The sequence below is a fragment of the Leptodactylus fuscus genome, chromosome 11, assembly GCF_031893055.1.
Source record: "Leptodactylus fuscus isolate aLepFus1 chromosome 11, aLepFus1.hap2, whole genome shotgun sequence".
Lineage (NCBI taxonomy): Eukaryota > Metazoa > Chordata > Amphibia > Anura > Leptodactylidae > Leptodactylus > Leptodactylus fuscus.
Window position 1 is genome coordinate 7,012,264 of NC_134275.1, and position 144,179 is coordinate 7,156,442.

Consider the following 144,179-nt stretch of genomic DNA (forward strand, 5'->3'; position numbering starts at 1 on the left):
GGTCATCCATATCTGTAACCTGGAAAAATTCCTTGAATTGAATTTTTTTTTAGCCATACATTGTATTTGTAGTTCTTGAAGTCTTCTGCCATTGACCATTTAGAGTGCAATGGATAGATCCTTATTGAAGATTTCTGGTAGTGTCCTAGTCCCCTCTTAGCTAAACCAACCATACATGTGTATGGGGAGGTCATATGGAAGAGCTGTCGTCTATATGGGCATATGGCTGACAGCTATTGCCAGTCCTTTACATAGTTACATAGTAGATGGATAAGACATCAGTCCATCAAGTCCAACCTATAGCCCTACAATCCCTACAGTGTTGATCCAGTGGAAGGCAAATAAAATACCCCATGAGGCTCCTGCCAATTGCCCCATTTCAGGGAAAAAAATTCCTTCCCGACTTTAGGATTTATTGCATCTACAAGTTTGGAGCTCGTCTCCATTACAATATTATTCAAAAGACATTTTACAAATGGAACCTATGACTCACATCTCTATGAGATGCCAGCCCTGAAATCTTCTAGTACAGGTTGGTAATTCTGCAAGTCACTTCTCAAAGAGCTGTCAGAGAAGGAAATTACAAGCTTGGAAAGTGTCTGATGACGGCGCGCTCATCCTCAACGGAACTTCCATCTGTAACAATTCTGCTCTTTTCATTTTAACATTTTCCACATAAAAATATTAACTACAAATTAATTAAAATCGATAATTCCACCGAACAATTCATGGTGAGAAAGATTTTCCATTCTTATTCAATAACTTGTAGTGTATGAACAGTTTCCAATATCACTCGGTAAGATTACAGCCAAGACGAGAAGAAATGTAAACGTCCAATATGAAGACATCTCAAGTGGGAAAATAGTAACGATTGAGTGAATAGATTGGAAGGGGGTCAACATGGGGGATAAGGATGGGCTATAATTGGGAGACTTGGGAATTGAGAAAGTGTAGGTCGGTGACGGATGGATCTTGTGATGATGTTTGTATCATAAGGAATCAATAAATGTTTATAGTGCCGACACTTTTCTTACACTTGCTACAAATAGTCAAGGAAGCACAAATGGCCGCTGGTGTCTAACATAAGGCTCGAAGGGTTAATCCTGTTCGAAATACAGTTTGTTTTTTGTCACGTTTCAATAGAACGACTAAGATGTCATCTGCTTTCTTTTTGTAGATTTCTCAGACAAAACCTTCCGGAGAAGAACCTGAAAAGTTAACAGGTAAATTACAAGTTCCGCTAAAATCATGGCGTATTAACTCCACACTCCCTGTTTCTATATGGGTCACATCACACCAAACAGGCGCCATGTTTACATACCTCCCAACTTTTGAAGAACTGAAAGAGGGACAAAATGTCCGGCGCGCTAAGCGCACCGTGGCAAATTTAGCTCCACCCACTTTTATGTTGACTCCTCCCATTCTCGTTCATTTTTCATGTGCCCCCACACAGTATAATCCTCCTACAGTCACCAGTAAATTATATGTCCCCCCTCTATCTCTCCCCCAGTTTCATATACACCCTTCATCTGCCCCCAGTTTCTTGTCCCCCCTTTCATCTGCCCCCAGATTCATGTCCCCTCATCTCTGCCCCCAGATTCATGTCCCCCATCTTTGCCCCCAGATTCATGTCCCCCCTCCATCTCTGCCCCCAGATTCATGTCCCCTCCATCTCTGCCCCCAGATTCATGTCCCCCTCTATCTCTGCCCCCAGATTCATGTCCCCTCCATCTCTGCCCCCAGATTCATGTCCCCTCCATCTCTGCCCCCAGATTCATGTCCCCTCCATCTCTGCCCCCAGATTCATGTCCCCTCCATCTCTGCCCCCAGATTCATGTCCCCCTCTATCTCTGCCCCCAGATTCATGTTCCCTCCATCTCTGCCCCCAGATTCATGTCCCCCCATCTCTGCCCCCAGATTCATGTCCCTCCATCTCTGCCCCCAGATTCATGTCCTCTCCATCTCTGCCCCCAGATTCATGTCCCCCATCTCTGCCCCCAGTTTCATGTCCCCCATCTCTGCCACCAGTTTCATGTCCCCCCATCTCTGTCCCCAGAATCATGTCCCCACATCTCTGCCCCCAGAATCATGTCCCCACATCTCTGCCCCCAGAATCATGTCTGCTCCATCTCTGCCCCAGATTTATTTCCCCACATCTCTGCCCCCAGTGTCATGCCGTCCTCTCCTTCATCTGCCCCCAGTTTCATGTTCCACCTCATGTCTACACACAAAAACCACTTAAACTCACCTTTTCCTCGCTCCCCCGCTGCTCTCCGCAGTCTCGCTAACACAGTTGTAGGTGCGATGTGACATCATCACATCGCGCCTACACAGCCACTAGCCAGAGTGCAGCGACAAAGCAAGGAGCTGAGCTGTGACAGCTCCTTGCTTTAGTCGCGTATGTATTCAACTCTGGAAGACGCAGATCTGAATTGAAATCGGGACATACCTCCCTCCAACCGGGACCGCGGGACACGTCACCAAAATCGTGAATGTCCCGCGGAAATCGGGACGGTTGGGAAGTATGTGTTTATGCCAGTTTCCATTCGTAACCACAATAGTAAATCTGGGCTCGGTTTCCTGTAGGATCAGGGGGTCAAACTATTAATGCAAGCCTATAGGAGACTGGTCAAGGCAAAGCAAAAAGCAAGGTTAAACACAAATAATTTGTAGCTTTTGCTTTCTTTTTCTCTATCTAATTAGCATAAAGTGTTAATTGCCTTGGAGATTAATGAACTAAAAGAACCCTATAAATCTCAGCCTTCTGTTCTGCTGAGCCTTTCATTTAATGTCAGAACCACTGACTTATTAATATCAATAAATAATTGCAATTTCATGTCCAAAAGATTGAAAGCAATAAGATCCGATATTCTGTATTTCTTTATGCCTTGTTACTAATCTATGAGCTGGGTGATCTGTAACGAATCTAGATTTCTATTAGTTCTAATTGGTTTCTATTATTAGGGGTGAGCAATAGATCACATCCAAAACAAAGAATCAATGGTCACATTATAAAGAGAACACAAAGTGGAACATTAGGACTTACTATAAGATACAATTCAGACTTGTGTGTTTTTCATTTAAGGTGTAAAAGAAGTAGCAAGTCCTCTGCCTTATGTAGGAGGAAACGATGTCACATCAAAAAAAGGTAATGGGAATTTCACATTTCATTTAATTTTTGATTTTGTTATAGGGGGCATTCACACAATGTTTCCGTGCACGGGATCTGATGTGGGATTGGTATCAGAATCCACGCGGGGAAAAAAATCTCCCATTGTATCCACCGAGCATCAACAGAGGAAAGAATCTGACATGGAGGACTTTTCCTCCAACACTTTGTTTTAAAGCCAACACCCGCCAGACTCCATTATAGTCAATGGGGTTCACCGGGCTCCATTATTTTAGTGGTTCACCTCTTCCTGGTCATCTGAATAAGGTCTTAGGGCTCGTTCACATGGGGTCGTGGGTTGGATTTTGGCGGAAAAAGAACGCTCGTGGTCTCCATAGACCGCCATTATATGGAGGCGAAATCCGCTGTCAAAATCCGCCTCCTTGCCCCCGTGTGAACTAGCCCTTAGTGTCTTACCAACACTTTGTTTCTACTGGTGCAGCCCTAAATCCCCTTTGCTCTCCTTCCTGTTACAAATAGTAACACAATTAGCGTCGTCTTGCAACACCTCGATATATTATAGCACAAGAAGATTGTTATCCGGAAGTCTAGTTCTAAGTCAATATGCAAATGAGCAACAACATACAACTATATCTTATGCAAAATGGATACTGCGTCATCATAACCAAACATCCTGCTTGCAAACAGATTTGACCGTGATACCGGGTGGAAAGTCTGAACATGTTCTATTAATAAATTCACAACTAGTTTTGTTCTAACACCATTATTATATGATATTTTATAGACATATGGTCAAATCCATTTTCCAGAACTTTTAGCTATGTATTAATCTGGTTTAACATACAGGTAGTCCTCGACTTACGACGTTGATCCGTTACTACATGGCGTCGTAAACCGAATTTTGACGTAAGTCGGAAACATGTACCGTACGACGCGGCGTAGGAACGGATCAATGTGATTTAGTGTGCAGCGGGGAAGACTGTACCATATACAGTACAGTACAGTCACTAAATCACATACTGTACAGGGAGAGCTGGCAGCTTGCTGTTACAAGGGAGCTTACTTTTTCTCATAGGAATGCATTAGCCAGCATTGATTGGCCAGTGTACAGCATTCGGCCAATCAACGCTGATTCTGTCGGAGGCTCGTCTGTGAGGAGGCAGGGTCTAAAATCGGACCACAATGGAGACTGCTGTGGTCCGATCTTAGACTCCGCCTCCTCACAGACGAGCCTCCAGCAGAACCAGCGTTGATTGGCCGAATGCTGTACACTGGCCAATCAACGCTGGCTAATGCATTCCTATGAGAAAAAGTAAGGTCCCTCGTAACAGCAAGCTGCCAGCTCTCCCGACTAGCAAGGACCTACTCACTCATCTCTTGTCGTAACCACAAAACGTTGTAACCCGAGGACTACCTATACTTAGAATCATCTCTCTGTGGTCACTTGTTTATCATATGTAAGATGTAATCCGGTGTCCATGAGACATCATTACATTGTGACAGTCAATAACAGATAATTTCATGTTGTCAGTGGATGGAGTGTTATATGAGTGCACCTTAAGGGTCAGTTGCCGCTGATTTGGGGGTGGATTTCACCCCTGATTCCTCCCGAATCCACCTCCCATTGTTTTCAATGGGAGGCAGAGATCGCAGCAGGACACGGAAAAATGAAGCGTCCTGCTTGATCTTGCCACAGATTCCGCCCACAGCTCGAGACTCCTTCCTAATTAGGCCCATTTGTCCGGGCCTAATTAGGAGCGGGATGCTGCAATGGAATGATGATGCGCTACATGGTCACCACGTTGAGACCAGCCCGCGCAACAATGCCAGCAGCGGAAAATTAAGAGGAATTTCCTAGTTGTATTCCTTTCTTCTGATCACTAGGACATGCGAGTTCTTGGTTTATTGAACTAGTATTGGTTGGTTTATGATCAGTTTATACCCAATAGAAATCTTCCAATCTTACCATGTTGAATATTAACATTACTAATATTTCATCTTTTGCAGAAGTTATAAGAGCCATACATCTGGTAGGGGACAGTTCAGACAGCACCAAAGATGGTGAGTGATTATATGGAAAAGCAATATGGTTCATTTTAAGAATTTCATTATATTGCCCACCAGACAGCATGATGGTGTCTCGTACTTGGGCATGGGCTTGGGGAATGGAATAGGTGACTTAGAAATACACTGAATATTGTCTATTCATCTGTTCATCATGTGTATCTTATGTGTTCACCAACTCCAGCTCTTTGCATCCTGTATTTTTATTTAATTGCATGCATTCCAGACTAAGAGCCATTTTTGCAATAGATTTTTGTTAAAATTTTTGGAGGGTTTAGCTTCTGTGACGGTTATGTCTGTACACTACATAGCAAGCTGCAGAATGCCATTCTCTAGCAAATCTATCAGCAGCTCAGTTTCCAATCCCTTTTTCTCCACTCTTGATCTTCTAAGCTATGCTTGACAAAACCAAAGTTTAAAAACAAACCACGTGGCCAAAAACCTCATCACAAATGTGTTTTTCCTGTGCTTGCACATAGACGACAATCAAATCAAGATACAACGCAGAATGGCCGGCCAGTCTTTGCATTGCACACATAGGGCATTGTATTGTTCCCTTCCAGCGATGTGTGAGTCAACCCTATAAAGTAGAGGGATTTATACGACACGTTGCTCGGCCCACGTGATGAGAGGTGAACACTTTCAGTCCATGACCACATGAGTGGGTAATCAGATATGTTCCAAAATCTCCACAATGCAGTTGGTTACTGCGGAAGATAACAGTAGGAGGACAAGCCCACGTCCCACACGACCCATGCCCATAGCACTGAAGGCCAGCACAGTAATACTGAGAAGATGATGACACTGCCAATGGGGTTTATCAACTAGTCATAGACTTTATGTTTAGGAGCAATGCATTGTGTAGGTCTAGGTACTTTTTTAAATGCGTTCTGCAAAACAATGTGCCAAACAGGAAGCCGATTTGTTGTGCGGTGCATCACGTTGGAGATGTTCCTGTTAGATAAGTGTGACATGTAAACCATGATCTTAGATATATTGACTATCACAGAGACAATTGAAGGTGCTATTTAGTCCTTTTATGATGGTTGACTCAATGGCAGTCTTCTTAAAGGTGATGAAAGGAGGCTATAGCCTTATTAATAGGGGCGGCAGTAATAACTAGGCTTTCCTACGCCCAGGCAAGGATTCTCTCCACTAGCCTGTATCTGAATTAGTTGACCAAGGCGGAGGGGGTTTAGTGCCTACAGGATAAGCCATAAAAGATTATAGACAATGTAATGTCTATCTCAAGAATGGGAGTCTTAGACCTCCTATCATAGGTTATATAATTGGAGAGGTGGCCCCAAGTTTACTCCAAAAACGACTCCCCATGGAAAACAATGCAGAGAGCCATACATGAAGAGTCACAGCGGGAGCGCCCAAACCCCTTGTTCTATAGAAGTGCAGGCTCATCGATACATTGTATCTAAAGAAGATGTCCTAAATATCTGAGAGATGGAAGAAACCTTTAAGAACCCCTTTTATAGCATTTCTTTAGGGCAGAAGATGAACATTCATGAGGGTGAATTGGATCTCCTACGCTGACCAGATATTGGTTCTTTTGGCCAAAGTATCTGCTGAGTAGTTTCTAATGTCTGCCCAGCAGATGGAAGCTGATCTTACACATCAGGTCGCTGTCCATTGAGCACATCAGAAGCTATTGCAACTCCACCAAAAACACACTCGGCCAACTTTATCTAACATGCTTGGTTTGCTTTAGGACACATTTGGAGAAACCATTGGTGATCATGACAGAGAATAAAGATGGTCCCTAGAATAGAAGAATTCATATTGACCATAATGACTTATGCTGAAATCACCAGCTTCGGTGTACACTTAGTGTCTGAGTCATGGATGAGTACACAGAAAAGAAAAACAGTGGGAAAGATTGAAAACTAGGTCATAGCTGAGAGATATAACCAAAATGACTCACCTATAGGTGATATGCAAATGAATGTGTATAAGACAAGTCACCAATCACCAGGCTTATGGTGGTCACTTTCAGCAGTATGCAAAAAAAAAAAAAGTCCCCGAAAATGTCAACTCCTTCACCGGTCTTGGGATATGCACTACATGCTTAGAGGGAATGTGTCAGGGCTCCAAGATCTTACAGATACCTTCTGTTTTCCAATGTTGTAAGCTGCGTCTGCAAAAGCAAAACCACTGCACTGCATTTTCGGTGAGGGCAGGTCTAAGTTTTCTGAATATCGGATATGTTGTTGCAGCATTGTGTTTCTTATGGGTAGATTAGGGATGAGGTTCATAGAATTGTGCAATAGGTTTCTCCTAACTAACGTAATTCTTGGAGTTCTGGAACGAAATAATAATATAGGATAATAAGACCTGTTAATTGAATATCTGTATTCTTCTCTTCGCAGCTCTTCGTTGGAAAGAAATGGGCTATTTGACAACAAAATCGGAAATCTCCTATACAAACGGAAAATTCCGGGTGGAGACGCCTGGAGTATATTATGTCTACTCCCAAGTCAGTTTCACTGCAGACTCTACGCAGTTTCCAAAGGCTCCATTTGTGCAGTACATCTACATGAAGAGACTGCACGAAACAGAAAGACTTTTATTGAAAGGAGCAAATTCAATTTCATCACAACCTGCCAGTTCTAACCTGCACTCCTCTCAGGTTGGAGCAGCGTTCACATTGAAGAAGAATGACATTCTATTTCTCAACGTAACGGATCCATCGTGCATCGATTACAGTCCTGAATTTACGTTCTTTGGCATGTTCAAGCTTGGAGAATCTTCATGATCTTCTAATATAGAAGATCAATGTACCAGTCCATTGGTGTATGTAGGTTTTAGTTAAAAACAGATCTTTTCTTTCTAGATACAGAATTTCACAAGGCAACTACATTGATTATAGCATCTTTTTTTTTCAGTGCAGATTTATGGGGCATAAGATCCTTTACTCTATAAGTATTAGGCCTCTATGAGGCACTATATTCTCCCAAGACGTATACCTCATGAATATGGCCTGTGATGGTGAATTCCTGTGTGATCAGGAGGTTCAACTGACTATACAAGTCTATTAGAGCCTTGATCTGACTCCCATAGGCTTCAGTTTGATCTCCAGTTCATACAGGAAATATTGTATACATCAGAGGAGGTCAGCGCTCCAGAGGGAAGCACATAACCTCACAACTGAATATGGCCTGTGATGGTGTATTTCTATGTGATCAGGAGGTTCAACTGACTATACAAGTCTACAGTATTAAAGCCTTGATCAGACTCCTATAGGCTTCAGTTTGATCTCCAGTTCATACAGGAGATATTGTATACATCAGAGGAGGTCAGCGCTCCAGAGGGAAGCACAGAACCTCACAACTGAATATGGCCTGTGATGGTGAATTCCTGTGTGATCAGGAGGTTCAACTGACTATACAAGTCTATTAGAGCCTTGATCTGACTCCCATAGGCTTCAGTTTGATCTCCAGTTCATACAGGAGATAGTGTATACATCAGAGGAGGTCAGCGCTCCAGAGAGAAGCACAGAACCTCACAACTGAATATGGCCTGTGATGGTGAATTCCTGTGTGATCAGGAGGTTCAACTGACTATACAAGTCTATTAGAGCCTTGATCTGACTCCCATAGGCTTCAGTTTGATCTCCAGTTCATACAGGAGATAGTGTATACATCAGAGGAGGTCAGCGCTCCAGAGAGAAGCACAGAACCTCACAACTGAATATGGCCTGTGATGGTGAATTCCTGTGTGATCAGGAGGTTCAACTGACTATACAAGTCTATTAGAGCCTTGATCTGACTCCCATAGGCTTCAGTTTGATCTCCAGTTCATACAGGAGATAGTGTATACATCAGAGGAGGTCAGCGCTCCAGAGAGAAGCACAGAACCTCACAACTGAAGTGATTCTTTAACAAAGGAAAAGGAAATCAGGAGAGTCTCTTGTGACCTGTTCCTTGCCTATTGTAGTGCAGTTCTTGCTGTTAACAATCAATGTGAAGAGTAAGAGTAAAGGACATGAAGATCAGTAAATATACAAAAAAATTTGAAATTATTTGTTTGCCTTTTCAATGGTGTAAGTGCAAATGCCATCACAAATAGGACTGATGTTTTTGTTATAAAACTTTGATAAAGACAGAAAGCCAAGCCATAACACACTGTAAAGAAATTCTTTGACAGTTTGTATACATCAAAAGCATCTCTCTAATGGCGCCTGCCCGCCTAAGGCATTCCGGCATTTTCTAAATTCTCTAGACTTTATAGTAAGTCTATGATCCTGGTTACCCTTAAAAGTTATGTCGGCCTTTGAAAACCTATCATTCCTTCAATGAAACTAAAACAAGCCACATTGTAATTCGTCTTGAGTAAAACGATAGTGTCGATTTGTGTATACCGTTTCTTGGCACAAGTATGTGTTACTCCTTCCACCTACTAAACAAAAGTGAGATGTAAGGGAGTGACACATGAATACAACAGTGGATTTGGCCCATGAGTTTACATTCAGACCCAAGTAGGATATTTTTTTATCAAGACTATTTGAAGATATACTTCTTTTCTTAACAGTTATGTGTTATCTTTCTTCCCATTCCCCAACCAACATAGTCAACAATCTTGACTAGGGTTGAGCGATCGTGTTCGGAAAAGATCGGATTCCGATCGGCGATTGAGAAAATTTCACGATCGTGATCGGAATTCAGAACACGATCTTTTTAGGTGGGATCGAGATCGGTGATTATTTACCAAAATGCTTTGCTGCCGGCCAAGCATTGTGGGAAAAGCTAACAATGTTAACCTTCAAATTGAGTGTATGCTCTGCTCATTCTGAGCGGAGTATATACTCAGTGTGAAGGCTCCGCTGCGGTTCCATAGGAATGAATGGAAGCAGCCGGCACACAGCCTTAACCCCCTGCGCGCCGGCTGCATCCATTCATTCTAATGGGAGACTAGCCAACATCTCTAGTAGCTACTTACCTGCAGAGATGGCTGGTCCGGTGCCTGGTGTTCTCGTTCTTCCTCACCTTGCTGCCCCCGCCTCCCAGGTTAGTGTTAAAGAGCTAGGAAGAAGGCGGGCTTCTGACTTAGGAGACTGTGGGCAGGTAGACGTGACATCTCCCCTCCCAGTACCCGCCCACACTCTCCTAACCTGGGAGGCGGGGACAGCGAGACGTAGAAGAACGAGAACACCGGGCACCGGACCAGCCATCTCTGCAGGTAAGTGGACACCAGGGGGGACTAAGTAGCCAGAGGATTAAAAAAATCCTCTGGCTACTTAGTGATTCATTACACAGCGTGGATTCTAACAACTAAAGCGTTCAATTGTTAGATTCCATGCTGTATAGTGAATAGGATTGTTTTTAAAATCCGATCTCTGATTAGTAAAAAAATCCCATTGACTTGCATTGGGATCAAGATTGGGATCGAGATCGGGTTCGAATGAAAAATGATCGGAAATCAGATTTCAAAATCGATCCTGAAAAGTCAAGATCGGCTCAACCCCAATCTTGACACATTAGACACCATTGCTTGCCCCTTTAGTCTTCATGCTCTTGAATACAGCACTACATTACAATGTTGTCCCAGAGCAGAATGAGTTTGTCTTCACACCAAGTCTTCACCATTGCACCATTTGCAGTATAACTCAAGCTAAAGGTCACCTAGATCTGTTACGGAAACCTAAACTAAGCTTCAATTCATTATATGCGATCTCTGTGAGATACATTTGCAATGCGGACTGGTTATTTTTGATGAGATTCTTACATCTCAGCAAGGAATAAAATCCTTCAAGTGTGGATAGAAGGTATGGGTAGTGATGGAATAAAGAAGGATCGGACATGTTGAATTTCAACACCCTATCTATGGTTCTCTAGGGAGACGCATCTGGCACCGAGCTACTCCCCTTTGGCCGACAGCTATGGAAGGTGTATGGGCACCTTAAGAATTTCTGTGCTTATATGTACATTGTAACTATTTATAACTTCCTTTAATTGTTCTTATATATGCAAAAGAAATAAAATTGTACAGTTTTAAGTTATTACTGCTGATGTACATACAAATAAATAAGTCGTTTTATCAAATCCGCCGTCTCATGTTGTTATTTGTATTCGTTTGCCTTCGCCTGCTGCCACTTTTGTTGCAGAAATTCCGGTGACTGATCGTCATCTGTTATTGGGCTTGGAATATTCTAGGTGATACGGTTATTAAAAAAACAAAACCCCAAAACACTCAGATGAATGGAGCGGATTTTCAGTTATAGAAATATCCACCACAAAATCTGTTGTGTCCTTAATGGGGTGAAAGATAAACTGAACCCGAACTTTTTAATGGATTTTCCAAGAGTTTAAAATCATTCTAACAGCAGGAAAGTGATAAAAATGAACAATAGGACCAAAGGTAATCTGTAGAATCACCGCAGCTCCAGCAACAATAGACGGCTTTACCTTAAGGGGCTTTGTTCACTTAGCTACAGCAATGACATGGCGTACATCAATGGTACAACTGCAGACGGAAAAATATATATCATAGAGCTCTGAGCAATATCAAGGTATATTCAGGCCTGGTTCACATCTGTGTTCGGGTTTACGTTTGGGACCCCCCCCAAACAGAAACCTATATGAATAAAAAGCAGTTACCCAAGGAAACCCGTGGACCCCATAGAGTATAATCAGTGGTGTAACTAGGAATGACGGGGCCGCGTGGCGAACTTTTGACATGGCCCCCCCACCCACCACCAACCGACGCCTATGACCTACCCCCTCCTCTGCATTCCTGCGCACTCTATTATGTCCCTTAGTGGCCCCTGCACACAGTATTATGCCCCATAGTGGCCCCTGCACACAGTATTATGTCCCATAGTGGCCCCTGCACACAGTATTATGTCCCATAGTGGCCCCTGCACACAGTATTATGTCCCATAGTGGCCCCTGCACACAGTATTATGTCCCTTAGTGGCTCCTGCACACAGTATTATGTCCCATAGTAGCCCCTGCACACAGTATTATGCCCCATAGTGGCCCCTGCACACAGTATTATGCCCCATAGTGGCCCCTGCACACAGTATTATCCCCCATAGTGGCCCCTGCACACAGTATTATACCCCATAGTGGCCCCTGCACACAGTATTACGCCCCATAGTGGCCCCTGCACACAGTATTATCCCCCATAGTGACCCCTGCACACAGTATTATCCCCCATAGTGGCCCCTGCACACAGTATTATGCCCCTTAGTGGCCCCTGCACACAGTATTATGCCCCTTAGTGGCCCCTGCACACAATATTATGTCCCATAGTTGCCCCGTTTTCTTTCTGCATGTTTCGTGCGGAAACCACACGGACCCCATTATAGTCTATGGAGCCCACAGGTTTCCCAGGTAACCAGGTTTTTTTTTATGCGTATAGGTTTCCATTCATGGGGGGTCCTCATTCGGACTCCCTGAACGGAAACCCAAACACAGATGTGAACCAGACCTAAGAAACTATTCAGCTCAGAATCCATGATCCAAAAATGATATAGTGTTAGGTCTAATGCATACAACCGATACTCTCCCAAGGGGGCGTCTTATGGGCTGTTCCATTCCAATGAACACAGAGCAGATCCTATTTGGTCAACGGAACACGATGGATCGGAAGCCCATAGGGCCGAGTACATCACTGAATCCTCTGAGTGCATTCAGCTGTAAATCCACTCTTCCCCCTCGGAGGGCGCACTCTGTTGTGCGCATGGAGCCTTAAAAGATAGAAAATCCCTTTACAATAGAGCGCTGTGGATAGAGAAGTGCGGTGTATATGTACAAAACAGAAAGGAATACAATTAATTAAAAAAAGATATTTATTGAAAATGTCAAATAGCAATAAAAAAAGTAATAGAAAACGAAACAAGCAACAAAACACATCACAATGGGTAAAACGGCCGTTTACGAGGTCATAGCACGACAGAAACGCGTAGTATTTACATATTGTGTAAACAGCACTAAAGCAATACATAGACGACTTCTATTATTAAACCCATGGCTTACCTTCCATCTTCAGTATCTTTGGATTCTAGTGCTTGCATAAATGTTTCTGTGGGAAAATCACCATAAGTGACGTCCCACCTCTGCACTGGAGATGACCACAGACCTACTGCAGTCTTAGTAAGGGTTAAAAGAGGTCCCTGGGCTGGGTTGATAAGAAATAATGAACCAATATTTGGTTATATGAACCCTACAGGATCATCACATGTGAGTAAATACTGAGGTTGCAACAATGTTTCCTTTAGATGGGTAAAGTCCTCAAAAGATTTCAGAAAATGTTTTTGTAGAAGAGAGCAGATCATCGTACAACAGATCACACAAAGGTGATCCAAAACTTATCGGTCACCTAAAAAGTGGTACAAGCCAAATCCTAAAGTGGAATCCTAGAGTAGAACAAAGGAGGAACATGTCTTTAAATGGATGGGTGATCCCTAGTGATCACTACAGATCCAAAACAAGTGGTTATTACTAGAGCCAGCCATACAAATCTCCGACCCAATGAATGGCCATTTGGTTATACACAAACGAGTCAATGCTCTGAATCTGCCAGAGCAAGAGGCACTCTATTAAGTGGTTCTCCACCGAGCTCCTCAAGGTCATCTCAAGCAAGGCTTACCCCCTGTTGTGGTGGCATCAATATATTCTAATAGGGATTTCCCCAACAAGACTGCCCGATATGTTTCTTTTTACATTACTTTTGCGCCTTGTAAATCTTACAATTCTATTTTCAAATACTATCTAGGCCACTGATCCCAATGGGAATCACTGCGTTTGTTTTCCCATTGGGATCAGGATGAATTATTGAAAGGTAATTGGACACAAGGACAAACCCCTTTAAATAAATTAACACAGCTTGGGGGCAACTTCTGATTAGTCTCGATGTCCTACATGTAAAGGCGGTGTTCTGACTCGCAGAGTCCCGTTAGCTAGAAAAGTGACCATAAGGCTTCACGTTAGTATCTCTTTGCTCCTTAGGCTGGCCATACACATTAAGTTTTGGACGGGCATTGGATCAATGATGGGATTGATCTGACCATCAACATTACCAACCATTTGCCAGATCAGGAGGGCCATTTAATTAGAAAAAAGGAAGCCTGCAGAAGTTTGCTGAGGATCAGCCAAAAGTGGATGATCAAGCCAAACATTGGTATTTTTGGCCGAAAATATCCAAAATGAACCATCTGTATTTGATAGGCTAAAGCAGGGGTAGGGAACGTACGTCTCTCCAGCTGTTGCAAAACTACAACTCCCAGCATGCATACTTGCTCTGCTGTTCTTGGAACTCCCATGGAAGTGAATGGAGCATGCTGGGAGTTGTAGTTTCACAGCAGCTGAAGAGCCGAGGGTTCCCTACCATGGAATTAGAGGACCTTTGCAGCTTCCGTCTGACCATGGCGGTCAGCCATTTATGAAGTAGTCAGGAGTTGGAGCCAAGCGGTGAACAAATAGTGGAGTCTGAGTCAGTGGTTTGGCCTACCGACTCCATACACGACTCTATACACGACTTCCATATACCTGTCCATGTTAATTCTTTTTGCGGGTCCTCATTGTGGATTTCACCCTTTACCATACAAAAATCATAGTGTAAGCCGCAGCTTTGCCACGGATTTCACGCTACGCGTTGCATAGATTTTTCCGTTCTGCATTTGCAGCTGAAAATCTACAACATATCAGTATAGGTGGACGTACTGAAGGGAAAGACTCCAATTTAAAAGGGTCTTATCATTTAGAATATACTATTGTACACCTTCTATTTACACTTTCCAAAAAATTGTTATTGCTTCCTTAATAAAAAATAAATCTGATAATCCCAAAAATTACCCCCTGGGAAAATCATAATATATAAAATGAGAAGGACCACCGCAAACACGGACCGGCTCAACGTAATAAACCAGGAAAATGGAAAATCCGCCTTTCACTGTAACGGATTGAGAGATTTGAGGACGTCGACTCCACGTAAAGAAAACATATTTCATTCAGTATGTTTAGCTGGTGCCCGACGCCCATTAACCATATCAGGACGGAGCTGATCAATATTCCCATAATATAATACATATAAAATACGGTGTTAGGTGGTTACATAGAATAGGATTACATAGAGGCTCCATAACTAAAATGTATCACAGTCTGTCATTGCACATTAATGAGACTTATTGCATATATTAATGTGCACTAGACAGTGCGAGGCCTTCACAGCAAAGAGAATGGAGAAGTGACACAGTGCCAAACCCGGTTTATGTAAAATTATTACTGTCACATGGGCGCTAGGGCAGGATGAACGTGGATAAATAGGGGCCACAATGTCTAGGACGACGCACCGAGCACGTATACTGACATAACAGGCCTTAGAGAACAAACAGGCCTCGTTGCCCATTGCAACCAATCAGCTCGCAGCTTTGATTTGCTCACAGTGGTTTAAGAAATGAAAGCTGCGTTCTGATTGGTTTCTATGGGCAACAGGATCAGCCATGGTCGTGTTATTTGAGACAAAGGGAAAAAACATGGCTGCTTTCTTACAGTCCTATAGTCCACCATTTTGAGGATGTAAATATACAATAGATAAACTTCTCTCCGTTCCCTTTAGGACTCATGTTCAATTTAATATAGGTCTAAAATAAATCAAGGCCCGGACCAAACATTCAGAAGCCACCTGTACTTCTCTTAGGTCTAGTTCACATGGGGTACGGGACCGCGTATTTTGGTCCTGATTCTGATACGGGAAGTCGCGGCTTCCTCGTCTGGAGTCGGCCCAAACGAATGGGCCTAGTCCGGGGGGTGCTGTCGCGAGGCGGACGCCGGGGCTGACTCCGCCTCGCGGAATCCGCCTCAAGAAAGGGCAGCTCATTTCTTTTTTTCCGTGAGCCGGAACATACCGCTCACAAAAAAAAGGAAGTTAGCGGTCTACATAGACCTCTATTGGGAGGGGGGCGGATTCAGAGGTGCATTCAGCGTCAGAATCCGCCCCGTGTGAACGAGCCCTTATAGGCCCACTGTGATTCCCCCACCTCCCAAAAATCAACTTTTACTAAGCACAAAATCTTTGTATTTAAAAGGTCATTTTAATAGGGAGCCTGTCACCAGAACAGTCCGTAACTATAAGCACAGCCAGGAGTCACATGAAAAACAACGCCATTGTCCGCTTCCCAACTGGTTCTTCCATTGCTGAGATATTACGATAGTTCTTTTTTTAAGGAGTTGTTTGGTGCAACGAGGGCGTCAACACTGCTCCTATCCAACCAAGGAGCTATGGTTTCCAAGGCGCAGTCCCTGCTATAACTGGCACACACATAGTCTGGCCTAGTCACTCACTGCTAGGGGGCCATTTGGTGAGATGAGAACAATGGTGACGCCTTTGTTGCACCAAACAGCTCAGGAAAATACTAATATCTTACAACACCGCTACTGACGAGTGTTTTATTCACATGATCCAAGCCGACTGTTCTGCTGACAGACTCCCCTTAAGGGCTCAGTAAAGCTGGAGGAGACCTTGACCTTCAAGGATCCAAAACTCAGACCCCTAACACAATATGGAGATGGAGACACTTCCACTACAATCCAGAGAGAATCTTGGATGGTGAAATATTCCCAGCAGCGCCTCTTCTATTGGTCTACACTGGCTTGTTACGGGACAGGCGCATTGGGTTATTATAAAGTCACAGACGTTTTTTTTATCTTTGTACAGAATCGTTCACAGGTCACTTTTGGAAAAAACTGTATGCAAAATTGTGGACTAAAATAGAAATAACCAAACGTTTCATCAAGTGCTATCAATATAGGGAGGGGGTCAATAAAAACAAAGTTTCCCGAAGTGAAGTTTATCGCGGTTCCTTCACTTGCCCTGAGTACCCTGTAGCATGCGCCCTGTGCACTGGGTCATGGATCACATTATATGTGACCACACTAGATAATTGGTCTCCAGTCAGTTGGATATACCCGTGTGCTTGGAAATAGTCTGACATACCGCCACCGGGTCGTATTGTGGCTCCTTATGGCTTTTTAACCGTTTCAGCCAATGATAAGATTATCCTTAGCTTAAAGAAGGTAGATTCTCCTAATGCTGATGAAACAAATCCTGTTGTCTATTATTTTTTACTTTGATGCTGAATATCACTTCTATAGTATGGTGGTTATTACTCAGTGAAGCCATCGTCATTGCGCGGCCATTAGAATAGTCCAGCTATCTATCATTGATGTCTCTAGTAAAAGGTTGTCCAGTTTACGGTACATAAAGTGTAATGAAACAAGCACTCCCCGAGCTTCTGCTTTGCAATACAACCCCTAAGGGGTCTTCTAGAGTGTGCACTTGCTCACATACAATATAATCTATGGGTGCGATATGAATATATGGGTCAAAGTAGCCGTGCAAGGAACTTCTTACAAAGTAGGAACACACAGAGTACCAGTCTCCAAAACCAGACAACTCATTAAAAGGCCACATAAAAAATAAAAATCACCCTATAAAACGAGTGCCTATTGTGTGCTGATGGTAGACAGAACCTACAGGGCAAATACAAATGGATCCTGGCCATGTATGTACAGTAACCGTTCCCACTAACACACGGCTCAGTACAACCCTGACATGCGGAGAACGTTATGTATGGCTGCACCTATTCATTATTCTGTGTCCTCCAGTCTTCCTCATAGGAAGTCTTTACAGTAAGTGTCACCGATGTCTCTGCTGATATAACAGGGATAACTGGGATCTAATGTGAGGGGTCGTCGCGTGCCGACTCGCTGGCTTGTTTCAACATCTTGCGGACCAACTTTTCCAATTCCTTTCTTGACTTTTGTTCTTCGTCCAAACTTTGCTTCATCCTTTTGTTCTCCTGTGAAGATGAACAGTCAGTAAATATGCCTAGTCGGCAATATCAGGTATCTATCAGGGGCCATAAGAATTTACGGATTTCAGCATCGTTTTTTTAAAGGGGTTGTCCAACTCGAAAGAAAAAGAGAAAAAAAAAAAAAGTTGCCTGCAGCGCTTTCCTATCCACATTTTGCATGTGGAGAGGAGAACAGAATCCCCGCACGGAGTACAAGCGCAAATGGGAACCGAACCTAAAACATTTGCAAAGTACTGCACTTCTGTGTAATGTACTTGATTTAACAAAGTACCCCAATTTTCTTCTCTCACCCCCAGGTTTGGGTCGTGGTATCTTCTGCTGGTTTTCGAGAGAATTTTTGTGTTGGAAATATTCATTTCAAGAACTAAGCTAGTCCCAAACACAAGCTGGACGTGGGACCTGGCACTGGGTCTAATAGCAGGATATTGGGGCACCAATATATTTCAAGAAAATCTATCACCTACCTATTTTTTCATCAGTTAAACCCAATTTTTTCCTATTCTGTTCTTATTGTGGATTTTTTTTGCTCTATGTTCAGATCAGGTTTATGGCAAAACATGAAGAACTGTACTCAGCTAAAGGAGGCGCTATATGAGAATCAGGTGAAGAGGATCGGCCTCAAATTAGTAAAATACTGATAAGAAGTGAAAAACTGCTAAAACCAGAAATCTCATTCTGACCTAGTGAGAAATGTATTCACTGCTCCTAAGGCCACGGTAGATGCGCTAGTGCACGGGTGAGACAAGGAAACAAGAACGTCTTACTACAACCACTTACCAGAAACTCTTCCCCCAGTGCAAAATATCTTCTTAATTAGTTCTGACTTAAGGACTGGACTCCGGGTCCTTCCGGAACTGAAATATTTAATCTCCCAGTTTCTGCCTATCCCTAAGTCATAATGCACCTCTAGGCCACGTACAACGAATGAAAATTACATTTGTACACTAGCTTATGCCCAGATGTTTTTTGTCTCTTGGATTGGTCTTATTTCGTTCTCAACGTTTACCAAACCCCCCCCCCCCCCCCCAGGAACTCTTCTGTAATTTGAGATAGTGGTTTAGAAAATTCATCGCAACCTTTTCCCAGAATGACGTAACACCTTTTCTTACTAGTTCCTCATGGAGTCAACGGCACCTGGGATTCCCAGCCAGTCTCCTACACTGGTACTTGCCAGGCCTGAAGCCACTTGGCTGCTGCTGTCTGACGGTCAGTGGTCAATCAATCTAAGCCAAATATGCCTGCCCTCGTCAGATTGTAGCCGCCAAGTGGCTTCAGGCCTGGCAAGTAACAGCGTTGGAGACTGGCTGGGAATCCCAGGTGCCGTTGACTAATTCCTCATGTATCCTTGTGATCACTATATCACTCTTACGGTAGGGTTCAATATAAAATGCGGTTTGCTGGAAAACTAGGTCAAGAATTTGCTCTCCCCTTTGTCCAATATTACATTTTGTCAGACTCACCAAAAGATCATGTCTTTGAAAAAGCCCAGGTGACCAAAGGCCATCTTCTATGAGCAGACTATTGGACCTTGAAGACCTCTTTAAGGTACCCATCTCAAGGAGGTCTCATGGTGTATTCTATTCCTTCAGACATTAATGAGTCAGCTATACAGGTCGGATCCTCACGATCGATCTTACCTGTTTTAATTCCTTGACTTCATCTCGTAACGCATAGACTGTGTCTACAAGACTCCTGCAAAGCAAAAAACTGCAACTTAGAAGATATTTTCTTTTTCCTTCTGTCAAACACTTTGAGCGTAGCAATACAATTGGTAAATTGAAAAGCCTGGCTGCAAAAAAACAAGGCAAACTGAAGAACAAAGCTGTAATGTAAAAACAATCAATACCAAATCAGAAAAGCCAATACGCTTGCATGTACTACTTCAATAGGCCCCTTGTGCTTGATACATAACAAAGCCTTTAATGGCCTTTTTCACAATGTCAATTGCTCAGCCAAATAAAACAACAAAAAACAGGAACCAAAATGAAGAAACTGCGCAGTGTCAATGAGGCAGAGCAGAATAGAAAGGCACCCCGTAGTATGAAAGGGGCAGAAACCCCAAGACCAATTCCGTTCTAACTTCAGAATATATAAGGAAGGTGTAAATATTGGGGTTGAGCTGATCTTGAGATTTCAGATTGATTTTAAAATGCGATTTCTGATCATTTTCCAGTCGATCCCGATCGTGAAATTTGCTCGATCGCCGATCGGGATCCGATCTCTCCCGATCACTCAACCCTAGTAAATAGTATCCCGTATGCTTTACATAATGGTTACACAGTCTCCATCAATGACTCCTAAGCAATGTTCTCTCCCACACACAAGTTCTCCTAATCCACCCGCAGAGGTTGTCCACAACGTCCCCCATGTTACCACTATAGCAAAGCCACTTCATTGCTTCTACAGGTCAAGAATAACTTACTTTTCTTCCGGAGCAGTTTGTCCATTGCTCATGTCATCAATGATCCGACCTTCATCCTCAAGTAGCATGACCTGTGGAACCGAATCTTTGCGGGTACCTGTAACAGAAGACGTATTGGTCACATACACTGTTACAAACCTCTCCAAGGCTCAGTCTCTGCAAACCTTTCACCCAGGGGCGTTCCGACTGGATACAATTATATCAATGTCCAATGTAATTTCTAAACAGGTCACGTGTGTAACTTCTACAGTCTGCTGCAGACACCATTGTGGAATTACTATTTCAAAGAAGACTTCTCACCAGGTCTGAGAAGCCCAATGGTCTGCATCGATTGAAAGGCGCCATTACCCTGAGCATTTCAGTGCTTTGTTTCTACAGATCTGTTCAGCCATTCCAAAGATATAAGCCCTTTCAGAGTTGAAGAAGATTAGTGTATATTAGCCAAGTGGTGGAAACATTGTGACTCGGACTCTCTGAGTTGTAGGTCACGCAGTGTTACCCCCCTCTTGGCTAGTGGACCCCAATTTGTATCAACTCTAGAGCTTATATCTTTGGAAAGGCTGAACGGATTTGGATAAAGCTATATGCTCAGATAATGTATTTATTGGGCTTTTAAGAACTAGTGACGGGTCCTCTAGACGCAACTGAAATTTTCTTCTTTTTTCTAGTCCAAACATACAGCAAATACTGTGCATGAGGAGGAAATCTCCGCACCCGCACAATTCTGCATTTCTGTGTTGGAAAGACTTCAAGAAGCCACTGCTGTGAAGTAAGTAGTATGACGCTGTGATAGAATATAATCCTGCACTTACAGGAGCAGTCACTTATGTACAGCCCTTGCACGCACCGCACATTGTGCAAGTAACATTGTTGTGGCAGGAGACCATTGATTTGGAGATATTCTTGTTTTGTAGCACACACAGGAAGCCAGATTAACATCTAAAATACAGATTTAGAAAAACTCTCTCTGCCTCAAGCCGAAATGTCTCATCTGAAAAACTCTTTTCACACAAATGATCATTTAACATGACAAAAGCTGAATTTTTTGTAGAAATATCAAGAGAGAGTCATTCCCTGTTTCTGAATGTAAAGATACTATTTTTCAGCTCGGGTTCTATTGGCATTCCCCATGTGGTATAAATAGTACGTCAATGTTTTCCTGCGGGTTGTTACTATTATGGCAACGTTAACTATAGATATTTATCATCATCAGTATATTAAAGTATATTAGCACGTGCCCGCGACTTCGTCTGCGGGTTGGTTGCGGCGCTGAGCCACGTTTATGTAGTGAACCCATGGTGGCTATGATCCGCCACACTCCTTACACCATTGGGTCCCCTCCCTATTTACTACTTTCCCCCGCCCCCCTACCTGGGCTCTACCTCCCCCTACGCATCATGCCCCTTTCCCCTGGCACGCACTCCCGTGCCCCTTTTTCTCCTGCACGCCTGCCCACGCCCACGCCCCTCCTTCCCTTGTGGTGCAACTGCAGCCACCCCACCCGTTTGCGGGCTCCCCCACCTCCCCGTGGCACTGGCCCCCACCGGTTACCCCTCCTTTGGAGGCCCCCCAAAACAACCAACCCCCCCAAACTCCCCCCAACCCCCTCCAAACAACCCCCCCCAAACCCCCCTCAACAAACCTACCCCTACATCGCGTGTCGGCACTGCTACATCACAGCCTATGCCGCGCAGCACAACCAGACACGGCCCAGGCTGAGCAGCACCCAGTCCCGGTGAACTCACCAAAGAAGTATAGGCAATCCAGTTCTGTTGCAGCCGCTACGTATGCCAGCATGTGCAGTCCTTGGCCAAGCCTGTGCTTGCGCGGCCGCAAGCTAAGCCAGCATATGTGATCCAGTCCTGCACGTGTGTCGGCTGGCTATCAGCGAAGCCGCCCTGTGCGCTGCACAGCCAAACGTGTGAAGAGACTCCATCGTGATTGGCTTGCAGTCTGGCTGATAGCTCCGCCCACACAGTCAGCCCAGCCAATCGGGGAACGGCTCAAAGATCTGGGATGACGTCATCTCAGGTCCTTGAGTGTAGCCCGACCGGCAAATTTTCGTTAGCCGTGGCAAAGTGCGGGCGTGCAGGGGGCTACTATGTAGTCTATGTTTCAAACTAGGACCCAATGTATGTGTGTGTAAAATTCCAGCCAAATCCATGCGGCCGTTTTGCCGTGATTGAGGAACAAACATCCAAACACACAAACTTTCACATTTCTAATATTAGTAGGATAGGATAGGATAGGATAGGAAGGATAGGATTACTGATCATGAAGTGATGACATATCTTAGTGTTTCATCATCACTTTATAAGACAGTAATCCTCCTTTATAGATACATAACACACACAGTGATAATAAAACAGAAGACAAGAGTGAACATTTACCAGAATTATGGCTTTGCTGGAAGCCGGCTCCTGTACAATAGGCTTCAATCACTTTAAGAATCTGTGCATCTTCTTCTAATGCTACAGTACCTGCAAGGAAGGTAGATCATTACATCTGCTGCCACGTTCTCATAACTTATTAGCAGAATTTTGCCTCAAATACTGTAAAAGCAATGTTGGATTGAGTGTTTATATAGGGTGCAGCAGCTAGGGGGGGCCATAACAGGTGATCACTCAATTTCCCAAAGATATTCGGACCCAGCAGTCCTTGGCAGGGTTGGTGGTGCAGGTTCATTTGCACCAGTATTAGACATTTCGTTAATTGACTGGCTAGATTCACACGGCAGAGTTTAGGGCTTTGGAAATGGCCCATGCATTTGGGTAGAACAGTAGTATACGCTTTGGATAAAGACAGTCCAAATCTGTGTTTTAGGGGCCCCTTGTTGGCCTGGGTTGACTACGGACCGGTGATATGTACTGACTTTAGTGGGGTAACAGTGGGCAAAATCATTCCCATACAGCCGTACAATAAAACTTTTTTGGTTTACACTGCTAAAAATGTTCTGTTTCCGTAAAATGCGACTGAAAACCTCTCGCACTAGAAAACCGTAAACCTAAGAGAAGCGCGGCGTACTTTTCCTAAAGGCAGAATCATCGTCAGACGCTTTCCTTTCAGGTTTTCTCTTGGGAAGGAATTTTTTGACATTTTTGGGGCTTTTGCTGGATTCCTGTAGGAACAAAAACAAAGAAAAGAATTTGTAAAGAGACACTTAGCCTCGTGACACCGAATGAATGAAAGCGGAGACCGCGCGCTAACGAAAAGTGGAAAATCGGAGAAGCGTAACAAAGCTTTAAAAGACATGGCGAGAAGCTTCGGTGTGTCTGCAAACTACGGCAGCTTCTAACGGTGCGGAGGGTTTATTAGCGCTTATAGAATCCAAAAACCTCTGTATAAGGTGAAGCGATGCAACTTTCTGATAAACTTTGTATCAGTTTCTCACCATTAGCAGATCCTCACTTGCTGTCAGTGAATGGCGACGTTTTAGTATACATCGAAAAATGCAAACCCTGTAGAGACCTGGGACTCCTAGCTAGGCATCCGCATTTAACAGCAGGTAGTTTGCTACATTGTGTCCTGTCTGATCAATCAATCTAAACTCCAAGCTCATCCATTTGACCAACATCGATACATTATTGCACGCTATTAGGACAGGATAGAGACTTGTGCTACAGACACTGGATACAACTGTAGTAAACTTCTATCTTCGAGAAGTTATAGGTCTGCAGTCTGTATAGACAGATACAGTAATGTGCAAAAGTTTTAGGCATATGTGGGGAAAAAATGCTGCAAACTGTTAATAGTTTTTTTTTTTTTCAATTAACAAAATGAAGTGAAAGAGAAATGCAAATCCATCAATATTTGGAGTGAGCGCCTTTTAAACAGTTTTATTTCAGTCTATAAATTCTGCACAGTACTGTATATGTATATACTGTATATATAGGTGTATGTATATATTTATGTAGGTTTACAGTATGTATACATAAAAAGACAGCTTTCACATGCAGCAAACTGAGATCTGGAAACTGATGTAACACTGAAACACTAAGTATGTAAAAAAGCAACATACATTACATTGCAGAACAGTTAAGGGAACATTAAACACAAAAATGCACATAAAAGAAAACCTAGCCAAGCTCTTCCTCCGGATCCTTGGTCTTTAGTCTCATCTTACAGTAATAAGTGAGAAATCTATACAGAAATCTTCACCCATGTCCCACTCCCCTTCATCCTCGATCATGTCGACAAATGTTGCTGCAGACAGTGAGGACAACTAGATTTATTCTTTTACCACTCATTTCTAGGTTTAGTGTTCCTTTAAGTTTTAATAACATAATACTGGAAATAAAAACCTCTTTATCTCCCCACAATCATATATATATATGCACAACATACAGTATATTATAGTCTGACACATAAAAGCTCTGCGCAGCATTAAATCTAAAGAGCAGAATTGACAACTGGGAAACCATCGACCAAAAGGACTGACTATAGAAGCAAAGAAATAAATGCAGAGGAATCTAAACGTACCGTACTTATAAGCAGCAATGTCCTATTATTGTAGAATTAACAAGAACTCCTACTTCTAGTTATGGAAGCCATCCTATAACATGACACAGGGAAGGAGATAACGGAGACCAGGCAGCTGTTTATGGTTTAGCTTGACACTGCAGATTCCATCGAATGGACAAGGTCGCCAAACTTCTACAGAATCTGCCAGGAACCAAAAGGAATCTGACAATCCCTATGGCCCTACCCCAATCTGCTACAACCAATGGGTAAGGGTAATTCGGATACTATATCATGGTTATAGAGACTTCAGACTCTATGATCAGTAGATCATAAGCAGAGAATGGAGCAGGTAGCAGGGAGTGCTGTTCTCTAGCTAGGATGAATGAACTGAGTCACTGTTACCCAGAGTTGATCTTCCATACTCTCTTCTGGCCACTACACAGAGAACGGCGCTGTCTGCTTCCTGCTCCATTCTCTGTGTATTAGCTAATGGAAGCCGATGTCAGGTGTCATCCTAAACTTAGGACAGGTCATCTATATTCTTAGCCCGGAAAACCCCTTTAAGTGTCAGTCTTTTTTAGTTATTTAATGATAAGGGCTATGAAATGAGCAATTGTTCACACCTCAAGGCAGCCCTATGTGAAGACAGCACAACGCTTACTTGTGTTCTCTAGATTGCAAGGAGTTGTGTGGGCAGTAAGGATTAATATAGAATTGTAAATGTCTTCCTCTGCCACCAGGACATTTTTACTTGTACTCTCTTGGACTTTAGTATTAAGGGCGCTGCTTTGAAGATGAGTTTTACTTTGCTGCAATAAAGAAGGACTTCTTGCAATGACTAGGAAATTCCAAGACCAGCTCCAGGTGGCCAAAAAAGTACTATGTGCATGGTCCATGGACTATGGGCATCCGTGGTCTTGAATTAAGGCTATCCTCACAAGGCTGGTAACTCTGGTATAAATGCAGTACAAGCACTTTGTTACAGATTGGACTCTCGGGTCTGTTTTTCATAGAAGATACTGGGTCTATGAACAAAACAGAACCCACAGAGGATTCAAGCTGGCCATGCTTTTCCAGGCCCTGGTCATGTGAACATAGCCGTAGGCACCGATAAACCTGATGTTCCCTCAACTCATAAGACCTAGGAATACATTTGGTTTTACAAGTCATTCAAAATTTTTGCACCACCTTTCTGTCAACCATTTCCTTTTTATCATGAAGAAGTCCGCCATCTAAAGCAGAGGAAGGTTTCATTGACTGGGCACAATGGGGAAGAATAATGAAACCTGGCAGTATTAACAGCAGTCTTCTTAACCCCTGGAGGGGGCGCCTCGTGTAAATGGAGGTGCCCTCCCTTCATAAAAGAGGCGCATCCCTTCCAGCCATGTACCTGGCAGGGCCGGGATCGGTAAGTGACATCGCGGGCCCCACTAACACTATCATTATACTCGGAGGTCTTTTCAGACCTCAGAGTATAATGATCGGAGGCCCGGGAGAGGTAAGAAACATAAAAAACATAAACACTTACTTACTTACCTCTCCACGATCCGGGCAGGCTTCAGGCCTAGTCGTCTGACGTCTCATGACCCCAGCCTGCGTCCTGGGTTATGTGACGTCTGACGTCATTGAAGATGGACTACAGCAGAGGCTGACAGCGTAGGAGATAGGTAACAGAGTTTTTTTAAATGTTTTTCTCCACCTGGATCTCTGATTATTATACTCTGGGGTTTGAAAAGACCCCAGAGTATAATAATTGTTTATGGGTGTCTACAGTGAGGCATAATACTGTGTGCAGGAGCTACTATGGGGTATAATACTGTGTGCAGGGGCCACTATGGGGTATAATACTGTGTGCAGGAGCTACTATGGGGGATAATACTGTGTGCAGGGGCCACTATGGGGGATAATACTGTGTGCAGGGGCCACTATGGGACATAATACTGTGTGCAGGGGCCACTATGGGGCATAATACTGTGTGCAGGGGCCACTATGGGGTATAATACTGTGTGCAGGGGCCACTATGGGACATAATACTGTGTGCAGGGGCCACTATGGGGGATAATACTGTGTGCAGGGGCCACTATGGGGGATAATACTGTGTGCAGGGGCCACTATGTGACATAATACTGTGTGCAGGGGCCACTATGGGACATAATACTGTGTGCAGGGGCCACTATGGGACATAATACTGTGTGCAGGGGCCACTATGGGGCATAATACTGTGTGCAGGGGCCACTATGGGGCATAATACTGTGTGCAGGGGCCACTATGGGGCATAATACTGTGTGCAGGGGCCACTATGGGGCATTATACTGTGTGCAGGGGCCACTATGGGGCATAATACTGTGTGCAGGAGTCACTATGGGGCATAATACTGTGTGCAGGGGCCACTATGGGGCATAACACTGTGTGCAGGGGCCACTATGGGGCATAACACTGTGTGCAGGAGCTACAATGGGGCATAATACTGTGTGTGCAGGGGCCACTATGGGGTATAATACTGTGTGCAGGAGCTACAATGGGGCATAATACTGTGTGTGCAGGGGCCACTATGGGGCATAATAGAGCACACAGGAATGCATAGGAGGGGGTCGGTCGAGGTCTTCGGCGTCAGGGGGGGGCTCCATGTCAAAAGTTCGCCACGGGGCCCCGCCATTCCTAGTTACGCCACTGCCTGGAGGCAAAGTGTATGCACCAGCTAATACTTGCCATACATTTCTCAGGATTTCTGGTGTAAATGGCAATAAATCTGCACGCCCTCACTTTTTCGGGAAGGTGTTAGCGCAGAAATAAAAAAGAAAGCCATTTTCACAATTGCACAAAAAATTTGGGATTTTTTTATGCCTTGTACATCAGAAAACTGTCATACATAATAAATCTGGGCCAATGAATACGTCACTGGGCTTCTTTCAGAGAAACATTTGGCCTTCCAAGGATACAAGTATTGCAAAGCATATTCTTACAGCTTATAAACAAGCAAACTATTTCTTATCCTGCCTTTGTTAAAGCGACATAATGCAGAGAAAAGCAGAAGCCCTGTCTGCAGACACAATAGGACACCATTGAAGCAGAGCCATATTTGTCGCTTTCCCATGGAGACCATTTCAGTATCACATGTTCAACAAAAACCACTTAAATAGCGCGCACATTCTTTTCACAATATCAAAATGACTGACATTTTAGCAAAGAGCAGATTACGTATAAAGACTGTCTTCATACCCATCCTTTTACCATCGCCCATTATAAACCCATAGCGTGCACCTTCTTTCCAGGGCATCTGTCCATAAAATCAAAGAAGAACCTACAATTATAAGGCCCTGAGTCATCCTCATGTACAGATTTTGTATTGCGAAGACCATGTGACCAAGAAGGGATTATATATTCACTGCATTGTTATACTCCTATAGATGAGGGGCCGCTGGGGTCCTTATTATTAGCAGGATTCTGGAAGCTTCTGTTCTGCCTCCCTTGCTGCTGATTTGGCTCTATGTGAAGTCACCGACTCCGCTCTACTCTATGTAAAGCCACTGGAGCAGAGCAGAGTTGATCATGTGACCAAGAGTCACCCTAATAGGCAGAAGAAAAGACTTCTGTAATAATCTGGACGATGGAGAACCCAAATCTATAGCAGTAACATTGTTTATTCAGTGCAGTGAATTCACGGTGAAAACTTCCATCTCCTGTATAAAACAGAACAGAGAACTGCTCCCCTCAATAAGGCAGGACCGCTCCCCTCTATAAGGCAGAACCGCTCCCTTCTATAAGATAGGACCGCTCCCCTCTATAAGGCAGGACCGCTCCCCTCTATAAGGCAGAACCGCTCCCTTCTATAAGATAGGACCGCTCCCCTCTATAAGGCAGGACCGCTCCCCTCTATAAGACAGGACCGCTCCCCTCTATAAGGCAGGACCGCTCCCCTCTATAAGACAGGACCGCTCCCCTCTATAAGGCAGGACCGCTCCCCTCTATAAGGCAGGACCGCTCCCCTCTATAAGGCAGAACTGCTCCCTTCTATAAGATAGGACAGCTCCCCTCTATAAGGCAGGAATGCTCCCCTCTATAAGGCAGGAGTGCTCCCCTCTATAAGGTAGGACCGCTCCCCTCTATAAGGTAGGACCGCTCCCCTCAATAAGGCAGGACCGCTCCCCTCTATAAGGCAGGACCGCTCCCCTCTATAAGGCAGGACCGCTCCCCTCTATAAGGCAGGACCGCTCCCCTCTATAAGGCAGGACCGCTCCCCTCTATAAGGCAGAACTGCTCCCTTCTATAAGATAGGACCGCTCCCCTCTATAAGGCAGGAATGCTCCCCTCTATAAGGCAGGAGTGCTCCCCTCTATAAGGTAGGACCGCTCCCCTCTATAAGGTAGGACCGCTCCCCTCAATAAGGCAGGACCGCTCCCCTCTATAAGGCAGGACCGCTCCCCTCTATAAGGCAGGACTGCTCCCATCTATATGACAGAACCACTCCCCTCTATAAGGCAGGACCGCTCCCCTCTATAAGGCAGGACTGCTCCCCTCTATAAGGCAGGACCGCTCCCCTCTATAAGGCAGGACCGCTCCCCTCTATAAGGCAGGACCGCTCCCCTCTATAAGGCAGGACCGCTCCCCTCTATAAGGCAGGACCGCTCCCCTCTATAAGGCAGGACCGCTCCCCTCTATAAGACAGAGCCGCTCCCCTCTATAAGGCAGATCAGAGCAGCTCCCATTCTGCAGCACTGGAGCCATCCCTGTTAGTGTTAGTCGGGAGCCCCATATACATTACACTGCAGATTCTACTGACATTAATCTTATGTACATGGCCATGAGCTTGGTTGACTACTTGAGTTATAAGAGGAGGCGAGATAACAGCTAACGGAAGGCAAGACCGCGCTCGAGGACAACTCAAGATCTTATATTTCTAGGCAACTTTTTGATTTTAAGGAAAATGTTTTCTCTGAAAATCTGAATTTACTTTTCATGTTGCCTCATTCTGCATGGACCTCACTAGGATTGGCGGAGATTAAGACAGACAGAAGCAGGAAAACTAAAAGGCGAGGGGGAAGAAGAAGCTTTTGGATTGCAGCGTAACAATTTGGTACTACCCTTACCTTTAAGATATAAGACATCCTCTAAAATAAATATGTAGAAAGAGAAAAGAATACGTGTAAGAACAGAACAGACGAAAATGACAGTAATTACTTAACCACCCATTCCAAGAAAAGTACGCAGTGCTACGGTACAAACAGCTTTCCTGTCTGCTCTGTGGTGTGAAACAAGAGGCGACTCAGCTTCGCAACGCTCAACGCTCCTTCCTGTTCTTCCAGGATGTGCAACATTGTCAAATATAACCACAGGTACTCCTTACTATTCATGTAACATTAGTGAGTAGAAGATGTAAGGAGAAATACTCAATATAGATACAACCATTGATGAATTAGATGTGTTATTTATTCTGCGCACAATTGTGGGGTCTCGTCCGCTGATATGTAATATGATGGTGCAAACCATTAATACGTAACTAAACTTTCAGACAACTTTTGGTTTTCTATAAGTATGTGTGTCATAAATAAATCTTGTAATATACTTTATTAAGACACTCCGGCTCCTTTATGTGAAATCCTGAATTTTCCACTCTTTCCCTTGTTTCCGTATTGAGAACTGTTCCTGCCTCTCACTGAATGTTACTGTGTATGGGGTACGGGGCCGTGTCATATGTAGGGGAGGGTCACTTCATACAGTTATAGCTAAATGATTTCCAGAGACATCACTGGTTATAAGATATCTCCTCTCTCATATGACACCTAAAGCAAATTTGTCCAATTTACAATGTACGAGAGTGACCCTCCCCTACATATTACACAGCCCCGTACCCTGTACACAGTAACATTCAGAGAGAGGCAGAAACAGCTCTCAATATAGAGACAAAGGGAAGGGTGAAACAAATGCAGGATTTCACAGAAAGGAGCCAACATTGGTGAATAAAGTATATTACAAAAGGTATTTACTGCCAGTAAATCAAATGTTGTCAAAAAGTTTAGTTGTGCTTTAAATGGTTAATCCCACCTTAAAGGGAGTCTGTCACGAGATACCAGTATATAAACCCAGTCCCATAGATAGATTGATCCAGGTAACCCTAACCTAACCGTGAATTCCACTTGTGAATCGGGGCCTCAATTGCTGAGATATTGAAGTTTTTGCCAGTAATAGGAGTAATGAGGCAATGGGACAATCCCGTCACAACCCCCTCCCCAATATGGGCAACCGTTCACATGCAGAAAACACTGTTTGATTCAGGTATTTGTATCTATTTGTAGGTCTGGTTTGGCGTCTGGAGTTCTATTGACAGACTCCCTTTAAAACCTTATAGAACTTTATAAGATGAGCCATCACTTTATGGTTCGGAGGGCACGTCCACAGGGACCCCGACTGATCTGGAGAGTGAAGAGGTCTAGAAGTTTAGTTTGCACAACGGGGCTCCCCAAGGTGTCAGGAGCTGCAGTTGGCCCTGTCTACTTAAAACGGGCAGCACTCCAGACCTCTATACAGCATTGAATGAAGGGGGAGCAATGCTACACCAATGCCGCAGCCTCTGCACCATTAGGATTAGTGGAAGACCAAGCCGTTGAAACCTCTGAGGAATATACAGTGATGAAATATCCTAAAGACAGGCTATTTTATATCATGGGGATATCCTTTCACTTGGAGGGTTTTACAGCTGATCAGTTACAAACAGGGATACCCATAAACAACAGACATAACCAACCAACAAAAACATGAAAAAAATTGCAGCGGGAACGCATCGCAGCTCTTCCTGCCGCGCTTTAGAAAACGTTTGCATAGGTTTCCCCTGTGAACTTTTTGTTACAATTCTATCTATGAGGAAACAGTCAGCGTTTCTGTAGGTATAGTTGACATGCTGCAATTTCCAAAACCGTGCTGTTTTTGGAAATCGTGGTGTGTCCGTACCGTAGTTTTTTACAGCAAAGTGAGCATGGGATTTGCTAAAATCCCATCCACTATGCCCTGACTGTAAAACACTGCGGGCACATTGTGGTGTTTGCGTCCCACGGGGCTCCAGATTTAAGAATGTTTTGGTTTCCTTAAAGAGGACCTTTCACCACTTCCACCAACTCAAGCTCTTGTCATCCTTTAATAGGCACCAATGTCATGGAGTCTAGTTAGTGGAGTCTTGTTAGTACATCAGGAACTAAAAACGAACAGTGATGATTGCTCAGGAATGGTGGGGGCTAGAGAGAAAATTCCATCAGTGCTAGAATCAGTGGAGCCTATGTAAAGAACTGGACAGGATGGGGGCGGTGAGAGCTACTCTTCAGATATGGAGGCTTCGTGGCAGCTATGGTGATGGAGGACTCGGGGCACTGACTCTTTTCTTGGGTTGCTATCTGACTTTGCCACACTTTCTATATGATCCCTGGATCAGCACTGTAGGGGATTGTAGGGTTATAGGTTGGACTTGATGGACTGATGTCTTCATCCAATCTCATCTACTATGTAACGATTTCTTAGAAGTATACAAGTATCGTCTGCCATAAGTGACTTTCCAGTCTCGGTCATAGTAAAAGCAACTCCTTTACCATTACTGCTGACTATGAATACGGTTTGTGTCATCGTACATCTTTTCCATTGGTAAGTAAGAGGGCAGAGGAGTGTTTGATGGCTTACCACATGTGAAGACAGACCCTCGAGAGGATCCAGAGCTCACACAGGCTTCACGGCTGCATGTCAGTAATAACACACAGGAAGTCTGACACTTTCCATAAACTCACATGTGCAAAGTTGTCAGCTTTCAGATTAGGAAAAAACGCTCTAAGCAAAATGAAGTATGTGCGCAACGCAGGCGACCTTCAAGAGCTTCCTGTTTTTTAGTTGCACATCGCCAGTAACAACAGGATTCTCTAATGACTATAAAAATCATAAATGAAACATAAGCACAAATGAAGTGCAATCATTTCCAGGAGAAAAAGATACAGAAAAGTTTCTATTGTGGTCTGTGAAAGTTTTATTGTCTAGCATGGATTTAAAGGGATCCTATCATTAAAACTCCATTTTTTTTGTCTCTAACACGTAGGAATAGCCTTAAGTAAGGCTATTCTTCTCCTACCTTTAGATGTCTTCTCCACGCCGCCGTTTGGTATAAATCCAGATTTACTTTGGTATGCAAATGAGTTCCCTCGCAGCACTGGGGGCGGTCCCAATGCTGCGAGAGAAATCTCCAGCGCCGCCTCCACCTTCTTCAGGAATGGGCTCTCTTCGCATCTTCTTCTGGCCTCAGGCAGCCGACTGCGCACTAGAAAATGGTCACTTGCAATACTGTGTAAGCGGCCATTTTCTTGTGGCCAGCAGGCATGCGCAGTCAACTTTGCCCTAGGCCTAGAAGTTTGAAGCCAGCACCAGAAGAAGAAGCGAAAAGAGCCCGATCCTGAAGAAGATGGAGAGTTCTCTCACAACATTGTGCCCGCCCCCAGTGCTGCGAGAGAACTCATTTGCATACCGAAGAAAACCCGGATTTATACCGAACGGTGGTGCGAAGAAGACATCTAAAGGTAGGAGAAGAATAGCCTTTCTTAAGGCTATTCCTACGTGTTAGGGACAAAAAAAAAATGGAGTTTTAATGATAGGATCCCTTTAAGGGCAGTCTATCAGATCCAAATGGTCAACCAAAGCAATAATAATGCAGCAAAGAGAGTAAAGCTCAGGACTGGTCCTATTCCTTGTCCGTTTTGTGGACTGTTCTCATTGGTCCCATTAGATGGGTCCATGGAAGCACAGGCGGCAGACTGATCGTTCGGCGATGTGCACTTAGTCGCGTGTATGCCGCCTTAAAGCCACACGTATACGGGCTAGGCCCAGGTTGCCTGCTAGATATCACTGGCCTAGTCCAATTTTCTCCAAGTTTTTTTTCTAACTGGTTATGAGAAACTTTGTTGGATTTCTATCTATCTCTGATCCGTAGGAAATGGGGATTGTATCCAAGCATATTCTAAACTATCCATACAGTTATGAGAAAGTCAAGGTATACAGTCTTCGAACTCAATAGTGTTTGTCAGCCGTTTCTGTGTTTTAGTACAGGTGCTTCAGAGCTGAAATCCCTTTACAGTTTCCCTCTAGTAAGTTGAATTTTGTGATGTGCAATATATAGCTAAAGAATTGTACAGTAATGTGATGTAGAAAAGCCAATTGTGTTGTATCATTATACAAGTTGGGGACCGGTCAGCACGTCTGCTGTTCCCTATAGAATCTATTAGAAAAGTGAATTACAGCTCAATATTAGTAGCAGGTAAGTCAATGGCTTCTCGCATGTATACAATGTTGCCAAAAAACTTCCACAAGCTCTAAACTGACTTTACAGCCCTGGAAGTAGATAAATAGCAATATGTTAGTATATTCAATTGCTGAAAATACATCTATAGCCGCTCCAAGGAGTGAGCGTGCTTCATAGTTCCAGCTCTTAAAGGGAGTGTCACCAGAACCCAGCCCTATAGATAGGATAGGTTTACCCAAATCAAATGGACTGAGAAATTGCGGTTTATGGCAATATTAAAGGTGAGATCTTTGGAGCACTTGCACCTTTGGAACAATGGCAATGCCCTATTGACTACTAACAAAATCTTTGCCAACAGAGGCACTGAAGGGGAACAAAGGGATCCAGGCGACCCTGACCCATCTATGTGCGGGGCTGGTCTCCACTGACAGACTCACTTCAAGGATCTCTATTTCCATAGCAGTTACCACTTCCGACACACAGATGTAATTCTTTGTATTAACCATTTCAGCGAGTCGTACGTTTAGTCTGCTTTGTATCTGGTGAGGTTGGTCGGGGTGTGATAACTACGGTAGTTTTGCAACTTATTAGAACTGTAACCACAATACTAATGAGCAAAACTGAAATCACAATCTGTATTGGACTAAATGTCACCCTGCTCGGATACAGAAGTGCGAGAAACTATTCCCGCAGATGTAACTTTCCATACCTCTTTATAGCCGAGCGCAGCGGAGGGTCTGAGTGGAGGAGCGGGCCGCAGACAGCTCAGAGTCCAGGTTTTATAGATTTTGGGAGGTTCCAGGGGACCACGAGAAAGTACCGAAATGGTGTGATGAGAAGGAGGAGGATTTTTTCTTTCTGGCAGCTGTTACATTAGAAACACAACAAACATAATATATTGGAGTCAATAAACGCATCAATAATTCATACAACAGCTGCAATGGTTTGGTCCATTTTTTGATCATTGAAGGGAGCAATGTAGGAGGGGGTCGGTCTTTTGTTTTGCTGGATGGGGTCCCCCAACAATAAGATGATCACAAAGTATGTGACCCTCTACTATAGTTCCCAGGACAGCCACAAAGCTAAACCACCAGCGTGGCCATTACAAAGTCAGGATCGGTGGGGTCCTGGAGGACGGACCACCCAACAAGAACTTACCACTATGAGAAATATCACTTACCGAGTGCCCCGGCCAAGATGGCGTCTTACACAAGGAGACATGTGAACCGGGAGACTTGGTAAGCCTGCAAAGATGTTCCAGCCACTCCTGGCAATCCTGACCATTATTGCAGAAGACTACAATGCGTTCTATCATATGACCTGAATGAAAGGTTAATACATCATATAAGAACAAGAACAAAGAGTTATAACATGTAACATGCTAAACCATTGTTATTAATTGAACATGCACATGAAAACCAATAGAACATGAATACATAGAGTAAGATTACAGTATAGGGATATTTGGTTCACAATCAGTTACCCCCCCATCCATAGGACAGGGCATAACTGGCTGATCAGTTGGGGTCCTCCAGTGATCCCGAGCGCAGGGGAGTTTGCACCCCAGATTGAATATAGCGAGTGCTTGTACATGCGCCCGTCCGACCACTGGAGACAACAATCCCACTGAAATGAATCTATCAGGGCAAGAACTTTTGACCACCGGTTGCATCCGAATTGGGGCTGGTGATCCTAGTGGTCTGACTAACACAAACTGGCATGTCACCCCCGATCCTATGACTATAATGTACATTATGCATTTGCTGTAAAATAGACGTATAGGAAGAGGAACGATTACCCACCTGATATCTCAAAAGCATGACTGATGGCGTCCGTGTCCTCCAGTCTGATCACCGACATCCCAGTAAGTGGTAACCTCCCCTTAAAACAGAAAAATGGATGTAAGAAGAGATCGACCCAGAACACTAAACTTTTAGGAAAGTTTCCTAAATGCAAATAATGGCAGACAAATTATTTGCAGAATATAAAATTTATACAAATATATACATGTTGTCCTGTTCTCTCTTGCCCGGTTATTCATCTCTTCTGCTTTACCCATTAGGTTGTACATTAGTTTTACAGTTTGGTTTCTCGAACTAAAGTCGGCTCCTTTTATGTGATAACACATTCTGGGACGCGACGTTGAGGCAATTTAGTTGTGCCGCCATTGTGGGAATTGTTCTATTGCTCTATGTATGTGGGTTTCTTACGATCGCCCTAGTTTAATGCCCCCCATGTGTACATGTGTGATACAAAGTATCAAAGAAAAGAATTCAATAGATTTTTTTGTTACACTACCTGATAAATGAAGCCGCTCATCCGAGGACTGGCAGACAACATGACCAGGGCATTAGGAAACAACATAAAATATCGCTCTTCTTTTTCCTTCGAGAAATAGATAACATACAGTATACGTCAACGAAATGGGCATGAGATCAGGAAGACGCTTCGTATCGCTATACAAATCATAACAGGGCTGGGGCACGGCGAGGGAGACTCAATCCGCTTTATGGGGTAACTGCACTGAATACCCCATTCATGGGCAATTTAAAAGCAAATCTGTCATTAGATGGAGTACCATAAAGTGTATATGGAGAAAACCGATTGACAGCCTTCTCGCTATGCAGAGTAATAGGGAAAAGGCCGTCAGTCAGCTGTTGCTCTAACATTGAAGAATCCACGTTGAGACCATGTTTGGTTTACTAGTGACCGCACAGAAGTCGCATCTTTATACAACAGCTATTGGCATTTCTATTCCATACCTCGCTTGCTCCATATTGTGCCAAGATCTGCGACATATACACAACACTTCCTAATGTCTTAATGTCTTCTCCTTCCCAACACTGGATGGGCTCAGAAAGGATTTGGAGCTCCAACTGCTTCCTCTTTCGCAGGTCCTGACATTGTGCCTAAAACATGGACAGATTTCATGGAGTTAAATACGCAGATCTGCAGAGCTGCATTCATAATTCTGCAGGCTTCAGAGCTGAAATCTCCAGTTTAGTTATTTCAGTTCTGAGAAGTGTGCCCAATAAACGTTGCATCACCATTGGAAGAACTATCGCTCATGTTGCTTCCGGGCCCCGGGGGCTTCAATTTAACCCTCTAGTGGCCGCTGTACTGGCACTAATATTGGTTGCTGACCAGTTCTTTCGCAGTACATGCTGACAGAAGAGATTTATTAGAACTCAAATTGCACCCAAAAGCAGCAGTTTGCAACAGGAAAACCCCATGAGGCCTCGATCCCTCCTAAACGGATGGATTATAGAGACGCAGAGACTTGTTCTTCTCTATCTGCATCATCACACTTTCCAGCACTCCTGTTTTCTCAGAAACACACTTGTCTTGTGAACAGAGATGCTGCGGTTTTTCTCACTAGAAAACCCAACCCCAAGGGGAAACATCAGCCCTTCATACACGGGGCAACCCCAATTGATGTTACCAAGCACAGAATGTGTCAATTCAAGAATTTCACATAATATGAAAGTAGATATTAACCTGAGACAATGAGATTATGGATAGATATCAGGGTCAGGCGCAGGGGTATATACATGCTGACGTAAAAATGCAAAGAGACATGCAACATACATGTAATACATAGATAATATGTGTAGTGTTGTAGTGAGGATGCAGGTCTTCTGGAATAAGTCCACTATGAGATGGTTACTCTTGTAGATCAGAACACTTTATTCCATGCTCCATCATGGCTCCCTGTCTAACAATTCCTCCCCCTAAGCTCAGCTCCTCCTCCATTACTACCTCACTGTTGCTAGGCAGACAAAGCAGAATAAGTAAGCAGAACAGAACATACAGAACATACTTATAACAACATCACATCTCTCCCCTTCTTATAAAAAAAATAAAATGCAAACATTATGAATGGACAATAAATAAAAGGTCCGAACTGAAAAGAAAATTTTACTGCAGAACATAGTCCCTGAGGTGCGTTGGTGGCCTTCGACTTATCCTTGTCGGGTAGCGTTGAGACATCTCGTTATTAGAAACAGTCTGTGAATTTTCGGTATCTCTTGTTGGTGTTGCTGAACCAGTTGTACCTGGTGAAACTTCCTCATCATCTGTCTCCTCTGCACTTGCTCCTGGATTGTAGACACGAAGCTTTTTAAAATGGGAGACATTTCGTGTCACTTGATGACCCTGGCGTTGAGCAGTAACCATGGTACCTTTGACGTGTGTGACTTGAAAGGGTTCTGGATGATAAGGGGATGAGAACTTGTCACTGGGTCTCAGCCTTTTAACAAGGACCCAGTCTCCCACGTCCAGCTGTTTGAAGTGACAACTTCTCTTATCTGCATATCTTTTCATCCTGCCTTTGGCAAGGGAATCATTGAGGACCAATGGAGTCTGGACGTGAACTACTGGGATGTTTGGAAGCTTAATGCGCAAAGGCCTGCCGAAAAGCGCAGTCGCTGGCGGAGTTCCTGTAGTAGAGTGTGGGGCGGCTCTGTACTGTCTAAGGAATCTGTACAATTCTTGCTGCAAATCCTTGTGTTCCATGGTAGCAATCCGAAGAGTTTTGTTGATTGATTGCATGAAGCGCTCCACTTCACCATTGGCTTGAGGCCAGTAAGGAGTTATTTTCCTGTGGTTAAAACCAAGATAAGTTGCAAAAGACTGAAAATCTGCACTATTGAAAGGTGGCCCATTGTCAGTCTTCACTGTTTCAGGTATGCCATATGCAGAAAAGATTTTGTCCAGTTTTGGTATGACAGCTCTTGCAGAGGTGGTGGAAACGGGTTCAATGACTGGAAACCTAGAAAAATCATCTATGACAACCAGTATATAGGAATGATCTGGCAAAGTGCAGAAATCAACACTCACAGCAGTCCATGGATTGTCTGGCAGAGGTGTCATTTGTACTGGTGCTCGGCGATGGTCCACCGTAGTTGCTTGGCAAGGTATACATGTGGCAATAAGTGCTTCCACTTGTTTATCTAGTCCAGGAAACCATACTTTCTCCCTAAGTAATTGCTTTGTTTTAACTATACCTTGATGGGCCTCATGGGCCAGATCGATCACTCTACTCTGAAGTCTCTGAGGAATGACCAGGCGGTTGTCACGTAGTAGTATGTTTGAGTCAGATACAGAAAGAGAGTGTCTTGCATTAAAGAAGGCCTGCAAATATGCTGTTTGGCCCTGCGGTTGAAGACGAGTCTCAGCTAGAAAAGAGTTCCAGTTCTTAGACCGAACAGTGTCAATTACCAACTGAAGTTGGGGATCAGAATCCACCGCATGTTTAATTTCTTCGAGGGTCATTGCTCTTGGCACAGAGTGAGTAACAATGAAATTTACATGCTCCTCAGCTAAGACAGTGGCAGGCAAGTCGTCTTTGGTAGACTGTGGTGAAGGGTGTCTTGAAAAATAGTCTGCAGGGTTCCCAGCTCCTGCCTCATATCTCAAGTGAAAGCGATAGTTCTGCAGGCGGAGTAGCCAGCGTTCAAGTCGTGGGGGTGGCTTTGATGAATGTTTATTGAAGATTGGAATGAGTGGTTTATGATCACTGACCACTGTGAATGGACGACCAAAGAGGTAAAGATGAAAATGAAGGCATCCCCATACAACTGCGAGAGCTTCCCTCTCAGTTTGAGAATAGCGCTGTTCCGTTTCTGTTAAAGCCTTGCTCGCATAGGAGACTGTGGAGATACTGCCAGTTTTGGACACCTGAGTTAAAATTGCACCAAGGCCTACAGGACTGGCATCCACAATGAGCTCAGTAGACTTTAGTGGGTCAAAATAGGCCATGACCGCGTCACTAGAAAGACTGGACTTAAGTGTATCAAAAGCTGATTGATGTTCAACTGTCCATGACCAAGGAGTATCCTTTTTAGTGAGTTGTCGTAGGGGTTCAGAAACAGTAGCCAGATCAGGTATGAATCGTCCACAGTATGTGACCAGACCAAGAAAATTTCGAACATCTGAGACATTTTGTGGCTGGCTAGCAGAGGTTATGGCTGCTACTTTCTCAGGGTCTGCAGAAACACCATTTTCAGAAAAAATGTAGCCAAAAAAATTCAATGACGTCTTGTTGAACTCGCATTTTGATGGATTAACAGTTAAATTGCAGGTTTGCAGTCTCTGAAAGACTTGTTCTAGGTGATTGTCATGTTCCTCTTGGGTTGTGCCAAAGATAAGGATGTCATCACTAACATTGAGGACTCCAGGTATTCCTGAAAGAACCTGCCTGATAACATTCTGAAAGATTTCTGCAGCCGATGAAATGCCAAAGTTCAGCCTCTTGAACCTTCTTAGACCGACATGAGTGCTAAAAGTTGTGATATATCTGGAGTCTGGATGCAATTCAAGCTGATGATAACCAGATTTTAGATCAATTTTTGAGAATACTTTTGCACCATTTAGATCTGTGAGAATATCATCAATGGTAGGCGTAATGTGCCTTTCTCTTTGAATGGCTCGATTGGCATGTCGCATATCCACACATAACCTGATTTTACCAGGCTGCTTAGGTTTAGGCGCAACAACAATTGGTGAGACCCAGGGAGTTGGGCCCTCGACACGTTCAATAACATCATCTGTCTCAAGGTCTTGTAGCTCTTTCTCCACTAGCTTGCGGACATGGAATGGGATGCGCCTGTGAGGTTGAACTGACGGCTGGACTGACTGGTCAATGTGTAATTTCACTTGAAAGTCTTTCAGCTTTCCTATGCCTTGAAAGAGTTGAGGATATTTCTGCATAATAGCTTGGACAGAAGAGTGTGTTACGCTGTTTGCCAGTTTCACTAGGCCCAGAGATACCGCACTATTGCAGCTGAGAAGAGTGTCTGCAGAACACTCCACTACATAGAAAGTGTCTGTGATGGATTTCCCTTCAGCCGTTAGTAATGCCTGAAATTTGCCACATAGGGGTAATGCAGTAGCTGAACCATAAGGATATATCTTCAGGTTAGTACATTGCAAAGCAGGTTTGTTCTTTAGCTGGCTATAAGTGGCATGACTAATAACATTGACAGATGCCCCTGTGTCTACCAGTGTCTCCACCGGATTGCCATGTATTAATATGACTTGTTTGGGATTAGACATTGTATGCACATTGCGAGACCCCTCAGTCACTGAGAATAAGTAGGTGCTGATGGGCCCATCCACAGGGGGCACTGACTGCACTGCCTGAACTTTCTGTGGCCAGGCTTGTTTAGCAGAGAGAGAAGATTGTGATTTTGATCTGCAGACTTTTGCAAAGTGATTTAGTTTCCCACAGTTATGACATGTTACTCCCTTTGCTGGGCATGGTTTCTGATGAGGATAAGGACCTCCACAGTTGTAGCAGGTTGCAGCCTGTGTGTGAGGCACATGTGGCTTCTGAGTGAGCTTTGCTACAGAAGATGGCTGCTCTGGTATACAGTCTGTGTTCTCTATAAGTTTAGCTTGATTCTCTGCTGCATCATAAATACGTGCAATGTCCAGTAGCTTAGCTAAAGTCATGGTGGGATCTCTGAGTGCTTGTCTCCTTAACTTAGAGGATACACAACCTTGTATGATTTGCATCAGAATTTCCTTGTCTATATCTGCAAATTCACAGTAAGCTGCAAGTTGTCTTAAGCGGACATGATATTCATCAATGGTTTCTGTTGCTGACTGTTTTGACTGTCTAAACTTGAAAATTTCAAAAGCTGCATTTATGTATGGAGAGAAATGCTTAGTTAGTGCTGCTTTGCTTAGCTCATAGTCACTGTCCTCCCCTGTATTGGGCAGAGTTGTGCAGATATCATAGACTTGCTCCCCTGCATAGTGGAATAACATGGCTTTCTTTCTTGTATTGTCAGTAATGTTCATTGCTTGCAGGAATATCTCAAAGCGTTTCAGCCATTTATTCCAGCATGCTGCTAAGTTTGCTTGGGGCTGGTGCACATCAAATACAGCAAAGGAGGGTAAGCAGGCCATGGCGGGTGCTAGGATTGCAGTCTTGTAAATAGTTTTCTGTAGCAGTGAAATACCTGTAGCTGATTATTTTTAATCCTCGTCGCCAATTGTAGTGTTGTAGTGAGGATGCAGGTCTTCTGGAATACGTCCACTATGAGATGGTTACTCTTGTAGATCAGAACACTTTATTCCATGCTCCATCATGGCTCCCTGTCTAACAACTCCTCCTCCTAAGCTCAGCTCCTCCTCCATTACTACCTCACTGTTGCTAGGCAGACAAAGCAGAATAAGTAATCAGAACAGAACACACAGAACATACTTATAACAACATCACAATATGGTTATTTGGGGGCATGTTATATGGCATGGTCGACTGAATATACTGGAGGTCTTAAGGTAAGGGATTGTCTGCAATGAGAAAATCCCTTTAGACTGAAGGCAAACATTAGAGAAAAGCTGGGTTTCTTTGTTGCAGATTTTTCTGTGGGTTTTTGAGGCAAAGACAGGAGTGGCTTTAGGAGGAATGGAAAAAATGGAGGAAGCTCTTTGGCTCAGAAAATCTGCAGCAAATTGTGCAAAAAAAAAAGCAGCTTTTCTGCACCGTGTGGCCTCAGCCTTGATCGTGCACATGACCATGCATGACCTTTACAATTTGTATAATACGGCTCTGTTTTCAGTTTTTGCATTCCATGTGTTATCAACATGTCTTCGGCGTCAGTATGTCATCCAAATTTGCGGATCTGCAAAAACCTGTGGCTAGCTAGATAACTGTTCTGCAAATACAGACGTTACACGGATCTGTTATGTGCGTTGTGCCATACATGGACCCGTGAAAACATAGTAGTGTGCATGGACCTTTCCTGGAAAAAGCAGGATAGCAGAATGCAATTGCACATGGTCGTGTGCACGAGGTTAAGGCCACATGTATGAAAAACTTTCTAAATGTCCACAGGGTAAAAAAAAAACAAACAAAAAACAGCTAAATTTGCAACAAAAAAGCAGCTTTTGCACAACATGGGACTTTAGCCTGATGGTTTAAAACCAAGCAGCCCCTGCTGCAAAGATTGACTTGCTGCAAATCCTTCACAGGTTCATATCCTGCAGTGAGACGCTTTGTGTTGTGGTTTTTTTTTTTTTAGCAGTGGACAATGGATGTATCAAAAAAGGGAATTAATATGTTGCAAAGAGGATATCCAAACGATCATCCTCCTGAAAGTCATGGCCGGCTGGAGAAGAGGGGAAACAACTGCGTTAAGAGAAGACAATAGACGTGGTTTTATAGTGTGATCTTCAGTAGATAGCAAGATTTCCGTAACTACAGAAGGCAGAGTATGAACCGTTCGCATTACATCTTTCCATCATAAACCGATTGTCAGCATGGGAGGGAATTTTTTATTTTTAGAATCGATAAGTATACAGAATAACCGCAGAGTATGACTGGAGAGGAGGGAAATTCCACCCACACGACTTACATGTATGGGAACTCTTAGTATGGCAGTGAGAGCGGCTCAATGTGCATCATCCAGGCTGGATCAGGTACTTTACAGGGCACATCACCGTGCCCATAGCAAACCCCATAAACCCCAGAGAACAGACTGACAAATATTACACAACAGCACCACAGCATTACTGCTATAGCTACTATATAGACAAATCCATGAACTGGAGGTTCTTAGCGCACATTTTGACCAAATAATAATGAAAATCTATTTGCTGTGAAAGGCAACGTCTTTCTATGGGACCCTATACTACAGAACTGCTGCAACTATATGGGAAGGATTGATCACGCCTTGTACGCCGATTATTTTGGAGTACAAGGTTAGAAAAACTTGCAATTTTTTGTAGCGTGATTTACGATCATTGTGATTTAAAGACTACTATAACAAAGGGATTTTTGGGGGGATTGTAATGATATACATGATGTTGCAGCTCAGCCCCATTCACTAGGAAGTGACAAGTTTCAGACTAAGGCTTGGGCAACTTTGACGCGACCAAAGATTACCAGGTCGCCCTACGATACATTCACTAATGTTAGTCAATGGAGCTGCAATGTTTAGGATGAAGATTGCTTTACATTTTTGCAAAGAGAATTTGCGGTTGTGGCAAACAAGAGGTCGGAATGAGACTTCATTCACTTTCTTTAGGAATTGCAGCACTAACTGGCAATCGTTGGTTGTGTGGTGGGGGTAGCGGCCAAATTCATCATGTAGCCCTAGCCTTAAGGATGCAGTAAATTTATCATTGGGTGATATTTGATAAATCTGGTGCAAATGACAACAATGTCCATTCAAGTTGAATTTTGGATTAGTAGACTATCAGCAAAAAAAAGTCACCTGTAACCAAACCTGAGATTGAGTCAAGTAATAGATTGCAATGCAATTCCAGAGTATTATCTTCATATATAAGCTTCCATTCCTGTAGATCTGTTTACTAGAGATGAGGAAACCAGATTATTCGTCACCTGCAAACTGGAGGTGGAATTATTTTAGTCTGGGGTCTCTTCAGACCCCAGCATATAATAGATGGAGGCCCATGGGAGGGGTAAAAAACAGTTATACCCCCCTTCCTTAACCTCTTCTGGGTCTCCTTGTCGAATCCAATGCTCTTCGTGGGTCCCGGGAGAGCAAGTGAACCGAGAGGTGCGGGATTACACCGGAGCAACAAGGACAAGTGACTAGGTTTTGTTTTTGCTTTTTTCACTGCCCCCTTTAGAAGTTTAGCCTGGATAACCCCTTTAACTTTTGATTCTATCCAGACAAGTTCCGACTGAAAGGAAGCAGAGGGTCAACTCGTTGAACCAGACACTAAATAAGTCTTCAGAGGTTCGACAATCTCTAGTTCGGACTCCCTTACTGAATACCATCGTCAAGGGCTTTGTTTCCTAGAGAATATCCCAGTTGCAGATGCTGACAAGCGCTAGTGGCTCAGGGGTGTATAACAGTGAGCCGGAACATATAGCATTAGTAGGGGCTTGGAACGTTTTGTCTTAGTCACACAGGCCCTGACAATGGGAGCCGGCATCAGTCTATGTAAGTGGAGAGATAGATGTCAGGCGTGATTCACTCTGCTCAGAACCCGACCACTATATATAAACCGCCGGCTTCTGACGACAAATTCATCTTACCACAAGAGCCTTGAATGAGGCAGTGACTCGCACAACGTCTTTATGATCTGGATGTGCTTCCTAGAACAAGAAAAAAAAAAAATCATTGTTAGGGTTTAGATTTTCCTATCGATGGGGACAAGATTAAAGCGCGATATACAAACCGCTCTCCTTATGGCGTCACATATGATTCGATAAAGAGAGGAAATTTCAGGGCGCTTTCATGCGTAACTGACTTTCTGCAGTTTGCCCAGATGTGTAAAAATCCCATTTATATGATGTAACAGAAAATTTACATTTTTCCAGGTATGCAGTTTTTTTTTTGTTAAGTCCCAATCTGCCCTATAGGATGATGACGTTCTGATGCTTTATTAACCCTTTCGCTGACCGGACAATCCTCATACTTTGGGTTACAGTGGGTCTTGCTACTTTGTTACATTGCCATGTATGTTCAAATTTGTTCAGCCATTCCAAAGTTATAGGCCCTGTTATTGGTGATGCAGATTAGGATATTCCAGTCAAGTGGGCAGTAACAATGTGGTTTCTCTGTGTTCTACAATGTTACTGCCCACTGGGATAGTATACACTAATCTGCATCACCAATAACAGAGCTTATAGCTTTGGAATAGCTGAACAGATTTGGATACACAGAACACCCCCATGCTCAGAGTGACAGCTCCGATCAGATCAGAATCAATGAAAAAAAATCATCGATATCCCTCCCTGAATAGCAAAGTCAATCTACTCATTTCGCAAAGCAAGCTCCATTACTCAAGTTTTTGGCAGCCTTGTTGCGGTTTCCCCCCATTGACTTCAATGGGGTATGCAGCGGCATACAAAACCACATGTAAAAATCAATGCAATAGAAGAATTTGTCGCTATGCTTTATAGGACTACTTCATTGAATTACAATGTGAAAAGATGTGGTTCCACTAAAGCTACCCATGAATGTAACCTCAACCATTCAGGGTTACAGCCTGGAAAACATCTGCAAACACAAAACACTATGTTGCAAAATGTAAATTTATTTCTGCAGATTAATCCTGGTTGCAAGGGGAGAAGATACTGATAGAACTATCTTACTGAATTGTGCAAGCAAAACTATAAGGGCTTAGACATAGTGGTAAAGGGAGTCTGTCAGCAGGATCCAGCCCATCAACCCAACCCTGCAGATAGGTTGGTTCATTGGAGTCAAACAGTGTTTTCCCCTAGTGAATCGGGGGCTTGGTTGCTGAGATGTTGCCGTTTTTGTCAACTAGCCTCTGCCCGCGACTTCGCCTGTGGGTTGTTGGCATTGATGATCCGCCTATATCCAGCAAATTTCTACTGTCCATGGTTTTTCGGCAGCTCTCAAGCTGTCCCGCTGCTGAACTTGTTCCTCACACCCTGCCTGTGATTATTCTGGCATCTCAGCAGCTTGTTGGGACGCCATATAATGCATGTGTTGTTGACGCCGATGACCCCCCTGAGCTCCGCTTGAGGAGAGCTCTGTGACTTCCGGCTTCCTTCATAGCTCTCGTTGTTTTCGAATTTTGCAACAAATTACATTTTCTTTTTCCCGGCATGTTTAAAAGTAACAAACTGCCAATTTGGATTAAAAGTGTTTTCCCATCCAGTGTGACAGCACTTCCTGGAGCAGATCAGATAATATGCAAATGCATGTACACAATGGATTGAGGGTTAGCTGAGTGTTTAGATAGAGAGATAACAGACCTGGTTTTATCAGAAGCTGAGAAAAGAGCAGTGTAATATAGTATGTGAACATAAATTCATAACAGTTGTGAAGCCATGTCATTTACCGGGATAAAATGTAGCCAATGTGTTACTCCAGGTTACAAACTATCTATGTGCCAAATTTCATCCAAATCCATTCAACCGATTTTGCATGATTGAGGAACAACAAACAATCAAACCTTCACATTTATATATTAGTAGGATAGGATTAGTAGGATATTCGTAGGATAGGATAGGATTAGTAGGATAGGATAGGATATGCAGAGTCCTTTGGAGCAATGAGGGCGTTGTCAATTACCTCTATGGAGCAACAGCACAAGAACGCCATTGCGCCATTATAAAAGCATGCAGGAAAAACTGTGGCGGCAACAAAACGTGTTTTTCCTTGCAGTGCTCACTGGAAAACGGCTGCCGGATACGCACAGTCGGTGCTTCTGGCTGAAGATGCGGCCGATGACCCAGCGAAGAGGCAGACTGGAGAAGATAACAGAGGTGTCGCTGTGGAGTTTTCGGACAACACAGGGAACGCCCTCTGTGCTGTTTTAGCAAAGGGAACGCCCCCTGTGCTATCTGAAAACTCATTTACATATGGAAGAAATGAGAAATTCCTCAGGGACAGCGGTGGCACGGATCAGAAAAAGAGAAGAATAGCCTTTAAGGTTATTCTGACGTGGGCTTAGTTCTAAAAGGGATTCTAATGATAGAATCCCTTTAACTCATCCTGACTAGAGATGAGCGAATAGTATTCGAAACTAGAGTTTGGACTACCTTGCTCCTATAGGAATGCATGGGAGCGGCCATACAGCAAGGGGTTAAGCGCCGGCCGCTAACATGCCTTCCTATGGATTAAGGTATTGGAATCAACTGTAATCCTGACTTTAAAATATAATATACTATTCCAATATAGGAGTTTTTCTAAATGTGTCCTATTACTTTTGCACCATAATCTGGGGATGATATCAGCACCTTCACAGGCGTATGGAGACTTACAGAGCCTTGTTCGCTCCACTGGGGGATTATGGGAAAAATATGCAAATCTGTTTTCCTAGCTGTAAATAGGAACACAGTGCCCTCTAGGCAGCAAGCAGGGGCACGGTTTTGCAAACTTGCAAAACAGAGTTGCATATTTTTCCCTTTTGCACTATGAAACCATAACACCGTGTTTCTTGGAGGGGTTCTGGTCCGTTTATAGACTCCACATTAGCGTATGCTTGTTCTGCTGGGTGCATATTATATACCCATAGCTTAAAGGTTATAAGGCTTTCATGTGCTGGGGCTGAGGTATCAGACTAGAACACATTGCTGCAAGTAGGAAAATCAGTGCATTGTCTTCCCAGGTTTCTTTCTACGGTGTCTGAATTTATACAGGGCGATTGCAGCGATGTAAAGCAATGTTTATACAATTCATATGTAAATAAGGTCATTTATGGAGAAATATTCTGGAGCTTTCAGCAGATTGGAGACTGAACCATTTCCATGCAAAGTGGCTTGCGGTCCTGAATTTGTATATGTAACAATTGCACCATTTATATTACAGTGTGGGCTCCATCACGTATACGGTGGACGGGGATGTCGTATAGATTTGACACCAGTCAAGCAAGCTAGCCCTTATCCATAGGATAATGGGATAACTTGTAGATCAGTGGGGGTCTGACCGCTCCGACCCCCCACCAATTAGAACAACTTCCATCCCCTCGGAGGCTGTGCGTCCGGCCTTAATCAGATTCCTAGCAAACGATGGCTTGTCGCAGTGCACACAGGCCTATAGGCCATCTGTAGCGTCCTGAATCATTTAATAAAGATTGAAATTTCCTATCCTATTCTGAAGAGAGCGGGAAATCGATTATCTAAATAATACAAGCCCAAGAGCAGCGCCCCACATGTATATTTTACAAGGATTTACTTTTAATAAAATCTGATTAATAATGCAGGGAGAGATGGGAAAGACTGAAACCAAGCGGATTTTCAGTATAAATACAGGTGAGAGTCGTACAAACCAGACTGGTTACTGGAGAAACCACTGAAACCTGCTACACTTACCCTTCGTTCACATCTACGTTGGTATACGGAATACCAAACGCATTTGCAAGCACTGTGCAATAAAAGCACACGGACCCCATAGACTATAATGGGGTCCATGTGCTTGCCATGCGCTGCCCGCACGAATCATGCGGACAGGAAAGTAGATTGTGAACTACTTTCCTGTCCGCATGTTCTGTGCAGAGATCTGGCCACAAGTACACAGACCCCATTATATCTATGAGGTCCGTGTGCTTTCACTGCACCGCACTTGCAAATGCATTCGGTATTCCGTTCTGGGGATCCTCATGCAGACTCCCCAAAAGGATTACCAAATGCAGATATGAACAAGGGGTTGGATGTCAGATGGTAAGTCTTGCTATTACCAAACTTGAAACAGCATTGACCTAAAAATATAAACGTTCAAAGGAACGCGGCATTGCACCTTTGTCTATCTCCTGCCACATAAAGCACATTTCAGCTGAAATCATGTAAAGTTACACTATGGGTAGAAGCTATACACCATGTACTATGTATTGCTCCCTGAGGGCCAACATTGAGCAGGGCTGCATCTGCCATGAGGCTAGACGAGTATCTTGCCTTAGGCGACAGCTTGTAGAGTCCCTGAAGGGGTGGAATTAAGTAAGAGTATTTGTTGGGTTGTGCAGGTTGTTGGCGTGGATGATCTGCATATATTTAGCAAATATATACCTACTCCGGCATTTTGGCAGCTCTCAAGCTGGCCTGCCACTGAACTTGTTTCTTGCACTGTGCCTGGGATTGTTTCCACATCTCAGCAGCTCGCTGGAACATCATATAATGAGCGTGTTGTTGGTGTTGATGATCTGCCTGCTCCAGCGTCTTGGAAGCGGTCGTTGGCCTGCGCTGAACTCGTTCCTCGCGCTCGCTATGGCCGTGATTGTTCTAGCATCTCAACAGCTCGCTGGGACGCCATATAATGAGCGTGTAGTTGACATTTTGGCAGCTCTCAAGCTGGCCTGCCACTGAACTTGTTTCTTGCACTGTGCCTGGGATTGTTTCGGCATCTCAGCACCTCGCTGAGAAGCCATATAATGAGCGTGTTGTTGGCGTCGATGATTCCCAGTCTGCTCCACTTGAGAACTCTGTGACTTCTGGCTTCCTTCATAGCTCTCATTGTTGGGGACAAATTAGATTTTCTTTTTCCAGCCATGTTTAAAATTGGCAAACTGCCAATTTGGATTAAAGGTGTTTGCCCCTGTTTGTCAGCACTGCCTGGAGCAGATCAGATAATATGCAAATGTATATGTATACACTGATGGTTAAGTGTGTTTACACAGAGAGATAAGAGCCCTGGCTGAGATAAGCTGCGGCTAAGAGCAGTGTAATATAGTATGTGCACATAAATTCATAACAGTCATGAAACCATGTCATTTACTGGGATAAAAAGTAGCCAATATTTTAATCGAGGTTACATCTATGGGACAACTTTCATTCAAATCTGTTCAGTGATTTTTGCGTGATTGAGGAACAAACATCCAAACGTTCACATTTATATTAGTAGTAGGATTATTATTATTTGCATGTACTGTATTTTTATTACATCTTTTCCCTGTAAGCACTGTACTCTTAGTGTATATTAAATCTAAAATTCAGGAGGGTTGACCCTAACTGCCCCCACAATTCCAGAGAGTGTGCGGTTTGTTATTCTTTTGGTTGCAGTTTGGGTATATTGGTGTCTCACGTAGAGTAAAGTGGTTGCATTTATTTGTGCGGTTGTATAATTGTAGAGGTCGCTCCACTCCTGTGTAGCCTAGTGTGATAGGGGAGTGGGGATGGGAGTGTGGAGGCAGAGTCCTCTTTTATGGATGCGTGGTGAGTAGGGTGCACGGATCCCTGATACAACTGATCGGAAACATGGGAGATATATTTAGTATGAGAGCGATTCCCGACAGTCAGGATATAAAAAGATCAACAGAAAGCTGGATCCATGCAACGAAGGCCCACCAAATAAATATCCCCTTTACCTCCATGTGCCTTTCCAGTTCTTGAAGGAGAGTAACATATTTTTCCAGCCTCATGAAAGGTTTGCTGAGACTTGTGGTCAGCATCAGAATCCCTGGGTTGGTGGCTCCTTGCCCCTCCATAAACTTTTCCAGTTCATCGCTAGTAAAGAAGAAACCGAGTTAGTAGGCAGCAAGGACATCGCAGATTTAGGGAAACACATGAACCTACAGATATAATAGAGTTCGTGCCATAAACATGTACCTGAAATTGACATAGGGCTGCAAAGTCCTCCAGCTGGAGTCTCCGAGAAAGCTGCTGTACAAATATTCCTCTAGGATATAGATCTGTGGTCCAGAACATTTTTTCCACCAGGGACCAGTTTCAGCAAGACAATTTTTCTATGGCACGGTGGGGGCAGGAATGGGTGTGGATGGGGGTGGGGAAGGGGTGTGGTTCGAGCGGGGTTAAGCATGGAGATGTAGATTACTGATGACGGACACTGCAGGTTATGAAGATGGCTACTGATGACGGATATCACTCCTAATGCTGCTATTAACTTCACTACAGCTACAATACATGTCACAGGGACAAGTGACGTGTAATGTAGTTGCCCAAAGTTTGGTAGGCGAGTGCGAGGTGGAGCCAAGACCTGCTACTAGAATCCCGAACATACACGGGTCCCAGCTCAACCCCGCACCTTGCTCACCTTATTCCGATGAGCAACAACCAAGCGTCAGTGTTGTGGAGCCAGCTGGTGGGTTCTGGCTCAACCCCGGGCACTCGCTGGCTGACTCCACAGCAGCTCCGCCGCCCGGTACTGGTTGGCGGACCGGCGGTTGGAGACCCCTGATATAGATCACCTGTCCGTAGGTCGTCAAGTCAGTGGGGGCCAAAACACAGAACCCTCACCAATCAGCAAAAGGGGCTGTAGCATTTGGACAAGTCCTGTGCCCTCCATACACCGCTTTGGGAGCCACTGGCCTGACATGAGGAAGTGGGTGCTGCACCCCTATATCTCTGGTGGGTGGGGGGGAAGGGGTGTAATAAGTGCTCAGGGATTTGTAGATTATTGAACCTCCTTAAGAATAAGTGGGCTTTTAAGTGTACCATAAGATTTGTAAGGTGGCCAGAGCTTGCCCTCTATACCTTGGAGGTGCCCTGCGTCAAGTCTCCCATCAGAACGTGTCATCGCCGACAAGAGGATCTGCCTATCCACAGTTTGGGCAAAGTTCGGCCTAACTCGTTGAACCCGAACTTTGATGGGTTCGCTCAACTCTGTTTGTGAACACTATTTTCTAAGCGGAACAGGAATATATTGTATGAAAAAAAACAGGAGAGAAATAACTTGCAAAAATACTTTACTACTGGGACCCCTGGCTGGAATTTGTTCAAACTGACGTTGTTAAACTTGATTGAGATCTCTGCTTATATTTCCAAATATTGATTATTGATTTTTCTTTTGTGTCCAGATATTCAGAATCCTCTCTTTCTTTGCATAGCCTGTCCCCGAGCCTCAATCTAAACTCACCTACGTGACCACTGAGGCCAATCGGCAGCCTTAGGGAGCGGTGAAGTCGCCCACATTTGTCACCAATCCCTCTCCAGCCATGGGCTGCAGGGCTTTCAGGAACCAAAGCATGGTACACGAGGGTGGCAGACACCAGAGGGCTTGGCACAGGTGAATAAGGTTAAGAATATGGGCTGCATATTACACATACTTATATATTCCGCTTACTTATATAGCGCCATCCTATTCCGCAGCGCTTTTACAGACATTGCCAATAGTTTTGGACACAAATTGCACAAGAATTCTGGTGCACTTTCCATAGTAAATCTTCAGTCTGCAGGGATTGATAAGGGATTCCTTCTGTACAGCCTGCGTAAGTGTAAATGTACCTGTGCGCTACAATGCAGGACGGAGATCTACAAGGTATCAGTATAGAAGTGCAACGTGTTCCCTGAAAAGACTTACCTGTGCTGAGTGAGGACATTGACCGCTATTGGGTGGTTTGCACAGTACGTCGAATATAAAGACTTAAACTGATTAAAAAGGGTCAGAAAACAACCTCCAACTTTCTGATGATTTTCTGGCAACCTGTAGGAATGAAATATTAATGCCCATTAGTATAACCTGGCCACTTGGCTGGCGAATGCTGCATTTATTAATAGACTCTACATCACAGTTTCATCCCATCCATCTCTGGGACAGCAGATACAGGACTAAAAGGTAAAACAGGTTCCTACAGCCATATGATGTGCCCATAGTCCATGCCCTCCCCTGTAATATCCCATGTCAGGAAATACATTTGCACAGTATATAAAGCTATAACAGCCATTGATACAATCTGTGGGACCTGTGATGGGATGCCACATATATTATCTATTTTATTACATACATGATAAACAGAGAGTAATATTATTATTAGATAGACATTGTAGCAATTCAATAGATACATTTCACCTGAGTAATGTTACAGCGACATCTAGTGGAAAGATCAGGGAGCGATTTTGTGAAGTCTAGCATTCCTATTACGATGATATATCAAATTATGAGGATAACATTACTCCTTAAAGAGATACCACCTATTAGGTGTGTGGAGACTTATACAGCCATAGTCGCTCCACTGTAAGGGATTATGGGAAGAATATGCAAATCTGTCTCCCAAGATGTAAATAGGGAGACAGTGCCTCTGTTATGCTGCCCTCTATAGGAAGCACCCTGAACATCATGCCCGACTTTCCCAGAAGCCTTTACTGCATAATGTGGGATTTTTACCAAGTCAGTTTCTCAGCTATGGACGGCCGTTTCGGTCTGGTTGGACCTCGTCAGCGCAGCGTAGAGAGAACTGACTTGGTAGAAGTGAGAGGCTAAGGAGTGACATTATCCCCATAATCTGCTCTCTCAGCCTCTCACCTCTACCAGGTCAGTTGTCTCTACGCTGCGCTGACGAGGTCCAACCAGACCGAAACGGCCGTCCGTAGCTGAGAAACTGACTTGGTAATAATCCCACATTATGCAGTAAAGGCTTCTGGGAAAGCCGGGCATGATGTTCAGGGTGCTTCCTATAGAGGGCAGCATAACAGAGGCACTGTCTCCCTATTTACATCTTGGGAGATGGATTTGCATATTCCTCCAATGATATATCAAGTGATACTACACATACTGATATAGGTTTTTAGGGTGGTGATGGGGAGGCCCCACTTATGAAACCTTTGCACTGGGCCCACCAATGTCTTAACTCCCAGCACTTGCTCTGCTGTTCTTCGAACTTCTGAAAACTTTGGATTCAGCTGAACCCCAAATTTTTGGTGTTGACCATGCATGAAGGTGTCTTTTCAGTCCTTAGAGTATAATAACTGCAGGACCAGGGCAAGTGCAGAGAAAAATTAAGATACTCCTACCATCCCTCACCTCTTCTGGACTCCTTCCAGGCATCTAGTGTTTCTTCCAGGGTCCTTGCAGCAAAGCATCAGGACATCAACAACCTATGAGACCCAATCGCAGGCCCTGCCAACGTCACCCAGGAAGCTGAAGACACCAGGAAGGAGTGAAGGAACCCAGGAAAAGGAAGGGGACTGGACTACAAGCGGTCATTATTTTCCCATACCTCACCTTATTATTATACTCTGGGGTAGGGATGCACAATTATTCCAAAAAAATAAATGAACGTCAACAAGATTTTGTGCACTTCAGTTATTTTGGTTCGCAATTTGAGTATTCATTGGTTTCTACCTGCAGTTTTGTTCGGAGCTTCTATTATGCTATGGAGACTCTTCAGAACCCATAGCGGAGGACCAGGGAAAATGACAACACAAAGAGTGTTACCCATCTCCCCTGACCTCAGTCACAGATCCCTATCCTCTTCCGGCTTCCTGACTGATCTCAGGGACCATTGAGGTCTGTCACTAGGACTCTGTGATCTAACCCATGTTTTATGATCTAGGAACTTTGTATCAAAGATTCTTACTTTGCATATTCTTCTAAGGACTGACAAAGTGTCTGCTGAAATGTACAGATTTCCTCAAAATTTCCTAGCAATGATGCAACGTCTCCAGCGCTTATCCTGCAAAAAAAACAAAGCAAAAATTTAAGAAAAAAAACACATAAAAAATAAATATATGTTTTTGAATAAATGTTTGGGCTGTAACCAGAAAACACTGCTTTTTTGCTTAAAGTCTAGAGATCAGCTGAAGGCTTTCTAAGAAAACTGAATAGTTAATGTTCCAAAGTTATACATTTACCATTAGAAGAGAAATGTCCTATTAATAATCTACATAGAGAGGCAAAGCCAGTGACAGAACTACCGCCATAGTAGCTACATTCCACTGTGGGCCACTATGGGACATAATACTGTGTGCAGGGGCCACTATGGGACATAATACTGTGTGCAGGGGCCACTATGGGACATTATACTGTGTGCAGGGGCCACTATGGGGCATAATACTGTGTGCAGGGGCCGCTATGGGACATAATACTGTGTGCAGGGGCCGCTATGGGACATAATACTGTGTGCAGGGGCCGCTATGGGACATAATACTGTGTGCAGGGGCCACTATGGGGCATAATACTGTGTGCAGGGGCCACTATGGGGGATAATACTGTGTGCAGGGGCCACTATGGGGGATAATACTGTGTGCAGGGGCCACTATGGGGGATAATACTGTGTGCAGGGGCCACTATGGGGATAATACTGTGTGCAGGGGCCACTATGGGGATAATACTGTGTGCAGGGGCCACTATGGGACATAATACTGTGTGCAGGAGCCACTATGGGACATAATACTGTGTGCAGGGGCCACTATGGGGGATAATACTGTGTGCAGGGGCCACTATGGGACATAATACTGTGTGCAGGGGCCACTATGGGGCATAATACTGAGTGCAGGGGCCACTATGGGACATAATACTGTGTGCAGGGGCCACTATGGGACATAATACTGTGTGCAGGGGCCACTATGGGACATAATACTGTGTGCAGGGGCCACTATGGGACATAATACTGTGTGCAGGGGCCACTATGGGGCATAATACTGTGTGCAGGGGCCACTATGGGGCATAATACTGTGTGCAGGGGCCACTATGGGGCATAATACTGTACGGAGGGGCTGCTATGGGACATTATAGACTGGAAATGGGGCTTTATACTGTGTGAGGGCCAGGAGAGGGGGCACTATGCTAGTTACTCACTAAAGCGATGGATTATTCACTTAAATCCCCAATCATCTAGATAACAGTCATCCCCCCCCCCCAACTTACTTATCATATGTCTGAAGAGGCCGGAGGTAAGTTGTCAGCAGTAACTGAAGTTCTTTTGCGTAACTTCTCTCAGTTTCCAGAATATTCTGCAGGACCTTTTAATGGAAATTAAGAAGCTTATACACCGTTCATAGAGTCATAGGGAATCATTGAGGTTATGTAAGGGACCAGTCTATTGACCGGTTACATACGACCTTGTGCACTGGTTCATAAGGACAGATAAAACACAAGATCCATATTGGATAACCACATTCACGGCCAACCTGGTCAAGATCTGCTTAACCAAAACGTAGAAGTGCTTATACAACCAATGATCTTGACAGCAATGTCCAAATATCTTGTAATCGTCCCACTTTCTCCAGCGGCAAATGTCAGGGATAGAAGAAGGATTGGACATGTTGGATTTCAGCATACCTGATCCTTCGTTCTCAAGGTAGATACATTGTTGCCAAAGTTGGCAGAGAATTATTCCCTTCTGTCTATTGAGAACTCCAACAACTCTGACTCCTCCATAAGTGGCAGACCGCCAATCTAATTCATAAAATGTGCTAATATAGTATTTATAGAATTAATTATACAATATCAATAATTGCATACTGTCATTAAACCTAATTCATTAATTCGTTTTATTTTAAAGCAATTTTTTTTTTCCCACAACTCCACCCAAAATTGGCCACAACTCAACATATGTATGGGAGAATTGGTATCTGTCAGCCAATCTAGCATATAACCTCAGCTATTTAAGGCATATAAATAACTTTACAGCCAGATCTTTTATTGAATGTCAGGGATGCAAGTAGTTTAGGTGACATGGTGCTACCTGGGCCATCACTACCTTTATCTGTAGTCATACAGTATTCGGTAACACCTAATGGCTTGGCCCCTCACTTCTTGGATCGGGAAGTCTACCTTTTAGTGTTATCAATGCTGTGGCCCCTGCTGGGTATTCTCTCCGAGAAGCAGATGTAAAGACTATGTCCAGCCTAAATGATATCCCTGTTTCTTTCACTGAGGATACAGCAGAAGCTGTACTGTACTCAAGTGAGCATGCATGACTAACAGAGGCTGACTAGCATGACACCAGATGAATGCTATACCGTATGTGCAGGAATACTGCAGACTGAAACTGTGCAAGATAGATTCTGCTTAAGTTTAGTGCCCCTTTAAGGGGATAATTCTGATGACACTGGTGATGACTAGAGATGAGCGAACAGTAAAATGTTCGATATTTGATATTTGTTTTGAGTAGCCCCTCAATATTGGACTACTCGAATCGAATATCGAACCCTATTATAGTCTATGGGGGGAAAATGCTCGTTTCAGGGGTAGGCAACGTTCAATCAAATTATACTTACCAAGTCCATGAGTGAGGGTTGGGCTGGATCCTCCGAGAAGTCTTCTCCGTGCAGCGTCCCCGCGGCATCTTCCAGCTCTGAATTCACTCTGCCAGGCATCAGGCCTGGGCAGACCCGACTGCGCATGCCCGCACTACAAGAAAATGGCCACTTACCGTCAAAGCGGCCATTTTCTTGTAGCGCGGGCATGCGCAGTCGGCTCTGCCCAGGCCCGATGCCTGGCAGAGTGAATTCAGAGCTGGAAGACGCCGCGGGAAAGCTGCACGGAGAAGACTTCTAAAGGTAGGAGAAGAACCAGCGTCGATTGGCCGACTGTATAGCATTCGGCCAATCAATGCTGGTTCTGCATCGAACTTTTCCATTCGAATAGCGAGTGGTACTCGACTGAGTACGAGTATTTCGAATACCTACTCGATCGAATACTACTCGCTCATCTCTAGTGATGACATTTGGGATCTGTCATAACGTACCACACATTAATGTAATCGGTTTGTACAGAATCAGGTTCACCTAATAATGGAGATTTGTTTCAGACAAACTATAATGGTCGCTGCATTATACTCTGGGGTGTCTTCAGACCCAAGTGTATAATAGGTGGAAAAAAATATTTAAAAATATAGATAAAATATTTTACATATTATATCCATAATCCCCCCAGTGGAACGAAAAAGGCTTTTGTAAGACTCCATATGGCTGAGAAGGTGATCTCTCCATAAGGAGCAATATTATCCCCAGAAGCTAAAACCCCCCAAAACATTCATACCCCAATTCCGTTACCTCTTTTGGGCCTTCTCCGGCAATCACTTAGGAAGTTGTCGGCCCAGGCTCAGAGCTGAGGCTCGTGATTGGGCCTCGGTGTGCCCATATGACCAATGTTGGCGCAATCACAGGTCTCAGTGGTGACCCTTGGGTCGATGACATCACAGAAGAGCACCAGACGGCGAAAGGAGGCCAAAGAGAGGTAACCTTAACGTTGGCTGGGTTTGCTTAGAGAACTAGAAACGGGTTAGATAGGATCCCAGGAGCCCAAAGAGTATTCGAAGCTTTGTTTTAAGCCATTTTAAGGTGTGGATCGCACTGAACTTGTTTGAAACAAAAATAATCTTGGACTGAAGCCGCCCAAACCCGAAACAAAACAAATGCTGGGAAGTTCGCCCATCTCTAATTAACATGTGCGCCGTTCTGTGCCTAGGTCTTAGCCAGGAAATGCTGTAAAAAGGCTTAAAAAACAGAGGCGGTAAAAACTATTCGTGAATGAAGAAAAGAGAAATCTAAAGCCCATCAATAATTAGTGATATAGCCCTGATCTCAACACCGTCCAGTCTGTCTCGGGTGACATGAAGAGACAGACGGATTGGAGCAAGCGACATCCACAGGAGATCTGGGCTTAGTTTAGTTTGGATTAAACATCTATATAAAAATACTTGCTTACCGCCGTGTAATAGTTTTTGGTCAGCGGGGCGCCGTCGCCTCCTTTTAGACCCTTTGGGGACAGTGGTTTATCTGGAAGAGAGAAGAAATTGCTACAATGTATGTTGTGTGTCAGTAACACCTCTGGTGACACTGGCCCAATACCAAGTCTAAGTACAGGTTTACCGTCAGCAAGCCTTGGATTCATTTACATTTTATAGGAGTGTACACAGTAATCGTCATGATGGGAATTGTTCCTTTTATGAGTGGGAGCGATCTGATAATCCGCCGCAGCTTCCCTGTCTTACTTCTTATTAGATGACTCCTACTCATAAAAAGGCAGATTCCAATAACCGAGCCCGGGACACTAATAAAACCAGAGATTTTATATTTATTTTTCATAAACCCTTATGCTCCCTTTACACTGGAATATAATATTCAGGATACGGGATGATCCCTGGATGGCTAGATGGATCCTTGATAATATGGAGATTATAGGATTATATGAGATAGATAGATAGATAGATAGATAGATAGATAGATAGATAGATAGATAGGAGATAGATAGGAGATAGATAATTTACCATGCCTATATGAAACAATATAACAATAATTCCCAATACTTTTGTTCCCATTACCCTTACACTTACCATTCGGCTTGAATTCTTTGACATAGTTACTTGGGAACCAGCCCGTTTTGCCATTCATCGTCCCTTCCCACCAGCCGCCATCTACTACTTTGGTGACGAGGATTGTGTCACCTTTGGAAAACGACAATTCATCTTCATTCTGCTGCTTGAAATTAAACTTTGCCTTCACCGTTAACTGAACGCTGCCATTTCCGGTCATGTCCTGATAGGAAATACATAAATACACTCCGGTTACCTGTGTGCCCACGACTTCCCGATCTGGACACTATGATGTCACTACTTTGCCCCCCTTTTAGCCTTTTTAAGGATAGCGCCAATTTGTGTTTTTTTTTTCTCTCCATCTTACAAGAGCCATAACTTTTATATCATTTCATTAACATCTGAGGACTTGTATTTTGCTGGATAAGAGGCGATGGGATCAGTTAAGGTTCTATATAATGTGCTGAAAAATTGTTACAAAAAATATATAATAATAAATAAATAATAATAATAATAATTAGTGGGATTGAAATGAAAGGGACGGGATTATTTTTAATAATGAAGGTGTCAGATCACCTTTGTTACCTATGCAAACATCATGGAGGAGAGAGGAAGATTCTTTGGGGATAAAACTTTTGCTAAGATTTGATTTGGAATCTTCACATAAAATATGTTACACTGTAGAGAAAGCCTTCGGCTACATTCACACAGTGTATGCTGGAGACAGGACCCGCCATGAAAAATCTGCTGCGGAAATCTTCCTGCTGGCGATAAAAAAATTTTCCTACTCTGATTTCAACAAAAGCTGCCCAAAAACCAAGCGTTTGATTCTGCTTGAAATAAATGCAAGGTGGAATTCTTGTGGTTGAGCAGAACTCATTTACATTGACCTCATTACACAATGCAAATTGAATAGGGAGGGAACAATCTCTGCTGCAATGGTTCCAACTTTTAGAAATTGATGTCTTAGCCTTACCAGGATGGCATCAATAAGACACCATTGCAGTGCCCCTGAAATTAAGGTGCAGGTAATGCTCATAAGCGGAGACCTACCATAGGTTTCGACTGCCTCCGTAGTACTCGTGTTGAACTATCTGTTGCCTGGGAGGATAGTGAGAAGTTATGCGACTGTGAAGATGTTCGAGAACATGGCCTCTTCAGTGTCTCCTCTGCCAAGAACAAGGATAGGAATAATAATAATAAATAATAATAATAATAATAATAATAACAGCAACATTGTGTTTATAGAGAAGTAACATTCTGTGACACTTTAAAAATCACAGGGTTCATGTACAGACAAAACGAGACATTACAGTGTAATAAATCAGTTCATAGGGGTAACATGGTGGCTCAGTGGTTAGCACTGCAGCCTTGCAGCGCTGGAGTCCTGGGTTCCAATCCCACCAGGAACAACATCTGCAAGGAGTTTGTATGATCTCCCCGTGTTTGTGTGGATTTTCTCCCATTCTACTGATAGGAAAAATAAAATGTACATTGTGATCCCTATATCCTATATCCCTATATGGGGCTCGCAATCTACATAAAAAAAAAAAAAAAAAAAAAAATCAATTCACACAATAAGAGTCCTGCTCGCAAGAGCTTACAATCTACAAGGATAGGATTATTATTACAGGGTTTTCCTCAGTAGTTACTTATCCCCTACAACCAGTAACGTGACTGCCGAAGATCACCTGCCCTATCAGTCCCATAGACGTGACCAGGGACCACCTCTTCATCCACAGGGAACATACAAGGGACCGTTCAGGCCCCCATTCTCATGATCTTTGGGGATCCCAGTGGTTGGAAACCCAGAGATCAGACATTTATCTATCCAGCTAAATGTTCTTAGGTAAAATTCGGAATAATGGACAATAATAATGAACAGCCTTTAACCTAGGAAGTAGTCTGTAATCCCAGCGATACATAGTTCTAAATAGTAGGCCATTTGCAATGTTGCTCATTTTCCTGACTTGCAGAATTGTTCCTTCTTAGCAGTAGAATAGAACACCCTGCTAATAAAAGTAAGCAATCCTCTGTCAGCACGAGGTTTAGGTCCCAAGCCAGGACAGTAACAATTCCTGGCACTGCACTGAGATTCCAAATATCTGCCAAGACAGAACATATCACCGTCCACCATGTCTGTAAAGCGCTGCGGAATATGGTGGCGTTATAATGCTGACATGTAGCCGGGCTCCGGGCGCTCTCACCCCTTACCTTCAGTGGCTCTGTTGACAGCAGTAAGTGTGTTCAATATCTTAGAAAAGTTCTCGCCAGCGTACAGGTCATGCGCCTCGAATAGCTGTGGAAAGACAAGAATTCCTACATATCAGTCGATCATTTCAAGATGTATCTGCTTATTTCTACAGTAACAAGCTTTTGCTCAGAATTGCTGCAACCCAGCTTTCCAGGGTAACCACACACGATCCGTCAGCATTAACCAGCGCTGCCTGCCAGGTACATGTTTGAGAACTTGAGATATTTCAGATATTTGCCTACAGACATTCCAGGTAATTGTCTGCAATCTGTCACGCCAGGGCTCTCAATGTGCTGAGAGGAGAGCGGCTCGGTGCCAGACGCTACACGAAACTTCGCCCTCAATTACAGGAGGTTGTGCCATTGCTGGGCACCGCACGAAACGTGCAGGAGGTCTAAGACACTAGATAAAATACCCTGCAGCCATATAGACCATTAATAGAAGCAGGCAGGAGGCCAAAAACAGACATGGGAGCTGAGCAGGTCTTAGGCATCCACATAGAAAATTATATATTTTATTGGACTTTTTGCTACTTTTTAACCCTGGGGAGGAGGAAGAAGGAACAAACTGGTGTGAAATGTGTAGAAAAAGGGAAAGTGATAAAATATTCTGCACCAACAAGCTGGAACTAGAGACCATCAGCGAGTATAAATATACCGTCCAGATCATACACATTCTTCTGACAAGCCACAACAGCGTGCAGAAAAACAAGCAAAAGATTCAATTTTTATGTTGCATTTGTAGATGTATTACTTTGTCAGAATAAAGGAAATTACTGGGTACCTGAAAGAGGATTGCTGGCAGATAAGCAATATTAATGACCTATCCTTAGTAACATCATCAGATCAGCAAGGATCCGACACCTGGGCCAGGGAACGAAACGGAAGCAGATAGCGCTGTTCTCTATGTAGTGGCCAGGCTGTGTTACTGCAGCTCAGCTCCTATCATCTTGCATAAGAGCCAAGACCAAAAAGTTTTTGAAAGAAACCTATTATCAGTTTCATGGCGGTCAAACTTCAGGCAGCATGGGATCCATAGAGGATCCCTGATATAGCTCTCTGTCAGGATTTTATGCCATCCATGGTTCAATAAGTATTAAGATGGTGACAGGTTCTCTTATTAATAACCAGAAAAGTGACCCAAATTGCACAAGCTTATATCCCTAAAGCCAAGGTATCCAATACTTTAGACCTTGAGGGTATAAGATCTGCACACCTTGGAGCTCTTTGCATTGAAGCTTCACATACGGTATATGAGCGATCAGGGTCTCATGTTGCCCGCAGTCCCGCAGTAGACAAGCCTCATGCATAATAGAAAGGTAAGTGATAGTGAAAACTCACCTCGACACGGAGAGAACTACATGCTCTTAGGAACTCGCGGATGTTCTCGAGGCAGTCAGCTTCACTCTTCGGTTCTGCAACAAACTAGCGATAGAAGAAAAACAAACAGTTACAAATAAATGCTTTATTGATCAATATCCAACATGATAGATAGATAGATAGATAGATAGATAGATAGATAGATAGATAGATAGATAGATAGAATCACTTTACTAAATGTCACCGCATATGACAGATGAAAACTTGGGCACCGTACTATTAGGCTTACACAGTTGCCTTGGGAAAAAGTATCAGCGATAATTACTAGTTATTGCATCCAAGTAGAAAACCAGATTCCTCGGAGTTATTGGATACAGTTCCAGTTCCATTGGTTCAGCGATGTAATAATATCAGAGTTTCCAGTTCTATTCCGTTCTTTATGCACATGTATGTATTTTGTTGTTTTGCAAGTAAGACTTTTTCGTCCGGTGATTTCACTTTAAAACAATGAACACCCAATGGATCCTATTATAGACAATGAGGTCTACTGGGCACCCTTGTCCGCTGTTTTAGTAGTCCGCCTCCCACGATGAACCAGAACAACAGACTGCATAACGCTTAAAACTTAAACGGAACATGTGCCGGATGTTCTTCACCTTCTTATGTTATTTTTCCTTTCTAAATACAACTGGTTGTTACAGGTGTCTTGTATTCTCCAGGAACATAATAATATATTACACATGCCACGATCTCTATATATGTGGCTGTTTATGTGAAAAGGGCCCACATTGTCGATATGGAGTTCTTGGTATCATTGTAACGGTTATGGTGTAACATTGTCCGAAACAGCAAAAATTTTTTTATTGAAAGCACAATTGACATATTTTTAAATAAAATTTTTGCATAAAACAAAATTGTGATTTTTTTTTACCCAAATATGTTTTGGACTATTTTCTCTATAATTAGTATCGACGATCTGGGCCCTTTTCACGTAAACAGCCACATATGTTCTGTTACAACTCTGACCCTGGCAGATACAGGTATAGGAAGGGATGTATTTACCAAGACAGACAGTGTACCCAAAATGAAGACGCTTGCCAATACAATAGACTCCATCTCAGACTAGAATACAAAGCACTGACTTTGCCTTGTGGTGCTCATATACTTAGCAATGCTCATTTATCAATAATGTAGTACAATATCATACAGCAATATATCAATATTTTATTAGCAATGCACATTTACAGTTAAAGGGAGTCTAGCAAGCTGAAAATTCTCCTCCAAATCAATAATAGTGTAGTATAGGGGCCTTATAGAAGCAGAAATATACACCTGTGGATACAAACCAATGAAGCAATGCAGAGTTATCATCTTTTTGCATTGATGTAGCAGCTGCTATAGGGCCCGAGATCGAAGAAAGTCAATTTCCACTGAGGCCTAGGGTGCAGTTGGCGATAACTATGGCAAATATTTATTTCCCCTGGAAAACTGCTTTCAGACCAATATTAGGAGACCAGTGTTAGTATTTGTATATTTTCAATATACTTTCTGTATTAATTTGTCACAATGTTCTAGATTTCTTCTTGCTGTCATTGATCATGGCCATGTGATATACAGTCCATGGTCATGTGATATACTGTATACACAGCACAGGACCATGGACTGTATAACACATGACCATAGCAAGACTTTCATCCACTAGATGTAAGCAGAATGAATGACAGCAGAGAGGTAGAAAACTGTAATGAATGGATACAGAAAGTCTATTGGAAGATTGGAGAACGTTTTATTATACAGACAATCACATTGGTATCTCAATATTGGTCTGAAAGTGGCCAACCCCTTTAAAATTGGTGCATATAGGGCATGATGTGTTTATAGCCTGCGGCATGCCCAGAACCTACTCTTTGTTCACTCACACAGTACTGTACTCAGCTATAGAATTTTATGCAATATATAAAGCCAACCTTCTATTGAAGGACCAACATGTAATAACCTGACATTGTCTTTAAGAAGATCAGATAGGTCATAGATACATGTAAGGAGATCACACCGGTGAAGGATCAGACCGTGAGCCATCTGACATTGGGCAATGACAACCGTCTAAGGCTATAATCACACGACGATCAAAGGATCATCTCTAAATTCTGTGACATTTGATGCAAGAAGATCACATCATGGCGGGCTAATCCAACAACCGAATTCCCACCGTCAATGGGATCCATCAGGGATCCACCATAGGATGGAGTCAGCATGGTTTCTATTGTGAATAAAGGATAAGCCAAAGCCATTCATATCCCTCTAAATATGAGAAGGTTATACACTGTAGATTATTTACAATTATTATTTGATATTAATTGATCTATAAACTCCTGCACGACGTCGGGATACAGGACCCGCACACACATCTCCGTCACATACAGTATACGGCATTGTGAAGTATTCCAAGCATTTTATCTTGGGAATCACTGATGTAATCTGACATTAAACATGAGCGGCGCAGGCGACACCACTATGAAAACAGTTAGTTAGTGATCTACCCTTATACAGTGCTATGATATAGTCACATAGTATGAGGACTATACTGTACATCAGGGTATAGGAAAACGGATTTTCTAAATCAATTCTCCCATGCAGGACCTCCATTTGTTAGCCCAGTGCAGAGATCTATATATATGTATGATATAATATACAATGAACAGGGTGCTCTGGGATTTTAAGATCTTTGCATATTGTATACCTATTACCACAAGTCCCCCAGTGCTCAGACGCCTTATCTCCAGGTTTCTGCTGGTCTAGCACTTGCAATATTATTACGTGCATACAGTAATACCGCCTCGGTGATAAAGCTTGCAGGTACAGACCACTGAGCCCAATGCTGCAGCAGCGGTCACGTACATGGTCTATGTGACATCACTGCTCAAGGATCTGGCAGGGACAACCAATAGAGCAATAGTACTGGAGGAGCAGGGGGCTTCTTCATTGCAAGGGACAAAAAATAATACAGCCATCACGAAGCCCTAAATGACATAGGTGTCAAGTCTATAATTTATAACTCGGTAGATTGCCATTCAGTAGTCTAAGAAAGCTGGGTGCCAATATCTGTAGGATCTGCAATAGCCGTCCTATCGGATGTCACCCAGCTTTCCCAGAAAGAGATAAAACTAAGGAACCGTATTGTACAATTCTTATGACCCTGTCCCTGAGGTGAAAGAGAAAACATAATCTGCAACGTTAACTGGTTAATACTGTAACATTACATTATATCCAGCAGTGCAGACTCCGCACATCACATATGTATATAGTCAGGGGGGAAGAGGAGTTTGTTTAGACACATCTAGAAGCTATTTCTTCCAAGATGACGCCTTCTAGAAAGTCTACAGAGGACAGGGATCACATGAAGAGCGACGAGAGGGTGACAGAAAGCATCCACTGACCTGTATGTGGCACTTTGTGGGGCAGAGCAGCCGTCAGTGCAGCAAACTACAGTATATACATTCACTGACAGGAAGAGAAAGCAAACTGGGTTGGAAAATTCCTCTGACCAATAAGAAAGTCACAGAGAAGTCACCAATTGCAGTTTCTTCGCAGCTACCAATGACGGATAGTCTTATATCTCCAGTTTCAGGAAGGAGGCGCAGAGAAGAAACACAAGAATGATACATTGTATCAACTGGGACAGCAAATATGTAACAGTCCTGCTTCATATGTTACAAAATGTATCACAAATCACAAACATTGTTTTAATGCAGCTTTCAGGCTGGTGTAGAACGACAAGATTCGGCGCAACGTGTTACTGTAACACTATTATTTAGGGATAAATAAAGATATCAATTTATAACAGCAACAAGGGCATGCTGGGATTTGTAGTTGTACCAAAGTCAAACCTTTACTTGTGAATGGCAATGGACATGCTGATAATTTAATGGTAGACGGATCGCGATCCTTAGCCAGTGCCTTGCCAGTTGTTATGGAACTACAATTCCCAGCATGCCCTATATTCTGCTGGCTGTCATGCATGCTTGGAGTCGTAGGTTTACAACAAAACAGGCTGAATGTGACTTGTGATAAAATGGTCAATTGCAACAGAGGATAGGGGGCAACTTGCTGATCAAAGGAGCAAACATCCCTTGTACCCCCCCCCCCCCCCCCAAATGAATGGAGCAGCTTGTAGGGTCTGTGTCACTTCTATGGGACTGCTCCAGTTTTAATTGTGCAAAAAGCTGTAACTAAACGATATATTTGGTGGTTATGTCGGTTTTATCACAAAGCAAATGTCATAAATAAAAACCAAAACCAATCCTAGAAATAAAAAAAAAAATGCAAAAAGCCAAGTTTAACCCCATATTGGTGAGTAGATGCCACGGTCTGGAGGACACACATCAGTACCCTAAAAATCTCTGTACTATAGGTAACATATTGGGTCGCCTGCCAATGCTATGCTTCTATAGTTTAGTGTCCATCTATATGAGGGAGGATTACAGCGAATATCTCCTTCTCTATCCACAGTATATAACACACTATTATTATGTGATCCCGCTATAGTAGATGAGGACTGTACAGGCAGGGCCCTCGCTGTTACAGTGGAGGTGGAGCCCGGATCCGGATTGCAGAATGGCTATAAATCAAACACCACGTGGCTTTATGTAAAATCCAACTTCCTCCTTTCTGCAGATGTACATCACAGAGCTCTTAGTATTGCTGTTAGGTCGCATGCACATGGTTGTATTACAGATCTGTGATGTCGCCTCCATGGGGTATATACTGTACTTTCATATACTTAGGTTTGTTCTTTCATGACATGCCCTAATGCATGGTATCACAGAGGCTTGTATGAGAACAAAGTATCATACAGGGGCACACAGATCTAATGGGTCTGCGCACAAGGCAGTGGAGGCCTCAGACAAGGCGCATAGCTATAGGTGGTGCAGAGGTAGAAGCTACTACTGAGGCCGGACCCTTAAGGCGCCTAAAAGGACCCTGTGTCCAGGAGCTTCAAGTTATTCTGCTGGGTCACATATATACTACTGTAGTCAGATACAGTGGGACATTTTCGGTTGGCAAAAGTCCCACAATTAGGATCCCTTCAGATCAGCGATTTCTCCCAAAGCTGGTGCGAGCTGCAGTATGTACCTGCCATACTTGTAATAATCAAGTCTAAGGGACAACTGCTGCAATACTCACTATGGCTGCTATTAAAAGAATGGCAACTGAGCACCGTAAATTGTACCAGTACAGCTAATATGCTGGAGTCCCAACAGTTCCCTTTAAAAAACACTGGACTTGCCCCACATAAGTATAGCAGATACACCAGACATTCTCTAAGGCAAGGGACACCAGCTAAAAATCACAATTTGTCATAGTAGATGAGAAACAAATCACAAAAAATGCAAAGTGACTTGTTCTGCAGATTTTAGTGCATGTGAAGTTTTGGTTTGTTTTGCCCATGGATTTAAGCCTTTGCAATGTAAAGGTTGTAAGTTGCAGAGGGGGCCGTGCAGGGAAATCTGCAGGTGAATTAGACATTTAGTAAAGTTTTTGCTGCCGCGTTACCCTTTAGGCTCCTTGCACATGAATGCATGGTCTGTCAGTATAGGGCAGAGATGGCGACGCTATGACACGCCAAGGCGTTTTGGGTGACACATATTGTGTTATTGCAATAAGTAGCTGCTGATAATTATTATCACCTGTCCACGCCCTTGTCCTGGCTGCCCTCTGCCGATGCCTCTAGGCGGCGCTACACTTACATCACACCTTAGAGGTGGCAGCGGAGGGCAGCCAGGACTGGAGCTTGGTCAGGTGAAAAAAAAAAAAGAGGGTCATATACCTTGTGATGGAGCAGAAGAAGGGGGGTCCTATAGCATGTGATGGGCCAGAAATACATATAATACAAAAACATGCAAATGTCTAGATGTGAAATGGCAACGGAGTTAAGCTAGATTTTTTTTCACGAATTTTGACACACTGAGCTCAAAAGGTTAGGCGTAGAGGTCGTGAGCCTGGGAGAGGTCCTGTGCGTTTAGTGGCCTGGGCTTACTATATGAAATCATCCATGTGCCGTCCATGCAGTTTTGCCAAGGACCCATTGATGCACATGTGCATGCAGCCTTACTTCTAACTACAGGATTTGCTGATCATTGGAGTGGAGGAATTACTTCCAGCATTTACATAGCAATCTATATAGCGGCCATCCACTGGGATCTATGGAAGTAAACAAGGAGTTCCCATAAAACAGCAGAGACCTACAAAGCATGCGAATAGTTAGCACCGCATATCTGGAATCAATGACACCAGGATAAAACAAGGCAAGCGAGTCCAATACTGGAACACTGGGAATATTTGCAGATCTTGGACATGAAGAATGTGTGGCGTGTCTAAGAATGTCTCCTTAGAGGGTTAATACTTGCAGATATAAGGATATTGGACGTGTCTAGGAATGTGTCCTTAAAGGGTTAATACTTGCAGATATAAGGATATTGGACGTGTCTAGGAATGTCTCCTTAAAGGGTTAATACTTGTAGGTATAAGGATATTGGACGTGTCTAGGAATGTCTCCATAAAGGGTTAATACTTGCATACACACACACACAGTCCTGCACAAGCTCCCTGACTACTCCTCTATATGTAGGAGACGGTAGAAACTACTTAAAGGGACACTACAACCAATTCGCAGGCTTTGCTCTCTGTTATCAGCCATGTTCTGTGCTGGTGTCAGTGACCAGTCCAGCTCTGCTCCTCTCCTTGCCAGTCCTGTATAACTTTCCCATAGTCCGCTGCCTGCTGAGAGTTGTAGTCCTTGGCCAGCACAGTGCATTCTCCCATAGCTGGGTGTGTGGGGCATTCTGTGCAGAGATCAGGGCGTTTCCCTCTGGCATTCAACCCCATATCACAGCACTAGAGGTATATAGATATGTATATAGTAGTGGGCTGTGTATACAGCTGGGGTTAACCCCTTGTTTACCTTGTCCACAGAGCCCGGCAGCAGGCGGCTCATCAGCTTGCACAGCACTACCCCATCCTTCAGGGAGCACTTTAGGAAGTCCTGGGGGTCACAGATGGTCTTCTTGGGGGAGTTGAGGACCCCCAGAGAGATGAGCCAGGTGACAGTCTGCTCCTCAGGGTTCATGGCTGTGCTGCAGGCTCCGGCTGGGTGTAATGTGGCCACATCCTGATTACATCTCGGGCTTCTTCCTTTTTCTGAGCGGCAGCAAACACAGGAAGCGGCTCTTATGTCAGTGACTGGAGCCCTGCAGAGCTGCTGCCTATGGGGAGCCCCCAGCAGTCCGATCTGTGCCTGGGAAAGCTGGATAGCAACTAATAACAGGGTGCTCACTCTGCAAACCCAGCTAGAGCTGCAGAAATCCTAATAACAGGGTGCTCACTCAGCTTTCCGGCAACCCTGAATGTTAAACCCAGCTAGAGCTACAGAAATCCTAATAACAGGGTGCTCACTCAGCTTTCCGGGAACCCTGAATGTTAAACCCAACTAAAGCTGCAGAAATCCTAATAACAGTGTGTTCACTCAGCTTTCTGGGAACCCTGAATGTTAAATCCAGATAGAGCTGCAGAAATCCTAATAACAGGGTGCTCACTCAGCTTTCCGGGAACCCTGAATGTTAAACCCAACTAGAGCTGCAGAAATCCTAATAACAGGGTGCTCACTCAACTTTCCGGGAACCCTGAATGTGAGACCCATCTACAGCTGCAGAAATCCTAATAACAGTGTGCTCACTCAGCTTTATGGGAACCCTGAATGTGAGACCCATCTACAGCTGCAGAAATCCTAATAACAGGGTGCTCACTCAGCTTTATGGGAACCCTGAATGTTAAACCCAGATAGAGCTGCAGAAATCCTAATAACAGTGTGCTCACTCAGCTTTCTGGGAACCCTGAATGTTAAACCCAACTAGAGCTGCAGAAATCCTAATAACAGTGTGCTCACTCAGCTTTCTAGGAACCCTGAATGTTAAACCCAGCTAGAGCTACAGAAATCCTAATAACAGTGTGCTCACTCAGCTTTCCAGGAACCCTGAATGTTATACCCAGCTAGAGCTACAGAAATCCTAATAACAGGGTGCTCACTCAGCTTTCCGGCAACCCTGAATGTTAAACCCAGCTAGAGCTGCAGAAATCCTAATAACAGGGTGCTCACTCAGCTTTCCGGAGACACCTCACCCTGGAATATTCATTGCAGCTCTCACTAGTTTTCTGACCTGAGTTGTAATTGAAATCGACCCTAGATTTTGATTTGGGTGCTGGGACGTCCGGTTGATTTATAAAGAGCTGAAAGCCACTTCCCAAATCTCTCTTTCCCTATAGAACTTGTCGTAAGTTTTTCACTGATCTCAAGGACCCCTACGAGGACCCCGGGCTGCTTTAAGCACAATGGTGCAGCTTCACCGGGCCCTATGGTTGTAGGGGCCCTCTCCGTTGCCTCGGGTCCAGCGGGACAGTCCGACATTTCAGGTGCCATCCTGCTGTTCTGAGCGTCAGGCAGGGATTTCACCTCTATATCCTTAGGAATACAATAGTGGAGCAGGGCGCTATTGGCTCTGCGCTCCTTTATTCAGTTTTCGGCTGCAGATGTCTGCTTGGATTTAAACCTTTGCATTGTAAAGGATGAAAGCTGCAGATGAATCGGACATTTAGGAGTGTTTTTGTAGCCGCCTTACCCTTAAGGCTCGGTTCACATCTGCATTTGGGCCATTTCGTTCCTCTCTCTGCATGAAAAATTTGGAGAGAAAAGTTCTGCAAGCTGCACTTTTCTCTCTGCATTTTTCGTGCGGAAACCACACGGACCCCATTATAGTCTATGGTGTCCGGGGTTTCCTAAGGTAACCATTTTTTTATGCGGATTAGGTTTCCTCTCCAGGGGTCCCAAAGCAGATGTGAACCTAACTGGCAGACGAATGCATGCTTTGCCAGTGTAGGGCAGAGATGGCGAACTTATGACACATGTGGTTGAGTCAGCTCGGGCCCACATTCAAAATGTTTGCACAGGTTCCCCCAATGAATTAATACAGCCCTGCACGGACCCTTGAGAATACACAGGCGTGTGTATGGGGTCATAGCAAATCCAAAACGCATCTAGCATCTGACAAAGCACACCGTCACGTGCAGGGAACCTAAACATGGCATATCCTACGCAAGTGCCAAATAAATGAAGACGGTGGAAACAATAATCTTCATAAATCTCCTTGATTTGTCTATGAGGATTCCAAGACGACATCTGCATGGAGTCTGTATGTCCTCCCCGTGTTTGTGTGGGTTTCCTCTAGGTACTTTGGTTTCATTCCACTCTCCAAAGATATACTGGTGTAGATTGTGAGTCCTATATGGGACAGTGTAAAGTGCTGCGGAATAGGATGGCGCCATATAAATGTAAAGTGCTGCGGAATAGGATGGCGCCATATAAATGTAAAGTGCTGCGGAATAGGATGGCGCCATAGAAGTAAATGAAATAAATATATGTATAAATAGCAGTGAAAAAAAAAGTCACAATTGTGCGCATGTAGCCTTAGATTTCTGTGCCGGGGTCTCCCTCTATTTGGTCCATTGGAGCACCTGAATGACGAAGAGCTGGATCACAACAGTGGTCACATTCAGAATGTGTTTTTTTTTTAATTAACTGACCGATTTCTGGACAACCCCTTTAAGCTGGTGGACTCTTGCATAGGTTGTCACACAGAATGAGTGCGTGGGGCCCAGTGTGGCATTGGATTGTGGTGTAGGCCAAATAACTCACAATGCACACTCTATCAGGAATATGCTGCAGTGACTGAACAAGGACTAGGCTGGACCCTGCACCATCTTACTATACACGTTGTAGGATGTATTGTAGAAAAACCATGTTGCTTTTTTTTTTCTTTCAGACAAGCGAAAATTAACAGGGCACAGCTATAGTACTTGTAATGGGTTATTATGGCTTCCTCTGAGGAAGGCGTTTCATACCGAAACACGTCAAGGAGGTGTCAATGGGCGGCAGACCTGGCACATATATGGGTATGTCTCTCTGCCATTATTTGTGTGCTATGTGACCTGACTGGTTGTCTGCGAGGCTGCAGTCTGGTTAGTATTTAGTTGGGAGCTTTGCATAGTTGTGCAGCACCAGCAGACACACAATTTTGGATTGTATTTCTCCTATGGTCTATTTGGGGACATACATTGCTTTACTTGGTGCTTTATATAGTGTAACATCTGCTGTCCATTTGGCATCAGTGTTCGGGTCTGCCTAGAAAATCTGCTACAGGTTGACGTTTCATATAAACTATTGTGGAAGTCCTCATCTGACAATTGGCAGCGAGGGGTCCTGTGCAGAAGACATTATTCATTCTTCCACCAGTTTCAATTTTAAAACAGACCTCCATTAGGGTCAATGGGATCCGTCAGACTTCAGGTGTTAACGCTACGGTCTCCACCCTTCTTGTCTGCATGGGGACCCAAAAGACAAGTCTTATCTACTTAAAGAAAAGCAGATTCATGTGGAAACCTGCAGACCCCATAGACTATTACTGAGGATTGCTGGGTTTATGCCAAAACTGGCAGTGAAGGTTCTCCTTGCAGGACTTTTTTTTTTTTTCCGTCAATTTTAAGTAGAATGTAGGATTCTCATAGTGGGGAACAAGTGCAAGCCCAGAGTCACATCTAATGTTCTTGTTCCTCTGATGGACCAGAATGAAAAAGGTGACAATAGTGTGAACCTGGGATCAGACAAACACGGGTTGGCATATGGACGGTAGCCCTCGCTATAATGCCGAGCATTCAGGTAAGGCTGGTCTTACACGACCGTAATTGCGCACCGCAAATGGTCCGCAATTGCGGGTTCAAAATTGCGGACCATTTACGGTCCCATAATTTTCTATGAGGCCTCTTACACAATCGTAGAGTTGTCAGTGGTGCCGCAACTGTGGTCCGGACAGTATACCACATGTCCGTGCTTTTACGGCACGTCCAATAGAAGTCTATGAGTGCGTGCATTTTTGCGGATATACACTGAACATACATCAGTGTATATCCACCATTGCGGATATCAATGTGTGTTTTGTTTTTTGCGAATCCGCATAATACTGATACACACGGAACGTTGCGGATGCACTTTGCAGATGTCTGCAGAATTAATTTTTAAAGTGAAATTTGTGTTGCGGATCTGCAAATTGCAGACCGCAAAAACCACTACGGTTGTGTAAGACCAGCCTAAGATAGGCCAGTAAAGTCCAGCAACCATGAATTTCTCAAGCCAAATGGAGAACCTTCACCTGTGAAGTCACTTCATTCAGGATCTGTAGGTCGAGGCCATCCTAGACATACACATTGGTTACAAACCTTTCAGATGTGTTATATCCAGGACCAAATCATTGTGGTTGTCCCAGGATAACCCCTTTAAGGCTAGGGGTACAATGTGACACTTGCAGCCAGACTGTAACTCTTAAACTACAGATGGGGTCCAAATAAATACACTACATAAAGTTGCTTGGGAGTCACAACCAAGGGTCCAAATGCACCCGCGCCTGTATGAGCTTAGGACTACACTGTGATACAAGGCAGCTCAGGACCAGTCTAGTCTTAGGAGACATAAGATCTACCTGGATGCAGCTATATAAATCTGCAGTATTTAGTGCCGTGCACTATACTGACACTTGATACTACAATTCAGGCCAATTCCAGCAGGAGGGCTGGGGGCTACAAGCCGTGTGTGCAAAACAAGTAGCACATCTGACGCAAACATATTTCCCAGGGTTACGACCATCACCCAATTGCATTGGCAGGCTGCGGCCAACAGACCAGATCTGTCACTTCCAGCAGTTTAATGTAAAAAAATCTTTGCTACGAGCACAATACAGAGGATGTCCATATTGCAAAAATCTTGGTGGTTAGGAATATAAAACTACATGTTGCTGTGGCCTCCTTCTGATAGACCCCGACAGTAACAGGAGGTTGAGATATGAGCTGTGTGTTCAGTGGTACAAGAATCCAGCCTAGATCTCCAGGAGCCATTACAGGATTGTATAGTTATTCACATACAGCGAGAAGCTTCTGTCAGTATATGGATGTACATTACAGACCGCCATACTGTCTCCAGTAGACTGACCTGTAGAGCACACAGATATACAAGGAAATGTCTGGTGTTTGGCCTATAAGTGACTAGAGGTTGGGAAAAGAACAAAGACAAAGACTCATCTTAATGTACAAATGTAAGTTTATTGACTCAGTTCTTATTAGTTACACATTTCCTTGAAGGACAGATAGTATTAAAAAGTAATAAATACATAAGTGGTCTGTAACCTGTCGCTCTCTATCAGGGGGGCCAGGCTGTCTGCACATGTCCCTAGTAGACAGTCTTTATTAAAAGGGTCTCCCAAGTACCCAATCTGTAAAGCCTCGGCATTAGTGGTAAAGTGGTTTATTTCCCTGCAGGGTCGGTACAAGGGAACGAGACTACAGTAAGTGCATAGAGATGTGCAGGCTACAGATGTGATAGGCCAGGGGTAGGGAACCTCGTCTCTCCAGCTGCTGTGAAACTACAACTCCCAGCATGCTCCACTCACTTCTATGGGAGTTCAATGAACAGCAGAGCAAGTATGCATGCTGGGAGTTGTAGTTTTGCAACATCTGGAGAGCCGAAGGTTCTCTACCCGTGTCAAGTCCTCCAAAGCTAGAGATGGAGCCACTCAGGTCAAGAGCTAGGGCCTCGAGGAGTTTGTTTTTCTGAGTTTTATGAACACAGCTGGAAAGTTCATCTGCACAAAATACATGAAATGTGTCTGCATACAATGAAACTAGCATTGTGTCACCCAGAGCCCAGCTACTGCTTTATGTATGGTTGGTAAGTGTGTGTTCAGCTGTGCTAATAGAATGCAGGAACAAGACGCCCCCATGAGCTCCTCTAGTTAAAACTCAATCTCTCTGCAAACACGAGTGACCTTTTGTGCTAGTTTTGGATCTGAAAGTGCCCGAGGGTCCATTCACACGGAGTAAAAGTGGCGCTGATTCTGCCACGATAACTCACAACAGAATCAGCAGTGATGAAGACTCCCATGGGTTCCGTTTTCCACGTGGAACATAGAAATCAATGGAAGGCTTTTTAACCCATTGGTTTCAATGTGTTCCACGCAGAAAACGGAACCCATAGAGGTCAATGGGAGTCTATCAGAGCCGATTCTGCCGTGAATTACCGTGCCAGAATCAGCGTCACTTTTCTCCGTGTGAAGGCCCCCTTATTGTGGCCTCTTGAAGGTTTCTGATAAGTGTGTGCTGCAACAGTTTTCCCTCAACATTCTTGAAAGTCCTTCCACTTCAAACCCACCCCTGGATTTGCCCATCACCCTGGAAAAGCTTTAATACTTATAAACCTTTCCTTAGGAGGCAGGGAAGTTTCTAGGGGAGCTTAGGAATCCTAAAAAGGTAGGATAAATCACAGAAAACCTCAAACATCTAATAATTTTAAGGTGCATCCAAGATACTTTGCAAAAACCGCTGCTGCACCACATTTTAGAACAGGTGCCATAAGCCATTCCTAGCGACTGACCCGACCGTCTAAGAGGCGCCGCATGCTGTCACTGAGATGAGGGATGTCTCGTCATGGGACAGTTTTCTGGCCTCCGCTGAGTGATTAGAGCCCTGATCTATACAAGTACTAAGTAGCTCAGGGACTGGCAACCTTTGGCACTGCAGCTGGTATAGAGCTACAAGTCCCAGCATACACACATCAACTCCTTTGGATCTCCAGTGGAGGACAATGAGTTGTATCTTCACAGCAGCTGCAGTGGTGAAGGTTCAGTCTCGATTACTTTATTAAACCCATCCCATAAAGTGATTAAGTTGGTGCTCAGGTCTGCATTATACAATGCCAAGACCCCCACAGACTAGTGCACCCTTTATGGGATCGATCCCCCTTGACTACAGGATAACCCACTTGTCATCTAAAATAGCTCAGGCATTCAAGGAGGAAGAAGTCACTAGCCATAAAAAGCAAAGCCAGACCCTAACAAGATATTCAATGCTCTAATCGTAAAGCGGCGTTCACGTGGCGGTATGAACAGCTGGTGTGAGCCGTATGCTCGGCCTGAAAACAATCTCCCAACCTGATACCTACGGCTCCCACGCAGACCATTCATAATTCATTCTACTCAAAGCTAGAGATGAGAGAGTACTGTTGGGATCAGCCGATCCGAACAGCACGCTGCATAGAAATGAATGGACGCACCTGGTACTTCCGCTTTGACGGCGGCCGGCCGCTTAACTCCCCGCGTGCCGGCTACGTCCATTCATTTCTATGCGAGCGTGCTGTTCGGATCGGCTGATCCAAACAGTACTCGCTCATCTCTACTCAAAGCCTAAAGACCGTAGGGTACGGCGCATTGATACACACGTGGCGGGGAGACCCCTTACCCAGTCTCCCCATCGTTACATCACACCTACATCCATACAGTCGCGTGATGATCTTTCCATTCGGACTGGAGATCTCCATGTCTTGCGAACACCTGCAAAAGGGACAGATGTGATCCCGGATTCTGCACAATACTGAGTCATACTGCACGAGCGGTCTTTCCAAATACAAGTCCTACCTCGCGTTCTTCAGGACCACCGGCGGTCTCCTTTCCCCGACAACCCAACGTCCCTCTGCGAAGCGTTAACCTGCAACAAGACAATTTTCTAAGGATCCGTCTCAAGGACACAGCCCCTTAATCCAAACCACCAAACCCTAGGCCGCAGTGGTCAATTTCTCAAATGACATCCAGGAGCGATTTTGTGTTTGGAAAGGAACATTGGGATGACTTAAACACACGTGGTTTCCATCATTGTGCACTGCCATGATTATCTTAGGTTTTTTTTTTGCAGTTCTCCAGTACATTCATGAGTTGATGTGTCAGCCCATAGACATGTGGCGGCAATAAGCTGCTTTTTGAGGTTTTTAAGAAAACATATCTAGACGTGTGCTTTTTTGGTTTGAACTTCCGAAGGCTAGAGTCGAGACAAGAGCATTTCACTTCTAAGGATTAGTTTTAAAGTGAAACCTCAACCTCCTACCGAAAGTCGGGATCCGTCTGCAAACTAAGTGGGTTTGTATTTAGTTATCCAGCAGTGCCTTTCCAGGTTTTTTTACTTTCCATAATGTATAGACCTCTGTACCATGAGACATATGCAGCGCAAGTTTGACTTAGACTGAAAACAAAAATTTGTGGTCTTTGCTTACCCTCATCGGTTTCTCAGGATTAGGACGGTTTACAGTAGAGAGATTCACTTGTTTTAGGGCTCTCATGTTCTTTGAGACATCTCATTTGCTTCTTCATTTGCCTTTAGAGTCAATCCTTTAAAAGTGACACTACAGATTTGCAAACACATTGAGACAGTAAAAGCACATATGGTTTGGAAGCTTCTTTGACTATTTGTGAACCGTGTGTGTGCAAGGAGTCCATTTTTTTTTTTTTGCATTTTTTAACTCTTAGGTGTCTGAGCGCTATGATATTGCTGTTATTTTTTACCAATGGAGTCCATCTGATAGGCCAGCTGGGTTATGCATTATCCAGGTGTAGGGCGTTTTCTATCTTAAGATCCTTTACACACCCATTGGACATACGTTTTTTTTTTGTGGAGGTTCAGCTTTGTCGTGTTCGCAGCGTACTTACAATTATATAGACAAGCTGCGTTATTTCTTATCGGCTCGTTTTGTTTTTCCATTTGCAACTGGTGTGTGGCTCAGTGATGGGGGGGGGGAGGGGGGTGGAGGGGAACATTACGAAATAAGCTGAAATGGGTCGTTTCACCGAAACTTTACTTTCTGAAAAGGGTTAAACAACACTAAATACACAACTTACACTAACACATTGTACATTTCAGAGAAAAGGCTAACAAAATGAAGGTTTAAGCATTTCAACTTCCTCAAATGAACAAAGATTCATGGGAGGAGGGGAAAAAAAAAAAATTAAAAAAACAAAACTTACAGGTTAAAAAAAAAAAAAAAGATAAATAAAAAAACAAAAACCAACTCCTTTATAGTAGTCCGCTGGTGGTAAAAGGCAGAGCACGTGCCGCATTGTCGCTGGATAAAATGTCTTTGGTCCATGTTGGATGATAATTTTTGTTTTATTGGTTACTTTAGTATCGGCTTCTGCCGCCGCCTCTGTCGGATCGGCTTCCTCCTCGGCCGCCACCGCGGGGTACACCCCGACTTGAGCTGCTGTATGAATCGCGAGGGGGTGGGTAGCCCCTATCCATTGGTGGTGGCAAGCCACGTTCCTGTCGGCCAACTCTGTCCCGGCCGCTTGAGTAGATATCATTTCTGCTGCTTGAGTAACTGTCTCTGCCTCCGTATCCGTCGCGAGTGCTGCTGTAATCATCATAGCGGCTGCTTCCACCATATGATGGAGGGGGCCCTCTGGCAGGTGGAGCACTACGTGAGTTACCTGCAGGGTCAATGGTCAGGTAATAGGGCAATACTATCAGTTACATACGAAATTGCAATTTGATATTTGCAGCTTATTTACGTTTTTTTTTTCTGCTTGCATTGTTATTAGACTTTTGTCTTGGTAGGGGTCTGCCTTGTTCAGGAAAATTCTATTCAATAAGTATAAATTGATATAAAAATAGGATTATAATAGTAATAAGGCGCACTGAAGCCATCTCTCATTTGGGTACTGATCTCCAGAGCAGCGGCTTAGATTGCAGATTCTGCCACATGATATCCATGATGGAGTGAGGTTCGCTTCACTGGATTTTTATGTATTTATATCTTGCTGTAGAGCATTATTGGCCTTCCGTGTATGGGAGAAAACAAATTTGACTAGAATTTCTTTGTTGTTTTTTTTTTTTTTATCATCTTCAGCATGGGGCAATAATGTATCCTGAAAGACAGAGCAATGTACAAAATAACACCTTACCGTAAGGCTCATAGGAGTCCCTGTATGAACCGCCGCTGGGGTGATCGGAATAATCTCTGTCACGGCCGCCGTAGCCGTCACGATCGCTAAGTTAATGAAAAGTAGTTTTAGGATTTAGATTGTAACACACTTGTATACTCGTATGTTCTTTAGCTCATTTGACGTGTCCAAGTATACATACCCATAGCCTCTAGAGCCATAATCGTCGCGGGAACTTGAATGGCCGTAATCCCGATAGGCGTAGTCTCTTGGAGGTGGCGCGTAGTCTCTGGAGTCCCGGGAGCTTCCATAGTCTCTGCCGGAATAACTGAACCACAAGTTCCATTAGCTCATACGCTACAAAAACATAAGCCGTTACCAAAAGCAAAAGGAAAATCTTCTACCTGTCATATCTGTCTTTGCCGCTGTAACCATCATCTCTGGGTGACATGTAGACGTCTCTACGAGACGGCATTGGCTCTCTGCGAGGAGGTCCTCCGTACCCGTCCCTTTCACGAGATAGTGGAGCTGCAAACAAGACATTTTATCAGCATAAACAAAGCCAGATAGTAACGTCACCTGTTAGTAATAGTAGTAAGATACAGGACAATGTAGGAGCACGTACCTCTGCCACCCATGCTGCTGCGTGCAGGACCAGATGGAGCAGATCTCTTTGGAGGAGGACCTCCACTTCTGGGTGGGGGTCCTCTTTTGAGAGGCATTTGTCCTCTTGATGAACCACCTGGAAGAAAAAACAAAAACTTAATCATCTCTGCATGCAATCTTTCACCAGCAAGACCACAGCTCATGCATTAAAGGGATAACACAGGAGTATTTATTCACCTGGACAGGTGGGATTCTTTTGGCTAGACCCAGAGGTTCTGGCAAAGCCCCTGTGATCAGAGGAAGCATTTGGCACCTCTGGTCTCTCCCCAATTTCACAGATAATGGCCTGGGCTAGACATTAGAGACGCTCAGAACTTCTTAGAGGACATAAGAGGCTTTATCAGCTCAAAATCTGATCAATGCCAAATAGTTCATCACAGCGCTCTCATTGGTCAAGATGCACAAGTTATGATGTCAACGAGGCGTCAACCATCCCTGTCATATGAATGATTTACGTTAACAAAGACCTGCCTTCACCTACAATACTATAGGGGGGAGCAGACGCCCGTACCCCAAAATCTTAAACTAAAACAAACCACATGAGACATCTGGGCATATTTGTTATCTTGGACCACAAGGGCTTCCACATCGCAGTCCCTTCATATAGCCCCCCCACCGGTCACCCCCTGCCTCCGATCACATGACACTGCCAGGTGCCCCTGGGGCTATACAAGCATTCAGGGTGTTACGACTACCCGCTTTAGTTCTGTATGTCAGTGATTGTGCCATTTTCTACAGCACATAGAGGTCTTACACTATAAGCAAGTCAAATATTTGCAGCACAATAAGCATGGCCTTAGTTGTGTGTTACCTCCTCTTGATCCTCTAAGGCCTCTTGGTGGGCCTCTGCTTTTGGGTGGAGGTGGGCCTCTCCTACTATCTGCTCCAAAAGATGGCTTAATGGCTTGTTCAACCTTTATTGGCTTCCCATCCAGAGCCTGGAAAATAAAAGATAGCAAGATTATTATTTACAGTCACTAACACCATCAAGTATGAGACAATGGCCTGTCGTCAGGACTAGTGCGACCTTGCACAATACATGAGCATCATCTGGCCAGAAGGTCCTATGGGCACATGGGAGAGGCCGGCAATGGCTTCCTTTAAGCTGGTTACATTTATTACTAGTACTAAGGGACATCTTTCACCCATTCATTTTATATACAGTACTATACATGCGTAAGGTCACTGTTGCACCACAAGTGTGGCCATACACATCTGATTTACAGGGACCTGGAGCACAGGCCATTTTATGCTGTGCAGGAGCATCAATTCTCATGCACAATGCTTCTACTGCAGATCACAGCTGCTATGCTAGCCAAATATATGAAACTGTCCATGTGGGAACCGGATTTACTAGCCTAAACAGTATGTTGGAACATGGACTACTAGCTGCATTATAGTTATCTATGATACTAGGAGGCAGGGACCGCTAGTAGCATAGTTAAGTAGGATATAAGTAAGCAGCACAAACACTTTACACTAAACTATAAGTATAGAATAATATGCATTAATCTCTTAAGGCAGGGGTAGGGAACCTCAGCTCTCCAGCTGCTGTGAAACTACAACTCCCAGCATGCTCCATTCACTTCTATGGGAGTTCCAAAAACAGCAGAGCGAGTGAGTATGCATGCTGGAAGTTGTTTTGCAACAGTTTGAGAGCCATACATTCCCTACCCCTGTCTTAAGGCGTCATGTCACACACAGCTTATCCATTGCTTCCATGGATTCTGCTGAGAACCAAGCACTTCCGCATGTGACTTAATACCAGACTAGTCTTTAGTCCACACCTTTCCATTCAGCTCTCTTGCTGCATCCTTGGCATCGGCAGGGCTCTCAAAGGTGACGAAAGCAAAACCTCTGGACTTGTTTGTTTCCCGATCCTTCATCAGAAGAACTACGAGAGAAAGCTCCTGTTAATACCCCCTACAAATAATCATCATCTTATGATTTATAGATTGTTGAGACGCTCAGAACTTCTTAGAGGACAGAAGAGGCTTTATCAGCTCGATCAACACCAGAAGATTCATCCCAGCTCTGCGCTCAGTAAGCAGACAACACTTACCTTCCACAATGCGCCCATACTTCCCAAAGATGCCTTCCAAAGCCTTCTCGGTGGTCTCAAGGTTCAGACCGCCGATGAAGAGTTTACCGGGACGATCAGCTTCAAACATCTTGGAACCTGAAAAAGTTATACAAGTCAGTAAAACTCACATCTATATATACACACAAAACCAATGATAGCATCGCTGTATCACAGAGGGACCCATCACTAGGGTCCGGGGTTTTTTTATGCACCCATTCACCTCAAAGTGTGAATATGGAGCAAATAGTTAAAAACATTGCACATTTGTATGCATAATATTCTATACACCTATAACCTATACGTGCAGGATAGCACAGCAGCTGCTTATGTCACTGCCACTTGCAGGGCTGAGCAGATTTACATCCATAGCATTGACTACAAAGCAATGTGACGGATTATAGAGCCACATACATGGGTGGTGACGTGAACCGGACACCAGGAAAATAGTGCAAGCAGCAGACAGCACATGGAGCTGAATATTGTTTAGGAGGGGGGGGGGGATGAGTTCAGTATAACTCGTCATTTATTCACCGAAACCTGTTAGACTTTAAAGACGCTCAGAACTTCTTAGAGGACATAAGAGGCTTTATCAGCTCAAAATCTGATCAATGCCAAAAAGTTCATCACAGCGCTCTCATTGGTCAAGAGGAACAAGTTATGATATCAAGGAAGTGACAGTCACAGCCATCCATGTCATGTTAATGCCTTTAAAAAAAACCCATCTTCTCCTACAAGATACTATTAGTGAGGAGCCAGACACCCTGACCCATAAATTAGGACAGAACCCCCCCTCCCCAGAAATTCAGTCATGGTAAGCCCTTATGACTGTGGCCTGCACACTCATTGTGTGCACAAGGCCTTATGCAAATATGCTTGAGCATGGGTGGAGCAGGACATAGATACAGGGAGAGTGTCCAGGAAATAGCTGCAATATATCATCTTGATTTTCCGGACTGTTACCATGCATACCTATGGCAATAACAAGTCTACTTAGGGTGAGACATCTGCACCCTGCAATGGCATTCCCAAAGAAAAATGCAAAGTGTGCAAGTGCAACCTAGAGTTAGTGCAATGCGGCCACCAGCTGGTAACAGCTAGAATTACATTAGGCTTGGAGACCCCCACCCCCCAAAAAAAAACAAACAAAAAAAAACCTGTAGCCCCCATTAACTACAATAGGGTCCACCCCCCAAAACAGGACTGAGGACAGGAACCCCTAAAATAGCTCCAGCACTGGTGTAAATCCAGCCTTAGAGGGGGAGGGGGGGGTCTGTGCACCAGGACCCACAAGGCTATTGTGCTCGGCCATGTGCAGGCCCTCATTGTCCTTGGTGACTCGCCCGCAGTCCCATAGACATGAATGAAGCCGCAGCAATGACCCCGCACCACGAGATAAGCAGGGACGTGAAGGGGTTAACAGGTGGCGCTGATCACGTGATGTCTGGCCGCGGGCAACAAGTAGCAGCAATCAGCCGTAATCCGTGTAAGTGACGTAATTATGGCCGTAGCTGCTCAGTACAGACATTACATGGAACAGACTCGCGTTACCGCCGTCACCGGAGCGCGCTACGGCTCTATACACACGATGGCTACACCCAACCGCAACATGGCGGCGCAAAGGGAGGAACAGCGCCTCAGACGGGCGGGAACCGGCAACGACCGCCACAAACACTCACTGTAACAAGCGTTACCGCCTCCACCACACGGAGAAGCGCTAAAATGGTCCCCGGGACTGGTCACAAAATGGCGGCTCAACCCCACAAACACAATCTCTGCACACAGCAACAACGCATCGTCTGTACAGGCACCTACACCGCGGACATGACCGCCATAAAAGCCGCAGCACAACACGCGGCCGTGGCCCGTTCTCTTACCGATTATCGCTCACCTTCCGCGCCAGGAGCCCGAGAGAAAATGACCGCGGACAAAGACCGAGCGCGCTTTAAATAGATGTGACGTCACCAGGCGAAAGCGAGGCTGCGAGTGCCCGGATGTTCGCTGAGGCGAATGGAGGAAGGTCACGTAGTTAGAGTCACGTGACGGTCTGGCCTCCCGCGCGTTGATTGGCTTCGGGGGGGGGGGAAACTGTCTAGAATTGGAGTTTCTCCTGGTGGGTGTGACGTCACCGGAAGGGGCGGGGTCTCTGGTATCAGCTCTGTTGTCTGTAGAGGATGGAAATGAACACTGAGCGCTCCGTAGTAACTAGTTCCCATTACTGCCGCCTAGTGGTCAGGTCCTTAAAGGGATTCTATCATTAAAGGGATTCTACCATTAAAGGGATTCTATCATTAAAATGCAATTTTTTCTGCCTACCAGGAATAGCCTTAAAGGGATCCTATCATTCAAACGACATTTTTTCTAAATACCACGTCGGAATAGCCTTAAGAAAGTCTATTCGTCTCCTACCTTTCGTTGTCTTCTCCGTACCGCCATTCGCCTACAATCCCAGTTCTTGTAAGTATGTAAATTAGCTCTCTCACAGCACTGGGGGCGGGCCCCAGTGCTCAGACAGCACTGGGGGCTGTTCCAATGCTGCGAGAGAACTCTTTCCAGCGCCGCCGCCTCATCTTCGTCAGGAACGGCCTCTTCATTCTCTTCTTCCGGCAGTGTCTTCTTACTTCTAGGCCTCGGGCAGAGCAGACTGTGCAATCCCATAGGCCCCGAGAAAATGGCTGCTTACAATACTACGCAAGCGGCCATTTTCTCGTGGCCTATGGGCATGCGCAGTCTGCTCTGCCTGAGGCCTTAGAAGTTACAAGCCACCGCCGGAAGAAGAGGCTGAAGATAACGCTGCTGAAGAAGAAGAGGCAGCGCTGGAGAGAGTTCTCTCGCAGTATTGGGGACGCCCCCAGTGCTGCGAGAGAACTAATTTACATACCGACAAGAACCGGGATTGTAGGCGAACGGTGGCGCGGAGAAGACAACGAAAGGTAGGAGAAGAAGGCTATTCCGACGTGGTACTTAGAAAAACTGTCGTCTGAATGCCAGGATCCCTTTAAGAAAGGCTTTTCTTCTCCTACCTTTAGATGTCTTCTCTGCGAAAGAAATCCCGGTTTTCATCGGTATGCAAATGAGTTGTTTCACAGCACTGGGGGCGTCCCCAATGCTGTGAGAGAACTCTCCAGCGCCACCTCCATATTCTTCAGGAACAGCCTCTCCCTGCATCTTCTTGGTTTCAAACTTCTAGGCCTCTGGCTTAGGGCAAAGTGGATTGCGCATGCCCACAGACCACAAGAAAATGGCCACTTACACAGTATTGTAAGCGGCCATTTTCTTGTGGCCATGAGCATACACAGTTGGCTGCCCGAGGCCTAGAAGTTTGACCGCCAGCACCGGAATAAGACTGAAAGAGAGGTTGTTCCAGAAGAAGATGGAGGCGGCGTTGGAGAGTTCTCTCGCAGTATTGGGGACTAATTTGCATACAGGTGAAGACTGGATTTGTACGGAACGGCAGCGCAGAGAAGACATGTAAAGGTAGGAGAAGAAGAGACTTTCTTAAGCCTACTCCTAAGCCTACTGTGATCAACAAAAAATGTGATTTTAATGGTAGAATCCCTTTAACCACTTCAGTACCGGCCAATTTATGCTCCAGGACCAGACACATTTTCTGGTTTTTTCCGTATGTGCGGTTTTGAGGGCTGTAACATTTTTCCTGTACGTCTCATTCAACTAATTTTTGCGTCTTTTTAGGGTTTTATTTTTAGTTTGTTTTTATTTTCGAATGTGTTTAAATTTTTTTTATATCCCGGAAACATATAAAGATAATAGGAGGGAAATTGTGTCTGGTTTTCACTTTATTATTATTATTTTTATTTAATAACACAAAGCGCTACTGAAAAACTTTATAAAATACTTTTTCCTCTCCGTTACGGTAATTTTTATTTTGTATGGTGTTGTCGGGGGCGGGGCTATAACCTTTAATAACGGCGTTTTATTAGCGTATTATTTTATTTGATTTTTTTGATTATTTTATTTTCATTTTTTTGAACCTTTTTTATTATATTTTATTTTATTTTTTTTCAGATTGTGTCCCCATAAGGTGATAGGAGACCTTTGGGGACATCTGATCACTTTTTTCTTTTTGTTAGAGTAGCTGATTTCCCCTGCAACTGAGGCTGCTACATTTAGCCTCCTGCACCTTGTATACACAGTATACAGAGCTGATCTGGGTCCTGTAGGACCCAGTACCTTTTGCAAGACGCTGCTCCCGGCGGATCACGTGACTGGGCTGCATCATGGCGGCGCCCATAGCCGTGTATACAGCGCTCATTGAGTGCTGTATACACAGCGATCAAGAAGGCAGGGAAGGGAATAAACCTTCCCTGTCATCTCTCTGGGAGCTCCGGCTGAAGTTACAGCCACTCCCAGTATCAGCAGCTGCACAATCTCTGTGCAGCTGCTGTGTTCTGACTGGACGTACCCGTACGTCCTGTCAGAACTAGGCAACAGCAATCCGGACGTTTATAGTCTACGGGCGGTCCGGAAGTGGTTAATACAGATTAGGTTTCTGTTCAGGGCTCCCCAAGTGGACAACCTAGCCTCCTATTACCCTCCATGTCCCTCCAGTGTACCCTCACATTGCTAACAATCACCCCATGTGTTTTTTAAAGGGATTCTACCACTAAAGCAACCTTTTTTTCTAATTACCACGTCGGAATAGCCTTAAGAAAGTCTATTGGTCTCTTACCTTTAGACGTGGTCTCCGCCGCACCGTTCCTCAGAAATACGATTTTAACCAGTATGCAAATGAGTTCTCCGCAGCAATGAGGGCGGGCCCCAGCGCTCAAACGGCAATAGAGGCTTCCCACTGCTGCCCGAGAGCTCACTCCAGCGCCGCCTCCATCTTCAGCTGCAACCGCCTCTTCTGTCTTCCGTCTCACTCCAACTTCCGACGCCTGCACAGTGTTCTCCTGTATTGAACTACAAGAGCGGCCTGCCAAAAATGGCCGCCGGAAGTTGGACCGACAGAAGAAGACAGAAGAGGTGGGGTTAAAACCGGTGTGTCTAAGGAATGGCGCCGCAGAGACCACGTCTAAAGGTAAGAGACGAATAGCCTTTCAGGCTTTGAGAAGAACCTCCCACTGGACTCTTAAGCCTATAAAGAGATTTCAATGGAATGTTTTAAGACTAAACCATATATTCGTCTTTTTACCGCCTTCTGCTCTCTGTTCAGATTGGCTGGGATTTTCATGAGACAAATGTACGTCTCTAAGTATCTCAGATGTCGTGGCTTGGAATCCATATCCTTGTTTTTTTTGCAAACCATCTTCTGCTTCTTCTACAAGATGACAGTTCCTATGGCCAAGTCATTTCCCTATGACGCCCCTATTTATACACCGACAGCAGACATTGTACTTAGGTCAGTAAGTCACAATCTATTGTCCTCAAGCAGAACATAATGGTTCCCATGTGTGCACAGTCGGCGTCCGGTGTGAATTTTTTCCCTTCCTTTACTTTGTACCAGGTGGGAGGATTTGTTGCATTTGGCAAACATCTGTAATGTTGATTGTGTCTCTATAAATATAATAACCCTGGAAATCTTTTTTTTTTTTTAAAGGGAACATTATAGGGAAGATGTCTGTAACCCGTCAGCAGTTGGGGTTTAGTGTTCCGAGCCTGCCTGTATCATGTATAATGAAGTATGAGAACTGTCCGAACCTTCATCAGCAGAGGGTGCATGTGCCTAGAATGCCTGGGGATGTCCCATACAAATCTAAGGTAAGTTACCTGTTAATAAACTTAAAGGGGTGCTCTATCATTATCACCACCTATTCAGGTGCTGCGAATTGTTTTAGAAAAGACCCCCCCCCCTCGTTGTTTATTAATTACCAGTAAAACGGATATGCTAATCAGTCCCTCCGTGCACCCTTTGCGTTCCGTGCACCCCCGGCGCCATACCTTCTTTACGCCCACCTCTCTTGCTTATGCTCTATGTCCTCCTCCTCCCTGTGATTCACTGCCTCCAGTGTCTGTATTCTCGGCGGTTTCGACTGAAATCTCGGGCATGCGCAGTAGCAGTAGGATGCCCCGCCCCCACCCCAAAAAAAATTGTTCAGACTATTGTGGCCAGCATTTTTTTTGGGGGGGTGGGAGTCCCGCAAAATTGAGCAGTCTACATTGGGCCATCAGGATTTTTTAGGAGGGTGTGCCCCCTCAAAAATTGTTCAGACTATTGCAGTCAGCATGTTTTTTTGGGGGGTGTGGGTCCCCCCAAAGTTGTGCTGTCTAATTTGGGCCTGTAAGCAGCCATTTTTTGTGGCCTGTGGGCTTGCCCAGTTGGCTGTGCCCAAGGCCCAAGGCCTAAAAGTTTGACTGCCTGTCTATATCCTACACTGTCTATATCCTACACTTTGTATACACATTGTAATATATTTTCTGTATCCTACACAGTGTATAGACGTTGTAACTTATCGTCTGTATCCTACACTATGTATACACATTGTAACTTATTGTCTTTATCCAATGCTGCGTATACACATTGTAACTTATCGTCTGTATCCTACACTATGTGTAGACATTGTAACTTACTGTCTGTATCCTACACTATGTATACACAATATAACTTATTGTCTGTATCCTACACTGCGAATAGACATTGTAACTTATTGTCTATATCATACACTGTGTATACACAATGTAATTTATCGTCTGTATCCTACACTGTGTATACACATTGTAACTTATTGTCTGTACCTTACACTGTGTATACACATTGTAACTTATTGTCTGTACCTTACACTGTGTATACACATTGTAACTTATTGTCTGTACCTTACACTGTGTATACACATTGTAACTTATTGTCTGTACCTTACACTGTGTATAGACGTTGTAACTTATCGTCTGTATCCTACACTATGTATACACAATGTAACTTATTGTCTGTATCCTACACTGCGAATAGACATTGTAACTTATTGTCTTTATCCAATGCTGCGTATACACATTGTAACTTATTGTCTGTACCTTACACTGTGTATAGACGTTGTAACTTATCGTCTGTATCCTACACTATGTATACACAATATAACTTATCGTCTGTATCCTACACTATGTACACACAATATAACTTATTGTCTGTATCCTACACTGCGAATAGACATTGTAACTTATTGTCTATATCGTACACTGTGTATACACAATGTAATTTATCGTCTGTATCCTACACTGTGTATACACATTGTAACTTATTGTGTGTACCTTACACTGTGTATACACATTGTAACTTATTGTCTGTACCTTACACTGTGTATACACATTGTAACTTATTGTCTGTATCCTACACTGTGAGTTATTATACACTCGGTGCTGCGCTATATATTACCCTATGTGATTGTGTTACACTTTATGCCATGCCAAATGTCATTGATAATTTCTTTTGTGTTTTGCACACACTTTGCACATGTATATTGTTCGTTGCCAGAAAAAGACTCCTGACTGATGAGCTGAAACGTCGCGCTACGGGGCGATATAATCTACCCTCACTTTTCACTGGATTTTTGGAGTGCTGCGTTTTTTTCGTATCCAGCTATTGGGTCTAGAGTCGGTACCCTGAGCCCGGCTCCCTTTCCATTACTAGTGCAATAATCTGTTGTGTTATTGTACATGGATTGTAGAGATGTAAATAAAATGTCAGATGGAACAGCCATGATATCATCACCACTCCGGAACATTGTGATGTTGTGATGGATGGCGGGGACGCTGTAGTGTCATCTGTGCAGTTATGGAAGTAGTCGGAGTGGGGGGGGGGGGGGAGGCACCTATTATGATATGTTACCCCGTACTCATTGTGACATGGCCTCGCCAGCTCGTCATGATGTCATGTCATTATGACCTCACAGTGCCTGGTCCCACGCCACGCTCCAGTCGCTGCCATTTCTGGTTCCCATTGCAGGTGGAAGCTCGTGCTGAAATGGGGTTGGTTTCCTTTGCTATTTCAGGTGGACGCTCTTGCTAAAGCTTGATCTAGTGCGTTTGGCCTCCACCTTTCCTGGGTCCTTAGGGCCATTTTCAATGGAGGCTTTTTGCCAAAGCTCTTGTGGTTCCTGTAGGTGTCCTTTCCCCTCCCCCTTCCCAGTTCAGTGCCCCTTGCTGAACCCTTTTTTTTTTTCTTACATTCCCCCTACCCTTACCTTACCATTTCTGAGGCTTCTGATGGACTAAAGCTCCTGGATGACCCTGTCAGGTGAGAAATCAGTCTTCTGTGGGGTGGGGGGCGGCCTTTATGTATGGAGGTTACATATCACTAATCCTACCTATTTTATTTCTAGACTCTGCTGGACGGAGGTATAATCTGAGTGTACTGTGGGGGGAGAGATGTGGGGTGCTTGGGTGTACTGTTGGTTGCAGTGTGTAGCCAACATGAAATGGGTGGGAATGGGCGGAGACAGTTTAGAAGTGGGTAGAGCTAAATTTGCAGTAGCCCACCCACATTTTGCCCCTCTTTCTGTCCTTTAAAAGTTGGGAGGTATGCTATAAGTAGCAGCAGCCAGGCCCAGTACAGTATCTGGAGAACTACAAGTAGCAGCAGTCAGGCCCAGTACAGTATCTGGAGTACTACAAGTAGCAGCAGCCAGGCCCAATACAGTATCTGGAGAACTATAAGTACCAGCAGCTTCGCGGCCACCATGGCTTAGATCAAGTATAGGATCTGTTCCCCCTACGCCCAACAGCAGCACAACTGGGGTAATCCTGCCCCTATGAGCTGTTAGGACAGGTGGAATATTTAATTACCTAACAGCAATCAACCCCTATAAGAGGTCAGAGGACCAACTCCCCTTTGTGTTTTTTTCTGTCCTGTGGGACAGGACAGGTGGATGGGGGAGAGGTGCTCTGGCCTCTTACAGGGGTCCCCTCTCCCCCCCCCTAAGTTTTTTACCTTGCTGCGTGGTCCGGATGAGTCTCTCCCCCTGCTCCGGTCCGGGTCCCCGCTGGAGCGTGTGCGGCGGCATCGCGGACGTCGGATACTGCAGGTGCCGGCAGGTAGGAACTTTCGTCGGCCGGCAGGGCCTGGGAACTAGTTTTTTGGTTCCCGGGTTCCGCCCGAGCCAGGGACCGTTTCCGGGGAAACCACGCATGCGCAGACCGTGCGGCCAGAGTTACATGCCGCGGCTGTCGGATGACAGTGAAGATCAGCAGGTAAGCCACTGCTGGTGAGGTAGCCCCCCCCCCCTAGTGCTCAGGGAGGGGGGGGTGAATAACTTTAAGGCTAATAGGAGGAAGTAGCTCGGACCCAGGTGGCGGGGGCGTGGCTCCGCACACTGTCCCTCCCCCAGCCGGCCTATTTAAACCCCCCTCCACCACAAGATGGTACCTGTCGCTCCAGTTACAGGTACTTCTGAAGCATTGCTGCCTCAGGATTCAAAGCTCAGGAGCTGGAACTGCTAGTTCGTGCTATCAAGGTTGGTGGAGGGGAGAGTGGGCTGGGGCTGTAACTGAGGTCCGGATTTTTTATATAGTGCTCCTTGGGTTCTTGTCTCTTTCCTTCCTCCCTTTAGTATGTCCTCCTCATCATCCTCGACCCTCCCTCGGAGGAAGACCACGGCGAAGAGGAGACATTTGTCTTGTGCCCAATGTAAAATCCCCCTCCCTGATGCCTGTGAATACAGGTACTGCCAGGGATGCAGAGCGCCTCCCTCTGAGGCTACCCCGATCAGAGAGATGGTCTCCTGGGTTAAGGACTTCGTTTCCCAGTCCATGAGAAAGGTGGACGAGACCATTTCCCACCTCGCCAAGAGGCCCCGGCTGGAGGCTTCGGAGCCCTCCCTCCCGCCTCTTGAGAGGCTTCACATCGGGGAGGTTGAGTCCTCTGAGGAGGACCCTGTGGAGGTGGAGAAGGAGGTGTTTCCCCTCGACAAGATGGGCAGACTTTTCAGAGTCCTCAGATCATGTGATCGGGAGGCAGGGGAAGGGCCAAGCAGGAGGGCTAAGTCCTTTAAGGCTAATACTGACCTGGTCCAGGTAATGGAGGGCGAGTGGAAGCGACCCGAGAAAGCATTTACACCTTCCGCTAGATTCAGGGCACTCTTCCCTATGTCAGAGTCCCAGCAGGGTGTCTGGGGACCACCGCCTAAAGTTGACGTGGCAGTGGCCAAACTATCCCGCCGGACAGTCCTGCCAGCCGAGGACGGCTCAAGCCTGCAGGACCCGTTGGACCGCCGCGTAGAGGGGTCCCTGAGGCGGGCATACTCTGTCGCCTCGTCACAGGCCTCCGTGGCCATATCGGCTAATGAGGTGGTCTCTGCCCTACAGGCCGAACTATCTTCCCTTGCTAGGGACATAGACACGGGGGTCCACCGGGACGACCTCCTATCGGCTATGACCGATATTAATTTACTGGTGGACCACTTGGCTGAATCCTCCAGGTCGCAACTAAAACTCGCCTCCAAATCTATGGCCCTCACCACTGTGGCCAGGCGACCGTTGTGGGTTAAACCATGGAGGGTGGACAACGCCTCCAGACTAGGGCTTTGTACCCTGCCCTTTGAGCCAGGTAGGCTTTTTGGTAAAGCCCTGGACAAAATCATGGAGGATCTGGCGGACACTAAAACCAAAAATCTGCCGCAGCCGCCTAAAAGGAGAAGAACTGCCTTTCGGGGCCGAGGATCCTCCACCAGAGGCTTCAGGGGGCGTGGACGCTCCACTCCCCAGGGCAGAGGTAGAGGACGCGGCACTTTCCGCGATCGTAAGAAGGATCCCTGACCCATCAGTGGTCTGCCATCCTGGGAGAAATCGGGCCCGTCCATCTAGGGCCCCGACGCAAAGGTCCCAGGGTCATTTGCTACATCAAGGCTCCACCGGCCGAGAGAACATCTTGCCCTTTTTAGGGCCCCAAACAACTTCATCTTTGAATACCCGTCCAGAAGGATCTCTCTCTAGACTTCTTGGTTTCCAGAATCCTGGGCGAAGGACTCAGGTTCATCTTCGACCTAGACCGCTCCCGCCACGGGATGTGGTTTCCTTAAGGTATCTTCAGGCCAGGTATACTCGCAGGTTCTCTCATAGCTCGGCCCAGGACCTTAGATCAAAGGGACGAACACCCAGATGGAAAACCTTGTCCTCAAATTTCCACCCTCCCAGACGGCAGAACTTCAGCCCCCCCTATTTCCAGGGGAGTAGTATCCACGGGTCTTCCCCCAGCCCCCTAGTAAGGCTGGGGAGCCCTTTAATGGGACAGAGGGCTTCTCTAAGCCAGGATCAAGGAAGACCCGTTAGGATTTTTTATGATTCCATCAAATCTAATCCAGTTCCGGGGATTCACCAGGGACTCTCCTACCTGGAGGCATCTTCTCTATGTCAAGAAGCTGCGAGTCCGGAATCGCTGTCCCTAGGGACTAAAAAAGCCTATCCAGTGAACCATCAGTGCCCGGCCATGATTGGCCCGGCAGACCCATCTTCGTGATGGCAGGTCCTCGGTCAGGTTTACCTAGACCCTGTTGACCACAGATGCCTCCCTGTCCAGGGGAGCTCATCTGGGGGAGACCCTGGTACAGAGCACCTGGCGTTACCTGAAGAGAACGCGCTTACCCAGCTGGCGAGAGATTACCAGAGCTCAAGTGAAGCTTCTGACGTGGACTGTACAGTTTCGGGCGTAAAGGACCAGGACGGACAGCCTGATCATAGCCAATTACGGTCATTCCAGACGGAAGATGAGAGCCCTCTCCACGTTACCAGACGCCAGGATCCTCATCTATTCGGATCTATGAATCTCCCAGCGGCCAGCGGTTCAGATTCCAGGTTACAGTCTGCGGGACTGACTCACCAAAATGTGGATGACCTTAGCCAGGTCATCCCCCGACCAGGGTGCTCTCCACTTTCCTACCAAAGGATGAGGTCTCCCCGAGGTGGATCTGATGGCCACCTCAAACAGCGCCGCAATAGAGGAACGTTGCTCCCCAGTTCGGGAAGACAATCCTCCGGCGCTGTATGCCCTGTCAATACCGGGGAGGTTCAGACGGAAGTGCGTCTACCCTCATCAACTGAGGATTCGGAAGGTATTGACAAAACGCAGGCAGAACCAGAGCTTGGCAAGGAGCTCGCCATTCTGGTTAGAAAGGGCATGGTTCACCGTCTTCACTCTCATGAGACGGAGGAACACCTGGAGGCTTCCACCAGTGTAAACTCTGGTAATCCGGAACAGTCGGCCCTATCAAGGCCTGAACAGATGCAACCTCACTGCCTGGAGGGTAGCCAGCCTTTAGCTGGCAAAAGAGGATTATCCCAGGGAGTGCTAAGAACTTTGGCGCACTCAAGAGCGGAGTCAACTAACCAGAGCTACCGGAGGGTTGCCCGAATCTTTCAGAACTGGTGTTCGAGTAACCAGCGCGACCCTGATAGGAATGCAGTCTTGGAGTTCCTACAAGACGGCCTGGAGAAGGGGCTAGCACCTGCTACCTTGAAAGTCCAAGTCTCAGCTCTGTCCGCTCTCCTGGAGACCCGGCTAGCACTAGATCCTCTGATTAAACAATTTCTAAGAGGGGCTAGTAGACTTCGTCCTCAGGTGCAGTCTCCAGTCCCGAGCTGGGACCTGGCCGCAGTTCTGCAGGGGCTCTGTGCGCCCCCCTTCGAGCCCCTAGCTGAAGTGGATTTGAAGTACCTAGCATACAAGATAACTTTCCTGTTGGCAATAACCTCCGCCAAGAGGGTCGGTGAGCTACAAGCCCTAGCGGCTTCTGAGCCATTTATAACCTTCTTTCCAGACAGAGTGCAACTAAGGTTTGTCCCAGGATTCTTGCCAAAGGTACCCACACCTCAGAACATTAACCAGGCAATCGTCTTACCAGCGTTTTTCCCCTCTCCCACCTCTGAGTGGGAAGAAAGGATGCACAAGTTGGACTTGGTGAGAGCGTTGCAGATTTATCTTGAGCGGACTGCGTCCTTTCGGAAGTCGGAGAATTTGCTGATCAATGTGTTTGGCCACACCAAGGGGACCAAAGCATCCAAACCAACTCTATCAAGATGGATTAGAGAAGCCATTATCTGCTCCCTACGTGCTCAGGACCTCCCGGTACCAGACCTTATCCGTGCCCATGCCACCCGAGCAGTGGCGACATCATGGGCCGAGAGACGTTTTCTCTCCTTGGAACAGATATGTGCAGCGGCTTCTTGGAGTTCTCAGCTAACTTTCGCCAAACATTATAGACTTGAGTGGCGAACAAGGGAGTCCACAGCATTTGGACATTCAGTATTGGCATCAGCTTGCCAGGATCACCCGCCCTAGGGTAAAGCGATACTTGCTAAATCCCCAGTTGTGCTGCTGTTGGGCGTAGGGGGAACGAAAGATTGTGAATGACAATCTGTTTTCCCTTAGCCCAAACAGCAGCACAAGGCTCCCTCCCTATGCTGTATTTGTACTATTTGTTTGTACTATGTCATATTACTCCTGTTAAATAGATGTCTAAAACTTTTTACTTGCTACTAACACAAAGGGGAGTTGGTCCTCTGACCTCTTATAGGGGTTGATTGCTGTTAGGTAATTAAATATTCCACCTGTCCTAACAGCTCATAGGGGCAGGATTACCCCAGTTGTGCTGCTGTTTGGGCTAAGGGAAAACAGATTGTCATTCACAATCTTTCGTTCTTATCAGAAGCAGTTCTTGAGTAGCTCCCGTCGGCATGGGCTGGTCTGGAGCTGGGGACTGTGGAGGTAGATACGGAGAACCATTTGAGGAATACCTGCAAGCAGAAGTGGCTAGTAGTTGAATCCGCCAGTGAGAGATAGGCGCCCCGCTGTAGGGAACCAACGAAGACCATGGAAGCAAGCAGTGAAACCACCAGGGCCCTGAAATCGAGGCCAGAGGGCCGGGATGCGCTTTGGAGACTTCTAAGTGCAGTGCCCTGGGCGTGCTGGGTGGCCTCCAGGGTGCCTTAACTCACTGGGGGTGGGAGCCCACTGAGTGACCGCACATTGCACATGGCACTTTTACACTTGCAGAGCACACAGTCTATGCCTGGTTTATCCAGCATGGGTAATGTTTATAGATCGGGCCATACCAGGCACTCTATCCACTTTGTTTAGTCACTTTTTTATGTCACTGTTTGTCACTCTGTCACTTGACACTTTTTGTGTGGATGAAGGGATGCGGATACCCTTTTGGGATCCTCCCGACCATCAGGTGTCCCCCCCCCTCCCCCCGCTGTCTAGCAGGTTCACCTCTGCTTCTACGGAGGTGGACACAGTCTTAGGTTTTGGAAGCACTCCAGGTGGTGGCAGCAGCAGCCTAGGAGGAAACCAGACAGAGGACGGCTCTAGGAGTGCCCTTGGTGGTGGCAGCCCGAGGGGAAACTGAGCAGTGTTGGTCTTTCTGCTCTGTCGGATTGGCTCATGTGGCCCTTCGCCCATGGTACCTTTTGGTCCAGTAGTCTTGGGATTGTCGGGGGCCCGGTCTCTTTTGAGACAGGTTTCTATAGCACAGGGGTAGGGAACGTACGGCTCTCCAGCTGTTGCAAAACTACAATTCCCAGCATGCATACTGGCTCTGCTGTTCTTGGAACTCCCATGGAAATGAATAGAGCATGTTGGGAGTTGTAGTTTCACAGCAGCTGGAGAGCCGAAGGTTCCCTACCCCTGCTATAGCAGATGCATCCTGCGCACGTTTTTTTTTTAGTGGCACTTCCCACTTTTTCCGTGCACTGGGTGTAATGATGGCACAGTTTAGAGGCCTTCAAAAAAATAAAATAAAATAATGGTCCTCCTCATGCTCTTAAGGTGTTTGGGTCAGAATATTTTGAGATTTTACCAAGCCTGAGATTTGAGAAAAAATCTCCGCAAAAGTGAATTGGTCCTTAACCCCTTAAGGACACAGCCCAAAAGTATGTTAAGGACCAGGCCTGTTTTTTCAAAATTGACATGTGTCACTTTAAATGGCAATAACTTTGAGACGCTTTAACTTACACAAGTGATTTTGAGAATGTTTTCTTGTAACACATTATACTTCATGTTAGTGGTAAACACTAAACAATATTTTTGTATTTACTAATTAAAAAATAGGAAATTTGATGGAAATTTGGAAAAAATTGCAATTTTCAAAATGTGAAATTCTCTGCTTTTCAGGCAGATAGTCATACCGCCCAAATATAGTAATAAATATTATCTCCCATATCTCTGCTTTATATCGGCATCATCTTTTGATTGTATTTTAATTTATTTTGAACGTTACAAGGCTTACAAGTGTTTCAGCGATTTTCCAGATTTACAAGAAATGTAACTGTTTGTTTTGTTTGTTTGTTTTACACACTTTTTTTTTTTTTTTTAAGAAAAAACTTTTTTACATTTGTGCTGTAAGCACACTAGAACCTGCGATCAGAGAGGATCACTGGTTCTATACTAACTATAGACTTGCAATACACGTGTATTGCAAGTCTATAGAGGAAGCTAGCTATGCAGATGCATAGACTAGCTCCCACTCGTCCTGGCATCCAAGGGGTTAACCCTCCCCCCATCGGAGCTCGCTCCGATGGGGGGAGGGATTAAGGAGCAGCGTGTAGCTGTAAATTACAGCTCACACAGACTCCTGATGCTGCCGGCACCATGCTTTATAGCCCGGCCAAACCCCTAGGGTTAAACAGGGGGGGGTCGGTGCAATCACTGTCCCTGCTGCTACAGGGGAAGCCTGGCTGTCAGATACAGCCGGCCTCCCATGGACATCGCACGGGCTCTGCTTCTGAGCCCGTGCAATCTCAATCACGTACAGGTACGTGGGAATGCGGGAACTAACCACATTCCCTGACGTACAGGTACGTGATTTAGCGTTAAGGGGTTAAAGAAAAATTTATTTCTATTGTTCGGCATAGAAGGTTTTATTATAGTAGAAGTCAGCGGCCCCGGCCTCATAGTGCCATATGGATTCAGCTGTTCTCATTTGCATACATTCCCACAATGCACTACCTGAGGTTCTCCTTAAGTTAAGTGAATGTTGCACTGAGGTTGTCCCTGTGCGGACACACCTTCTTAGATGTGGAGTGTCTACTGCACTCGTGAGGTCTCTGGGGCCTGGCACAGGTCTACCTACTGCCCGGTTTACCGCCGGCACTGGTGGTAAACCGGGCTCTGAAAGGACACCTTACCACTTATTAAGTGTTTTTCTCACGTTTTTTATTTTCACTCTGTCACCTTTTTGTGTGTTGACGAAGGGATGCTGTACCCTTTTGGGACGCTTCCTGACGGTGTCTGGGGATGAGGCCTGTAATGGGTCTCTCCCCTCTTTCAGCTGACCTGTCCTGGGGAACCAGGGCAGGCGCAGACTTCTTGCCTGAGCCAAGGAGTATCTCTGGTGGTGGCAGCCCGGAGAGAAACTTGGCGACTGGTAATCCTGAGTACCCTTGGTGGTGGCAGCCCGAGGGGAAAACGTATGTGTTGGGTAGGGCCATCCTGCTCCGGCAGATGACCCTTTCGGATACTCAACCCCACTCGGTCACCTTTTGGTCCTTGTGGGGAAGAGTTTGAGTCAGGAACCTCTCTCCCCTTTAGGGGAAGGGTGCGTTTTTTTTTAGTGTGGCACCCACACTTTTTTCGTGCACTTGGTGTTTTTGATTTGGCACAGACGGAGACCTTCGATAAAAAAAAAAAAAAAAACAGGTCTACCTACTGCAGCCTGAGCAGGTGGTGATGTGTGTCAGGGCTCTGCAGAGATCAAGGTTTCAATACCTGGGCCTGGCCTCACCTATAAAGGCCCCGCTCTGGTATTGTCACTGACTGCAAATGTTCATTGTGTAATGCTTCTCTGAACAGAAACTGGAATGTCTTGTATAAAATATAAGCAAATTGACAATGAAACGTTCCATGAAAATAATAAAAAAAAAAAAAAAAATCCCAACCAGCGATACCTCATCCCTGTCCCAAAAGGAGCAGCAGCCAAGATTTTGCTTCATTTGATTTATTCTTTCCGCTATTCATTAAACTCAGGGAGAGATCCAGCAATGCATTCTGGGAAATTATGCAAATTATACACTTTTGGATAAGAAGTAATTTATTCAAAATGGCTGCCAGGTAGGTGGTCCATGTCACAAGGGAACACAGCTCAGCACCAGGGTCTTCTTCTTCCCTGCACATGCTCAGTAATACACAGTCTGCCCCTCCATGGCCGACATCCTGTTCACCAGCTGGGACCGGTAGCAGAGATCACTGATCGCAGGGATTACTTAAAGGGACGTGTCACTTCTGAAGGGTTAGTCTGAGTAGACTGAACATCTCTAGATCCTTAATCACTTCTGGACCAGCCATAGATCACCCTGTAAGGACATATAGATGGCCAGACACGTCACCTCACCCAGTAGTCACAGGACTCAACCAGTTTTAAGGTTATCAGTGAAAAAGACCAAATCCATGCATAGACCTTATGGGTTGGGGTTGTTTGGGGCCCTTCTCTATTTAGGGAGAGATTTGTGATAGATTGTGACCTTGTGCTCTACATGTGCAGGCAAAGGAGAAGATTGGTATTAGGGAAAAAATAACCTAAAAAATATATTAAGGCCTTAGCAATTGTATATTATTAACTGGTTATAAGTGACTCTATATACACTGATTTACATATCTGCACCCTCACATTTGCATACGTTCCCATGATGCATTGCAGTTTGCTCTCCTTAGGTGAAATAGACGGCGCTCTGTAGGTATCAGCAGTGGTTTTGCTGTGTGCTTTGTATATTGTTTGTCTTGTGGGCACCTTGGGGAATATGATGGTTTTTCTGATGCTCTTGAGGTGTTTGGTACAGAAGATTTCATAATTTTACTAAACAGTCTAAAATTTGAGAATAAATTTTCCACAAAAGTGAATTGGTCCTTAAAGAAGAAGTTTCTTTCTACTGTTCAGCATTGAAGGTTTTGTTATAGTAGAAGTCAGTGGCCCTGGCCTCATGGTACCATATAGTGTCATCTGTTCTCATTTGCATAAATACCCACAATGCACTGCCTGAGGTTCTCCATAAGTTAAATGAATGTTGCACTGAGGTTGTCCCTGTGCGGACGCACCTTCTCAGATGTGGAGTGTCTTCTGCACTCGTGAGGTCTCCGGGGCCTGGCACAGGTCTACCGACTGCAGCCTGAGCAGGTGGTGATGTGTGTCAGGGCTCCGCAGAGCTCAAGGTTTCAATACCTGGGCCCGGCCTCACCTATAAAGGCCCCGCTCTGGTATTGTCACTGACCGCAGATGCTTCTCTGACAAAGCAACTGGGCTGTTATGTATGAAATAAGCAAATCAAGAATAAAAATAAATAAATAAAATGATGCTGAGAATCTGCAGCCCCTGCCCCACAGCCGCTCGCCTGCCTCATCCCTGTTCGAACGGAACAGCAGCCAAGGCTCCACCCACTGCAGCACAGAGGAATATACCAAATTTCAAAAGATTTTGCTTCATTTGATTTATTCTTTGCACTATTCATTAAACTCAGGGAGAGATCCAGCAATGCATTCTGGGAAATTATGCAAATTTTAACACTTTTGATTGGTTAAGAAGTAATTTATTCAAAATGGCTGCCAGATAGGCGGTCCATGTCATAAGGGAAAAACACTCAGGACCAGGAGCAAGGTCTCTTCCTTGCACATGCTCAGTAATACACAGTCTGCCCCTCCACGGCCGACATCCTGTTCACCAGCCGGGACCGGTAGCAGAGATCGCTGATCGCAGGGATTACTTAAAGGGACGTGTCACTTCTGAAGGGTTAGTCTGAGTAGACTGAACATCTCTAGACCTTTAACCACTTCTGGACCAGCCATAGATCACCCTGCAGAGACAAGACTCACCTGGTTTTAAGGTCACCAATGAAAAAGACCAAATCTGTGGATGGACCTTATGGATTGGGGTTGTTTGGGGGCCCTTTTCTATTTAGGGAGACTCTAGATACAGTGATTTACATATCTCCTCCTGAACATTTGCATACGTTCCCATGATGCATTGCAGTTAGCTCTCCTTAGGTGAAATAGATGTCGCTCTGTAGGTATCAGCAATGGTTTTGCTGTGAGCTTTGTATGCTGCTTGTCTTGTGGGGTGCCTTGGAGAACGTGATGGTTTCCCTGGTGCTCTTAAGGTGTTTGGTCCAGAAGATTTCAAAATTTTACTAACTAGTCTGAAATTTGAGAAAAAAAAATAAAAAAAAAAATCTCTATGTATGTGAATTGGTCTTTAAAGAAGAAGTTTCTTTCTACTGTTTGGCATTCAAGGTTTTATTATAGTAGGAGTCAGCGGCCCCACCCTCATGGGGCCATATAGATTCAGTTGTTCTCATTTGCATACATTCCCATAATGCACTACCTGAGGTTCTCCTTAAGTTAAGTGAATGTTGCACTGAGGTTGTCCCTGTGCGGACGCAACTTCTTAGATGTGGAGTGTCTTCTGCACTCGTGAGGTCTCCGGCGCCTGGCACAGGTCTCCGGCGCCTGGCACAGGTCTACCCACTGCAGCCTAAGCAGGTGGTGATGTGTGTCAGGGCTCCACAGAGATCAAGGTTTCAATACCTGGGCCCGGTTTTGCCCATAAAAGCCCTGATCTGGACTGCCCAGGGGAGGGGAGTACAAATAACAAACATTTATACTCACCTGTCCTGGGGTCCAGCGCCATCTTCTGGCCTGTGGTTGACATTATACAACCCTGGGGTCACCAGGAATGGACTTCGATGCAGAATCAGACCCCTCATCTGCTAGCTGACTAATGGGAGGCGCAAAATACACCTTTACCATTGGTTCAAAATGTGCAATTTGTGTTTGGCCAAAAATATTTCTACTTGGTAAATTCTGCGTCACATTCCCGGGTGTGAACTTACCCTTAGTGTTTGTTATTTGCCATCACCTTCGCTGAGTCTGAAGAAGAAAAAACATGGAAAAACGAAAACATCATAAAATAAAGCCCCATTGATCCAGTCCTGAACCAGGGGAGAGCACCTGGTAATGACGTGGTTAAGAGTGAGGATCAAAGAGGCCACATATTGTGAAATAAAACAGCACCATCCCATGGCCAGTACCTGGTATTGCAGCTTTGTGCCACTTGCCCTGGTTTATACCTTTATTTTGGAGACAATTTTTCCGAATCTAATTGCAATACTCTGTACCAATGTTCACTTGCAGTACCACTGTCCACCACTGGGAGCAGCGCATTCTTATGAAGAACACCAGTGCAATAGCGCCCCCTGTTATAATCTAGCCACGATGTTAAGGCACAATATTGTAGGGACTTACTCCTATTACAGCTATCATCCAACTTTCCAAGACTCCTGAATGACATGGGTGAATTCTAAAAAGCTCACCATAGGTGTTTTCACCCAACTTTTCTAGAATCCTGAACAGTAAATCATACGCTCGATACATGTCCTATCACCACATAAATAGGCACAGTTTTCATTCTGGACTCTAGAAAAGCTTGTTGGCAAACAATATGGGGTTGGTCACAGCTCACTCAGCTTTCCTAGAGTCCTGAATGACAAATATACTTTGCTTTAATACATCCATTCTCACTGGTTAATAAGACCTTTTTTGCCATTCAGTACTTAGAAAAGCTGGGTGAAAACCCCCTGTGAGAGTTGTTACCGCACCCATGTTAGTTGTCATGCAGCTTTTTTATAGTCTTGAATGGCAACTCCACATTCATTAGCCTTCCCTGTGACTGTATTACCAGACCCTTTTACCATTCAGGACACTAGGAAAGCTGTGACAAAGTCTAATCTGCCATTAAGGCAAAGAACAAAAAGAGACAAAAAAAAAAAAAAAAAAAGCAAAGTGACCTTACTTGTATTTGCAAAGGGAAAGAAAAAAAAAAGCCTGGTTATACAGAGATATAGGATGTGTTGATGTCATTCAGGACTCCAGAAAAGCTGGATGACACCCAGTATGGTATCAATTACTACTCCCACAAGGGCGTCACTTGGCTTTTCTAGAGTCCTGAATAGAAAAATAGGAGATGCAAAGAAGGCTTTCCTTTCAGTATTCTAGAAAAGCTGAGTGGGCAGGGTGTTTCTGTTTGTCATCCAGCTTTTCTAGAGGGTATAAGCTTGATGGCTGGCACTGGAGCATCATAGACAGTGGTGTAAGTACCACCATAGTGGCTACCCTGGGGCCTGTGACTTTTTGGGGGCGCCCACTGGGCCCCTACTGCTTTTTTTTGTTTTAACTAGACTTTTACCTGCAGTAGTAACCCCCCCATTAGGTGGGACCCATATAGTATTACATGTGGACCCCATACAGTATTACATGTGGACCTCATACAGTATTACGTGCTCCACTGTGGCCCCCACACAGTATTATGTGATAACAGTGCCCATCCCCACCAGAGACTTCACCCCCATCCCTCCTCTTGCCCACACACAGCCTGCACCCCTGTTCCCCCCTCTTGCCCACACACAGCCTATACCCCTATTTCCCGTTTTCTCACACGCAGCCTTCACCCCTATATATCCCTCTTGGCCACACGCAGCCTTCACCCCCATATACCCCTCTTGCTCACTCAGCCTGCACCCCCATTCCCCATCTTGCTCACACGTTCTCTTCTTCCTTACCTTCCATCAGTCTCATTCCTTGCAGCTTGCGCCCTGTCCTGTACAATCCAGATCGCTCCACTGACACAAGAGGCTGATCATATCCTAGTGGGCTAAAGGACCTTTGATGACGTCATGACTAAGATTTAGCATCTACCTGAAAAAGAATCCCAGAGCAGATGCACGGCCCAGGACATCTGAGTATAAAGTATTTTTTTATTGTTATACACCTCCCCTGGGTTGGCCCAGTCATGCCCCTTTTCAGTATGTATAGGGCTCAGGAAGCAAGGCTTTCCCTGACCTCTGAGGCCTGGCCATTTCCAGCTGTCAGCAGCCCTGTACTACTCAGTGCCGGTCACAGTCGCACTCCCTGCGACCACGACCGTTACGCCACTGCCTCTCACCCTCTTCTTCCAGCAATAGATCCTGGGGACTGTAGTGCAGGCTATTCCTGATCACCAGCGGCGTAACTAGGAATGGCGGGGCCCCGTGGCGAACTTTTGACATGGGGCCCCCCCTCCCCAAACCGATGCCGAAGACCTCGACTGACCCCCTCCTCCGCACTCTATTATGTCCCTTAGTAAGCCCTGCACACAGTATTATCCCCAATAGTGTCCCCTGCACACACAGTATTAACCCCTATAGTGTCCCCTGCACACACAGTATTAACCCCTATAGTGTCCCCTGCACACACAGTATTAACCCCTATAGTGTCCCCTGCACACACAGTATTAACCCCTATAGTGTCCCCTGCACACACAGTATTAACCCCAATAGTGTCCCCTGCACACACAGTGTTAACCCCTATAGTGTCCCCTGCACACACAGTATTAACCCCTATAGTGTCCCCTGCACACACAGTATTAACCCCTATAGTGTCCCCTACACACACAGTATTAACCCCTATAGTGTCCCCTACACACACAGTATTAACCCCTATAGTATCCAATGCACACACAGTATTAACCCCTATAGTGTCCAATGCACACACAGTATTAACCCCTATAGTGTCCAATGCACACACAGTATTAACCCCAATAGTGTCCCCTGCACACACAGTATTAACCCCTATAGTGTCCAATGCACACAGTATTAACCCCTATAGTGTCCCCTGCACACAGTATTAACCCCTATAGTGTCCAATGTACACACAGTATTAACCCCTATAGTGTCCAATGCACACACAGTATTAACCCCTATAGTGTCCCCTGCACACACAGTATTAACCCCTATAGTGTCCCCTGCACACATAGTATTATTAACCATAGTGTCCAATGTACATACAGTATTAACCCCTATAGTGCCCCTGCACACACAGTATTATCCCCCATAGTGTCCCCATATGTCCCACTGTGGACACCTATAAACATTTATTATACTCTGGGGTCTGAAAAGACCCCAGAGTATAATAATCGGAGACCCGGGGGATTAAAACCATTAAAAGAACAGAGACAGTTGCTTACCTGTTCCTGTCGGCTGTCCTGTCCGCTCTTGTCCAGCTTTAATGACGTCAGACGTCACATGACCCGGGAAGCTGGCCTGGGTCATGTGACGTCAGAGACGAATGACGGAGGCCTGGCAGGATCGTGGAGAGGTAAGTAACACTGTTTTTTATCTGTGCGGGACACATCGTGAGGGTCAGTATCCTAAGTCACGGTTATAAACATTTTATCTAAACCACCCCTCTTACTTACCTACTATTGTTGGCCCCTGATAATAATTTTTTTGGCCCCTGACCTATGACATGGGGGGCCACAGTAGGTTCCCAATCTGCCCCTGCACACGGCAGGGATCTGTTTGCCATCTTGTCCCTGCGATTCACCTCGGAGTTGACCTAAAAGCGCTGTCCAAAGACTTTCATTTACTTCCTGTGTGAATTAGTTTCAGCTTGACCTTGGAATCCTGGGCTGGTCATTATTACAGGTCACATGATCGGAACCAGCCCCTGACCTTTGACCCCTCGATCACTCTGCTCGCTCCTCTCCAGTATATATCTGTGCTTTAAGGGCTGACTATAGTAAATTCAACCCCCATAGCACAGGTGACCTGGAGTCAGAACCAACCCAGAGGAGAGGAGAGGTCCCTGGGGAAACTACTACTCCCACCACCCAAGTATTGCTGCAGGACCTCTTCATCAGTGTCCGGCCCTGGAGCGGGGCTGGGGTGTGTTGTGGAGTGTGCTTGGCCTAGCAGGTGGCACATCGTCCTCTACTACTACTCCCATCCTCTGGTTCCCTCCATCTGGGTTGCAGCAATAGGAAATGCAAGTATGTACTAAAGCTGCTCCGGTGTCCTCCCCTGGCGCTCCGGTCCTGCAGCTCGGCTGCTTTCTTGCTGTAACATTTTTCTCTGGCTGTGACGTCTCTGATTGATCTCAATGAATATTCTGGAGAACTGGTGGCTACGGCTGTAGTCGTTCACTCCTGACTGCTTGGAAGGCTCTTTCTGGAGGAGCCGATCCGGTGGCTGCACATTCTTCAAGCACCAGGATATTCTTGGGCTTGAGATCCCTGCGGATGAAGCCTTTATGGTGGATACCACAGATGAGCTCGGCAGCGTAGAATCTGGCAATGGGGACGTCGAGCTTCAGCTGCAGGAATTGGTGGAAGTCTCTGCAGCTCTTGTACCCTCCGGGGCTAATAGAACAAGAATCTGCGACCTAGAAGAGACAGGGAGAAGACGACACAGACCACACATCATATCATCTACTGTACAGGAGAGATCTGGCGCTTAGTAGAAGTTCCAAGGGATATTTCTATCCATTGACATATTTGCTAGATTCTTTATTTTTCCATAAGATTACAAAAATCGATTGATTTTCTAAGAGCCGCCACTAGGGGGAGACTGTGTAAAGTGATTTTTAAAGCGTCTATCCAGTCCAATGATGGCTGTATAGATTACTATAGGCTTACACATCTTCTCTGCATCTGGGCACATCTAGGTCGGTCTAAAATTTTGCTGACATGGGTGTGGATTCTCATATAAAGGGTTGTGGCTTAAATATATCCAAGAAGTGCCAATGTGCCAAAATAGCGTTGTCAACTTTTAGGGCCAAAGTAACCCATCGATGAGAAGGTATAAATGTGCTCGACAGTCTAAAGACAAGGTAATGGCCTGAGCTGTCATTGAGAGTACACAAGACTGTCCATCTGCACAGGGCAGGGGGACCGGGGAACAAGGGAAATGGGAATAAAACCTAAACTGATGTGAAATGTAGTTATAGTTGAATTCCAGTACACTTTACTAAATGTCCACTAGAGGGCAGCACAGGTCAGTAGAAGTCTCTTGTACATACAGGGTATATAGTGGTGCGACATTATCACCTGAATATTGCGCTGATCAGCCATAACATGAACATTAAAGCTGGGTAATCTCCGCATTTTTTGCCTTTTTCAGGCGGAAACCACGCGGACCCCATTATAATCTATGTGGTCTGCGGGTTTCCTAAGGTAACTGCTTTTTTTATGCGGATTAGGTTTGCTTTTGGGGGGACCCAAGTGGAAACCTGAGTGCAGATGTGCTACACAGGCCTTGTCTGCTGTTTGATTTCCGTGGTGGACATTCCCCAGCAGACATGGCTGTAGCATATCCCGGCCACCAGGTGAATAGCGCAGCAGTTTTCAAGCTTGCAAAGGTCCATGCTAGAATCCACAGCAGTAAGTGGCATGCCGCGGGTTCAGAAACCACAGTAGAAAGCGCTTTGTGCTGCAGGATTTAGTTACAGGGCATCTTCTATATGGGATTTGTATAATCCTCATCCACTTCATTGGTCCTGTGCATTGCAGCATGTTAGCCATCAATGCTTTAACAACTAACTCGCTGTGTGTATGGCGTTACAATGTGCCAGATTTATCACAATCGAATCTCGTATAAGTTACTTCACTTACAAGTTGCTGCATCTTAAAGCAAACCTGCAATTGCAAACAAATAGTAGTGCAGGTTAATATATCAAACTTTTAGAATAAAACATATTTCTTTAATAAGATTTATTCAGAGTTATTTGCTACATATTAATGTATGAAGAGGGGAGGGGGATAAAAAAGACACCCTAATAATAGCTGCTTTTATGCTCTGCTAGAGACAGGGCCACTTTAACCATAGGTGCAACTACATCGGTGCGGGGGCCCCTTCATTTTCCCTGGATTGAGCAGGACAGTGGCACATTTTGGGTGATGTCCCGCTGTTCCAGGCGGCCGGCAGTGATTTCACCTCTGTGTCCTTAGGAAACAGGTAGAGGTTGAAGCTGTCAGCTCCGTGCTCCATTATTCCGTCTGCGGCAGGGAAGTGCAATGAGCACCAAGCCATCACAGTTGGAGCCTTCAGGTCCAAAGCAACGTGATCAGGTGGTTCAGGGTGGGCAGGTTAAATTAAGTAATGCGGGACATTGGGGGGCCCACTTTCAAGAAGTTTGCACAGCCCCCCCCCCCCAATGCATTAAAAATGGCCCTGGCTAGAGGCTACCACATCACAGAATGAGACAATACAAGTAACCAGCCGGCAGCGGCCCCCTAATCCTTTGCTCTTCCTCCATTGGCTCCATGTCTATGGATAGACCTTGTATATCATAGTATAAAATGTGATGGAGAAGTAACAAGTCGCTCACAACGGCCTATCCTCATCTCTCCTGGGCTCCACTATGGCGTGACATTGACCGGTGACCACTTCAGCCCATTCATATGGCTGCTGGCCTTAGTATGAATTGTTTATATTTTTCATTTCCCCTCGGCTTCCAATTATTATACTCTCTGGTCTAAAGAGAACTTAGACCATTATAGCAATTCATGGGTGGCAAACCCCCAAAATCTTGAGTTTGGCTAAACCAGTTGCCTATCAGTTGCTTGCTGGGATTGGTAACCTCTCTGTGGCTCGGTGGCCACAGGCCTTTTCTCCATTGCCACAAGGATCAGCTGACAGAGCCTCCTGTGTATGTCCGTTTGGCCATTTTCTTGTGGCCTCCTACACAAGCGTCTGTTCGGCCACTGGACAATGACCGAACGGACACGCGCAGTCGGCTCTGCCAGCTGATGACGCGGCAGAGAGGCGTTGGCGGAACAAGACAGAGGCGTCCTTGGATAGTCTTCGGGGCGCACAGAGGACGCCCCCGGTGCTTATTGAAGTCTCATTTGCATAAGGAAGAAATAAGAAAATTCTCAGGAATGGCAGCGTGCATCAGAATAACAAAGGTAGGAGAAGAATAACCTTTCTAAAGACTACTCCGACATGGTATTTGTAGAAAAAGGGATTCTAATGATAGAATCCCTATAAACACGTATCTCCGATACTGCCTAGAAGATGAAACCAGATGGGGCGATGATAAGGAACAATCATTCCTAAGGGACCTTGTTCTTGATCCGAGCCCTGATCATTGGCCCGTCCAATATAATCTTTACATAGTTACATAGTAGATGAGGTTGGATGAAGACATCAGATCAGTCCATCAAGTCCAACCTATAACCCTCCAATCCCCATATAACTTATTGATGTGTTTTTGGAGTAATAGAAAACCTTAACCTATGAAGGAATCCCCCCACCCAGACCCACGGAGAACATAACAAACTTTATTTACAACATAACATGAAAATGTAAAAAAAATCTCATTTTTTCCTCTTCTTCTATTAATTAACAGTGTTGGCGATCTTCTCTCCCATGTGTTTCGTACTAAGTATTTTATGAACTATGAAGGGAGTGGAGACAGCTAATGAATTTATTCTCCTTTTTGATCATGCTGGTTGCCTGGAACAGTCCTAGTCATGCCTGGCATCGATGGTTGGAATGAATGCGGAGTCTCCGAGGTTGATTGCTGGGAGTCTTAATCTGTGACAGAGACTCGACCATATTGATTGCATTCTTGCAAAAGACTTTTAGGGTGGCTCAATACTAACAGAGTGCTGGCATTCGTGTTTAAAGCCTAAGCTTTGCAATGTAGAAAGATCACGTGTAGGTATGACTAGGTGGGTGCAGCACTGACAAGACCATGGCAGAGCGGCCGCCATGTTTAGACACGAGCACCAGGACGTAACTGTAAGGGTTAACTTCTATTTGGGCACCTTGTACATTTATTTTTGTGTGAGTACAATCTAGATTGGACTGATAGGACTGACTAGAACAGGGGTAGGGAACCTTCGGCTCTCCAGCTGCTGTGAAACTACAACTCCCAACATGCTCCATTACTTTCCATGGGAGATCTAAGAACAGCAAAGCAAGTATGCATGCTGGGAGTTGTAGTTTGACAGCTGGAGAGTCGAAGGTTCCCTACCCCTGGACTAGAAGGACAACCCAATATGAACACTATAGTTTTGCACTTACATGTAAACCCTTTATTGGGATTTTATGTCCCAACGACAGGCGACGTACAAAAGCTCTACATATTATAGGGTCAAAGATTGGAGAACAACCCCCAAATCATAAAATAGGTAAATCCCTGTACAGGAAGTCTTAATAGAATGTTACAACTAGTTGTATTTAGTATCTAGCATATGATTGGAAGCAGAGATTCCGACAACTTTTTGGTCCTACCAGACCTTGATCACAGGCAGTTAAAACTAAGAGGTTGGAGATATTGGTGCTGTTAGTTTCGGCGCTGATATCTCCCCACTGTCAGAAGAGCGTTCCTCACAGCCTAGCGTTATCACTGGGCGGTTCATTCATCCGTAGAATTGTATAGGCTGGCGTTCTTCACAGCGCAGCGTCTTCATTGGGTGGTAAGGAAGCCCCCTCTGACAGTACAGGGCGATGGTCAAGTAGTGTGGGGGCAGGAGGGGGTAGGGGCATGGATAGGGGCGATGATGGTGAGCTATAAAGAATGCCTTTCTGACAGTGGGGAAATATCAGTGGCGAAACTAATGGGACTGATATCTCCACCAGCGGTGTACATACCGGGAAAGCTAAATTCAGCGCACTGTCAGCTTTCTAGCGGTATATAAAACCGGTATATAATGGTCCTCTTTAACCACTTCAGTACCGGGCCAATTTGTGGTCCAGGACCAGACACATTTTAGGTTTATACATTAGGTTCTCATACATCTCATTCAACTAATTTTTGCGTCTTTTTTCAGGGACACATAGGGGTTTATTTTTATGTTGTTTTTATTTTCGAATATGTGTTAATTATTTTTTTTTTTATATCCGGAAACATAAACAAAATAGGAGGGAAATTGTGTCTGGTTTCCACTTTTTTAAATTTTTTTATTTTGATAACACAAATTGCCACTGAAAAACTTTATAATATAGTTTTTCCTCTCCATTACGGTAATTTTTATTTTGTATGGTGTTGTCGGGGGTGGGGCTATAACCTTTAATAATGGTGTTTTATTGGCGTATTATTTTACTTCTTTTTTTAATTATTTTATTTAATTTTTTTAAAACTTTAATTTTTTTTATAATTTTTTTTTCTTCAGATGGTGTCCCCATAAGGTCATAAGAGACCATTGGGGACATCTGATCACTTTTTTCTTTGTTAGAGAGGCTGATTTCCCCTGCAACTGGGGCTGGTACATTTAGCCCTAGTTGCAGGAGGAATACATCCTCCTGCACGTTGTATACACAGTATACAGAGCTAATTTCAGTCCTCTAGGACCCAGCAACTCTTGCAAGACACTGATCCCGGCGGATCACGTGACCGCCGGGTCAGAGGGCGGCCGCATGATGGCGGCGCCCATAGCCGTGTATACAGCGCTCATTGAGCGATCGAGAAGGCCGGGACGGGAATTAACCTTCCCTGACATCTCTCTGGGAGCTCTGGCTGAAGTTACAGCCGACTCCCAGTTTTAGCAATTGAATGTTTTTTCTAGACAACCCCTTTAACCAGACCTCACTGTCCTCTATGGGTAGGCTTTATGGAAACAGAGTATCTCTCTGAGCTAAGGTGTTTCTGTAACTTCTATAGAAGTGAATGGGAGTGAGGCCCTATTCACATGTGTGTTCAGGTTCACGCTTGGGGACTCCTGCGAGTAGCATTTTTCCCTCCGCATGTTTCATGCAGAAACTGAGCAGAAACCACACGGACCCCATTATAGTCTATGGGGTCTGCGAGTTTCTTTAGCTAACTACTTTTTTATGAGAATAGGTTTCTGTTTGGGGGGGCCCGAATATGTGAATACGCAAATGTGAATAGGGCCTTACAGAAACAATGTAGCTCATTGCTCTATGCTTTTTACATAACTCTCATTCGCTTCTATGGGAGTTAAGGAAACATTGTATCTCAGAGAACTATGCTGTTTCCATAATGCTCAACCAACATAGGAAACAGTGTATTTCACAGAACTATGCTGTTTCTGTAATGCTCAACCAACATAGGAAACAGTGTATCTCAGAGAACTATGCTGTTTCCATAATGCTCAACCAACATAGGAAACAGTGTATCTCAGAGAACTATGCTGTTTCTGTAATGCTCAACCATCAAGGACTTATCAACAACTCAGTGAGGTAGTAATGTATGACCACTCTCTTTGGGACCCCTGTTCTAGTGATCGATAGAGATTCCAGTTGTGGCCCCTCTATGAGCACCAATCCAATGGATATAGAAGATAACCCCTTTAAATAAAGCCGTGCCCATCCCCTGTTTACCACATATTTCTGTTGTACTTTATTCTCCCCGAGTCCCCTGTTTTTCCGCTCCATGAATCATAAGCGGCAAGTCATACGATTATGGCATTGTTGATATAGGACGCGGCAACTTTCCATGTTGGGAAAGAGTATGAGAAGGCAGATTTACGCTTTTCAGAAGCCTCTATGACTTATTACATGGCAATCCATGAGACGTTCGTTTATGGTCAATGTGACTTACAAAGGTCATTCTCTAAAGAGGCGCTTCGCAGAACAGATGGGATTCTCCGCTAATTGTTCTCACTTAGGGTGAGTCAAAGAGGCTTCACATCCGCACTCATTTATTGGGGTTTTACTGTCCACGTTTTTCTGGTTCTCCTCCAAGGAAATTCTCCATTGCAAGCTCATTTGGCCTGTGGTTAAAACACAATCAAACAATCTGAAATTCCCAAATATGACTTATTTGGACGGCGGAACCTTTGCAATATATTATGCCATTACACACCAATGGAATCCACCTTTAGTATGCAGCCGAGGAGCCCGCAGGGACATTGAAAGATGTTTGTGTTGATGTGGTGGAAACATGAGAAAACACATTTTGACTAATCCCATCACCCAAGAGAACAATACAAATTCATTTAGAAATATGTTCCATTGCAACTGTTGGAAGCCTCACAAAGACTCAATAAACAAAGCTTACATCAACATTTCTGCAAAGAGATCACCTAGTGGGAAATGCAAGAACAGACTAAGAGCTTGGAAAAGGGCTCTGCGAAAAAATAGCGCTACGGTTTGTCCGGATCTTAACCCCTCTCGTACCCGAAAATAAAGAAGCCTTCTGGGAAGGTGTGTTTAACCCCTTGTAAACTGCCAACTAGTTTGACTTGTTCTAGGTTCACACCTGGTTTCCACCATTGTTATACTGAAATCAGGGGACAGAAAATGCACAACTTATCTCTTTTCCAATGCAGATGTGAACCTAGCCTGAGATGTGACCTCTTCACTGACAATGGACATTCTATATTGTTGCATGTCTTGTGAAATATGTTTATGTTTGGGGACATATACTGTGTGATATGTCCGTTTTGAACTATAAGTGTTCATTGGAAGAAACAGAACTTTTGTTTATCTAACTCCCGGCACGCTAGCCTTATTTCTCTGGCACGGCAGCCCAAGTCCTCGATGAGCTGTATCGATTGGACCTAACACAGCCGAAACGTAACAGCTATTATTATACTGATGGGACTCTTCAGACCCCGGAGTATAATAAGTGGAACCTCAGGGGCGGTGATGAAAAATAAAAACAGTGTTACTCACCTTCCCTGTGCTCTGCGGCGGCTCTGTGTTCTCTTCAGTGCTGCTCCCTGACGTCGGTGACCGCAGATAGGGCTTCAGGGGTCACGACCAGCGACATTACGCATAATGATGCCAGACGTGACCCCTACAACCCAATCTCTGACGTCAGGGAGATGCACTGATGAGAACACAGAACCGCCGCGAAGCACAGGGAAGGTGAGTAACATTGTTTTTTGTGTTTGTCACCTCTCTTGGCCCTATACTCTGGGGTCATTAATATGTGAGTTCCAGTAAATCCCTTTAAGGAATCCATCCAAAGGCCCCTTTACACATACTAATCGCGAACAGATGGGTATGGGAACCTGTTCACAAGGGAAAATTTGCTGCTGGAAATCTAGCTTTGCTTCTTTGTTGGGTCGGCTCTTCCACATTTATACAGGTCAGAAATTAGGACCAATGTAAAAGGGTCCTTAAAGGGATTCTATCATTAGAATCCCGTTTTTAGTTAAATCCATGTCGGAATAGCCTTAAGAAAGGCTCTTCGTCCCCTACCTTTAGATGTCTTCTCCGTGCCGCCGTTTCTTAGATATCCCAGTTTTCGTCCATATTCTAATTAGTTTTCTCGCAGCACTGGAGGCAGTCCCTGTGCTGCGAGAAAACTCTACAGCGCCGCCTACTTCTTTTTCACTGCCTCTTCTTCCTCACCGTCACATCTTCTTCAAACAGCGCAGACGGCGCATGTCCACACGGGAGAGGCCACAGGAAAATGGCCTGCGGACATGTGCAGTGGGCCATTTTCCTGTGGCCAAACAGGAAAGAAGAGGTGAAGGAGCCGAACAAGAAGAAGGCGGCGCTGGATAGTTTTCGGCGGTCTCCAGTGCTGCGACAAAACTAATTAGCATGTGGATGAAAACTGGGATATCTAAGGAACAGCGGCACAGAGAAGACCTCTAAAGGCAGGGGAAGAATAGTCTTTCTTAAAGGGATTCTACCATTAAATCAACTTTTTTTTTCTAATTACCACTTCGGAATAGCCTTAAGAAAGGCTATTTGTCTCCTACCTTTAGATGTGGTCTCCGTTGCGCCGTTCCTTAGAAATACCGGTACTTACCGGTATGCTAAGGAGGTCTCGGCAGCAATGGGGGCATCCTTCTTCTTCATCTGCCTCCTCCCCTTGTCTGTCGTCTTCTTTCTTCGTCATGTCTGACGCCTGCGCAGTCGGCTCTGAGACCCTCTTAGAGCCGACTGCGCATGCTCAGTAAGGTCTGTACAGCCCTCCGACGCACGAGTGAACTCATCCAGGCGTCGAAGGGCTGTATGGACCTTACTGAGCATGCGCAGTCGGCTCTAAGAGGGTCTCAGAGCCGACTGCGCAGGCGTCAGACATGACGAAGAAAGAAGACGACAGAAAAGGGGAGGAGGCAGATGAAGAAGAGGGATGCCCCCATTGCTGCCAAGACCTCATTAGCATACCGGTAAGTATCGGTATTTCTAAGGAACGGCGTGACGGAGACCACATCTAAAGGTAGGAGACGAATAGCCTTTCTTAAGGCTATTCCGACGTGATAATTAGAAAAAAAGTTGCTTTAATGGTAGAATCCCTTTAAGGCTATTCCGACGTGGGTTTAGCTTCAAACAGGATTCCAATGATAGAATCCCTTTAAGATCTCTAGTTCATGGTGGTATTTTGCATCAGTATTTGCAGAAGTCAAAGCCAGAACTGGAGTAGAAAGAGTAAAGACATTGATAGCGAAACGTAGTAACCGAATCTCTGTATATGTATACACACACATGTATATATGTATATTCTGAGATAGGTCTCGCTGTTAGGCTTTTTGATTTTGCTCTAAATTTCTAACCACATTCCATCGACATCACTCAATGTGATGGTTGAGTCTACATCAGACAACATTTACGGTCTCAACATGAATCTAACCATTTTACTTTAATTTAATACATATTTTGGCAAGCAGTGTCAAAGCGCAAGTATTTATTTTACATTTCACCGTAACATGCAGGACTTTTTCGCTTACTTATTTTATTTTTTTTTTATGGCTGCGGATCTGTGTCCTACCTTGACTCAGTCACATAAAATTTGTCTTTTTTTGCAAGAACGCACATAAAAGTATCATATGGAGAATAACTCACAACAACGGGATTACATGCCATACACAAAGACCCCGGAGCAAGCAGATAATTCCAGCCAAAAATCCTAAAACACTTCTCATAAAATCCTTGAAAATTAAAAATAACTTAGAGATGTTCACCTTATAGTCTATATATAAAAGCTCTGGATGTCCAACTTTAGATCTTCAAAGGTCGGGGAAATGGAAGTATATTTATAAGCGCTAGATATGGGGTCCAAATGGGAAAATTATACAGCCCCGCTCACTCATCCCTATGGTCCCAATTCCTACGAGGCTCCCCCTGGTCTTTACATTACCCTGCACTTGTGGGCCGATTTGCACAACAATACAGTTACATTTATCTCCACATTGCTACATATAGAATTCCTCTTATTTCGTGGCCACAAAGATATATTGCTACCCCATTTAAAGGGATCCTATCAGTCCACGTTGGAATAGCCTTAAGAAAGTCTATTCGTCTCCTACCTTTCGTCATCTTCTCCGCGCCGCCGTTTGCCTACAATCCCGGTTCTTGTCGGTATGTAAATGAGTTATTTCGCAGCACTGGAGGCAGGCCCCTGCGCTCAGACAGCACTGGGGGCGTCCCCAATGTTGCAAGAGAACTCTCTCCAGCGCCGCCTCCTCTTCTTCAGCAGAGTCCTCTTCAGCCTCTTCTTCCGGCGATGGTTTGTAACTGCTAAGGCCACAGGCTACGAGAAAATGGCCGCTTGCACAGTATTGTAGGTGGACATTTTCTCGCGGCCTGTGGGCATGCGCAGTCTGCTCTGCCCAAGGCCCGAGGCCTAGAAGTTACAAGCCATTGCTGGAAGAAGAGGCTAAAGATGACGCTGCTGAAGAAGAGGAGGCGGTGCTGGAGAGCTCTCTTGCAGCATTGGAGATGCCCCCAGTGCTGTCTGACTGCTGGGGCCCGCCTCCAGTGCTGTGAAAAGAACTCATTTACATACCGACAAGAACCAGCATTGTAGGCGAACGGCAGCACGGAGAAGACGACGAAAGGTAGGAGATGAATAGCCTTTCTTAAGGCTATTCCGACATGGTACCTACAAAAAATTGTGTCTGACTGATAGGATCCCTTTAAAGTCCCTACACAAACACTATTATAGGTTTTGGAAGCACTGTGAGCCTTTTGCTGAACAATGTATCACAATACTAATACAGATCAGATAATACGCACATGCTTGTACAGAATGGACTCAGTGTTATCTATGTGTTTTCATAGGGAGATAACAGACGGCTTTATCAGCAAATTTCAATTAAGTGAACTGATAGGGCAAGTGATGCCACTCACTGAACAATCTCACAGGTTATGGTAACGCAGTGTAATCAATGGGAGGACTAATGTCGCATAGCAGGCAAACAAAGCAGAATTTCTAAAGCAATATATTTTGGAAAAGTCTTCAATTTACATCAGCTATCAGTATAGATAGGATCCTTGAGATGGGACAACCCCTTAAAGGGGTTGTTAGCCCCAAGATAGGTCATTAGTATGTGATCTGGTGAGATCAGACACCCAGGACACCTATGCACCTGCACCTGTGTAGTTGAACAGATCATCCGTATGCAGATATTATTTTGGGGCTTGACAGTCCCTTTAAGACTGAGGCTCCACGTTGCCAAAGCCAAGAGTGACTACATAAGGAATGGGAAATCTATAGGAAGATCTTATACTTCTCTCTTCTGCTCAATCCACTTCTGGCTTTGGCTCAAAAAACGCAACAAAATCTGCAACAAAAAAAGTTGCATTTCCACCACGTCATAGGCGGCCATCAATTTTAGATTAGACAGTGCTGCAATACACTCGAGCCGCTCTGAAATATCCTGCGTTCTTAGCTTCTGGCATGTAACCTATGAAGAGGCGGCAGCTATCAATTTTAATAACCTGAATAATTCCTTTAATATAAGTTTATGTACAAGGAGCTTCAGAGGTTCTGTTTTTACTGTTGCATGAAGACATTGTCCCTATGCAACCATCCATGATGGCTCCAGAATATTCCAAAGCAGCAATATTGCCAGTCACTGCCTCACAGACAGTTCAAAGAGTTTTATTTAATTTTTTTTTTCTATATTTCTTACTGTTTGATAGATTATATAGTATAGAATTGCTTTCATGTGCCAGGAAACATTGGCCATGACTATTCCTATAACACTTGGACATTCAGATTGCATATGGAGTCTATTTGATAAAAGCAATTTGATATTATCAATGTGACATGATCTTTGGAAAATCCTTCTCTTTAGATTATTAACACAAGCAGCATTGCCTTCCAAGCCACATGTTTAATGTGCAATTGTTCTGACCTGTGTGAGCAGATTTCAGGGGCCGGTAATGTGAGCTCTGGATAAAGCCGCATTGTCGACCACTGGATATATATCACACATTCTTTTCTTTTCTTTGATTGTCAGATCTGTTCCTTCGCAGCCAGTAAATCCTCACAAGACTCGAACACAAAGAAAAGCTGTCTGGGAGGTATATTGTACAAAAGAACGACGAGCAAGACGCTTGTACAAGGTACGTTACAGGTGTAAAAGTCATTGGAAAGAACCATAGAATCGTACTAGGAGTTCTATGAGAACGTTGCAATAAGTTGCATTAAATAACATTGATTTTAGAAGAACAATGTATACTTTCTATTCTTTATAAATGTCACCCAAATGAACTTGACCCAAGATGTCATAGTGCACAGAGGGACATAGGAAAAGTGAGACATTGGAATATGTATTAATACTTGGGATCCTCAGTTTTCATTTTATACCAGAAAATTATTTGCATTTACAACCTACTAAACCTCAGTCCTTTCTCTTAGGAGACACATATACACTATAAGGGTGCATGCACACTACGTAACGCCGGGCGTGTATGAGAGCCGTACACGCCGGCGTTACAGCAGGGCTGGCGAACACTTCCCATTCACTTCAATGGGAGCGCTCGTAAACGCCGCTGTTGCGAGCGCTCCCATTGAAGTGAATGGGAAGTGTTCAGCAGTCTGCTGTAATGCCGGCGTGTACGGCTCTCATACACGCCCGGCGTTACTCAGTGTGCATGCACCCTAAGGAAATAAAGATACTACGCTCAACAGAAACATATACACTATACGGAAACACACATACAATCTCAGGGGTATAACTAGCAAACACTGGGACCCATAGTACCCCCGCATGGTATAGCGCCCGCCCCCCATAACTGGCCCCAATATGGGATAACTCCCCATTTATATATACACTATAATGTCCCAAAGTGTCCTCCACACAGTATAATGTCCATATAATGATCGGAGGCCCAGGGGAGGTGACAGACATAAAAACAGTATTACTCATCTCTCCTGGTCTCCGATGCAATGCCCTGCTGTCTTCGGCCCTCTCTAAAGATGTGACAGACATAGGTTACTCTGTCGTCATTATGCGTTGTGACACCTCTAAAGAGGACAGAAGACAGCAAGGAGTCGCGCCGGAGCCTAGGAGAGGTAAGTAAGGCTGAGTTCACAGTACCGTCGATGTACGCCCCGGGGTTTCCATCCTAAACCCTGGGAAAACTGGACAGGGGATGGGCTTGCCAGCAGTCCGCTTTAAAACACATTAATTTGAATGTGTTTTTAAGGGTGACTGACAGTGTCTGTATGCGGTCTTTCCACCTGCATTGACACAAAGCCCTGTCCAGTTTTCCCGGGGTTTACGACGGAAACCCCAGGGTGGACAGCAGCGGTAGTGTGACCCCAGCCGAATACTTGTTTAATCATCTCCTCTGGATCTCCAATCATTAGTCTAAGGTCTCCTGAAGAAAAACTCAGCAAGAAAACACTGCGGCAGAAACACATCGTGCATTCTGTAGCGCTTTTCATTGCATTTTTGCCGTTTTCCACTGTGGCCTTTCTGCCTCTATTACACCTATAGGAAAAACTCAAGCAGTTCCGTGAATATAATAGACATGCTGCAATTTCCAAAGACGCAGGCATTTTTGCAATTTTTTTTTCTGCCAGAATCCTATTCACTTTGCAGGTAGTAAAAAAAGGCAGTTTTTTGCTGCGGTGTTTCCGCTACATTTTTGTGACGCAGGGCTTCAGCCTCATATTCCATGGTCTGAAGAGACCCCAAAGTATAATAATAGCAGTTTCAATTTGGATGCATTTGGTATGAATAGAACAGTCAGACAAGTCTTGTGGGTTTCGCCCAACATATAATCTTCGCTGGTCCGCAGACTTACTTACCAACCCCCACTCCTGCTCAGGGCTGCCTCTGCTTCCACTTTTGCCATCCTGGGGGTCCTGTAACATCCTGGGGGTCACTATCCTATAACAGGGAATGGCTACAATTTCTCGAAGCCTGTACTTTTCTTCCTTCCCTGTTTCGGACAGTAGAGGGCGCTATTTAGCCTTATCGTTGCGTCCATTGTTTATTCCAGTGATTCCAGCCTCTGCAGATTTCTTCCTATCTAGAACTGTACGGAGAGCTCTGGATTGTGTCAGGGCATTTCCTGGGTATAGTTAATGAATCTGTGATTGATAATGGAGCCTCATTAGTAGTAATGCTACTCTGGAACATCAGTGACATGGGAAGAAATAAGGCAGGGGCTGACCACACACAGAAACTCAGCAGACATTCAATTCATCAAGTGCAGAAATGTATTACCACCTTAAAGGCTTACGGGAAAAGCCATCAAAAAGGTTAATATTTACAGAAGTGTGCAGATTTATTCTTGTGCGCGGTGATTAGCTTGTGTACCGCCATTGATTTGACTTGACAGGGGGAATTTGTTGTTAACAGGTGTTTTTAGCACAATGAATGGCAAATCTGATGCATCTTACATACTGGCGGATTGTGTGCGGCATGTGTTTTATTTCAATCGTAACTGAGATTGGATCTGAAAAATATTATATTTATTTATTTAGATACCAGTCCTTACCGTACAGTGTTGAAAGTGTTATACTGCATATAAGGTCATATAGAGCAGTAAGATCACTATGCAGTGCATAAATAATACCACTATACAGTGCTGAAATAATACCAATATACAGTGCTGAAATAATACTACTATACAGTGCATAAATACCACTATACAGTGCATAAATAATACCACTATACAGTGCATAAATAATACCACTATACAGTGCTGAAATAATACCACTATACAGTGCATAAATAATGCCCTTATACAGTGCTGGAATAATACCACTATACAGTGCATAAATAATACCACTATACAGTGCATAAATAATACCACTATACAGTGCTGAAATAATACCACTATACAGTGCTGAAATAATACCACTATACAGTGCATAAATAATACCACTATACAGTGCATAAATAATACCACTATACAGTGCTGAAATAATACCACTATACAGTGCTGAAATAATACCAATATACAGTGCATAAATACCACTAGAATGCATAAATAATACTGTTATACAATGCTGAAATAATTCCACTATACAGTGCATAAATAATACCACTATACAGTGCTGAAATAATACCACTATACAGTGCATAAATAATACCAATATACAATGCACAAATAAATACCACTATAGAGTGCATAAATAATACTGTTATACAATGCTGAAATAATACCACAATACAGTGCTCAAATAATACTACTATACAGTGCATAATTAATACCGTTATACAGTGCTGAAATAATACCACTATATTGTGCATAAATAATACCTCTATACAGTACTGAAATAATACAGTGCTGAAATAATACTACTATACAGTGCATAAATAATACCAATATTCAGTGCATAATTAATACTGTTATACAATGCTGAAATAATTCCACTATACAGTGCATAATTACCACTATAGATTCATGTAAGTCATTGCTTTAGTCTTACACAAATGAGGGTAAAAGTGATTTTACCAATAATATTCTAGAAATTTATATAACTATAACATAATATATTAATATAGAAATGCAAGGGAAAACATCATCATGGTTTATTAAAAAAGACACAAATAAGAAAGAGAATTGTAACCCGATCGACATTGTGATAGTGACAAATAATGTGCGGGCTCCTGAGATGTCATTGATTGAAAAAAAACACAACAAACTACAGTATGGAATCCCATATATAGCCAGACACAGACATGGCTATATATACATTAAGGTTTTCCATATCAGAGGTATATGGGAGCACAGTGTATATACACAAATTATGGCTCCATAGTATGTCTGTGTACAGGAGGATATTAGGGCTGTGTATATGAATGAGGATAAACTTTGTTATTTTATTTATCCTTTTTATTATTTTTAATTTCATCGCCAAATTCCGAGAGAATTTTTAAATTTCTGCCATATATTATTCTTGCTAGGTTTATTTGACTTGTCCCACGTTTTGGTTGCGTCTTGTTATACCTGCATATACTCTGATTATTGCTTCATTTGCTGTGATGTATACAGTATCTATAAGCTACACTTAATTGTTACTTATTACATTTTAGAATGAATTCTATTATCACTTTCTTATGATGTCAATGTTCTGTGTGTCCGCCTCATGATACGTAGCCTTCACTTTATGGTTTTTTTATTCCTTTATAGGCATTCTGTGTCTTGTGACCTCTTTTGTGCTTAGGACGGCACAATCTCCTTGTACACGGACATTTCATTTCTACTGGGCTTTAGATTTATCATAAATTTTCCGGTAACGTTTCACAAATAGCTCGCGATGCAGCGAATCCTAGCCGTGCATTTTATGTTCTGACTCAATGCACTTATAAAAGTCATGGCCTCATATGAGCCCCCGAGGAGGTGACCTGCCGCCTCGTGACTACTCATCCCCCATAATGTATTAGAAGGAGTCTGTCAGTAGGATCAGCCAGACTAAGGCCATATAGTGCATTCTATATAATCCTAATAACACCTATAAGGTTTTCCACACACAATTACAACTCCAAAAAGGAGGCAAGTAGTGTTGGACCAAAACATAATGAAACACAATCTAATCTGTGTAAGCCATCTACACCAACTCCAACTCTTTGCATCCTTCAATACTCAGTTCAACTGATTCCAGCGAGTTAGAATCTCTAGCGCCCGCCATTCCTGAGCAATCAATGTCGTTAGTTCCAGCACTCAGGTGTTGCAATCAGCATTGACCGCAGCATAAAAGGGGTTAAATGGCAAGTAGGCTCCTGAATGATAATGGGAGGTTGATATCATGAACAAAAGTCCATAATACCTCCTCCCCTGGAGTAATCTGAAGGAACAGGAGATTTATTGAATTTCGCAACTTCACTTTAACCAATGATATTTCAATAACTATGGGGGCTATAGACATGATCTTTAAAACAAGAATGGTCATCATCATCATCTTATAAGAAATAAGGGTCATCCTACTCCCCTGGCTGTACCTGTAACATATCAAGGGCTCCCTCTGCATCCAAGGAAGAGTCTCCCTTTTCCTGTCTAAGAGTCCCAGTTACTTCACCATGATGACCATGACCTAGGGTCTTGACACTGACAAAGAGGTGACAACTGTTCCTCCCCTTCTGTTCCTTGTTGCTTGAAGTGTTTGCTGTAAGATATGCAATGAATTAATCACATTGTTAATGCCATAGTAGTCCCAGCTAACAAATTTGATGGCCTCTTCAAAAGGCTTGAGCAGCTGACACACTTGCCTCATGAGCCTCCAATGATGTTTCTCAAAGTGAAACATTGTCCTTGTATTCTGTTGCATGCATTCTGTTGTGTACACAGATGCTCCAGCATGTTAAAGGTGGAGTTCCACTGAGTTGGGACATCACAGATAAGGTGTCAACACCACTTGTGAACTTCTCCCACGTGTACCTTGGGCAAGCTTTTTGAATGTTGGGCCTGCTCATTGGCTGGAATAGTTATTATCACCACTGCCAATGTTTCATCTGATGTCACCCTGTCGTCTATACCTGGTTGGCCAGTCCAAGCACTGACATCAGTATTGAGATTGCAGCTTCCATCTGGCCCATAAGCCAAGGAGACCCCCAGATTAACCACAATAAACCACATTAAACTCCTTAGTACCCATAACCCTCACAATCAGGGATGAGATTGGGGGCCCGGAAAAAACTTTAGTTACAACACTGCATATACCAATTCCTGTCTCATGCCAAGTAGAGGTTGATTTGTCTTCTGCATTGATAGAATTGTAAGTCTTATTAATCAGGGCTTGGTCCCATTCTATCAGTGACCGCTGGTTGCCGTCCACTTCATGGCCTAATAGGTTACAAAGGAGGCCGATATCAGAGTACTAAAACTTGTTCTATTAAACTGACTTGAGCTTTTATCATGTTCACTTTAGTTCTCATCCTCGTAAGCCTTTTATGAAATTTGAAGGTTTACATCTTTAAACAAAACATTTCAAGAGAAATTGGAACGTCTTTATTTTCTTCTAAGAACTTGCAGTTTACTTTCAAGTTAAAACTCTCCATTGATGTCCTGTAGGCATTAGGCACCCTGTGAAACTGATTGCACTAGACGTCTGTTGTACGTTTGGTTACGTTCCAGCATGACCTATGGATCTCTACATCATCTGTTCTATTTTGCACCTGATGAAAGAAGCAGGGCCCAACCTGCAGGGAAATAAACACATATCCTACATTGTGATGTTGAGCAGACCAGTTGCAAAACTGGATCTGTTGGTAGCCAGCAATATAGGAGTGGTCAGCAGCCCAAGCACTTAGACATGTGCGTCATGTACATCGAGTCTAAGAATGTTATAATGGGGTGGGTTCCACATGTTGGGTTCTGTATTATTACATTGGAATGAACTGGCGATTTCTGGATCTCACAGACGTTGGAAAGTATGAACAAAGTTACATGTTTAGTATTGGTATTTGGTCTTGCAACACTCTCCAAACACTCATATCTTTCCTAATTTCGATATGATAAAAGCATACTTTCCTATTCATATCCTTCTTTTGCTGGTAGTGAAGGGTATGGGTTATTGTCCGGAGAGGATACATTACATGGAAGATGTTTCCTTTTTCATTATATTGGATGTAATAACATACCGCGGCGCTTACATGATACATTGACTTCGTTCTAAGCTATATATTTAATAAAGTAATTAATTAATTGTAAAATTACTTTGTATCGAGAAATAAGAAACATATGTATTTCCTTCCCTATGTGGCTTAATCACACTTCATTGTTGCCAAAAGCTACAAATCGTAGACAATGTAGCTATGGCCAACTACAGATATTAACGTCTAACACAATCATAGCTCTCTGAGGCTCCATTCTAAGCCACATAGTTCCAAGATTGCCAATACCGACCATCATCGTATAGCAGTGCAAATCACTCTCAATAAACTTCATCTTAAGGTATACTAGAAAGAAAACTCATTTTTGGCCATATAGGACATAAATACAAAAATTGCAAACAATTGAAAAACCATGATGCATTACCATGTTAATTTTGAGGGGCCAGTTGAGGTTCATGGGTGAGAGTGGAATTCAGGTGCCAGTATTGGTCCATAAAAGACTGGTGGGTCTGGCTTGAGGCTGGTGACGAAGAAGCCGATACCCCAAAGGAAGATGCCAGTGGAAGGGAATCCAACATGGTCAAGCAAGACTACCCAATGGACAAGCTTTTCAATCCCGTTCTGATGGCAAGTGAGCCAACAAAGAAAAGATAACTGGGATGATAAGGGCTGACATAAGAGGAGAGAGGATACCATCACTGAGCCTTGTGTTACGGTTACTGTTATGAATAGAGATGAGCGAGTAGTACTCGATTGAGTAGGTATTCGATCGAATACTAAGGTATTTGAAATACTCGTACTCGATCGAGTATCACTCGCTATTTGAATGTAAAAGTTCGATGCAGAACCAGCATTGATTGGCCGAAGGCTATACAGTCGGCCAATCAACGCTGGTTTTTCTCCTACCTTTAGAAGTCTTCTCCGTGCAGCTTCCCCTCGGCGTCTTCCGGCTCTGAATTCACTCTGCCAGGCATCGCTTGTAGTGCGGGCATGCGCAGTCGGCTCTGCCCAGGCCCGATGCCTGGCAGAGTGAATTCAGAGCTGGAAGATGCCGTGGGGAAGCTGCAAGGAGAAGACTTCTCGGAGGATCCAGCCCGACCCTCACTTGTGGACTTGGTAAGTATAATTTGATCGAACGTTGCCTACCCCTGAAACGAGCATTTTCCCCCCATAGACTATAATAGGGTTCGATATTCGATTCGAGTAGTCGAATATTGAGGGGCTACTCCAAACGAATATCGAACCTCGAACATTTTACTGTTCGCTCATCTCTAGTTATGAACCATTGCTCATGAGAAAGTTGTTGACGTTCTCTCTTACATTTGAGTTGTGTGTCCTTGTTGGGTAAGATACTGGCCAAACTATGTTGTAAGATTGGTTCTGCAGTAGGGGTGCAGTTTTTATTTCCACATAGGGCTCTGTGATTAGCTGCCTCTGGCGAGGTTCCCTATAAACTCCTATGGCAGGTGTGAGGATCAGGAAAAGTCTTGAGGTGGACCAACTTAAAATTCCTGGTTGGCCAAGTGACATTCCAAGGTCCCAGGTGTGAGAGAGTTAAATTCTTATAAGGGAGGGGTGACGTTGGGTGGAGTAGGTGTCAACAGAAAGATTTAGGGTGGTAGAACCCTGGTAGTGATCTATGGAGATCCTCAAGTATAGGGCGAGGTGTTGGAACGCATGTTACGATGCTTGACCTTTCATGCCCTAATTGTCAGGAAAGAAAATCAAAAAGTGAAGGGGTGCAAGATGGTGCAAATGCCCACCTTGAGCCAATGGCTATTTCCATTGTTTTAGTGGCTAGGTGCTTGAGATAGAGATGGGAAGGGATCGGTCACACTTAGACAAACATAAGTGCTGACAGTCTTGGCGCACATTGGATTTGTTTTTATCACTATATTCCCTTTAAACTTGAACATCTGTGCAGTGGAAAGAACATTTATTATCTCCAAATAGCATCGCCCGTAAATATGTTTGTTGCTGGATCTTTGAACCTTCCCTATACAGGCTCAGCAGTTATACCATGAAAGGAAAGTTTGCCCGTTTTTGTTCTAAACGGCATTGACAGGATGCTACACGCCGCCCCATTATCATCAATCTGCAAAAATGTAGGTTAGAATGAAGAGCAATTTTATGGCAATGCAGAAGAAAAAGTGGAAAGGACGGATTGTTTAGAGTCTCTTCTTCCAGAGAGGAAAGATCCAACAGCAGCTTTATCATCACCCGGGAAAACGTTCCATAATTACCTGAAAACATAGAAACTCTTCATCATTGGTGAGTGATGACACAACCATGCAGAATGAGGCCTCCGAGGGACGCTTTGTGGTCCTCTGTATCAAAAGCACAAGAAAAAGGAAACAATGTTAGTTTTACTTGTTACAGATAATAATGGAACTTTGGGTAATCTCTTGTTACATATCGATATATAGATTGATACAAGTAACAGATGAGCTTTGCCTAGGGAAGAACTAAAAATCTAAGAACTATATGTACGAGTATTACACTCCACAACATGTGCAGCTTTATTGGAGTTTTTGATGTCGTTTTTTGAGGCAGAGGCACCGGTGGATCCAAAAAAATAAAATGCACTTTAGGTTGACACCCCATGTTGTAGGACTATTCCCCCTGGTTGGACTATTAGGCTGAGGCCCCACAATGTGGAAACGCAGCTTTTTTTTTGTTGCAGATTTTGCTGCGTTTTTTTTAAGCCAAAGACAAGAATGGCTACAAAAGGAATGGGAAATATATAGAAAGTTCTTATACTGCTACTGTCTGCTCAATCCACTCCTGGCTATGGCTCAAAAAACTGCAGCAAAATTTGCAACAAAAAAACCTGCATTTCTGCAACGTGAGGCCTTAGCCTTAAGGGATTAAAGTATTATCTTATGTTGCAAAAGCACAGCATTTTTGCTGCGGCGTTTCCGTGTTTTAGACTAGACTGGGCCGATCACCTGGAGGCGCTGCACAGAAAGGGCCACAGCAGACTCTACCTGCTCAGGAGGCTGAGGGCCTTCGGAGTCCAGGGGCCACTTCTTAGGGTCTTTTTCAACTCTTTGGTTGCTTCAGCCATCTTTTTCAGTGTGGCCTGCTGGGGGAGCAGTATATCAACCAGGGATAGGAATAGACTTGACAGGCTGATCAGGAGGGCCAGCTCTGTCCTGGGGAGTCCCCTGGACCCAGTACAGGTGGTGGGGGACAGAAGGATACTGTCCGTGGTGACCTCCATGCTGGAGAACAAATCCCACCCCATGTATGGGACCTTGATGGGACTTGGCAGCACTGTAAGTGACCGACTGCTTCACCCCAAGTGTGAGAAGGAGCTATCGCAGGTCCTTCCTTCCAACAGCAACCAGGCTGTATAATCTACATCAGACCAAGCGAAGACACTCCGCACAGAGAACTAATGATTATGACGATTTTTGTAATTGGCACTATATTTGCACCTCAAAAAGTTAGGTAAATGACACAGTAGTTTATGTGTTTGCACAAACAGACAAATAACACACTTTTTCCTGCGTAAAACAAGACGTCACGCTGTGGCATCAATGAAAAAATAAAGATGTAGAGAGGCAAAAATGGAAAAAAAATGTGACTTATTCCCTTACCATTAAGGGCCTAGTGATTGAGGGGTTAAATCCTTTTTCCTCCATGCACAAACCTGGAATATCACACCGTATAAACCGTACAATTGTATAGATATGTGAGTAAGCAGAGCCCATCCCTGAAATCTTTGCCACCCTCGACTTGTAGGAACCATCTGCTTATGATTGTATTGGCCGCTATTTCCATTACCTTATGGTCAGGGAGGGGCAAACAAAGTCCCAATTATAACGGCTTGTTCAATATCAATCAAAAACGATACGTTCATTAACTAACAGAGTGATGTGCGTTGTAGCACGACGTGAACGAATGGCCGCACTAAACAATGTCAGAACAAATGACTTGAAATTAAATTTGCGTTCCAAATACTTTGAAGACGAACTTGTAACAGATGGACAGGTAGAATTCCTGACGTCATCCATCGCTTGTGTAACTTGGCCGGATGCCTGTGAAGAACTGATGTGCACAGTCCTAGCTCTCTATATAACCAATATATAGTATAAGATATAAATGTATGTTGATATTTTTAGTTCCTGCACCCTGGCAAACAGCTGATCATACCAGAAACTTCTCTTGGTATGAAGCTGTTTGCCAGGGTGCAGGAGTGCCAGGGTGCTGCTGCTTACGCATTTGGAGCAATGACAACACTCTCATTGCTCCAAAGGGCTCTATTGCATGGAGGCAGCGATTCACATGGGAAAAACAACATTAGATTCAGGTGACCCTATGTATCTGCAGGGATGGGTTGATATACTGGGCTCTGGAAGTAACTATAGGGCATGTGGCAGTAGTAGTCGCGGCCAGGCCATAGACCCCCTGTACACAATGCTTATGTTTCATTTGGTACGTGAAATTATGTATTGATTTATTTTTTTAGTAATATTTAATTTTTATGGCATTTATTTGGGTTTGTTTCGTTTTTACCTCTTGCGGACCGTTGAAGTGGCGACCTAGCGGCAAATCCAGTAATTAAACTTCAATGAACTTCTCAGAAGGGTGCAATCCGTCCTTTTGTGAATGCAAAGCTCTGACAGCTGTGGTCGTAATGGGGACTGCCTAGAACAATATGGATATAATTTCTCACACTGCAATCCTCCCGAGGTGAATAAAAATATCATATTAACTACGAGAGTAATTCGGAGACTCCTGGTGTAACCCTCGTCCTCCGCGCTGGTGTCTCATTACAGTTGTATCAATACTATAATATACTATTCAGTGATCATATACTCTATATAGCTTGCAATGAGCGGCACAGTCCTAGCTCTCTACAACGTCTGTAATCCCCTCCGCATTAAACCTAAAACCTGCACTAAAACTACTGCTTCATGCCGAGAAGGTAAAACCCTGTAAAACACTTCTCTACCGGAATTTTTATGTCTGAAACATCTATTTGCAGCGGCTGATCTGAGCTTCAGTCTCTTATTACTACAATATAAGCTCAGGGTCAAACTTGACATGATCCTACAAATTCAGTACACAGAATGGGGGGCTTAGGGTCTACTAGTAAAATTCATTCTGGGGCCATTGTACAGCAACCTGCAGATATTGCCGGAGATATATGGTCATAGAGTGGAAGGAGGATGCTGCAATATGATTGGGGGCCCCATAGCCGGGGTCAGAGAGGGAGGATACAAGGTTACCAGCCAACACTATGAGATTATCATCATTATGGCAACTTTATCATACAGTGTTCTAGGGTGCAAAAGTCTAGACTTCCCTTCACCATTTCCCACGCTAGCTCTGTAACCTAATTCTCTGGCCTAGTGGCTCGTGGCCCCGGCTGCTCCCAACCACATATCAGCCCACCTATAATATATAACTGCAGAATTTCTGGGGATCTTCCAGATTATATATATCTATAATCTCTTGCGTCTGGGTAACATACTTTTTATGCATAATATAAAAGAAACATTTGGTAATATTAGGGGTCATTCACATGGAGGAAGTTGGCGCTGATTCCGGCGCGATAACTTGCATCAGAATCCGCACGGAAATAAAGCCTCCGCCTGGAACCCATGGGAGGCTTCTTTTCCCAATGAGTTCAGTGGGTTCCGTGCAGAAAACGGAACCCATTGAGAGGCTTTATTTCCGCGCAGATTCTAATGCAAGTTATCGCGCCAGAATCCGCGCCAACTTCCTCCATGTAAGTGTCCCCTTACTAATACTATTAAAAAGATTCTCTGCAAATTGAATAATGATGACCTATGCTTAGGATAGAGGAGGGTCTGTTTGTAGAGACCCTACTTAGGCGACATCATCACTGAATGCCCCGCACAGACCCGCACGTTATTATAGACTCTGCTTGGTGTTGCAACTCCATTGACTTACATAGGACTGAGATGCAAAAAGGCCATGTGACAAATGAATGTGAAGCAAAAGCAGCTGTTCCGTGCAGGATCCAAGGACTGGTCATCAATATGCATTATATCCATTTAATAGTACTGAACTCCATAGACAGGTTATTGACCCCTGGCCACCAGTAGATATTGTATTAATCTACTTATAGGCTAAAACATGACAATGACCGCAACATTCGATGTACCCTGTGTCTTGTGTTTCTTGCATTACTCGTATTCGGCATCTTATACAGACGGTGTAATATTTTGCATCACTTACGCACATTGCATCACATTTCTCTACTACGAAGACCGTTCTGTAGAACCACAAAACACCACAATAAAAGAAATGGCACCGGGCTCAATCCTAAAAAACAAAAGGACAAACCTAAGAGGAATTTAATAAAATAACACAGTCTCAGCAGTGAAATGAGTCAAGGTGATTTATAGTATAATGTAATGCTAAAACCATCCTTTTAGGGTCTTGAGAAAAACTTTGCACTTGAGCTATGATGAGAACTAGCTGCAATGCACCGACCGGAGCCAAGAATAATATAACATCACCGAGCAGACTTCAAAGAGTCCTCGCTCCTGTGCATCCGAGCCCTGCCAAAGCATACAGTGTAGGGAGGACCCAGCGCCGCAGCTGTTTGTAATGTTTGACAGGCTTCCTAGGAAATCTGTAATGCTGCATCTATCCACTAGGGGCATCCGTGTATTCTGCCCTCTAGGAGGGTAATTCATACGTATAGTAGAATATTTGGCTCTTTTTGGAAAACAGACTGACAACTGATTGGGAAAATACAATATTTTATGCCGATGCCATCCAGAGAAGTAAAAGATGTGCCGCACTCACCGACTATGACATTGACGTAAAGGTTTGCACGCTGTTCTGGGCATTACTTGCCAGCACTGAAATGGACCCTTTTGCCTGGATGAGTTAAGCCTCTAGAACTTACACCCCAATCCCACAGTCTACCCACCCACCCCAATCCCAATGGTCTACCATTATGTGAGTAGGGACAAGAGAAGGTACCGGTTCTACATACATCAGTTGTGTCCTATATATGGCCGCTGTCATCAGATGAGGTCACATGATACCGCCAACGTTACATAGTCCCTACATGTCGGACTCTATTCTGCAAGACATCAAAAGATTGCACCGGCTCCTACAACACTTTAGTTATGCCATTGGTTTGAACTTATTCTTGTGGCCCCATCTCATGGCCTACTATCAATTTTTCCTTACATTATAACTAAGGTGTGACTCTTAGGGACCGGGGCTCTTGCTAACAGTCTTGGGCTCCAGGCACTGGTTGGAGATTCGCCTGCTTTTAATGGCAGCAGTTTAGAAGAAGATGGCTACGAGTGCCACAGCGCCAACGCCAAGACTGCTGAGGAATCAGGGACCGATCAGGGACCAACAAGGTCGGCCTTGAATCATTTAACCCTTTTGACTCCACAGTTGTCATTGGCCATGCTTTACTATTGAAAATGGAGTCCCCAGGTCTTCCCATAAGACCTAATATTCTACCTGTATGGCTTACTGACTATATTGCGTTAAAAAAAATCCTGTTTCAAAGCATTATAAGAGTAATCCAATGATTCATGATTCTCCAAGTGGACAAAAAAAATTAAAAATAATAAAAGAGTATATATTAGGTAAAATTAAATAATTCTATATAATAATATAAAAATTAAACTTGCTAAAAAAAATAATACATATTTCATATCACTGCAACGATAAAAACTCATAGAATGAAAGGAACATGGTTTACCACAAAGTAAATCTGCAAAAAAACCATAATCCAAATAAGCAATATAGGACTGGAACCAGATCAAAATTGGAAGATCCGATGAATAAGAAACCGCACGCAACAGATGAATACAACGACTTAATTGAAAGTTCTAGGCACAACGCGTTTCGGCTTGACTCCGCCCTTCCTCAGGTGCACAATTCTTGACCGTCAGGTGATGGCTGGAGCACAGTCGGCTGTTCCGTCGGCCATTTTGTGGTGGTCTCCTGTAAGAAGTAGAAAAAGTAAGTAAGAAAGTAAATTAATTTACCAAACTTGCAAATTCTCTAGATTCAACAATTGTACAGATTTTCCAGTCCATAAAATACAGTGAAAAAGTATTTGTCTCTTACAATGAAATGTAAGCAAATTTTTATGGTTACTCTGATCACTTAGTGTACCTCCAGTTATCAACAAGCTTTCATAAGTACATATTAAGATATGAAACTTTGTAATATAGTTGACTAAAGTAATATGTTTCTCCTTATCAGTCTAGGAAAAGGGGGATTAGAAAAGACACTCAAATAATTGCTGCTGTTACACTCTACTATTCAACAATGCTAGGTTGTAGATAAGAGGCTACTAGTGCACAGAATGAGGCAATACATCAATTGTCTGCATTCAGACAAGTAGTTTGTTTTTGTTCTGACATAGACGGTCAATTATAGGACGTTATATGGATGGGTTTGCACCTTACCAAATTATATCTAATGAATAGAATTTATTATAGTTGTTGCAGAAACATCTCCAGGATTATCAATTAGTAATATAAGTGAGCTCAGTGTTATCTGTGTCCTAATAAAGGTTTAAATACTAAATCATGTTTCCTTCCTTTTTATGATGGACATTGGTTTTGCTTCGTCCTTATGGACCTTTGGGAAAACATTGACTATTCTCCATTTCACAATAATTCAGTAACATAAAGGATTCTGGATACTTCATGTTATACAACCACTATGAGATGTTCCACCACTACCATAGGTTATAATGTCCACAGAGTGCTCCGATCCGTGATGACATTTGTTGACTAACCACCAATGGTCGTCCACAGGACTGAAGGTTCATTAAAACAGAAATATCACTGCATAGGGCTTTACAAACCAGTCTAGTAACCCAGCCAAGAGTACTTAAGACTATACGGAATTTGAAGTTTTGCGTTGTACTTTTCGTCTTCCAGACATGGTTTTCCGAATGAGCAATGTCTCACTAACAGACCCCCCAAACAAGACTGTGGAAAGAACTGCACTTTACAGAACGAAGATACTTGTGACATCCTCATCCAACAGTTACTCATCTCTACTTAATGAAACAATCCAAGGCAAAGAACAATGTACCTTTTGGAAAAAGTGATTGTATTTAATGGCTTTGGATAAGAATGCATCCATTTTTTCCTAATAGTTATGGTTTTATGCTCCGTTAAAAAAAAAAATGCAAAACAGCCCACCTATGTTTTCCGATCACGTCCTTTGCATGGTGTTTATTCAGCCCAAGGTCTCCACCTAACATCATAGACACGTGGAGCTGTTATCCCTGGGAGAACTGGGTGACTCTAAGTCTTGGCATGTAATGTCTTCCACCTCCCCCGTCAATTGTACTGATGGTTTATTGAAGCATATTAGCTGGCTGCATAACAAAGGGATTGGACATTAAATTACAACTTTAAAGAATGTCTCTATTGACTTTTTGATGCCAGAGAGGGCTACAAAGCATAACAGGGTGTGATTCTGTATTCTTCATTGCTGGAGAGGTCTGGTAAGGGAAATATCTGCACCGTGTAGAACCAGTAGGAAAACTGGAACTCCGCTTCGATGGCCAAAGTGCATTGCTCAGTAGACGCGAGCTAAAGGTTATCTGTCTTTTAGGGTACACTTTCACATTCAGGGTGGAACCTTATGCCAAAGAAATTTGGAATATTATTTTACAAAGAACATTGTGTAGCATTGTCTTATCAAGTCCTTTTACCCCATCCTTATGGTTTTGTAGGGGCTCAGCAAGATGTGTCATTTGGTTCTGGATCCACTTTTCTTTCTTTTCCCCAAACATTCTAGGAAGTAGCAGGAATGACAAAGTATCACAATGATCCAAGAGCCGTTCTTTCCATTTATCTTGTGTGATGCCCATCACCTACAAGTCATATTAACTTCATATCAAGAGCTATTGTTGTGGGAATAATCCTCTTACATTTTAGGATAACCCCTTTAAGGGGAGTGTTACTACATTTCTTGTGTGACTCTAGGTAAAGCCAATAGTCAATTATTTCCTCCTTTTTACAAGTTGTTATTGTACGTTGCATATGTTCATGCTAAAACAACAAAAAAAAGTAAAGTTTTATACCCTTATTAGAAATTCCAACAGTGAAGCAAGGGTGAAGTACGCGCACATTGGGGTAGATAGACATACTGTTGTGGTTATGACTCGACTTTCATGTAAAATATGCCAAAATTGGACACATTTCATCAAATCTTTCAGGTCAACTTTTTCTGCTCAATTAAAAGGTTGCTTTAAATGAAAGGGGTGTGACTTTAACTAAAAGTGGGTGTGGTTTAAATGAAACGGGTGTGCCTAACTTAAAGGGCGTGGCTTTAACTGAAAGTGGGTGTGGTGTAAGTGAAATAGGTGTCCTAACTTAAAGGGTGTGGCTTTAACTGAAAGTGGGTGTGGTGTAAATGAAATGGGTGTCCTAACTTAAAGGGTGTGGTTTAACTGAAAGCGGGTGTGGTTTAAATGAAATGGGTGTGCCTAACTTAAAGGGTGTGGCTTTAACTGAAAGTGGGTGTGGTGTAAATGAAATGATTGCGACTTTAACTTAAAGGGCGTGGCTTTAACTGAAAGTGGGTGTGATTTAAAATGGAAGGGGAGTGACTAGCTAAAATTGGGTGTAGCTTTAACTGAAAGGGCGTGGCTTCAACTGAAAAGGGGTGTGGCTTCTTGGAAAATGAAAATTGTCAAAATTTAGGCCCATTTCAACCCAAGTGAGTCCACCAATAGGTTGTAATATTGTAGATTAGACATTCTAACAATGTAACAGTTTTATTATCCAACATGCACTGGTGCGGTTTTATAAGTGTGGGCCAATATATCTCTTCTACACTGCTTTATTGTAATCAATGTTCATTCATTACCCCTTTTTTTGCCCTCATATCATTGATTTGTATAGTATAAGACCCCAGTACACAATAGAACAGTTGCAGGAGTGATTTGGAGTGTCTGTCCTACGTCTATTAGCAGAACCTTGAACTTAGATTCTTAAACTTTGCACTGTCTCCCCTTGTGTCCTACTCTATTGTTACCACAAGGCACCGAGATCGGAAGCCTCCGTCTATGAAACATGGAGAAGGAAGATATTTTTTTGACGTGATTTCTTTAACGTGCGTGAATAGATGTGTTAAATAATAGTAGATGAATTGATGGCATGAATCATATTTAACAATATCCTCCATAAGGTTTAATTGCTGCGCATATTATATGCCAACTAGAAAGCAGAAAGCTTTCCAAGGGACTCATGAGAATGGGTTTAATGTGAGAGAGAAATGTCTTATTTGGCCCCTATCATCTTAGCTCGCGAGTAAAATAGTTAATGAAGTGTTAGAAAAAAGTACAAGAAATATACAATGCACCATCTGGCTCTGCCCGGACACATTTGTAAAGCAGCTAATTGTCTGTAAAGATACAAAGTTAAAAGGAAAAATAATAATAAAAATAAATGACTTGGAAGATGAGTGACAGAATGGAGTGGATGGAAGTAACGTTTACAAGCTAGAAGGGAACTGAGTGCGAGGAGCAAAGACTGGGGGGGTGACAGAGAATCTAGAATCTGATCATTTATAAATTCTTCTATTGATGTTACAATCCAGAATCTCGGTAGAATTCATTTACACCTACGATTTATCTAGCAGTGTCATAATCGAGAATCTGGGTGTCTTATATTATCATATGCTTGGTTCACATCTGCGTTCGGTATTTCGTTCGGGGAGTCTGCATGGGGAATACCGAACGAAACTGCAAGCGGTGTGCAGTGATAGCACACAGACACCATAGACTATAATGGGGTCCGTGAGCTTGCTGCGCACTGCCTGCACGGATCATGCGGACAGGAAAGTAGATTGTGAGCTACTTTCCTGTCCGCATGATCCCTGCGGAGATCTGGCGGCAAGCACAAGGACCCCATTATAGTTTATGGAGTCCGTGTGCTTTCACTGCACACTGCTTGCAGTTGCGTTCGGTAATCCGTTCCGGGTTGTCCCAGATGGAACACCAATGCTGATGTCAGGGGTGAACCATGGGGTTTTGCCGCCTGAGGCAGACGCCAGAAAGCCTCATCCCCCCCGAAGGAGGGGGCAGAGCGGAGGGGGCAGGGCCGAGCAGAAGGGGGTGGATGGGGCCGCGATAAGGGGGCAGGGCCTAGCGGAGGGGGCGGGGCCGAGCAGAGCGAGCGTCTTTAGCAGGCAGAGAGCAGGCACGGAGAGGACCTGCTCTCTGCCTGAGCGTGAGGGGCGGCCACTGGAGCAGCGCTGCTCCAGTGGCCTCTCCAATCCACTGCTCAGTGACGGTGACCCTAAGCCAGTCCAGGACAGCTTGTCCTGGACTGGCTTAGGTCAGCAAAAATGCCGCCCTCCCCGGAGCCCTGGCATAGCTGATGTGAACGAGGCCTTAATTGGATTCTAAGGAATTTCTGAACCCCCTTCGTTGTAGGTTGGTATTCCTACTTTGAGATAAGTAGATGAATTCTGTTCGATACACTCTTGGCTTTGGCTAAAAGACCCCGCAGCAAAATCTGCAACAAAATAAGCTGCATTTTTGCAATGTGGGACCTCAGAACTAGACAAATGTCTTCTAATATCAAGTCAAGATAAATGACTTGACAAAACAAGAACTTCATGTGATAGATTTGCTCCACATGTATATTTTATACGCTTGGCTGTAGTCGCTTTGCATTGGTGGCATCTCCTGTCACTTGGCTCATAAACATTCAGAACAGCTGATATATCCCTGGTGCAAGTATATGCGAATCCTACGTCTAGGTTAATGAATGAAAACGCTAAATAGAATAACAAAAGCAAAACTGCCGACAACAGCTTGCTGATGGTTTCCATGTAGAAACATATTTCTCTAAACTGATGCATCGAGTGTAAAAATATATGCGAACTGCCAGAAACAAAACACATAACAAAAATGTAATGAACGGCAATATAGAATGGAGGATCTGGCATGAAAGACGACTTTCCAGAGTGAAACTACCTTTCAACACCTCATTTGTGTAAGTGGCACATAAGGTTTTATTAATATGGTACATGGTTCCAACCCGAATCACATCATACGAGCGCAGCCCCATAAATGAATACCAGATCTACTAAAATCAATATATAAACTAATTCTGTAGATGTTATTGGCAGCAACAAACCATTACTAGACACTGGTGCTCCTCAAGCATCACCCCGCAATTACGGAGAAGTAAACTTACATGTCTTAAGATTTAGTACAGCCTTTGTAGTAGAGATGATGGGTCAGATAAGGGGAACTTCAGCCGAAATATACAGAGATCAGACTTCTCTAACCATGGGGGTCTGATGCGGCCAAGACACAGGTAATAGGATGCAAAGTGCGGAGGTCTAGGAGGAAGGTAGACCACATAGCAGGTGGAGTCCGATCACCTAAGACGCGGATGTTTTTGGTTTCACAATTCCGGCAGAGAAACTGGACAATTAAAAATGTCCAAGAAGTCTTGGCTTACAAATGAGGCCAAATATAACAAATATCCAACAGGAAGACAGTTTATAGCGCGCAAAGACATTACTGCTATTCATATATATTCACTACCCAATTTGGAAATGTTGTTGCAATGACTTGCTATGTAATATTGGATTGAAGTCTAAGTCCTGTGTATGAATGGATTATGCAACAGTTTATGATGCAACATTGTTATTGCAGTGACTCTAGCTGTAGGTGAGATAAAACACCTACTAGAAGCAGCAGCATCATTATTTCTTTGTCATGGTCTCTCTCTTACTCTCTGTTTTTTTCTGTAGCTGCTTCCTACCTCCTCCATTTTCCCCTGACAAATCTATAAATGTTTTACTAACTCCTCAGTAAAGCTGAAAATCCATATATTATAGCTATACTTATGTATGTGCTATTACATCTACAACGTGGGCCATATGTGTGGATACACCTGGATAATGCATGCCATTTGTGGTATATTAGTACATAGCAGGGGGAGAAACATGACAACACCCAGGGCCGCCAACTGCAATGCCACCATTTTGGATTCCACTTTACTTTTTTCAGTGGGAAGGGGGCCATGTGACACATCAAACACAATGAGAATTGCACAAGAAAAACAAGGGTGTGCTCATATTTAACATAGCTTTATTCAATATTGTTGTATTCGGTATCCGTTGTTTCAGGTGCCCCACATCCAGGATCTTCAAGGAGTATATCATAGTCTACAAATGGCCCCAGAGCTAGAAGTCCAAGAGACCTTGGGTGGATCCATATCTGGGTGTATCCATACTTATGGCCCACCGGGGTGTATCCATACTTATGGCTCACCCTGTATATCAGATTGTATGTTAATAGCTGAAATGAATTGTACTCTGCACATCCTGCCTGTATAAATATGCGACTTGATGTGTAGCAGACGCTCCATGTAAGGGGTGTACAGCCATGTTGCTAAACACGTTACTGATGAAAACATTACAATGACTTGATAGGTGAGCAGGAGCGAGCTCCGTGGGAATGTTGTTGAATAGCCTAGTGCAGATCGAGCCTTTGAAGCCGATGTACAATGAGCCATCTGTGATTTCATTCTTACTCCGGATTACATTGGATGCAGCTAACGCCATAAGCACCGAAGTCCTGTACACAGCCCGGGACCGCAGTCATAAATGTGCTGAAGCCTCACCAAATACAAAGTAGCAAAGTTTGCCTGATACGCATAGTAACGGAATCGCTAACAATGTGCCCTGATCGGCGTAGAGGTTCACGTCACATATTACAGCTACACGAAGGTATATATATATATATATATATATATATATATATATATATATATATAGAGAGAGAGAGAGAGAGAGAGAGAGAGAGAGAGAGACACATGGAACTAGAAATCAGATATTGTCATATATTCAGACTTCCTTATTGTATACAATAATAGAGCAAACAAATATAAGAAACATTGTATTCTATCTTATTAAAGAAAAATGCTTCCTCCTTCCATGTATCTGGATCATTTTTCTACATGAGTAGAAGCTGAGTGAATAAGGAGAGAAGATGACAGTGGTAAAGAGTAAGGTTGAGCGATCCTGCCTAAAAAAGATCAGGAATGGAATTCCGATCCCGATCGTTCAACCCTAGTTACCTGCACAGACCCGCTGCCGCTCCCTGGAGCTCCTGGCTGTTGTTCTCTGTTCTCTCCTCTCTCATTCACACACTGTCAGAGCACCGTGCATGCTCCCGCCTCCCTAGACTAGGGTTACTGATGCTCAGAGTAGGCGGGGCTTGTTGTGGCTTAGGAGAATGTGGGCGGGTACAGGGCGGGGAGACGCGATTGATTCACTAGGGAGGTGGGGCGTTATGGCGCACTGCCGGCGTCTGAATGAGAGAGGAGAGAAATGGACAGAGAACAATGGCGCGGAGCTCCAGGGAGCGGCGTACACATCGGAAGGGGAGGCAGTAGCGGTTCTGTGCAGGTAACCGGACAGCAGGTGGAACTAAGTAGCCGGCGGATTTTTTAATGACTACACAGCATGGAGTCCAAAAATTGGATCGGAATTGGGATCGGGATCAGAAATCAGATTTTAAAAACGATCCTGAAATCTCAAGATCGGCTCAACTCTAGTAAAGAGACTTCATTGAGCCTTATACCTGGAGATCAGAAATCCTAGAGAGTTAAGAGCGCACTGAACGTTCCTATAATATATTCATTATACAAGACTAAGCAACAAAGGTCTCTAGGACGCGCTCCGACACGGGCATTGGCTTACGGGAGACATAAATCAACAAGATTTTAGCTAATGACTGTAATTTCATTATAGCATGAAAGGATCTCACGGAACATTAGTTACTGTCAAACATCACCTTGGTGACTAAGAACATGTGGAATATATGGATTAAAGCCTAACGCACGGCATGGTTGACATAAGGAATAAAGAAAACCGCCGGCGAGCGGCAGGTGAGGCCACGTGTAAATGGGGGTGTCTCAACAAAACCCAGAGGCGGCACACAGAGATGAAAACGGGATATTTTATACCGAGAGCCTTAAGAATGCAGAATGCAGTGTTGCCAATTTCATATATTATAGGGAGGCGTCCTTCATTCCGTCCACCGCTCAACATGACACGGTGAAGGATGTTTTTGAAAACAGGTTAAGAGGAAAAAAAAACATAGGCAATAATTCGGCTCTGTTCCCACTAGTCTTCATCGTCTGCGTCACTTAAATGGCCACTGGCCATGATTTTGGACTGTATTGGACACTGCATGGCTGCTAAGGTGCAGAAGTCACGGGAATGATACCTGGAATGTCAATGGTAAAGGACAGGCAGGCACCAAGTGGCGGAGACCAAAGTGTGTGTGGGGGGATTTAAAGGGTTAATGATTGGATTTTGATCATTTATAGGACTATATCATTGACGTTTTTGAATTCGCAGCTTCTCCACTGTGGATTTTTTCTGCAATGTGTGGATGAGATTAGCCAGAATCCCATCCATTTTGCAGGGACTGTAAAACGCAACATGTGGCTTCAGCCTAAGTCCTGAGCAGCTCCACTAACACAGTTAAGATCAGCCCCAGCCTCCATATATCTAATACACTGAACACCATGGAAAGCTTATAAGGCTCGGGCCCCACGTAGCAGCAAAAATCACTGCGGGAAAAAAAACACTTTTTATTTGTGACTATGTGCACCCTTTAAGTGCATTACCAGCACCCACCGATGTAGATTGCACTGAATACATCACAGTTGCATGACCATTCTAGTTCTGCTACATCTGTATTTCTGCCGTTTCCCAATTTGTGAAGCACAAAGCAAATCCTTATTGCTCCTTGAAAATGAAACGTAATTGCAGAGTAAATTGCAGGGCGCACCCAAGACCGTTCCTTCTGTTCTTTCTTAGAAGTTGAACATCAGACTCAGTTTGATTATAGACATTCTTCTACAGGCAAGGAAAAAAGATGTCTACTATAAAATACATTCATTGATGTCATGTCCTGACTTCAGGGGGATGTTTTCAGTATTTGCAGGTACCCATTACACTAGAAGAGATCACATATGGCTGCAGATTATTACTAAATGTGATTGCAGAAATAATTGGCGAACAATGGGATCAAAAGCAGAAGCCTATCCGAAATGACATCTAATGCCGGGCACCATATCTTCCATAATAGACCTTTACTATAATGCTATTATGTTTGTCTGACAGTAATCCTTTTCCTGCCAAGAATGTGTCTCATATGTCCTGGCAAGGAAGCCCTTCAGTAGCCGAGGACGTATCTAACAGGTCTTTGCTGCTAAAGATTCCAGGTCAGGTTACGGCTTTGAAACAAGATCGGGGTCATAGCTGTAGACGAGGTTGTAGTAGGAATTGCAGATCTCCTATCAATGAAAGAGCGGGCAGATCCATTAGATGTTAGATGAAACAATGGTTCACGGCAGGGGGCAGACAGGTCCTAGTAGTATATGGTGGAGGCTAAAATATTGCTAAAACCTTCATTTATAGCTGTGATCCATTAAGGGAGTGGGTGTCCAGTATGCCAAGGGCACACAACAAGGCTTATAAGGGGCCTGTCCAATGGTGGCTTACAACCTATTAGTGACGCCCATACAATTAAGTCAGATGGATTATATACATACGTCTCACAGACAAGAGCAATTTGAGGCCATCTGTTAGCGTGCCTGGTTTGGCTTCCAGGTGAAAGGGAAGAATTGGCTTTTAAAACAAGTATTATCCCTTTATAGGAGTAGTCGCCACATCATGTTGGAAGCGGAGGAGCGGCAATTACAGAATTTCAAGAAAGAATTATTTTGCACTGTAAGGGTGCCTGGACTAAAAGCGGAAAAAGCTGGAATATATTCGGAAATGGATAAGATTCTCTGCATTTTGGAGACAAGACAGACCCTGGATTATCCTGGCTGTTATCCCTGTTTGGGAGCAAATGCCACAGCAACAGAAGATGTTCCAGCTTTTCCACTAGCAGCCAAACCTGGCATGCTAACAGTTGTTGAATGGAGCCCTGATGGTGGTTGGCATTTGCCAGTGCCTGTTGAGTACCGGAGTCCACCATTATGGTTCTGTGAACTGCGGTTTTTACGGCAATCTTTATTATTTTTTCACTATTCCCTCTTCATGATCTTCATTAGAGAAACGCGTTGAGTTATTTTTGTATTTACCCCACATCTAGATCTTGCTTTCCTCATGTGAGATCTATTGCAATTGGAATAAGCCTCATGGGACTTTTTTTTTTTTGCCTTCCTCAGGATCAACACTGTAGGGATTGTAAGGTTATAGGTTGGTCTTGATGAACTGATGTCTTCATCCAACCTCATCTACTATGTAGGAAACATAGAAAGCAAGACAATGACATATATAGACCACTTAGCACCAACCCCACCGTGCATTTCGGTGGATGCTTCACTCCTAGAAGCCACTGGACAGGCCCGGGTCCTGTTTGTTGCACCAATTCTAGGCTCATTAATAAAACGTATAGGTCTTTGGAGGTCACAGATGGTGTATGGGTATCATCCTTGAGTTGTCTGTGCTGTTTTCTCAGTAGGTTTTACCCAAATCTAATTGTACCAATCTTCTTCCAGCAATGCCTATCCTGCCGGCCAGTGCAGCCGCGTATTGCTCCTCTTCATGTGACCATCTTCGGAGTTGTGCAGCTGTAGCATTCCTCTCTTCTGGAGAGTCGCTTCGCTCGGTTTCCAGCACATGACCATCATGCTAATTAGGTTTGAGCTGGACAGCAAATTAAACTCACAAATGTCTCTTCGGGGACTCTATTATTTTCTGAAGCTTTTAAATGTAAATAACATTTTCTTCAACCATTACCGTTTCCCCGCGGAGCGCTGAGTTATCCAATTTCACTTAGTTGCTACAATTTGGCAGAGACAGCAATTCATACTATTATGGATGACACTGAGCTACGTTCTGGACTGAAAGAAAAATAAGCCGGGCTACCTGAAAATGAACATCTGTTAACTCATTTGACTCCTTTTATTGCTGAGATATCAAAAAAGTTACATTTTATCAAATTATTGTCTTCCATAGTGTAAACTATAGAGGAGCCATCTGTACGGCAGATCTAAAGACAAGTCTATGGC

General features: G+C 44.2%; 3 protein-coding genes and 3 non-coding genes across 7 annotated transcripts in view; 1 reads left to right on the forward strand and 5 right to left on the reverse strand.

The window, feature by feature from the left end:
* Window positions 1-7,958, forward strand: part of CD40LG (CD40 ligand) — a 14,406-nt gene extending 6,448 nt beyond the window's left edge. Inside the window, exons 3-6 of the mRNA XM_075260252.1 lie at window positions 1,178-1,223; window positions 3,086-3,148; window positions 5,138-5,191; window positions 7,573-7,958. Coding sequence (XP_075116353.1) covers window positions 1,178-1,223; window positions 3,086-3,148; window positions 5,138-5,191; window positions 7,573-7,958 — 549 coding nt within the window. The remainder of the gene's footprint in view (window positions 1-1,177; window positions 1,224-3,085; window positions 3,149-5,137; window positions 5,192-7,572) is intronic.
* Window positions 7,959-13,037: 5,079 nt separating this feature from the next.
* On the reverse strand, window positions 13,038-70,301 carry ARHGEF6 (Rac/Cdc42 guanine nucleotide exchange factor 6). 2 transcript variants are annotated; one of them, XM_075260247.1, is made up of 22 exons: window positions 70,086-70,301; window positions 63,146-63,229; window positions 61,766-61,850; window positions 60,605-60,720; window positions 59,573-59,774; window positions 58,945-59,015; window positions 56,158-56,252; window positions 54,869-54,964; window positions 52,873-52,995; window positions 50,921-51,059; window positions 45,183-45,242; window positions 36,928-37,074; window positions 36,464-36,550; window positions 35,968-36,046; window positions 35,346-35,485; window positions 34,875-35,030; window positions 29,991-30,011; window positions 23,467-23,560; window positions 22,833-22,922; window positions 20,443-20,539; window positions 19,658-19,712; window positions 13,038-18,005 (listed from the first exon to the last, which is right to left on the reverse strand). In XM_075260247.1, exons 1-22 carry the CDS (start codon window positions 70,248-70,250, stop codon window positions 17,883-17,885), a joined length of 2,325 nt encoding a protein of 774 aa, XP_075116348.1. In that variant the 5' UTR covers window positions 70,251-70,301; the 3' UTR covers window positions 13,038-17,882. The 2 variants fall into 2 exon arrangements, with proteins under 2 accessions (XP_075116348.1, XP_075116350.1); XM_075260249.1 differs by lacking the exon at window positions 29,991-30,011.
* An 8,830-nt stretch (window positions 70,302-79,131) lies between these two features.
* RBMX (RNA binding motif protein X-linked) lies at window positions 79,132-84,685 on the reverse strand. The gene is made up of 9 exons (XM_075260251.1): window positions 84,604-84,685; window positions 82,709-82,825; window positions 82,434-82,540; window positions 81,458-81,584; window positions 80,606-80,722; window positions 80,385-80,508; window positions 80,183-80,308; window positions 80,002-80,087; window positions 79,132-79,527 (listed from the first exon to the last, which is right to left on the reverse strand). Exons 2-9 carry the CDS (start codon window positions 82,815-82,817, stop codon window positions 79,220-79,222), a joined length of 1,104 nt encoding a protein of 367 aa, XP_075116352.1. The 5' UTR covers window positions 82,818-82,825; window positions 84,604-84,685; the 3' UTR covers window positions 79,132-79,219.
* LOC142185786 (small nucleolar RNA SNORD61) lies at window positions 80,951-81,027 on the reverse strand. Its single transcript, XR_012711961.1, has one exon. It is a non-coding gene; the product is annotated as a small nucleolar RNA SNORD61 (small nucleolar RNA).
* LOC142185787 (small nucleolar RNA SNORD61) lies at window positions 82,610-82,679 on the reverse strand. Its single transcript, XR_012711962.1, has one exon. It is a non-coding gene; the product is annotated as a small nucleolar RNA SNORD61 (small nucleolar RNA).
* Window positions 83,283-83,359, reverse strand: LOC142185785 (small nucleolar RNA SNORD61). Its single transcript, XR_012711960.1, has one exon. It is a non-coding gene; the product is annotated as a small nucleolar RNA SNORD61 (small nucleolar RNA).
* Window positions 84,686-144,179: the final 59,494 nt, after the last annotated feature.

Bases quoted from the DNA above. Each gene is read 5' to 3' on its own strand.
- RBMX (XM_075260251.1), bottom strand. From the start codon at position 82,817: ATGTTTGAAGCTGATCGTCCCGGTAAACTCTTCATCGGCGGTCTGAAC. The intron at 82,541-82,708 runs GTAAGTGTTGTC...TTTCTCTCGTAG, and splicing joins GTATGGGCGCATTGTGGAAG to TTCTTCTGATGAAGGATCGG. The intron at 81,585-82,433 runs GTGTGGACTAAA...TTTATTTTCCAG, and splicing joins CAAGAGAGCTGAATGGAAAG to GCTCTGGATGGGAAGCCAAT.
- ARHGEF6 (XM_075260247.1), bottom strand. From the start codon at position 70,250: ATGAACCCTGAGGAGCAGACTGTCACCTGGCTCATCTCTCTGGGGGTC. The intron at 59,016-59,572 runs GTAAGTGTAAGG...TCTCTCTTCCAG, and splicing joins CAAAGAATTCAAGCCGAATG to ATAAACCACTGTCCCCAAAG. The intron at 19,713-20,442 runs GTAAGTTATTCT...TTTGCTTTGCAG, and splicing joins CAAACTGCTCCGGAAGAAAA to GAGTCTTGTAGACACAGTCT.